The sequence below is a fragment of the Pipistrellus kuhlii genome, unplaced genomic scaffold, assembly GCF_014108245.1.
Source record: "Pipistrellus kuhlii isolate mPipKuh1 unplaced genomic scaffold, mPipKuh1.p scaffold_m20_p_1, whole genome shotgun sequence".
NCBI classification, from domain to species: Eukaryota; Metazoa; Chordata; class Mammalia; order Chiroptera; family Vespertilionidae; genus Pipistrellus; species Pipistrellus kuhlii.
The window spans coordinates 3,695,961-3,840,139 of NW_023425404.1; the positions used below are offsets into that span (position 1 = coordinate 3,695,961).

General features: G+C 40.1%; 1 protein-coding gene across 2 annotated transcripts; it reads right to left on the reverse strand.

Annotated features, from left to right (window-relative positions):
- Positions 1 to 18,980: 18,980 nt before the first annotated feature.
- FLRT2 (fibronectin leucine rich transmembrane protein 2) lies at positions 18,981 to 116,169 on the reverse strand. 2 transcript variants are annotated; one of them, XM_045575218.1, is made up of 2 exons: positions 115,688 to 116,169; positions 18,981 to 26,873 (listed from the first exon to the last, which is right to left on the reverse strand). In XM_045575218.1, exon 2 carries the CDS (start codon positions 26,432 to 26,434, stop codon positions 24,440 to 24,442), a length of 1,995 nt encoding a protein of 664 aa, XP_045431174.1. In that variant the 5' UTR covers positions 26,435 to 26,873; positions 115,688 to 116,169; the 3' UTR covers positions 18,981 to 24,439. The 2 variants fall into 2 exon arrangements, with proteins under 2 accessions (XP_045431174.1, XP_045431150.1); XM_045575194.1 differs by lacking the exon at positions 115,688 to 116,169 and adding an exon at positions 112,216 to 112,942.
- Positions 116,170 to 144,179: the final 28,010 nt, after the last annotated feature.

Below are 144,179 nucleotides of genomic sequence, written 5' to 3' on the forward strand. Positions count from 1 at the left end.
GAGGGGGGTGTCCCTCAACAAGACCTGCACCTTCTCCAATCTGGGACCCCTCTGGGCAATGTCTGACTGCCAGACATCCCTTTCACAATCTAGGACTGCTGACTCCTAACCACCTGCCTGCCTATCTTCCTGATTACCCCCTAAACAATTCCCTGCTGGCCTGATTGACACCTAACTGCCAATTGCCCCAATTGCTCTTCCCTGAAGGCCTGACCTCACCCCCAACTACCCTCCCCTGCCAGCCTAATCAACCACAACTACCCTCTCTTGCTGGTCATCCTGTATTGGCCATCTTGTGGTGACCATCTTATGTAGGATTATTGACTATATTTAATATGGTCTCCTTTACTTTCTTGTGACTATTTTGTTACTATGGAAGTATATGATTATCTAACCATTGTGCTGTATACCTGAAACTAATACAAAATAATATTAAATGTAAACTGTTATTGAAAATAAATTTTAAGTTTGGAAGATTTGGAAAGCAGAAATTGTTCAAAATAATAAGAAACAAAATGCCTTTATAATTTTTGTGGAGTTTATAAATAATTACAATTATTTTTATGATATTAGTTTAGTTATGTATCCATTTTGATAAAATTAATTTGATATAACTTAACACAAACAAAAAAAATCCAATGTTCAACTCCTGAAATTAGATGAAGATAATATTTCAGTTGAAGCCTAATAAAAGACATGATCACTTCTTTAATTTCAGAAAGGTTTTATACTACTTTCTTAGGAGACTAACCATCTAAAAATAAAGACAGCTTTTGTTTGATTAATCAGATGACAAACATTGCAAGAAGATGTTTCTCGGAAAATATTTTCTGCAGCAACAAAGAAAACCTACTTCAAGGTGAAAATGCTCATGGCTTCTAAAATAAAACTTGCTATCTTGGATATTCTTCAATGAAAAGGAAGCATGTCAGGAAATACAAGCCTTCCCCAGACAATTAGAATAAAAGTTACTCATCAGTGTAGAGATTACTTCATATCAGAGCATTTAATAGTGCTATTTAAAGATTCTTCAAATATGTCAGCACAAATCATTAAACATATTCTGAGCTAAGATCATTAAAAACAGAATTCTAATTGACTTTTAAAAATATTTATGAATCTCCAGTAACATTAAACATATTTCAATAATACTTTCTTTTGCCTCATGTCTAAGGAATATTTGATATCCTTTGTTCATTACTTGTCTTATAAACAGTTAATTTAATGAAAATTATCTAATCTGGATAATGTTCTTGTTGTTTAGAATCTCATATTTAAATAAAAGGAGATTTTTTTGTGTGTGTGTTTTTTTTAGCTGTAGTATATGTGAGCTCCTAACTCTACTTGGAAAGTGTATGTAAATAGAAATGCAAAGGAGAACAATGATTTGTTTAAAATTCCTCTTATTATTAAGGAGAAGTGAGAAGTATTGATTAATTTTAGAGTTAAAGTCAAAGATGAATGCTGTGATTTTCAGATAACAACTAAAAGAAGTAAAAACAGAACATGTATCTTCTAAACCAATTGCTGTAGAAACAAACAAACAAAAAACAACAACAACAAAAATTCATAAAAGACAAAATTTAAGCATTAGGAATAGATTAGATAAAAGGAAAAGGAAAAAGGAAAGCAAGAAAATAGACAAAACAAAGCTGGTATAACTATATTAATTATAATCACAATAGAGTTTAACACAATAAAACAAAATATTTCTCTGAGAAAGTGGGCCAAACAGAATTATAAATCATATCTCATCAAAAACCTGTAACTATTCTAAAATATTCCTATTTAATAATAGTCAAAATTTGACACAAGTGACAGAAATTGACACATGCCCAATTATTTAACACATTATCCCTATTATTGATAGAAAAAACAGGCAAGAAAAAGTGGCAAAAAATAAAATGGAGACTTTAGTTCAATCTGATGCACTAATATAGAATTCTGCAGAGAACATTTAGGAAAAACAAAAACAATACTTGTTTAAAATAAGATATGTGAATTAAATTAGAAATGTTTTAGAGTTGAATGTTAATTTAAAATTATATACTAAGATTTAAGGAAGGCAGGTAAACTAGTACATAGAGGAAAATACATCTTATATAAAAATTTTTAAATACAAAATTAAAAATTACTACAGGGACTACAGTAAACTAACATGTACTATTGAGCATATGTAGAGGACAAAATTTGAAACAATTAAAAATATACATGGACAAATAAATAAAAAGAAGCTCAAACATAACAGGAATCAAGGAAATATAAATCAAAGCCAAAATGAGAAACCATTTCCGTTCTTGAGATTGACAAACATTTAAATGTTTTATAGCAGAAAATGCAAGAATGTGGAAATGAGAACTCTCATATATTCCTGGTGGTAATTAAAATTTATATAAACAGTTAGAGACCCAAATTTTGTAATACCTAGTAATGCTAAAATAAAAATTGAATGTTAAATCTAGCAACTGAAATCCTACATATAAATCTAAAGAAATTCTCATTCATGACATGAGATATTAAAATAATGTTCAATAAAAGAAACTTGATGATACTAAAAAATGTAAAACAGCTGAAATGTTCATCAATAGGCTAAAGTAAAATTTAAGTTCTTATATATTTATAAAATACTACATTTATACAATAAAATATTAACTGTGCCTAGTTGGTGTGGCTCAGTGGTTGAGAGTTGATCCATGAACCAGGAAGACACAGTTCAATGTCTAGGTTGCAGGCTCTATTCCCAGAAGGAGATGTGCAGGAGACAGCTGATCAGTGATGTTTCTACCTCTCTCTCCATCTTCCTTCTTCTCTGAAATATTTAAAAAATATTATCTATATTTTAAATGAATTAATTAATATAACCCTTCTCAAATATAATCTTAGGCACACAAAAAAGCAAAATATAGAATGATCCATAGAGTGTGAAAACTTTTAAGTTTAAAATATGTAAGACAACACTATATACTGTTTATTGACACATGTAAATACAACAAATATGTGAGAAAGGAATGAGTTGAGTGTACAGTTGAAGTGCACAAGGACTTAAATTATATATTTTTTTTAATGAGTAAAAGATCTGAAGCCAATTTCGGATAATATTAAATCAGACAAAGCTAATTGATGGGCACACAAGTACATGAGTACTCCTCTTACTACTTTGTACTTGTCTGAGAGGTTAAATGAGTTATAAATTTAAACTATTTCTTAATACATAAAAGAATAAAATAACATGCCAAAACCGGTTTGGCTCAGTGGTAGAGCGTCGGTCTGCAGACTGAAAGGTCCCGGGTTCGATTCAGGTCAAGGGCATGTACATTGGTTGCGGGCACATCCATGGTGGGGAGTGTGCAGGAGGCAGCTGGTCAATGTTTCTCTCTCATCAATGTTTCTAGCTCTCTATCTCTCTCTCCTTCTCTCTGAAAAAAAATCAATAAAATATATATTAAAAAAAATAAACAAAATAAAACATTGTACCATCAACTAGGACAAAAAAACCTTTTCCTCAGAATATAAGAGAATATTTTATATGTGTATGAGGTGTAATTATAAAAAGAAAAGTACTTACTACCTTGGCCCAAATCATGGTGCCTTCTTTATAATTGTTGACACAATTCAAATAAAGATAAATGAGGATCTGAAACTGGACACAACATTATTAATGATATGAGAAGGCTCATTAGATTTTATAATGAGAAAACGTGTGGACAATATTAGCAATTTTATTATGAAAAAATTCATCTTAAAATGATTTGGCTAAAACTAACATAGTGGAAACAAAGTTCTTGCTTTGGCTCTGAACTTCCTATTTGATAGAATCAACCTGACACCGTCCTCACACAATAGTCAAAAACATAATCCAATGTATTTTGTACTACTGAGAACAAATGTGGCTAAAGGAGCTTGTGGGACAAAAACTTTGTACAATTTTGAATCAAATTCTGCCTTGAGGCATGCATATCTACTTCATTTGGTTTCTGATTATTCTCTTGGTTTTCAAATTGCAAACACTTATAAACCCAGAGACCAACGGATGAAAAGAGGAGTGAGAGCATCGGCAAGCAGATTCTGTTATTCATTTCAGGCTAGTTCTTTCAAAGAGCCGTTAAATCATCAAAATGTAGGTCAAGTGATTTCTGCTCAAGTAAATTGTTACCCAAAATAAATACACTGGGGATTTCTGGAGGAAACTGTAGAATAGAAAATTAGTAATTAGTACATTTCCAGATTCTGACATCATGTCTAAAATGTCTACTTTTACACGTAGGATTCTGATGCCAAACTTCAGGGCCGTCGTATGTCACATTGAAGTATTATAATGGTCCTGATGACAGGGACAGCGCCAAAAGTCCCCCAGGGACATGGAATTTTTATTCGCATCCCTCATGGAGCACTGTCTGTGGGCAGAATAGTCATAGTGCCATGAGTTCAAAGGAACTGGCAAGTTATAAAAGAGAAATATAAATTCCGTAACTGTTTGCACCTGGTATAAAATCTATTCACTCAAAAAAAATTTTTTTTAGGTTCTACTATGTGTTACATTCTCTCTGTGATACTGAACGTTAGACTCTCCTCTGAACCTTATGTCCTGTTCACAAACCTACCTGGCCCAGTTAGAGCAAGAATCCTGCTCAGTGAGGTTAGACAAATTCTCCCAGTGTTAATATCTGATCTCCCTGGCCAGGTCTACGGGAAGAAGCCTGTTAAGTTGGTTTAGTAAGAATATCCTTCTACCCTTGACATTTCTTCTTAATACTTTCTATCACTAACCCCTCACCCTGATTCTTGCCTTGCTGTATTCAGAATGAAGCCCAGTTCTATATTATACTCAGGTCTCTTCCTTGATTGTGATAATTTCTGAATAAAATATGTCTTTACCATTTCAATCCCTATCAGGCTCTAGTTCTCATTGGCATGGCGAAGTATTGTGCTAAGTTCTGAACAAAACAACTCTTGTCCGTACTTTCATGGATCATTGAATTTAATAGGAGACCAGCATTAAACACAATCACAGATATAAATGACCACTTAGAGTCAGTGTCCTTGATGTAGTTTTGGAGGCTATTAAGGAGGCAGATGCAAGTTCTTATCTCTATCCAGTCAACAAAGGCTCAGTCTAAGAAAATCAACCAACCTGAAATATTTAGGCAAAAAAGGGAAATGAGGTACTTAGGAAATTGTAGAAAGAATTAAAGGAGCAGAGAAAGGGGTGTGACTATTGAAGTATCAAGATCAAGAGCACATCTGAGTATTGTCTCTGGGAATTATGTACACACTGCTGCACTGCTGCATTGCAGCCTCCATCTCATCACAACTGCTCCAGACATGCATATCTCAATGACCTTGCTGGCTGAAACATCACAATGAAGGCCTCTGCCTCATTTCTGCCTTTCAAAATGTATGAGCATATCTAATGGTGAAACCTAACTCCCATCTAGACCTGAAGAAACATACTAGGAAATGCATGTTTAGACTTAAAATTTCTTTAGTGCAGCGGTGCACCCAGAAAGGTATAGGAATGAATGCTGAGAGCCAATTGACTATTTCCCTTTGGCTGCTTAAGACCTGGGACTTAAAATTTTAAAAAAAGCAATTTTAATTTTAACTTGAGCTTGCCTATCATAGAGCAACTATTCCTTATATAAATAGAAGGACGGTTATCCTCTCCCCATGTTTTATTAGTCACTGTATCCATAGCTGGGTTATCATTATCCTTCAGCTCCAGCCAGAATCCTAACCTGATCATCTGTAACTTAAGAACCAAGTTAGAAACATCACATTTTATATAAAATTGTAGGGGACAATAAAAGAGGTAAAAAGGAAACTCAGTACATATATAACAGAGCAAGGAAGGAGAGAAAATTCCTTATTCTAGCCATAGCTGGTTTGGCTCAATGGATAGAGCCTTGATCTCTAGACTAAACAGTTCCATTCCAGTCAGGGGCACATGATTGGGTTGCAGGCTCCATACTCAATAGGGGACATACAGGAGGCAACTGATCAACGATTCTCTCTCATCATAGATGTTTCTATCTCCTCCTTTCCTCTAAAAATCAATAAAAATAGATTTTTTAACAAATAAAGAAAATTCCTTATTCTGCAACTGAGCACAAAACCACAATTGTTTATGACACCTTTTGTCATCTTCCCATTCATTTAGCTATTGACTATAGCCAGCACCATAAATAGAAAGGGCATCTTTGCCAAAGTGATGTTACAATTGAGTCTTCAATAGTTTTAAAGGCCAGTTGCTTCAGGAACCTCCTGGGCACATGGTAACATAAGTAAATTTTATTGATCTGAGTCAACTTTTCAATATTTTTACTATAAATAAATCCACTGTTCAAACACAATGTTGTATGGGTCACTATGATGCTGCTTCATTAAGTCAGCCATCAGATGCAGAAGCAAATCCATATGCAGAATAATTGTTCCAATATGAAGACATAGTTACCCTCCCCATGTGGAAGGAATCCAGTGCCATTGACTGTCATCATATAGATTACTAACACCATAGTGAGTGGTACAATGTGAAATTATCAGCATTTGTCTCTGACATTGTCAGCTTGGGTTATAAGTATCAGCTGCACCCAATAAGCCATGTTATTGATTCTCAGTTTAATCTACATCTTTGTTGCCATGAACTTTTCATTCATGAATCCATTGAACAGGCTGGTGAAAGAAACTGCTTACCAAACATATAATGGGTCATTGTATTCATGTAATCATTGCGACAGTCCTCAGCTAGGAATGTCTTCATAAGATAAATCACATAAGGAATTAATATCCATATAGAATCTGCCAGTTCTGAAAGGTCCATCCATGTATCTGTTCCCCATACCTCCTATTATCAATCTTTCAAAATTTATCCATCTTTCCAGAAACCTTTGTTTTTAAGCAAGGTAAGATGTACTGCTGAAAGATCTGCTCACTTGAAGATTTCTCTTCTCTAGTTTTACTCGTGAATAGGTATTGATTGAAGAAGAAGTGGCAATGCAACAAGATAGAGCCCATTGCTCAAGCAACAGATTGGAGCATTCAGCTAATCTTATGTATTATGTTTCCAGTTGATATAGGTGTTTTGTCACACAAGCTCAACTTTATGGTAAGGTGATAAAAAACATAACCAAAGTTATTAGCGTGATCATTTTGTAAGTTATATAAATGTATAATTACTCTTTTGTACACCTGACACTAATATAATATTGTACATTAACTGTAATTGAAAAATAAAAAATATGTAAATAATAAATAAACATAATTGTTGCTTGATCACTTGAGCATCCAATGGTCAAGTGTTTGGCTTCTCTCAGTTTCTAGCAAGGCAGGATATTTTTCTCAAAAGGAGATTAATAATTTCAGGAAGAAGACATGATTTGTTTTAATACCCCAAAGGTCTACATTATTAATCTCCTATCAGATTTGCAAGATTTTCCAAACTGCACGGCCATCTGCCTCAAACACTTTGGGCACCATTGAGCTTGCTGAATCGCTATGATTACCAAGTGGCAGAGAGAACAGCTTGCACCACAGCCTGGATAAGCTGGAGAGTCTACTCTTGTTCTGGAACGAACTGAAAACTCACAGCTGTAGTGATTACTTGGGAAAAGTATTGAAGTAACACATCCCAAAATAGTATATGTCGCTTTCAAATATTCAAGAAGCCCACAAAGAACTGGGACTATTTATTTGGAAGGGATAATCGCGCATGCCCCACTGAATGCCCAGAAATTTGAACAAGATACCAGGTCCTGAATTTTCATGCAGGGTTTTCTCCTACCTTCTGGCATGTGAATACTGATGCTGTCTAACATCATTTATTTCCAGCTCTGCCATTTCAGTCACTTGATGTCATTAAATAGTAGAGCTGTGTGACATCCTCTGGTACAGTGAGATAATCAAGGGCCCTGGGCGTAATTCGTGCTATGGGCCATGAAACATGTTAATTAAGATGAAAGCAAACCACTTTGGTGTTCTTTGCTTTTTGTGATAAAAATAACTAAATTTCTAGGTTAATGGCTGAATATGAGATGTCATAGCTCAGCTGATTTGGTTTCAGTAGCAACTGGAGTCATCACTTGATGAAGTGTACATTGCTCTGATATTTTCCAAAACATGTCAACTTTTTCAGAGGTAAAAGAAGCAAGCGAAATGGTGCTGTCACAGAAATCACCACCCCTATTCTTTAAGTCAGGGGATATGGATGTTGCTGTATTTTATTCTTCATTGTGATCATTAAAGTCAGGCTTCTATTGGTATTACCTGTGCTGTTACTTCAGTTGCACAATTTAACACAAGTTAAATTGATTGAACATCTATTTTACTCATAAAGTTATGATGAGTAATTGTCTACTCCTAGAAAATTGGTCAAACCATTTTCCTACTACTTTATTTTTGATGACCATGTCCTCTCTGATGGCCATAGCTGTTGTCCTTTGACCTCTGTCACTCCAAAATTCCATCATTCCCACTGAAACATGAAGTTCATTTCAAGGGTCTACAGCTTCATCTCTGTCCATAAGAGGACAGCCCTCATTAACTTATTGCTAAATGCCTTAGTGAAAGAAATACTCTATGGACTCTCTTTTGAGACATAATTAGAGGTTAAAGGGAGTCACATGATAAATAAATTACTCCAATGTTCCTATTGTCCCAAGCCTCAGATTCTACAATATGCCAAGGAATTTCTTCCCTCCCAATTTACTTTTGTGTGAGTCATGATTGAGTTCAATTTTTCAATCAACCAACCCAAAAAGCAGCTGATATTCGGAACTGCTTGGGCAAAAACATATTAGATGCAAACTCCGGTAGGTGCACCTATATTGGTCAATTTGAACTGATATATTTAAGATTTTTCCTATCAAAATAGGAAAAATGTCCCTTCAAATCCAATGCCACACGTACTCCCCAGGTCAATTTGAACTGATATATTTAAGATTTTTCCTATCAAAATAGGAAAAATTTCCCTTCAAATCCAATGCCACACGTACTCCCCAGGTTTTTGCTGATAAAAACAACAAACTCTTGCCAGTTTTTTCATGTTTTAGCCTTTTCCTCCTGGTGCACACTTTGACCTCCCTGACACACTGGAAACCAATTCTAACTCTAAGTCTGAAGGCAGTGAGTTGATGTGATTAGACCACAATGAGAAATGGAATCCCTTACACATTAGTTACCTCAATGGAATTAGTTCTCCAAGGAAGGAAGAATGAGAAGCTTCTATTAGCAAGGTAAGTTGAATGGATTTTGGATGTTCAGCATAGTCACAATAATCAAAATCCACCTAAAATTCACATTCAAATATTCCTAATTATTTCCAGTCAAGGCCATAACTTTCACCAAGAAAAGATCTGGTGAGGCTTGATTTGGCTCAAATTATAATTCATCAATAAACAGGATCAGACACTGTACATTTTCCCCAATAGCAGCCCTGCAGCTATAAGATCTAAAAAAAAAGGGGGAGAAATAGTTATGGATGCTCCCTAGGCCTCCGAGTGCCTTGAGCAATGTATGTAAAACCCAGAGCTTGTTGTTATCTTTTTCTACACTCTTCAATTCAGTCAGAAAAAAAGCCTACCCCCAATTAATATATTTATATTCCCATCATAAAATTCTATTGAAAAAATCACAATCCACCAAAACCTTGGCTTTACAGGTATTTCATTCCATGTGACTTGAGGCAATAATTTCAGTAGCCGATTTTTTTCCCCTTTTCCCTGCAAGCCAAGAACTACCAATGTTACACTTTGCACTGAATAGGTGTGTCTTCTCTTTCGTACTCATCCAGATTAGGCAGCAAATACCAAAGTTACATCTTTGAGTACATAGACCACATAGACCTGCTATCAGTTTTGGTACGAAATATTTTATCTGACACATAAAATGCAAAAAAGAAAAAGAAAGAAAGAGAGAGAGAGAGAGAGAGAGAGAGAGAGAGAGAGAGAGAGAGAGAGAGAGAGAGAGAGAGAGAGAGAAAGAAAGAAAGAAAGAAAGAAAGAAAGAAAGAAAGAAAGAAAGAGAGAGAGAGAAAGAGAGAGAAAGAAAGTGATTCCAGTTATTTTAAGCAGGAGAAGATTTAATGCAAATATTAGGTTGCACTAAATTAGTGAAATGGCTAAAGGGAGGAGAAATCTGAGGCCACCTCCTACGCTGCTATCCAGAAATCAGGGCTCTCCTGCTACTGTTCTTGAACCCTGTGAAGTTAGTGACTGACACTGCAACACTAATGATGGATGGCCACCTAGCCCGTCTACCTCTTATACTTAAGCCCAAGCATTAAAAGGAAGATAACCCCCACTTCGCTTCTGCAGTGAAAATGTCGCACATGCGCTTATAGTGGGCAGAGCCTAATTCACGTAGGGAACCTTATAGGCCAAGGGGTCTAGCAGATGTGGTTGATTCCTCCTGGAAACAAATGTACCCAGGAAGAATTAGGAATGACGAACACCAGACATATCTAGGGCTTTGTCTCAAATGTTGACTCTTGAAGCTTGTCACGCCAGCATTAAATAGTGGATTCTCTTCTTTTATCCTTGGAGGTTGTCATGGTTGTAAAAGCCCTCTGTATTGTTAGTGTTCACTTTAGTGGGTTTCAGCAGAAATATGACAGACTGAATGCACTGTGGGAAGAATAAGAATATTGCCACCCACGTCATGGAGAACTACACTGGATGCCCCTGCTTCCCAGGCACTTAAACTCATTTAGTACTTACGCTGAGTCTACAGGTGAAGCAACTTGCTCGAGCTCACGTGACTCTCATAAAGCCTGGCACCTCCGCTGGCTGCAGAAAAGCCTCTGGTAGGTTCTGCACTTTAGAAAGCTTGACACTAATTCTCTCAAGCTATTAGCGAGACGGGAGAGGAGGTGGCTTTTAGTGATGTGTTTGCCAGGCTGTCTGAGTAGTTTGCTGTGTTTTCATCAAGCGGCTTACATCCCTTTGCAGAGAAGCTGGGCTCTGAGTGAGAAGGCTGATCCTGGCTAGCGAGAACTCTGCACATGTGTACAGTCAGAGCAATAGTCACAAGGCACATTTATTAAAAAGTGGGAAATTTATGGCAGCAAATGGCTCCTTCATGGCAGAGGTCTTAATGAGAGAGCGTAGTCTTTATTTTTATTAGTATTAATGGATTCTGACTCTTCTAATTTGCTCTTGGAGAGAGAGTTCTCAGTGGCTTTCCCAAGGATTGAAAACCTCTCAAGATATCTAATTCTTGCTATATATACTTCGGTGACTCAATTTTACTTCCTGAGGGAAGATGGGTCATGACCTGTATTAAAAGCTAGTAATTGCATGATTCTAAATGTAATCAGCAGGTTGGCAGGGTCAATAATCCACTGAGTGCCTTGCTACCCTGATAATATATATATATATATATATATATATATATATATATATATATATATATATATATATATTGGGGAATAAAGTACTCAGGTGTGTCAATTCCAGATTTTCTTAGCTTTTTCTGCAGGATGGTCTCCCACAAGCTCATAATAGAATGGGTGCAAGGGAATGGGATAGCTTTTAATAACAGCAGTGCAACTGTCTAGTACTTGGGGAGTTAATGTGTTAAACTACTTTTGGAATGCTTTTGATAACTTTTTGGTGTAGATGTAGATTTTTTCACATTTCATAAACCTGATCATTTAACTTATTCTCATGTCACAACTGATTTTTATGTTTTTTAAAATATATATTTTATTGATTTTTTGCAGAGAAGAAGGGAGAAAGATAAAGAGCTAGAAGCGTCGATGAGAGAGAAACATCGACCAGCTGCCTCCTGCATACCTCCCACCGGGGATGTCTAGCAACCAACGTACATGCCCCTGACAGGTATCGAACCTGGGACCTTTCAGTCCGCAGACCAACGCTCTACCACTGAGCCAAAACGGCTTCGGCCAATTTTTATGTTTAAATGTATTTATCCATATGTCCACAAAACACGTTGCTTTTTTCCTAAAAATGTATGTCACACAGCTATTTAGTTGCCTATACTTTAATAAATTTTCTGTAAAACATGATGGGTTTTGTTTGTTTGTTTTTTAAGTTTTGTTTTTGATGGGTTTGGGGGAGCTGTTAAAATGCTAACTATTTTGCATAAATTTTTATTTATGTATTTCCATCCTCCTTTTGCTAGTTTTTTCAGGTTATCATGTTTTTAAACAGACCCACTTTATAGTAATTCTTTCATTACTAAAAACTTTATTAAAGTAAATGATTTCAAAAGCAAGTCTCTGAAGTTTTGAATTTTTCTCATTATAGAAAAATAGTTAAGATCAATAAGAATGTGTTTTTACCCCAGACTTGACCTTGACTTACTTGTATTTAAACAGTATTAGGGATGTTTCTGAACTGCCAGATAAAATGTTTATGTTTGGGAAAAAAATACTATTAAATAATTTTATAATATATACTTCAATAAATTTCTTTTAAAATGCTATTTGGTCCTTTAGGTAGCATAGCACTAAACTGATTTTTAAAATAATTATATTACCAACTTGGTTACATTTTATTAAATTCTCTTTATAGAATCAACTTTTAAAATTTCATAACAAAGAGCTAATGAATGGCTGCCATAAATAATAGCTTGTAAGAGAGGTGAATAGATAATAATACCTCAATCTAATTCTCAAAGAGCACTTTTCAACTATACAATTAAAAGCCATTCATTTAAAATATCAATCTTTAGACTGTTACAAATTATTGGAAAATCTGCATTATATAAACATCTTTAATAAAACAATATTTCATTATAAAATTCAGGTGTGTCATGTAATCAAATTAGGCTATTGTTTGCTGGGAGGGATTCTTAGGCAACAACTTGAAAGCTAAATATTTGGAAATAACATCCATCCTTATCTGTAAGCAGTTTTATAAATGTTTTTGAAGTTCTGGAAAGAAGTATTTTCTAATTATTCAGAAACTCATCCTTTATTTTTAAGATCATATCGTATACTTTTTTCAAGTTTCACTAATAAGTGGAAGAGTTGAGTGTTGAAATCTGTTCTATTTCATCAAAAAATAAGCCACATTTAGCATTTTCATGGATATTCTTCTCATAATGCCCTTTCTGTTGAATATTTAAAGCTCAATCGCTATTGCATAAAAGCCCTGCAAAGAGAGAAAGTGCATTCAATATTTTAAGAAACAATTCTGCTTTATACTACTTTTATTGCAGAGAAATCTATCCTTGATACATTTTATGGAAATAATAAATTTATAAATATGCCTATTTAGTAATGTGGCTTGACTTTTCATATTTCGAGGGAACCTTAATTGAGTAAAAAAGAATGCATTTTATTTCACTTGCTTTTCTTTCTATTCATTTGTGATTTTTCAGCCATAAGAGATTTAAACCAATTCCAGTCATTGCACTGAACTCTTGATATAAATTACCCCATTGACTCCTTACAAGTATCAATACTCCATTTTACATATGAGCACAGTGAGGCTTAGGGACATCAAAGAATAGCACATGGGTATGCAATCAGAGTTCGGGAGTCCACAAGTTTGACTTTTAATGACTGAGCTTGTTGCTTCCCAAATAAATTGAGTTTACTGTTGTGATAACTAATGGGGCCATTGCCAGTCTTTCCAATACAGTTAACAACACTGAGTGTCTGAATCCTTCCTGTTTTCTATCCCATACACATCTTTCTGAAATGTGTAAAAACATAGAACATAGGTCAGCCCAATTAACTAGTACTAACCGTGGAAAATTAACAAGGATGAAACAGAATTTAAAGAAAGGGGGACTTAAGAAATCAACCTCCCATGCCTTTCACTAGAATAAGGCAGAGCCATGAATCCACGGGAGATCCGAATTAGGAGTTGGGTAGCCTGCTTTTTTGGACACTGCTTTCATATATTTCAGAAAGTAGCTGACATAAACTGAGCACTTGGTGTGTGCAGGCATTGTGCTACATTGTGCTTGCTGAGATGAGTTTTGTAATTACCCCTTGCATAGAAAACCAAACAAAACACAAAGTATAAATGTGCCCATGGCCCAAGGTCACAGGCCTTGGCTGCAGCTGGGATGAATCTAGCCATAGACAGCTTTGAACTCAGAATTAAAAGGTTTCATCATGTTTTAATAATTTAGCTCCCCATCCAATAGGCTGCATAGAAATGGCTGTTCTCTCAGCTGTGATTGACCTCCATTACAAAGCATGAGATTCCCCCTTCAGATACACTAGTGGAGCATGCTCTATTCCAGCCATGAGAGCTGATATGTGAAATATTTAAGAACAGAAAGAGATGGGGGCCAATCTATCAAAACAGACACTGGCCCAAACAGAATAGAAATTGGCTATGGACCACAGGAATGCCAGTATTGATTTATAACTGCCCTGAAACCAATTAAACTCTGCTGTCAAGGACTCAGAGAGAAAATAGTTTTCCCTCTAGCATCCAAACATCCCATCTTCTGCATTTATTGAGCAAGGAAAACCGGATAAAAAAGGAAACTAATGCTAACATAGCCCCCAAGGAGTGTGCTGCTTTGATCCTATTTCAACTACCATCAATAGAAAGTGTGCAGAAGGAAGAAATACCACGATGCAGCCAAAGGGGATGCATTCTTAATTACAGCTAGATATCAAGATTAAGAATGGTATTGATTGCAAAAAGTATCTGTGGGACAGCTGGAATACTATCATATCTGCAGCACAGAGCCATGGACATGTTCCTCCTTTTGGTTGCTTCCATCCCCACTATCTGTCAATCAAATGTGGATGTAGATGCCATGTTTGATCATGTAGTAGAATGAAATAAAACGATGTCATTTTACATTAGAGATGCTTGAAACCAAGTTAGTCCCTTGATTTTTAAAAAAGTTTCAATGTCCCACTGTCTTCTGGACACTCATTTTGGGGACTATTTGACACTCCATTTCCTGAATTAATTTTCAACTATAACCACCCCTGAATGTGCCCTTCAGGTCAAAGAGGAAATATAATACACTGAAGGGAAGACTATTCTTTTTCTCTTCAACATGCTATTCAGTTGTCCCACTCACCATGAGACAGAGGGCCTGGTGCTCTGTGTCACCCTGTGGGACCTCACTTTCCCAGAGAACCTGAGGGAGAGGAGAGAGACTAGGGAACATGGAAAACACTCTGTCAGGCTTGTATTAATAATGCTTGCACAGATTTGTAGGAGATTTGGGATACTAATCACCTTTAAAGGGATGATCCTTACAAATAATTCTGATCTGAATACTCAGGAAGTTCTGTTTCATCGCGTAAAGTTGGCAGTATGTAACTCTGTGCTTGTGAATTGGCTTTGGCTGGAAAATAAATGGTGCTTGATATCATTTATTCAGTCTCAGCGACTGTGTTAACTGCTCTATATGCCTTTAATTCTGACAACCACCATATGTGTTAGCCTTTGCTGTCTCCGTTTACAGCCAAAGAAATCAATGACCATAAAGTGTAATTTATTAACAGGGCCAATTGGCAGGTCAGTGGCAGAGGCAGCCTTCCAAAAGAAGCCAGCCTGATTCAAGTCTGAGTCCTTAATAATCACTACTGCCCCAGCCTCCTTTAAGGGCCATCCTTTCTAGAAGAGAGCTATTTTCATTATAATAGCCCCAAATAGTGCAACGTAAACCTTTACATAATTTATGCCATATTTTAGATATAGGATGCAACATGGTGAATAATGACTGTCTCTTTTGCTATTGCTGATAGAAACAAAAAAAAAAAATCTACCTCTGCTTTTACATGTGAAGAATTCATTGTGACTAGCAAACTGTCAAAATGTTTGACTTTGACTTTGTGTCTGCCATACCTTTCATGATGGTGACATTGTGTTACAACAGTTCTTTAAGATACTTCTTATATGCCTTTCTGCAAGCTGGCTCAGAGCTTTGAGTTTGTCTGTGAAATGTAAAAAGGATGTTCTCCAAGTCATTTTAATCATTCTCACAGCCTTCCCTGTGGGTGTAGACATATCCTGATTCCATCTAAAGCTTTCAAGTCAGATTAATGTGCGGCCGGCCGATAATCCCAAACATAAAATGTCTGTAAAACATGGGTAACCAAGAGCTTTTTAAAGAAAATGTGCATGTTCTGCTGCTTATTGCAAAATGCATATTGTGGCGTTTGAACAAGGCTTACTGGGCATATTTCAGAATGCCACAGCTCTTTCTGAGGCTTATTTTGAAATCATCCTGCCATAAAGATGGACAAAGCAGCTGGCATTTGAGCTGCTGCTGTGGGTGGAGACCTTATCCCACAAGGAGCCTGCAGGGCCCCATTTGCTCCATTCACACTTTGTCCAAAAAGTGTGTGCTGGGCTCTAGCCAGAGGCTAAACACCTTAAGCAGCCCTGAAGGAGATACAATTGACAGAATATGCCCTCTGACTCCATGGGCCCCAGAAAGCAGGCCTGGAACAGACCCATGGAAAGTTATCTTAGAGAGGTGCTACCAACAAAAGTATTTAAAAGCTATACTAATTGTACCAGGGGAATCAGTTACTGACAGGTGTGAGTGAAGAAGTTTTGGGGGTAAGGGAGCATTTGAATTGTATCTTGAAAGAGAACCATGTCACCAGGCAAAGAAGAAAAAAAATCAATGTCATAGTATGAAAAACATTGAGTAAATCTTGGGATTGCTTGAAGATAGCCTGAAACCTTGTTTATTCATTTTAAGTATATATAGAAAATAAAGCACAGCCCAGCTGGTCTGATGTGGCTCAGTGATTGAGCATGGACCTACAAACCAGGAAGTCATGGGTTGATTCCAGTCAAGGGCACATGCCTGGATTGAAGGCTCAATCCCTACTAAGGGGCATTCAGGAGGCAGTTGATCAGAGATTCTCTCTCATTATTGGTGTTTTTATCTCTGTCTCCCTCTCCATTCCTCTATGAATCAATAAAAATATATTTTAAAAAAATAAAGCACACAACAACTGAGGAGGAAATACTTGTAGGAATATCAGAGATAAATGTGTGCTTTGACATATATGTGACACAAATATTTAAAATAAGACAGTGTCACAATCAGGCATTCAGTTCACCTGTTAACAGACTGGAGGAAGGGTATTAGGCATGATCAAGTTAGGAAACAGAGAAACAAACACGTGTGAGAGAGCATGTAAGTACTGGGTTATGACTGTGGGTTCACTAAATGCAGGAGGGTGAGCACTCAAAGACAGCAACATGGCAGCAACAGCCTAGAATATGGATATGAGAGAAACACATTGATTGGTTGCCTCCCAGGGCAAAGTCGAGAAGGAGCCTGCAACCAAGGTACATGCTCTTGACTGGAATCGAACCCCAGAACCTTCAGTCTGCAGGCCAACGCTCTATCTACTAAATCAAAATGGCTAGGACCAGGAGAGATTGATGGTCCAATTAGCTCTCCTGGAAAACAGGCTGTTCAGCAACAAAATGTACCTGGCCTCAGCAAATATTTACTGAATGAAACCAAACTAAACTAACAAAAGGCCATACTACCCAAGCCAAGGAGTTGAGCAGCTCTGAGCTAACACAGTGTCTGATTAGAAAAAGATTGACTCAATAGGGAGTTTTAAGATATCATTGAAATGATAAGAATCCTCCGAAGGGTAGATTGACATTTTTATGTAGTTTAGATTTCATACCAAGGGAATGGACACATGGAATTACCAGCTGGCACATGTGCTAAAATGACATCTGGTTTGGAGTATGACATTAAGAATGCTTTATTAAAAGAAAATGCTTTATCCTTAACTTTTATATGACTAGTGAATATGAAGCTTGTGTAATATCCTCTAAAGCAGTGGTCGGCAAACTCATTAGTCAACAGAGCCAAATATCAACAGCACAACGATTGAAATTTCTTTTGAGAGCCAAATTTTTTAAATTTAAACTTCTTCTAATGCCACTTCTTCCAAATAGACTTGCCTAGGCCATGGAATTTTGTGGAAGAGCCACACTCAAGGGGCCAAAGAGCCACATGTGGCTCAAAAGCCACAGTTTGCTGACCTCTGCTCTAAAGCCTACATTCTCCATTTGTGCTATGAAAACAGTATAAATCTAGAAACTGGTTTGCTAATGCCCTAATAGATTCTGACGTCTGAGCATCTTCTGCAGGATATACAAAATGCTTAGAGCAACCTCTCCAGTATAAAATGAATTTATTACTAAAAATAACCTGCCTTGAGTCCTTTTAATAGTTTGCTCAGCTCTCCCTATGGGTGTAGACATATCTGATTTCATTTAAAGCTTTCAAATCAGATAAATGTGCAGCCATCACATAACCACAAAAACAGAATGTCTATTAAAATATGGGGATGAACTACCAAAGAACTTCAAAGACATAGATATTTTGAGGTTTATAAAATTTTCCCTTGATTTGTCAAAAACACTATTTAATATATGCATCCAGAGTGAAGAGATAATACCTCTCTTATCAAAAGTCTAAAACATCAACTACAAATTTGTACTAAAGGCTAGTCAGTGTTACGGCTAGTCAATTTATTAAGAGGCAAGAAAACAGTTAAAAGTCCATAGAGTCATCGGTGAGGTTAATTCCTGACTCTACCATTTTCAGGAAGCTGAGTTTTAAAATCTGAAAAAAATCATAACAGAATACACCTTACAGATTAAAAGACAAAATGTAATCACCTCTATCAAAGCACTAGGGATGGAATCTTACAAATACAGTGATGCTCAATAATTTGGGGGTGCCATTATTATTTTAGTTTGATTTCCATTCTGGCACTCAGTGGAAGTTTAAGAGGTTGCATCTATATTTATCAAATACAATTCTTACAATTTTAAAGTGCTTGGTATAAATTTGAAAAATTAAAATTGAGTTCTGATTTTATCCATGTAAGATCACTTGGTTTCCTCTATTAAACACCAAGATCATGTAATATATGACAGACATGTCATTAAATTTACCAACATGTACATATGCCTCTTTTGTTACCTTAGATACTTTGTTGAGTTTAATGAGTGTTAAGTCATTACATAGGCTCTCAGACACTAGAATGAGTGAGAACATGAGTTTATTATGTAATCTGTGAGCTCCTTAGCAGTAGGGTCATACTTTTCTCTGATCCCCTCTATAACCTAACATGATCCTCCATATAAAGTGGATGAGGAGTAAATACATTGAACAAGCAAACACATTTCTTTAGAACATTGTGGAGTAGAAGGTATATTTTATATGGCTAAGACTGTATTTTAGTTGCCTATAAGACCTCTAAACACAGCCCAGTGCCTGGAACAGAGCAGAAGTTTAATAAACTTTTTTGAATGAATGGTATTCCTCAAATAAGGATCTGGTCTTCTTAGAATAAGGTCTTTAACCCTTGATAAAAGTAGCCCGAAATACATGAATATTATTTTGAATGAAATATCCCAAACTTAATATGAGTACCACTGCCATTGATAGTTATTTTTCCAACAGAGATTCTACAAATAATTAATACTAGTTAACTGTAGTGTCCTGATTTTATTTCCTGGTTTGATCTCTAACATATTATTAATGAAATGGCACAGAGGGGATTTAGAAAAGAGGGGGGAGGGGCTGGAAGATCATAAGGTTAATCCAGAGTCAAATTTGGGCATATGGATAAGTTTTTCATGAGTGCTAATTAAAGGTATAGGTAGATGAGCGATCGATAAAAAATTTTCAAGTAGAAAACCAAAAGAATTCTTGAGGAAAATTGACATTTAAGGCCAATAATTTATAAGGGAAAAAGACTACTCTGATTAGATAACTACACTGGTGTTTACCTATATGCTAAATAAGATAGGCTTCACAAATACAAAATAATATGCTCAAAGTATGTGTTTACATTTTAAATATATTTTTAGGAATGCATGATTTAATAGAAGAGAACATGAAGATTTCATGTAAAACCTTTACATGACTAGAGTCAAATGATCTTAAAACACCAACACTGTCTTCAAGGTTAGGAGGGAACAAAAATCCTGTTCTCTCCTTCATTCCTGCCCTCTTCCTGTATGATCTAGAACCATTCCTCATTTCTCTACCATTAACAAGCACTGGCTGTAACCCAACAAAATGTACTCAGATAAACACAATGTGGTTTTCTTTTAAAATAAGCCTTTACTGAATATATCAACAAGGTACTGTATAGTGTAGAGTGAATTTGTAGTTAACAAAGTGTGCGACATGGTAGGTCTCAGAGGGTGAGCGATGCAGAATCTTCCAGCCCCTTGCAGTCCCTTGTCAACGGGTACTCACGAGAACAGAAGCAAATCAACATATGATTCAAACAATAACACATCATCAGGGTTAACACTCAGTGAAGACATGCTGGTCCTCTGAGGGACACACAGTGGCAACGCCTTCATCTTGCCTCCGAAATGTTATAAATCTGACATCCCATCTCTCTACAAATGACCCAGCATGTGTGTTTGTGTGCACACACGTATTTTACACTTGTTTAAAAATGCCTGTTGTGATGGCCTTGCTTTGTGCTCTTCTGGTGGGTGTGCTGCTAGGTAAACGAGGCGCTTAGTAAAATGACATGACTTGTGTATTCTAACAACAGTGTCATATGTGTACAAAAACGTTCTCCCCACACTCGGTGACAAGCATCCCCCATCGCCAGTACTGTCTTTCTATCCTGCTGAAGACATCAGAGAAGGATGTACATGACAGCTTTCTATATTAGAGTTTTGTGTGAAACATAAGAGCCTCAGGCAAGGTTTGACAGAATTGAGGACTGGAAGGGGTCTTTTGTTTGTTGTGTGTATATATCTCTTTCCCAGTTGGGCACTCTTTCCTGCTTCGCTTTCTCAAGTAGCTGGAAAGGTAAGTCATTAGCAAAGTTATTCTCACCTTCTAAAGTGAAGCGTAATGTCTCCTTGTGATGGGTTAGAGAAGGGTGTTATGAACAAAGACGTCAATGGAAAGTAACCACTTCACTGTCAAAGTTTGCTATGGCCTGCAGGACCACCTCTGCACCCTGTGTTAGGAATGGATGCTCTGCTCACACGAAGAGCATGTCCTCAGTGGGGAAGTTCTGACTCCTGTGAAATGTCTGAGACCATTATAATCTGCACTGGTAGAAAATGGATCTGTAATATTAACTACTTCATTAATATGTCTTACCAGACTGGTCAAATGACACCCCCCCTTTTTTTTTTAACCTCAGGGCAGGGGAAATTTTAGTGTATTTTCAACCAACATCCAGATAATTAGAAATTGCAATATTTCTCATGGGTAGTACGAGGGGAACACAGTCCAGTCTCTGCCTGTGACTGTCCCATGTGATGGCCCACTAATGCGTCTGGTAGTTTTGAGGAAAGCCCAGGGTCCCTCCATGATCAAACCCATTTCCTTAAACAAGCAGGTATGATGACCCTGGACATGATTGGTGGTCAGTAATATCTCTATGATCATGACTATGCCTCTTTCTTAGGAGTCTCCTCTGCATGCTGGTGGCCTACTCTCTGAAATCATCTCACTTGGTCAGACAGCATCAAGCCAGTGGGTGTGGCTTTGTTCACCATTTTGGCCTGCACCTTCAACTTTGACTGTGGACTGAACACCTCAGAATATATAACGATGCCAGCAAAACAGGCCCAAATACCTTGAAGCATACTCCACCACTGATGGTTGTTGAGCAGTTTTCCTAAGACACATACCATATTACACATCCCATGATGTGTTTCTCACCTTGGTGTAGGTGAGCGCCTCAGGTATGTGATTACAAATGGGGTCTGCTTTCCATTTTAGCCATCTTTGTCATGTTGCACTACAAGATGTAACCAGATTATCTCTCTTCGGGAGCATCTTCTAGCAACGGAGCCTTTTGCAATCATCCTAACCATTTCACAGGACTAGTTCCCAATATACCCCTTAAGCCCCAAATGATCATGTGAATCCCATAAGATGTGAAAGAACCTCTCCAACCTTGGCCCAGAGTAAATCATTTTAGCAGCCAAATATCCCTAGGGGTTAGACACACAATGCAAATAAATAAGAGTGATTATTCTGTGAATAAAAGGAAAAACAACTCAAAAGTCCAAGTACCATCATTTGAACACATAGTTTTATCTACACAGCCAAGGTGAGGGGGGCGGTGGGAGTGAATTATCCAGGTGAATACACAAAACCCCATGTCATTGTCCTGAAGTTGAGGCGGTTCACTGCTTTTACTGACCACCTGCACAGACTGTCTCATCCCTTCACTGTGTGGGCCTCGTTCGAGAAAAGCAATAGCCAAAAACTTACTAGCTAATCAACTAAAATGGAAATCAAAATCATTGTAGAATTAATTCAATTAATTCATTGTTAATTTCAGCTCCACGGACTGCACAGTTTCCATTCTTGTGTCTAGAATATGATATCATCCATTATGTTTTCTGCTTATTCTGAGGGAGAAGGAAGGCTAAAACATATAAGTGGGGGCTATATGATTAAAGAAAATAAAGCTCTTACTAGAAAGAAAAACTTGCATAGCATTGTATACCTAAACGTACAAAGAAGACACATCACAGTTCGATTTTGTTGAAAGTGGGTGACAGAGAGAGAGAGTGTGTGTGTATGAGTGAGCGCAAGCACAAAATGATTGTGACATTAAATTTCTGGGTCCCTAAAATAATGGCCAGTGGTAGAGAAAATATGCAACAGAGTGAAATGCCTAAATTTGCCTTTGCAAAGAATTTTTTCCAGGGTATATTTTTTTCAGAGGATATATGAGATCTATAGCCCTTCTAAATCTAAGGGATTGAAAGGAGGAAATTATATATGCTTTCTGAAGATGGGCATTGCCTCAAAACGGTCCAGATTGAAGCATGGACATCCCTCTCTTCTCTATGCCCTCCGCTCTGTGCCCAGCCCTGCCAAGATTAGGGGAAAAACTTGGCTCTCTGACTTGTTCATTTTTCATCTGTTATCATGTTAATATAAGATTGATTATCCCTCTGCAATTCCCAAAGAAGAGGAACATCCAAGATTGAAAAGGAATAAATAAAATTTCAAAATGGGACAGAATCAAAGTCAGTCCAAGGAGAAAACTCAATATTGTTTGTTTGTTTTAAATGCATTTTTGTTCAGTTTTGATGTGTCCTCATAGAATTATTAGCGGTGAAAATTAGTATACATCTTAAAATATATATGGATATTTTGTGCAACCAAAACTGGCATCCATAATTTTCTTTCAAATTTTGAGCAGAGCAGGGAGAAAAACAAACAGCATAAACAGCTAATTATGAAAATATAGGTGAGGTGACTGGAAGACAAGAATTTGCCAGGGGTTAAAGGTATTAGTTCAAGCTATTTCAACATGATACTAACAAAGGCAGTTGACCATATAGCAGAACCACTGATCTCTTGCTTTTGTTCTGAAGAGTATCAATAATTTTTAACTGCCAAGCTGTTTTAGTCTATTCCAAACATTGATGACCCCTTGTTTGTCTCAATATCATGTTGACATAGCTGCAGTGACTCTACCAAATAATTCTCATTATCAAAAATAATTCCATTCAATATAATCTTCCCATTATTTTTTATTAGCCTCTTCTAAAAAAAGTATTCTAGAATATATCTCTGTTGAATGTGATTCAACCTGACATATACTTTGAATAGTAACACTTCTAAAGGGAAATCTTCTTGCTGGGACATCGTACATGTCCCTGAAGATGAGTCGAATCAGACTCGGGTCTCTAACTCTGTCATCACATAGGACCAGGGAAGGATGAGGAGTGATTTTTTTTTTAAGTTCCTGGTCTGAACACCAACCCCCAGGTTTGAGAGTCCGTTCAAAACTCGCTTCATTTTCTTGATGCCGCCCGTTTGGGTTAAGGCATCTCACAGGAACTGCCTTCCTGGTGATGCTCTCTCCATTTCCTGCTTTGGGTCAACTCAGGGTAACTACCTCCTTTCTTATATTTTGGCATTTTTTTAAAAAAAACTTTTCTTCCAGACCAAGAAGTATAGAGATAGCCTGAACATATCTGGGCCATCCTTTGCTTGACCCCCATTAATGTCTCCTACCCTGATGAGTCCATTTGCAGGGCCCCTTTTGTCTGACCACCAGCTCTAGGAAAAGGCATGTGTCCTGACAGCGTCAACAGCAAAGTGGTGAATGTGCATCAGAAGGAAGAAATCACCGGTTTTCTCTCTCGCCTTGGCGTTGGGTTCTCTTTTGTACCACCCTGTACAGTACTTCAGCGACTATAGATATATTTTTGTAAGATTTTTAAAAAGCAAAAGAGTTACAAAACCGTCTGTAATTAACTTGAAATAGAAAAGATAGCACTTTTTTTTTTAAATCCCATTATATAGTACACCGTATAAATTACAGAGTATTCAAATGCACAAACGCATCTGAGGAACATTTATCAAATGTAATCTGCGTGTCTCTAGGCCGCACACACACACACACGTGTGTGTGTGTGTGTGTGTGTGTGTGTGTGTGTGTGTGTGTGTTTGTATGTTCCCGGGAGGGTCCCCGCGGGCCAGGCCGTCACGTGTGGCAGTGCTCCAGGTCTGGCACGCTGCTGTTGCAGTACCGCATGTTGTTGGGGATGTGGCAGTCCGTGTAACTGATGCCCCCGTTCGGGGTGTAAATGGGCTGCAGTCGGAAATCTCCTTTAAGGAGCTGATCGTTATTTAAGGAGACGATCTGGAAGCTGGTCTCCGTCATCTCCAGGATGGAGTTGTCCTTCTTGGTGCCCGCCTCGCAGTAGTCGTCTTTCCGCCGGCCGCGGTTGTACTTCCACTTCTGGGACGTGTAGCGCCCCTTCTTGTGCATGTGCCAGCAGAAGACGCCCAGCAGGGCCACGAGCACGAAGATCACGGCGCCCCCGATCAGGCCTGCCAGCAGGAACGGGGAGCCCAGGCTGTGGGGCGTCGTCGTCTGCTCGTGGCTGGAGGCCGTGTTGCTGCTGCTGCCGTTGTTCAGATACGAGGCGAGCGTGGTGACCTCGGAGCACACGGTGTCCTCCGCCGCCCGGTGGTTGAACGCGTCCAGGGGCACCAGGCAGATGCGGTAGGTGGACCTGGGCTCCAGGTGGACCAGGCTCAGGTGCTGCTTCTCCCCGCTCACGATGCGCTCCTGCACGATGCCCCCGACCAGGCTGTGGCCCATCTTCACCCACGTGAGCTTGTAGGCCATCACGGCGAAGAGGGACAGCCAGCTGACCTGGATGGACGTGTCGTTCACGAAATGCACCGACAGCTGGAGGCGCTCCGACAGAGGCGGGGTCCCCCTCTCTCTGCCATCCCCGTCGTCCAGCAACGTGGGGACCTTGGAGGCGGTGGGGGTCGGAGGCGGGTAGCTCCTGCCGGGGGTGGGGGCGGAGGGCGTGGGTGGCTCAGTGGTCGGAGCAGCGGTGCTGGGAGCAGGGGTGAAGACGGGCAGGCCCGGGGTCGTGGTGGGACACGACAGGAGATTCAGATTCAGCTCCCTGACAGCCATACCCCGCACCTGCTCGGGCCCCTGGCACATGAAGCCGCGCACGTTGAGGGAGGGAGGGATGTACTTGAGCCACTCGGTGACCCACTTGATGCCGCAGTCGCAGAGCCACGGGTTGTTGCGTGCCGTGAGCTGCTTCAGGTTGGAGAGGCTGTCGAAGACCCCGCGGGTGAGCGCGCGCAGCCGGTTGTTGGAGATGTCCAGGCGCTCCAGCTTGCGGAGGTGGGCGAAGGCCGTCAGGGGGATGTGGGTGATCTGGTTGTCCTGCAGGTACAGCCGGAGCAGGTGCGCGCCCGGGAGGTCGGGCGGCGGGTGGGAGAGCGAGTTCCTCACCATGGAGAACTCCTTGAGCCTGGTGAGGTGGCCGAAGGTGCCGTCGGCGATGCCCTTGTTGGTCAGGAGGTTGCCGTCCACGATGAGCCGCTCCAGGCTCGTGAGGTTCTGGAAGGCCATGTCCGAGATGACGGCGATCCGGTTCTCGTCCACCCGCAGCTCCTGCAGGTCCACGGGCAGCCCCACGGGGACGCTGCTCAGGTGGTTCTTGGAGAGAAACAGCAGCTTGAGGCTGACCGCCTCCCGGAAAGCCCCGTCCTCCACGCCCACCGTGGAGATGGAGTTGTCGTCCAGGTGCAGCTCCTCCAGCTTCAGGAGCTGGGCCAGGGCCACCCGCGAGATGGTCTGGATGTTGTTCTCCTGCAAGTGGAGGACGCGGACGTTCTTAGGGAGGTTCATGGGGAACTCGTCCAGCTGGTTGCCGTACAGGTAGACCGTGTGCACCGACTGGACGTTGTGCAGTTCCGCAGGGAAGCCCGCGTTGTTGATTTGGTTGTTGTGGAGGTAGAGCACGGTTACGCCCTCCGGGATCCCAAGAGGCACTGAGGTCAGGCTGCGCTCGTTGCAGTAGACGAAGTTGCGGTCGCAGCGGCACACGCTGGGGCACGCCGGGACTTTGGACACTTGTGAGCAGAGCCCCAGGGAAATGAGAAGCCAGGATTTCAGGAGAAAGGCCCCATGGCTGGGCCACCGTGTGGTCTGCAGGCCCATTGCTGAAGTACAGAAATCAAATACAATGCGCTGGGCAAAAGAAAAAGATGAAGAAGAAGAAGGGGGGGAAAAAAAAGCAAAACGAAAATGATTGGATGGGGTCTGTTACAGTCTAGAAATCCAACCAGAGAAAAAGTCCCAAAGGCCAACGGTGGAAGGATCTTCCTGTGGCCTCTGGTCTTATCAACCTGTGGTGCCCTCCTTGCTGTTGTCCTCCATGTGCAAAAAATTAAAATTCAAACAAAGGAGCAAAAATTCAATAGAGAAAATTTTCTATATAGACGCTCCACGCAATAATTTTCTGCACAGGCAACTAAGGAAGCCAAGTTATGAGCGCTCAGTAGGGGCCCAGCTGGGCAGGCGGAAGACCCTTCTCCGATAGTAGTTCCGATCAGCGTTAGTCAGCCTATGAACTTCTCGGTTAAACTCAATCTGCAACCTGTTGTAGGGAAGTAGAGAGAAAAAAAGTCAGTTAAGGGAAGTAATGGAAGAAGCATTGACCTGATTGTACACCTTTCAAGAATGATGTAATTGGGACTAAATGACTAGAGGCAGGTGATTGGCATTAAGTGGCACTTTAAGTAACAACGATTTCCTTGCGAAGGTATTCAAGAAATGAAAATGACTCAATTATCTTCCAAACAAAATCATACTGTTATCTCTCGCTACAGATGATCAGATTGTGCATTTTACAATCGCAATCAGCACCTTCTCTTCGGTACCTATTTGCATATCAAAATAGATAGGCACACTGCTGAACCCACTGAACCAAATATGGAGGTCACCTACAAATCCAACTGGTCCAAGTCTTGTTTGCAAGATGAGACAAGTGAACGAGGAACTAATGATATTTTTAAGGGAAAACGATGTGAAACCCTTTTGAGTTATAAATAAACCAATGCGAAATAGGGACTGGCAAAGTCATTTAGAAAGATGCAGCCTATGGGTGTGTGTATGTGTGCGTATGTATTTAATTTTTTTATTGATTTCAGAGAGGGAGAGAAAGCTAGGAACATCAATGATGAGAATCATTGACTGGATGGTTCCTGCTTCCTCAATCCTACTGAGGATTGAGCCCATAATCCAAGCATGTGCCCCAACTGGGAATTGGACCATAACCTCCTGGATCATAGGTCAACATTCAACCACTGAGCCACCATGGCCAGGCTAAAGATGCAGCCTTTGGATCTGGCACTGTGCTGAAGCACTATAAACAAAAGGTGCCAATGGATGAGTGACGGCAGAGAGAAGACATTCCTTCCCCATTTCTTGCTTCTTCTCATCCTTTGTCTTTCTCCAAAACAGTTTACATCCAAGTTACCAGTTAGAATGACCAAACTCCAGTCCATAACATTTTCACTTATCCTTCTTTTGGGACCTCCAAGTGCAGATGAGATACGCCACTGTGATTCCTTTGAGGGTTGCAGAGCTCCTGATTGGGAATACATTATTTTTCAACAGCAGAACCTTCTTCCCAACTATGAGTTTTTCCTACTTTTAAAGAAGGACTTTGACAGGATAGAAGATACTGTTGTGGAAGTGAAGGCAACCCACGGATAGCAACTGTGCCTTCATGCTCCAGGACGTGTCTCATCTGTTTTGAGATCAGAGAGGTAAAGGAGCTAATTGAAAGGTGTCAGATTTGATTTTCTATGCTAACATGACAGGACATGGAAAGCTATGAGTCTCTTAATTCTCACCAATATCCAGAGATTGAAATAACTTATATCAAAATGCATGGAGGGACTATTTGAAATCATTCTCTTAGCTATCTTTAGAAACATAATTAAAAACCAAACAGACTTGTAAGTGCTATTGAAGTGTCAAGGATATTGTAAATGTCTTCTATAATTTAAAAGATGGTGAACCATCTAAAAATGCCTTTCATGACCAAAATGGTCAGATTGATTACTTATTGTTCAGAAACCTGTTCTTTAAAAAAAAGTGGGGTTATCTGAGGGTGGGGGTCTCTTTCTAGGCATAAACAGATGGGTGTGTTACTTTATTTAAAAAAAAATCAGACATCATTTAACTTGTTAAACTTACAGATATATGGTTTGCCACTGAACAGCAGCCATCCCCTCTAGCAAAATCCCTTAATGTTTAAAGAATACAACTAAGGGTAGAAAAGGAAAAATAAGTTTAATGTCATACGCTTGGTGCCTTCCTTAGCTCAGGTTTCAAATGTTCAAACCATCTCAATATTCCCCAATAGCCTGCTACTCAAGTATGACCCTTGGTCCAGGACCATCACCTTGACCTACATGTTAGTGAGAGCCCCTGGTGTACACATTGAAATCAAAGCACTATCCTACACACAGTGCCATCTCACTTACTCATTCAGCTTTAATTTATTACATGCAAAGTGAGTGGATGTAATGATGTCCAATGACTCTTTTGAGAAAAGTACAGGCATAAGGCTTACTACCTACTTCTGTCCCCAAGAGACACTCTCAAATTACATCTGACATGCAAATGACATTTTATAGGTGGGGCAGTGCAGTGACAACATATGTCACCTGGCCTTAGCAGACACCTGAAGAGTGTTTATCTGAATGACAAGCCCTGTCTGGTCTGAGTCATTTGTAATCAGAGGAGTCCACTTGCATGCTTTATTGAAGGACAAAAAAGTGTGCAGTGCTATTAGCACTTATTCTTCAAAGGAGGTAGGAAACGGAGACTAAAAGAATAAAATCTAGTGTTTCTGTGTCCTCCACAGGAAGCTTCAAAGCGTGGAAGTAACCCACAGTGAATAAAACTTTCCTAAAAGGGAAAAACAGCTGCCCCAGGGTCTCTCAGTCAGTTCCTATAACAACAGTAGATGCTTAACTGTGCTGACTAGCCAAGATTTTAGGGCCTGAAAAACAATAAACCAATACTTGAGGGTGACAGAATTTACTTGAGCGTTCCTCAGCTAACAGCCTCTAGGCCATAATCACTGGGAGTGAACAAAGTGTTCAGGACTGGACCTGGACTGTCATTATGTACCCAAATTGGAAACTTTCCACCTGCCTGAGCTGTGTCCTCTGCAGGAAGCAGAGTAAGTCCCTCTGCCCCAGGCCTTTGCCCTTGCAGGTCATGCTACTCAGGAGTGCTTCTTTTCTAATTGCATGAGACAAAGATTCCATCCTGAGAAGGACTCCTCACAGAATTTCAGGGCAAACGTTACTGGGTATCCACCTTTCTCCGAGGAAAGTCCCGTCTAGATCACAATGTGCTGATCAGCTATGACAAGTGCAATTTGAAATGACAAGCTCTCAGGGGTTTTGCTGAGCTTCCTGGGAACCCGGCAAAATAGCAGTGCATGGTAGATTGTTTTTCTCATCCTTGGATCAACAACAGCCTTCATAGTATGTCAGCCAATATACTGTGTCTTTGTGCAAAGCAGTGCAAGTATAAAATCACAAACACGTAGAAAAAGACATTTTTGAATTTCAGTAGGCTATCTATATTTTCAGCTCTAAGTCCTAGTGAATACTGAAGGCAGAAACCTTGTTAGATCTCAAGCTGGAGATAATTACAGAGAAAGTAGTATGGAGCCATAGTCAAAAGACAGGGCCTTGAGTTCCCATCCTATCTCTGACCCTCAGTAGCCATTGGACTCTGGATAACTTAACCTTTTAAGTCTCAGCCTCCCCATAAGAGAAAAGAGTTCCTAACTCACAGCACTCTTGAGAGGATTAAATTTGATAAAATGAAAAGCTTATAGAGTGCCTGACACATTGCAAAAATATAGTAATTATAAACTTCTTCTCTGTGTACTTTTTATTGGTACTATCCAAAGAGGTAAACTCCGGTATATAAAGCAAAATAAAATCACTTTTGACCTGGCACCACCTGTGCCCATTCTCTTACCCCAGGATTTCTCAACCTTAGAACTACTGGCACGTTGAGCCCCATGATTCTTTTGTTATGGAACTGCCATAACCACCCAAACATGTCTCCAGACATTGCCACATAAATGTTCCCTGGGATGCACATCTCCCCAGGTTGGGGAACATTTACCTGCCCCATCATCTGAGCACCTGGAAGGGTTGACATTATTATTCTGATTTTACAAAGAAAATTAAAGGTCACTTTCTAATGAACAAAACCTAAACATGCACCTTGCCGCACACACTGAAAATACAGTATGTTTTGCGTTCATTTCCTCAACCAGTATTGACTGGGCACTAGAATGAGGTGCAGTCTTGTTGCAGAGCTCATGTGGTTTTTGTGAGGCTTAAAGTTTAGTGAGTGGAGAATGCTGGCTAAGCAGGGAATTGAGGTATTGCTTAAAGAGCACCAACTTTGGGGCATCTGAGAATTATGGTACCGTGTAAAGAGCAGTAATTTATCCCATGGGTTATCAGGCAAAACACACTGATGGGGAAGGATCATCTATGTGACAACCTGAAAGATAAGAAGCTGCAAGCAAGGGAAGATTCAAGAAGTTCTGCACATGGATCCAAGTTGGTTTTAATGTTGGTCAAGAGGCAACACTCAGCCCAGCTGAGAAAAAGAACAAAGCTTGGTCTGCACAGCCCTTTGTCCCAACTCTGTCTGCTCCTCAGTAAGGTAGTCCAGTTTCTAGAAGATCATAAACAAGCCCATGTTTCAATCACTGGCCATTTCTTTTCTTGTTTTAATATACTTTATTGATTTTTTTACAGAGACGAAGGGAGAGTGATAGCTAGAAACATTGATAAGAGAGGAACAATGACCAGCTGCCTCCTCCATACTCCCCATTGGGGATGTGCCCGCAACCAAAGTACATGCCCTTGACCAGAATCAAACCTGGGACTCTTCAGTCCGCAGTCCACTGAGCCAAAATGGTTTCAGCATCACTGGCCTTTTCATTGAAAGTCTCTACTGCTGGGAATAAAAAGATGTGGCTTCACAGAATGGATTTCAAATATTGAGAGCAAAAGCTGTGGCTTTTCTTTTTCTCTTTCCCTATTTGTTTAAATGCTGCATTAACTATGTTTCCCCTCCAGGAAACTGGAGATTATGAGGACTGGCTCCATGGAAGGCACTAGGTAAAAACATAAATTTGTATTTAAAAGCAGAAAACTCCATTTCAAAACCCTGGGTGTAAATCAACGTGCAACCACCGCTCTCTGGAGACAGCAAGACCTGGCCCTGCCAATGCGTTGAAGATGACAGTAACAGCAGTTCTTCCAGACACTTCGCTGTAACACTGTTCATGGGAACTTAGACCCCAAGCACACAAATCATGGAAAAGCTTTCCGTAAGGTGTTTCCCTCCCAGTGCTGCCTGAGAAGATTTCTTTTTAATTAATTCCAGGAGCCTCTATTCCAGGAGCGCTTAATAAACTCAGGCTATAAAAATCATAGTTCAGAACATAGGAACTGTCCATAAGCACTGGCCATGGCATGATATAATGATACTCGGACAAACCTAATAAAATCTTAATGGGTTCAGTATTGGCTGGATTGTGAGCAGACAGTACAGGGCGTATGATGCGGTACCGATGCAAAAGCTCACGTGGAGAGGGATTCTCCTGGAGGTTTCCTAGGGTCCGTGGGACTCAGAGCTTCTGGAGTTAGGCAGTTTGTGCTTTAAAATCAGACGCACGCAGGTGCAGGATCCACAGGCCTTCCGACACTACAAATGTCTTTGTCGCAATCTGGAAGCACTAAAGCAATTTTAGATCTTGAGCACATTTCCACATTCCTGAGAAGAGGTTATAAATACTGTGCATACGACAATCAGGAGAGCGCTATAGTTAGCTGGCTAAGATGTGGGGATTAGCAGAGGAATTTGGAGGAAAATATAACAATAGTCACCCCCTCGCTTGAAATCACTTTTCCATCTCATTCACTGAACCTCTACCAAGCCCCTTAACGTTTCTCATTAGGCAAATATTTTTCTTTGCTAAGACAAAGAGAGAGAAAGAAGGGAAGAGAGAAGGAGGGAAGGAAAGAAAGGAAACATTTTTTTAACAGTTGACAATTTCCTGGCTCCAGTCCATCTAGAATTGAAAACATTAAAATTTGACCAAAAAAACCTATTCTCCCGGCAAGCATAAAACTTTCTAACACATTTGAAGAGTTGTTCTCCCAAGATTTCTAATGCAGTTGGTTCAAATAATAGGAATAAGCTTAGAACAAGCAACCAATGTTACAAATTCAAATGCATACACTTTGAAGACACATCCATCACTGCCACAGGCTGGTCTAAATCTCACAATCCACTAGGGAGCTCCTACTGACCATCCCCTAGGTCCATTAAAATCTGCATAATCTAAACTGCAGACTGAACCTTTAGAGTCTTGGATAAACCCAATGGTGAACAAGCTCTAACACAGGAGAACTTTATTGAGACCGTAGCAATTGAATTAAAGGAAATAAAAACATACATGGTCCATAAAGAATGAACTACAGCTAATCTACATACTTTCAAACCATTTCAAAGAGTTCATTAAAGTTTATTTATTCATCCATTCATTTGCTCAAAGAAACAGATACTGAGCAGCTCCTGTTTCAGGCATGAAAAAGAGATCATTTCTTAGACTCTCATCTCTGTATGATATTTTTCCCAGCGTCTGATCCATAGATTTCCCAACCCCAAGAGTTATCCAAAACACCAGGTGAAGGTAATGAAAATTGAAGATTTCTGGGTCGAACCCCTGCAGATTCTGGTTTGATGGGTCTTCAAAGAGGACTGGGCATGTACATTTTATCAACTTTCCCCATTTGGGTCTGATGATTAGCCACTTTAAGGTTCCACTAACCAGACACCCACTATCAGAAATTGCTTTCAGAGCATTGAGACAACTGGTCTTTCTCTCTTCTGGATCAAATCAACATGTGAGCAAAGGGCTGGGAGGCAGAATTCAGCTTTGATCACAGCTCAGCCACTCATTAATAGCATGACAATGGGCCCTTGATTTAACCTCTCTGAATCTCACTTTCTTCATCTCAAGAGAGGATAATAAGCCATGGTTATAAAATTGTTGAGAAGACTAGTTATAATACATATAAAGTAACTAAGAGTGCCAAGCAGGGATTAAGTAAACTCAAAGTGTCATTTAAGAGAGGAACAGATGGTATAATGAATAAGAGCTGGCTCTAAGGACAGTTGACCTGAACAGCTTCCCCACTTATCAGCTGTGCTAACCTGGGCACCTTGCTTTACCTCCCTGTGCCATAATGAATTTGTATGTAAACTGGAGAAAATGGTCATATTAATCTCTCACTGTTTAAGCAATTGTAAGACTATAAATCACTTAGAAAATTACCTAAGATATGGAAAACACTTACTAATTATGTGCTGGTCAGTCCTCCTTAAAAAGCAATTATAACAATGGAATACTACTCCGCCACAAAAAAAAAAAAAAAAAAAAAAAAATGAAATCTTGCCATTGTTAACAAGGATGGACCTTGAGGGTATTATACTGAGTAAATAAATCAGACAAAGATGAATACCAGATGATTTTACTCATATGCAGAATCTAAAACCAAACCATACCAAGCTTATGGGTAAAGAGAACATTGATGATTACTAGATGGGAATAGTGCTGGCTGGGAAAGGGACAAGATGAGTGAACAGAGTCAATTGTATGATGAAAATGGAAAATAGACTTTTGGTGGCGATTACTTTATAGTGCATCTGATGCCAAATTACATGCTGTACCCTTGAATTTATATAATGTTATATACCAATTTTTACCTCAATAAAAAATAAGTAATAAAAGACTCTTGTTCCAGAGCTTTTGTCTCTAATTGGTAGAGAGTTGGTTTGTTTGAATCCATCCAATGTTACACTCCTCTACCTTATAATTGCTGTTTTGATCACAATTCTTTCCTTTGGAGATTCACACATACACCTTTCCATCCATTATCCCTGCAAATATGTGGAGATGCTTATTGGGTCTCTGAGATCTTCTCCTTTCCTATGTAAATGTTTTGTTTCTTCCATGTCTTTTGGACTCTTAGCAATGGTAAACCCTTCCCTGGTAATATTTTTCTTGATATGTGTCACCCAGAATGGGGGGAAAAAACACAATGCGGTCAGACCAGCAACAAGTACAGCCCAGCAAATACTTGGGGGCATTCCCACTCCCTGCCAGGCATAGAAATAGTTGCTAGAAAGAACCATGGCACCACCCCTAGTATTGAAAAGAGGTCCATGCCAGATCACATAACTTTTTGCATAAAGCTCTTTTTTAAAATATATTTATTGATTTTTTATGGAGAGGAAGGGAGAGAGATAGAGAGTTAGAAACATCTATCAGCTGCCTCCTGCACACCCCACACTGCGGATGTGCCGGCAACCAAGGTACATGCCCTTCACTGGAATCAAACCTGGTACCTTTTGGTCCACAGGCTGATGCTCTATCCACTTAGCCAAACCGGTTTCGGCAACATAAAGCTCTTTTTAATTCTCAAATTATTTTAATGTTTTATTTTATTAATTCCACAACAACCCATAAGAAACATGTATATCAACTTTGAATGAAGTACACATACAGAAAATAAATTACTTGAAGCCATATAGGTGGTTTGGGTAGAGAATGGTATTATAAATTTTCTGTAAGAAAATACTAGCTTCAGGTGTGATGTTATGAATGCTGTTAATTATAATGGTATCAAAACCAACACCTACTTCTCTGTAAAAAATGAAGGCCCTTCCCCCTTATTTACATTTATAAAACTAGCAGTTGCCTGACACTTGAAAAAGGTAACATTTCCAAGTTTGACTTGTGTACAGGTGGAGGGTAATGAAGTAGGTACCATGATTCACTCTCCACAGATTACTGCAGGGAGTGGGAAACCAGGGGTCTGGCTACCTAGCCAAAGGGCAGCACCGAGGTGCCAAAGATTAGGAGTGTCTAAAAGACTTGACAGATGCATACAGGATGGCAGCAAGACAGACAACAAGGTGTCCTTGCCTCCCTCATGCCAGAGTCCCAAATTCTATAGCTTGAGAAGGTCTTGATGTGTACCCACTGTGGAAAAAGCTGTTGAAGGTGAACCTATTCACCAAATGCCCAACACATGGCCACCTTATGTAGACCAACCACTAAGGATGAGACATCAGAGGTATCATGAGTTCCTTGAATTTCAAAGGAAAAATATCTGTAGGAAGTAGCATCAGTAATCCATTAAAGAAAAAACTTAAGGGAAATGTTGCTAGATCTGCTTTAACTCCACAAAAGACAGTGTACAGGCAATTCCAGAAAGAGAACTTAACTCCAGAAAGTCTGAAAAGTTTCTTCTTCCATCCTCCATTCTACAGTTCAAACAGGCAGGAGTCATTCTAAACGTTGAGTGTCCCCATCTGACTATGCACCCAAGTGTAATCTCCCAGCAGAGTGCAGAAGGAGAGAATAAGTCATCCTGCCCCCCTCTTCTTCCCTCCCTTTCTATATTAGAAGGAAGTTATGTTAGCATAGAACAGAGATTTGTTGCCAAACATATGAGTCTACCTGACTCTGTACCCACTTTCTTTTCTTTAAATATTGACCACATGTTTATTCCCCTAGAGCCCTCTCTCTCCAGGCCTCTCCAGAACATAATTATCTACCTCCTCCCTCCTTGTGTGCACAACCTCTTGCTCTAAAACTGGATCTACTCTCACACCTCCAGTATTGTAACTTAAAAATAATCCCCAAGTCCCATCCCCCAGCTGTTGTCATATTCCTCTCCTTTCTTTTTGCCAAATTCCTAAAGAGATTAGTCCGTCATTAATATCTGTTTACTCACCTCTCACCCATCTCTCACCATCACAGCCCACACTGGTTCATGCCCTAGTTTCCCACAAGCATCTCTCACTGATGCCTACCTTCAGCCCCAGGTTGCAAAATGTAAAGGGTGTGGCCTGTCTTCCCCCTACTTGAGCCCCCAGCACCATTTAACTTGTTGTGCATGCCCTTCTAGAAACATTGTTATTCCTTTGTTGCTATGACATCTAGTGTGCTGGTTTTCTTCCCACTCTTCCCACTATTTCCTATTCTGCAGGCTCCCCCTCTTCAATTCTAGCCATTCAGTGTGAGTCCAGGAAGCTGGGGTCCAGGAATTGGTCTTACTTTCCCTCTGTAAGAAATGGTCTTCAAGCATTAAGCTTAAATTATTATCTTATGCAAATAAATCACTTATTTAAATCTCCATCCTAGACAGTCCTCTCAACTCCTTACCTATACATTCCAGTACCCCTGGACTTATTCTCTTTGGGGTTTCAAAATCACTTCCAATTTAGCATTTATATTTTCAGATATTTTAAATAACTTTACATGCACTGACTCATAATAAAGTAATGCATTTTATATTGTTATTGCTCCCAAAGAAGGAATGCAGTGGTCATTCTGAAGTTAAATAGCTTCTCCAGAGCCAATCAGCAGGTAAGTGACAGGGATGACACTTGAACTTGGGCATGGGCTGGAGAGCCTTGCTCCTAACCCTCGTCATGCCTCCTTGTAAGCTTCATGCAGCTAGAAGATGGCTCTGTTTTTACTCACTATTGTTTCCCTGGAGCCCAGAGCAGCACATGGCTGGCATTCCAGAAGTGTTTGTAGAACGAATGAAAGAATCAGATGATTACTTTGTTGGAAGAGGCCCTCTGTAAAATCTCTTTGACATTTTCAGTCTGAGGTCCCATAAGGAATCATCAAGATTAATATCTCAGAACAGACTTCAAGGGGTTCAAGCTACACTAAACTGTCCAAAGAGATTGAGGGATAGATGGAGAAATGGGTGAATAGTCCCTGAATGCAAAGAAACTTAATGCCCTTAGAAAAAGGTGCAGAAATGCAACTGGAAAATAATTGCAATTACGACAGTACTATTTTTGTTTTACAAAATCACATCAAATTATGTGCCTTTATTGACCTACAGTACTGCTGACATGGGTCAGTCTGACCCACAGCAAATTTCATTTGCTGAAAGGTATATCTGACCATCATGGACAAAAACACTGTAGTTCAATGATGTTTAAGACCTGAATTTGGGTCTTATAATTTATAACACACATACACAAAAATACATGTTTCTGTTCATATAATACAATATGGCTTACATATTTGCATAGATTCACTGTGACAGTTGAACTGAGCTGTATTGCTCCAGAGTTAGAACCAATACAAAATAGGCCTGTGTCTTTGAGAGCTATAAAAACACTTCTGCATTAATTTTGAAGAATATATGCACCCCTATGTTCATTTTAGCATTATTTGCCATAGCCAATATCTGGAAACAGCCTAAATGTCCATCAATAGATGAGTGGGTAAAAAAGCCGTGGTACATTTACACAATGGAAAATTACAGGGCTATTAAAATATAAGGAAATCTTACTTTTTGCAACAGCACGAATGGACCCGAATAGTATACTATTATACTAAGTAAAATAAGACAGAGAAAGAAAATCACCATACATTTTCACATATATGTGAAATCTAATGAACACAATTAACTAACAAAATAGAAATGGATTCATGGATACAGAGAAGAGACTGACAGCTGTCAGAGGGGAGAGGTTTTGGGGGGCTAGGTGAAAAACGATGAATGGACTAAGAAAAAAAATCAAAAAGAAGAAAAAGAAAACACTCATAGGCACAAACAACAGTATAGTAATTACCAGAGAGAAAGGGAAAAATGGGTAGGTGTAGGTTAAAGAGGGTAAATAAAGGGATAAGTGGTGATAGAAAGAGACTGGACTTGGAATGGTGAACACAACACAATACGGTATACAGATAATGAATTATAGAACTGTATGCCTGAATCCTATATAATTCTATTAACCAATGTTACCACAATAAGTTCAATACAAATAAAATAAAAATAAAGTTTTTATAAGAAAAAAAAAAAAGCTTGTGAAAAATATAAACTGAAGCCCCAAATATAAATGTGACCTTCTTTCCTATAAAAATATTGCTGCGTACAGGATATCTGTATAATGACACAGGTCGTTGGATGTCTTCTTCACAAAAAGAATACAGATTTCAGTCAGTGATATTGATCAGCACATGGAATGCAATTACACAGTGTGCATTTCCAGGTGAGTTATCTGATTTTGAGCCTACAATATGAAAAATTCATTTCTTCATCCTATATCAGTATCATAGGGATGTTCTGAATGTAAATGCTATAAAATTCCCTCGCTGAATAAATAGACTTCATGTGCAGCTTGTCTTCAGAACGCCTTTCATGCTGAGGTGTCAGGCCATGTTCAGGGAACTATTTCTGGATTTAGGGGACAAAAACCAAATTAAAAATATTTATTTCATACCCTTGACCTCTCTTTCTCTCAAGGAGATCTCTCTCCCCTGAGACATGATCATGTGTGAGTTAAAATAAAATCAATTGATTTCCAAGACATAAAATAAAACCCCTGATCAGAAGCATCCGTATGATATCCATTGTAGTTACAGAGAGCACATAAGAAACAATTCAAAGGAAAATAGTAAAAAGAAAAATGAGTGTAAAAGCTACCTATGAAAAACCTATACTGGTGGCCTTTCTCATTGGAAAGAATTCTGAAATATGTTCCCCAAACACAGAGGCATTTAAACATCTGAGCAGATCCTTCTAGACGTTCATACAGTCAGAGCACTGCTTTCACTTAGGGGCACAGCAGGTTTCAAACTTTACCCAAATGCAAGATGCTTGTATTACCTTAAAGATATTCTGGTTCTAAAAAAGAACCCACCACACCCCCACATATACACACAAATCAGAAAAACATAACATTCTTCTTCCTTTTTATTTTAAGAAAAGCAAGTTAAGGTATGGCTCAGTCCATGCCACCCAGGTCTCTGTACACATAGCTGCCAGCAGAGGGAGGCAAAACAGCAGAAAGATGGTCTCTTAACATACATGTGCACACTCACACAATGCACACAGCCACACACTCGTACCGATACTCACACATGAGTCACATGAGAAGATAGTTTTGACTGGTTTCTTATCTTTGTCTCAGCTACATGATAGCTGTCCAGAAAAAAGTTCTAATCAACTGTGAAGAAAACCAAAATCTGAAATTTTATGGAGTAATGTGAAGTTTGGGGTGATAATCAGATTGAAGTTATTGAGATTGAGGTCAGATTGGATTACTTATTCCTTCCTTAGCTAAAATCACAACTGGCCTCTGTTGCCTCTAAAACCTTTTCTCACCAGTTTCCTGCCACTTAAAATTTTATAATTATAAACCAATTTATTTAAATTACAATGCTACCCTCTCAACAGGCAAATATTCTTGGCAGGCCTTCTAATTCAAGTGAAGTGTATCAGACCATTCCCAAAAATCTAGAGCTTTACATTCATTCATTCATCCAACAATTGCTGGATGGCTGCTTTGTGCCTGACACAGTGTAAGGCCCTTGAGCTGCAAGGTGACCAACACAAAGCCTCTACTGTGAGGAAAGTGATGTTTAGAAAGCAAGACTGAAAAAAAAAAAAAAGTTAAAGAAAAACAACAGACCTAAGACTAGACATAATCAATCTGAGAGCCATGTTTTGAAGGACATAATGAATTAGGTCAGCGAATATTGGGAGGCTGGAGGCATGGATTTAGATATGGTGGTCAAGGTTGCCATCAGGTACAATGGGATTCCAAGAGAATGAAGAACTGCTGCTGGGGATCCAAGACAAGGAAGGGCGATGCATGGAAGGAGAGAGCTAAGGCAATAGGCAGGCCTAAGTAAGAGCATGTGCAAAGAGGTAAAGGAAGGAAACCAGGAAGGACCAATACGGCGGGGGATGTCTTGTGAGGAGTAGGGTGAGTGGAGGAGCTCAGGTTCTAATGGGCCTGCTCAAACCAAGCCCCATGACTTTGGAAAACCACCTGGATTTTATTCTAAGGGTAATGGAAAGCTAACACTTAAATGGACTAGAACAGGGGAGTTATGGTTAAAGATAAAGAGCAAAAGCACCCACTTGAATGTATAGCAGAGTTGAAAGATAATGGGCCGGGAAAGTAGCGATGAACTCAAACAACAAATTATATCTAGAAAAAGAGCTTGAGGAGGAAAAGCAAGCTCCAAATTCATCTTCTCAGAATTTTCTCTTCAAATGTCCTGTTTCAGAGAGCCTCCCCATATATGGTATATATATGGTATATATATATATATATATATATACCAACCCCCCCACCCCCCTAACCCCCCTTCCCCCCCCCCACACACACACACATACAGGCACATTTTTGCAGCTGTTCTGAATTCTCTTTGGAAGTAGTTAATGTATGAATAATAAATAAATAAAAGAAATACAGCTTTGACTAAACGAGAACTTTGATGACAAAGTGAGATACCCATGCTGGGTAAAGACAGCCATGTGATTAATTCCAAGGGCCTCTCCCCTTCTGCGGGGAGAGCTAAAGCCTGCCACCCCGCTTAGCATAATGGCCCTTCCACTGGGAAAGGCACAGACCACCCGCTGTTCCCTAGCAAGTAAATTGCTCCCTACCTATAAATTATTCTATGTGGTGAAGAAAAGCATTGACTTCTTGTTCTGAAGCTATAAGCACAGCCTGGCAAACAACCATAGATAATTTGAAAAAGTAGCTTTTAATGAGCCTCATGACAAAACCGTCACTAGTGCTGTGCACTCCAGGGTTTGACACAGCTGTGTCACTAATGAGCATCTGTAGGGGTCAGGTTGTGCCCACCCCCCTCCACCCAGGGGTCAGGAGCCCACCCATTGCCTGCTTTTACTTGAAACCTGTTCACACGTTTATAGACCCAAGTCCCCTAACAAGTGATAAGATGGTCCTTTGGGGTTCTCATGGGTGCAGAAACTATGAATATGTAGGGTCAAAACTTAATGAAATAAATTCTGAGGTGTCCCCTCCCTTAGCTGCCTTTGGATGTGGCCAAGCCCTGAGCCAGGGTTTTCTCAGAATATCTGTCCCTCTGACTCTCTTGCTCAGTCTTCATGGAAATCAGATCATGGGAATAATCTGAAAACCAGTGGGAGATCCTAAAGGATCTGAAACTGACCGCAGTACCACCCCCAGAACTATGACCCACACCCTCCCATTTGTGCAAGGTGTGCACAGGGCCAATGTGGCATGACTGTCCGAAGCCTAGAGAGCCCCTTCTAGGAAAGGTTCTAAGTAGCCAGGCTCCAGAATTTCCTGCCCAATCCTTCTCCCTGGACCAGGTTGAGCTTCTCCCCTGGGTCCTTCCTTCTAAGGTTATGACTTCTGTAGGCCTGTTTTCTGGAGAAAGAAGAATGCAGATCTGGTGGTGGTGGTGGTGGTAGTGGTGTGTGTGTGTGTGTAAGGTTCCTTAAAGCTGAGGATGGAACCTCCTCATGGGGGGAAGAGGCTTGGGACTAGTTCTCTCTGTGCTGCCACTTTCCATGCAGAACTTGGTAGACTTTGAGAATTCTAAAGGCAAACCTGCCTGGCCTTCTAGAACATTCTGAAAGACAGATCAGTCACAGGAGAACTGGGCATACTTTTTAAACAATGTATTGATAAGATTTATAATTTCTGAAAGATGAGAGCTATGGTGGGCCTCTCTCTAAACCTTGCCCAGGGCCCTACCAATGTCTGGGCAGGAGGCTGATGGTGTGGCTCTTCACATGATGAATCACTGAATAAATAGAAATATCACCATGTAATTTTATCTCCTAAGCATATCTTCAGGCTGAAAGAAATATACATTTTAATAAATGTATTAATAACTCACAAGTACTAGTATTGATAGAACTGCTTATTTAACAAATTTAGCAAAAATTAATTAATTCATTCATTCATTGTTGAATGCCCACTATAAGGCAGATAACTATAGACTGAATTGTGTCCCCCTAACTCATTTGTTTAAATCCTAACCCTCAGTATCTGAGAATGTGGCCATATATGGATACAGGGTCTGTAAAGAGGTGATTCAGTTAAAATGAGGTCATTTGGGTGGGACTTAATCCAATCTGAATGGTGTCCATATAAAAATACAGAGATTTGCAAACTTCAGTATTTGATTATTGAGTGTAAAATAAAAATACACCACACCCAATCATAAGACAAGTTGATTAAGAAACATCTCACACTGAACTCTCGCAGCAGAATTTATTCATAAACTGAAGGAAAGTCTTCATTCTGGACATTCACTGTGAATCTAATTTCAGCTTCCAGGCCTCCCCAGAACCACTGCTCATTCTTGGTGCTGAAAACCTTTGCCCATGTGCCAGGGTCATACCCCAAGCAGTTCCAAGAATCCATCTACCCCCTACTTTTCAGGCCAATGAATAATGATTTCCTATCTTCAATGACAATCCATTAACAAAAAATGAAAACTGCTAGGAAATGTAGTAACAACTAACTAATTGCCTTTTCAGAATCTAAAAATCATTGATGTGCCTCCATCCTTTCCTGGGTCCTCTAAGTCAACATCTCAGGTGAGAAACATCATGGAAGAAGAGAACAAACTCCCAAGCCAAAACTTGTTCAACCCTGTATTTTCAATAGTCAACCCCAATCACACATAGTACTAATGCCTTGGGTGGGGGAGACACCATCTAATATCCCATAGATCATACATTCTCAACAAGGGCCATATCATCTCTAAGGGGTAAAAATTGAGACTTAGGGAATAGAGAAGAAAACCTTAGATATAATGAGTGTATGACCCTCCACATGGAACATAAACACATACACATCGACTGTATTAAAATGTCATGAGCGAAAAATAAACAACCTCCTTATAAGAGTCAATAATGAAAAAATGTTCTAGAGACACTGCCATAGTCTACCAATGAAGGAATTCAGAATAATAATAGCTAACATACTGAATACGGTGTGAAACAATGAAATGCACAAGGCCAATGCTTGAGGTTTGCCAACTCATTTAATTCTCATGGCAACCCTATGAGATGGACATTATTATCATATTAAATTTTAGTGATGTAGAAATTGAGGGGTGAAATGTTTAAGTCATTTTCCCAAGATTACACAATTTAGTAGGTGGCCTATATGTAGCAGAAAGTTTCTTACTAACATTCCACTTGATCAATATTTTGATCAATATAGCAGAAATCTCTGTGTTAGTGGCTGCTCGGGTATTCTTCAAGCACTTTAGCACATACTCCTGACTGTTTACCAAGAGATCCAAACCATATTATGCTTTTGTACTATAATTATATAATCATAACAAATATTCTGTAAAGCAATAAAATAAGAGTACCAAAATGGAGTTACTCATGTGGAAACCTTGTTGAATGGTTTAGAAAAATCGGGGTGGAGATGGAGATGGAAAAAACAGAATCTTAAATCTTAAAAATATGTTATGATCCTACACTCAGAATATCTCCAAATGTTACTCAAAAATAACAAAGCAAATGGGAAATTAGAATTGATGCATCTGGTGGAGAAAACAATATTAATTCAATCAGTGGTTCCATATGCAAACAATTACCCAGGCACTACATCAAAAGCTTGGCAAATTCATTTCCATTTAAGTGTGTGTGTGTGTGTGTTTGTGTGTGTGTGTGTGTGACTATTAAATACTTTAATTATTTTTTTAATTTAACTAAAATAACTTTTCAATTATGCTTGATTGATATTAGATGATTTGTACACTGCATATCATGGTTCTACCAGCCTTAAAAACTGAAAAACCCTGTGGCTTATTGAGGTGAAAATTTCAAGAAGAAATGAGCTCCATTCAATGGAAAGAGCTCCAATTACTGAAATAAACAATGCTCCTCACTTTGAACTATGTTTCTGAGTTATTGAAGGCAAAATTAGCAGAGAGAAAACCAAACACTAGACCCCCAAATGGCTTTTCCTGACAAAAGATAAAGAGGCAGACACAGATGGAGATAGAGGTGATAGAAATAAGAAAAGAGAGAGAGAGAGAGAGAGAGAGAGAGAGAGAGAGAGAGAGAGAGAGAGAGAGAGAGATATGCTTACATAGAATAGAAGGAAAGACCTGGGTTGATATTAAAGAGAAAGATGAGCTGAAACCGGTTTGGATCAGTGGATAGAGCATCGGCCTGTGGACTGAAATGTTCCAGGTTCGATTCCGGTCAAGGGCATGTACATTGGTTGTGGGCACATTGATGGGGGGCGATTCAGGAGGCAGCTGGTCGATGTTTCTCTCTCATTGATGTTTCTAGCTCTCTATCCCTCTCCCTTCCTCTCTGTAAAAAATCAATAACATATATATTTTTTTTTAAAAAAAGAGAAACATGAGAAAGCACAGTGGAAGTGTTCTAGACCCAGGCATACATTGGACTACCTAAATTGCTTATCAGGTGCACTGTAGTTAGACCCCAAAGAGCTATCTATGGGTTCTTAACAGGGTCTTTCTAGTGACCTGTGATGATTCTGAAGCCTTCCTGTCAAAGTCCAGCTTTTGGTAACCAGCTCTGACAGCCAGACAAGGCTGGGGAGGCCACTGCCAGGTCTTCCCATTGCCTTTGCTAAGCCCTGCATTCCACCACTCAGTGTGCACGCACAGCAGGAAAGACTAATTTCTTCCCATTTTCTAAACCCTCTTTGAAGACATTTCCCTAGCACTGCTCTGAACTGCAGCTATTTAGAGCAATTTACTTTAGCCGCGTCCTTTATTCCCTCTACCCTCAGTCCAATTTCACAAATGTTAAGAACAAAAGAAATTATTCTCGGTTTTAAAAACAGTCCTTGTCATATTTATCTTGCTTCTAATGTTTTTTTTTCTCCTTTTAAGTGAAGTTTTCCAACTCTCCCTTTCTTCACCCGCAGCAATTTGTGCAAACAAATGCTGCCCACGGCCATCATTAATCTTTAAAGTGTGACCTATTGTGAATAACAATGTTCAAAGAATCGAGCTTATTTGTGAGAGTTCAAAATGAGTTAAAAATATGGAATTCTCGAAAAAAAATTACAATTTAGTTCGATAAATAAAATACTCACATTAGAGAAGATTACCAGGCAACAGAGAAACATGTGAACAAACAATACATGAAATAAAGTAGAACTGAAGGAGGACCTGGGTAAGAGTTTGGAAACATTTTACTCCCAGGCAGTCCACTGAAACAGGCCTGTCACTTCACAGGCACGGGCTTCATGCCACACATCTCTTCGGAAGGAGGTGGATTTGACTATATCTAAGCACCTTTCAATTTTAAAATGTGACAATCTGCAACCAACCCACCACCCACAATCAAAAAACAATCCCTGCCGAAACCGGTTTGGCTCGGTGGATACAGCATCAGCCTGTGGACTGAAAGGTCCCAGGTTCCATTCAGGTCAAGGGCTTATACCTTGGTTGCCCGCACATCCGCAGTAGGGAGTATGCAGGAGGCAGCTGATTGATGTTTCTCTCTCATAGATATTTCTAGCTCTTTATCCCTCTCCCTTCCTCTCTGAAAAAAAAAAATCAATAAAATATATTTTAAAAAATAATAATAATCCCTGGGAAGAGATCAACCAATTAATTTTTATGCATATATGCATGACCCATGGACACAGACAATGAGGTGTTGAGGGCTTGGGGGGATGGTCAAGGAGAGGAGGACAGAAACAGGCTGGAAGAGATTAATGGGAGAAAAAAAGAAAACCAATGTAATTCTTAGAACAATAAAGATTTTTAAATTTTTTTAAATGATAAGTCCCTGCAAAAATGTTTTTAAAAACTGATAGAACAGGCTGCAATTAATTTGGAAAGGATAGCATTTGAAGTTCTTGAGTTCATGCAAATATATTTAAAGAAAAACAACACATGTGGACTTCAGCGAAAGCAGTGCATTTTGACATGTCAAAATTGTCTCATCAAGATGCAATTAAAAGTCACTCTTCTTTGTTACCCAGAAATCTGTACAGTTTTAATCTCTAAACTTTTCTCTGTTCTGAATCCAGGTCTCAATTACCTGCCACGATCTAATAGAAAAAGAAAAGAGAAGAAAAACTAACGAAGGAACCCTTCATCTCCCATCAGAAGTTACTTATCTGTCCTTATCTTGTCCTCAGCAGAAAGCGTCAATCATCAATGAATAATAAAGTCAGGGTCATTCTTTATATACTGCGTTTGAGCTTATCAGTTATTCAGTCAATGCTATTATTTTAAAAAGCATAGGACAGGAGTCTTTCCCCCCTTTGATAATCATTACCCTAGAACTTCAACTTTTCTCTTCCCCATGGACACAAGCAAAGGGGCCCCTACCTATTGTTCTCTGGAGTTTAGGTCATTGAACAGCTCACAGTTATCAAGAGAGCACATACCAAATGGAGGACTCTGTACTAAGTGCCTTCAGAGCACTTACAAATATATATCAGTTCAAGTCCTTGCCTGCACATTTGAAGACAAGAAAGATGAATAGATCCATCATTGAAGACAGAAGGTCATAAATGTCATAAATAGAGGTATCCACAAAATTATATCCAGGCAGAAAAGAGAGGGAATACTTGACTGGAAAGATATGAAAGACTTGAAAGAAAAGCATCATGAGTTGTGAAGAAGAAAATCACCTCAAGACTTTCCCCCAAAACCCAAAATAAACCTGAGAACAGAGATGATCATTAATTTGGGATTATGATAGATTCTCTGCAAGATATCTTCCAAATGGTTATTAGTTTTATTTTAGGAAGGAAGGAAGGAAGGAAGGAAGGAAGGAAGGAAGGAAGGAAGGAAGGAAGGAAGGAAAGAAGGATGGGAGGAAGGAAGAGTCCCCACACAGCATACACATGTATCAAAGGATACATCATCCACTTATGACATTTTAGAAACTTGGTTTCTAATAAAGAAATTGCAGAACCATTCAGCTACCAGGCAAATTGGTTATTGTTGTGAACAAAAGGTTCCAAAAGCAAAATTATGCCTACCCTTTCCATTTCCTTCTTCATAATAACTGGATGGTTTACCTAATCATAGTTGTCTGTACTGAAGATAGAATTCCCGAAGCTACTCTCACTCTGGACAATCTTTGGCCAACTTGGCTTTGACCAAACCTTAATAAAGACAAAGAGAGCACAGAATGTAATCATTCCTGATTTCTCCAATTCATTCCCTGAGCTTCAGGGTGATTTCATAAATTGGAAGTGCCACCTAGCTTTCCAATGAAGAAGCTGGGCAGGGAACTGAGCCAGGAATAATTCCACAATGGGAACTCCAAATCGGATCGGAGATAGGTTGTTTTAACAAGAAACTTACACTGGGAGAAGCTGGAATAAATGTTCCATCACTTGAAAAGACAGTTTTGTTAGGAGTGAGTAAAGAAAATAAGGCAGTAAGAAATGTAAATATTTTCATGTAACATGCATGTACATTATATGTGCACATATTATAAATATATGTACAAATACATTTATAGTCACATGACACATTTAAATACTCCTTACTAAAAATAAGTAAGGACAACTTTTACATATGCTTTAAAAAAGTGTTTATTGTGAAAAGAACATTTCTTCCATATTAACCGAGAAGTGCTGTTTGTCATAGACAACGAACTCTTCTAACTGACCTCCATGAGCAACCATGTATATGGCCTGCCATTCAAAACATTCCATAGTGGACTCAAGGGTAAATCTCCCTTTTATGAGTGCTGTACACCAGGCACAGAACTATCAGAACTGCTTCTTAGCAATCTACATCTATGTAGCTTTACCAATAATAACGATAATTATTAAAGGTTCAATATTCACATACAATTTACAAAGTACTCACCCATACATCTCTATAAGAAAAGTCTTGTCATAGGTCCCATTTTAATGTGACAACCTGAGGCTCAGGCAGTTCCACAGATTTGTTCAACCTTATCTGTGGGTGGGATTTAACTCCAAGGGATTCCAGGGTTGTGTTCTTTCTTTTGGGGTGAAATATTTAGGGCTTTTAGCCCCAGGCCATTAGTTCACTGCAGGTTGCCACTCACCAGCTGCCAGGACAGCCAGCTGCCTTCTATTACCCAGAGGCTGCAGTCTCTGTTGGGAAGTAGTGGTGTTGGGCAGAATTTTAGTCCTGGCAACCTGGCTGTGATCCAAGACCTCTTTATTAGGATCATGGCTGACGTCATTTAAAGTTCAAAGGGACTTGTAAGCAATGCTGATAAAATGGCTCAACAATGGTCTATGAGTCCATGGTGGGCTCAATCCAGTTCTGAAGGGTTGGGACTGCCCATTTACTGCCTGTCTTGGGCCATGATCATCAGTGGTCTCTTCCAAGTTTTGTTTCCCTTCAATATCATCCTACATCCCCATTTAGCACTATAGCCAGTCTCTGCATCTTCGCTGCCTTTCTGAGCCTTAGCCCATCAGCTAAACCTACTTCTTTGTGAAGTTAACATGTGTTCATTCTAATTCCTCCTTACCCTCTTGCCTACTATAGAACATGGCTCCCATTTGTTTGATTCAATTTTTTAACATACATAATGTGGGTAATAACCATCTTTCTGGACTGATAAAAGAATAAATTAGTCATTCAACTAACATCTACTAAGCACCTGGAGTAGATCAGTTGTATAACATGTGCATAAGTCAAAGACTTGACCTCAAATGAAGTCCTCCTTGATGACAGAGAATCAGGTCTTCAGTATTCCAAAATCTCTGGAGTTCACCAAGTTCTCACTCCCTCTTTCTCCTTGCATTCATGTAAATTATTTCTACTTCTTACCCTCTAGCTCTTACACTATCTTGAAATATTTGTGTAATTCATCCCTCAAAAGTCCACAGTATTATTTCAAAATATAAAATTCCATGGTGTCTTTCACTCTTCCTCATGATGACTTTTCTACAAGAATTGATACTCCTGACCACTTTCCCCTTCCATGAATGCTCCCCTCCACCAGTTTCTGTGATAGCATCTCAGTCTTCCTCTTACTTTTCTGATGATATGTTTTCTTCCCATCCCCTACATATGGACAGTCCTCATAGTTCTGGCCTTACATACCCCCTCTTCACTACATGTTGAAATGCTACTGCTTTACAAAGTTGAATTCCCTAATCTCCTACCCAGTTCCAATATCTGATCAGAAATACAGTCTTCTATTTCCATACCATAGACAGTAATAGCCATACATCCATTTGGAACTTTAAACCAAATACCTTAGGCCTTTCTTCTGACTTTTCCATTTTGACCAATGGCATTGACATCCTGTCACACGCGGTAAAAAGATCACCACTCCTCCTATGTGCTCCTACCCTGCCACCCAAATGAGTCACTAGTGACCACAATTATTTCTTGAAAACTTTCTCTTCAAGTATTTATTGCTTTCCCCCATAAATGAGTTAAACTTGCACTGGAGACTCATTGTCTCCAGTCTCTCTTTCGTAGCCATCCTCAACTACTTACAGGTAAACATCCTGACAGTATCATTGTATTGTCTGACTCAAAAAGTCATTTCTACTGCCTGTGCAGATAATCCTATCTTTTTACTGGGGTCTTGGATTTAAATCCCAGATTTACCACTTCCTAGCTATGTGATCTTGAGGAAGTTACTTAATCTTCCTGTGTCCTGGTCTCTTCATTTGTAAAGTACACATGACTTGTTAACTCACTTATGAAAGAAAGGGTGATGAATGATTAAACTAAATTTATAAGGAAAAAATTAAAAGGAGGTAATTTTATTATGCATAGTGTTCTTAAACCTACTTGATAATTTTTCAGCTTTAATTCTTTAACCTTAATGTTGGTACAGAAGGAAATATGCAAGCTTAATAGTTAAGATAAACAAGTGTTTAATTCCTGACTATTCCAGTGAATAGCTGTATGACATTGTTAAGTCACTGAACTTCGCTGAGTCAAGGTTTTCTCCTGGTGAATAGGGATAATGATACCTACCTTATAGATAGCTTTAAAAATTGGGAATAGCAGCCAAACCCGGTTTGGCTCAGTGGATAGAGTGTCAACCTGCAGACTGAAGGGTCCAGGGTTTGATTCCAGTCAAGGGCATGTACCTTGATTGTGGGCACATCCCCAGTGGGGAGTGTGCAAGAGGCAGCTGATCGATGTTTCTTTCTCATTGATGTTTCTAACTTTCTATCCCTCTCCTTTCCTCTCTGTAAAATAATAAAATAAAAATATTTTTAAAAATTGGGAATAGCAGACACTGTATCCATGGTAGCCACGAACGTGGTAGTCATTAAGATGATTCTTGAGAATGGTTTAAGGAAATAGCAGCCATCGCTGACACTAGAAAATATTTTTATCTCATTGGGGAAAGGGTGTTTCATGGAGTCAAAAGCTGTCTGCATTTTTTCATCTGAATTTCAAACAAATAATCCATTTCCCTTATTTCATCTTAATGCATAGCTGTATAAAATATATTGTATATGATTAAATCTATCTCTCAACACTGCTTTTTAAAGAAAGGCTATCTGAATAGTAGAAAGAAATAAACCCCAGATTCCAGAGACCAGGGTCTCTGGCTAAAGTTCTGTCACTAAACAGATGTGTGGCCTTGGGAAAGGTCATTTCATTTTTCTGGCCTTGAGCATTTTTACAATGTTTAAGGATTCTTGCAGTTTGAAAATCCCATGAGTTCCAGAAATGGAGCGCCAGCCACGGTGTCCACATGAGAAGTGTCTTTAAGATTTGAAGAATTCAGTGTCACCATCAGAAGTTAAGTTCTATGATGAATAGAGTGGACATAACATGTTGATGATGATGACAAAAACTTGGCTTTCTGAATCTGCTCCCAGCATCCAGTTTTTCATATGTATCACTTATGAATTGAAATCTAAAATCTCGTGAAAATCTAAGGGAGTTTAGAATTCCTCTATTCAATTAAAAAACAAACAAACAAACAAACAGTTTAGCCCTAGCCAGTTTGGCTGAATGGATAGATTATCAGCCTGCAGCCTGAAGGGTCCTGGGTTAGATTCCAGTCAAGGGCACAAGGGCACATGACCAGGATGCGGCTCCATCCCCAGTAGGGGGCAGGCAGGAGGCAACTGATCAGTGATTTCCCTCATGATTGATGTTTCTATCTCTCCCTCTACCTTCCTCTTTGAAATCAATAAAAATATATTTAAACAACAAAAACAAAAAAACCAAACAACAACAACAACAAAAACACAGTTTAATTCTGGGATGAATAAATGAAGTCATAGACCTATGTGTCCAAACATTGTCTCTGCCATTAATCAACTGAGGGCAAATATTAGGCAAATCACTTAACTTCTTTAATCCAAAAATTCCTTACCACATGGCTAGAAAGATGAAATGAGGGCACTTATGCAAAGCCTTTATTTAGTAAATGGTCTGAATGGAGTAAGTGCTCAATAAATGTGAATCACAATTTTCACCATTAGACTTGGGCTGTGTCTATATCAATTAACTAGATGAAATTTTGAATGAAACGACTGAAATGAAATAGTGATGAGTGTAGACAAGCCATTAGCGAGAATCTCAAACTGAGGGAATCAAGGGCTTATTTCCCAACTGCAGACAGCAATATTTATGACTGCACATAAGTCAATTTTGCTGCTGCACAAAACAAAACTGCCAGCAGAGCATATCGTCACCACAGGCCCACTCAGCTATAACATCCTGTCAGTAAGAAATTTTAAGCCGCATGTCTAACTGTATAATTCACTGACACCTTTAGATTTCCACAGAAGCAGAAATGACTGAAGCGGAGAGAAACATGGTGTCTTTGTAAACGGACCAGACTTCTCACAAGTTCTTTAACCTCTTGAAATGTCTAGCATTTTGTAATTTCTTATATTAAGCTTTTAACTATGACAACAGTCCAGTTTAAGAGAAAAGAAAAAATAACCTCATTGACTCTTGTTATTTATATAGCTGGGAATGGCAGCCAGGAAAATTGAGTAAAGAAAAAAACAGACTCTTCATGTCACAACTAGGATGTCTTTCCTTGTAAAGAAGCCCAGTATCTCCTAATGGCTCAATTCATTTACTCACATGCTGCTCTCAGTTGGTTTATATGTACTGAGTAATATATAGGAACTAGAGGTCTGGTGCACAAAATTTGTCCAAGATGGGGAGGGAGATCCCCTCAGTCCAACCTGCACCCTCTACAATCTGGGACTCCTCAGGGGATGCCCAAATGCTGGTTTAGGCCCCATCCTGCAAGTTTTCGGGCCTAAACTGGCAGTCAGACATCCATCTCTCAATCTGGGACCGCTAGCTCCTAACCACTCATCTGCCTGCCTGCCTGATCGCCCCTAACTGCCTCTGCCTGCCTGCCTGATCGGCCCTAATACTCCCCTGCTGAACTGATCACCCCTAACCACCTCTGCCTTGGCCCCTATCACTAGGTCATCCAGAAGATGTCCCATCTATTGGTCTAATTAGCATATTATGCTTTTATTAGTATAGATATAGTTCATGTCTAAATAGCTCATTTTTTTTTTCATCTTTCTTTCATACCTTGACATAGTTTCACTCATTTTCTAGCTCCTTGAACACCATTTTTCCTTATTATGTTTTAATTGACTTTTCATAGTACATTTTGCTAGAAAGGATGCTTTGAGTTGCAAAGCACCAAAGAAGTCAGACCTTTTCAGCAAAGCTTTATTTCATATTTAATTTGATCCAAATTTCTATTGCAAATGCTGATTTGCCTATTTATTTTTCCTATCAACACAATAAAATATCATAAAGCACAGCTAAAAAATAATAGAGAAGAAGAAAATAGTTTCTGTTACTCAAACACTAATTTCACCTTGACTTTCACTATCATGATAATTCATTTTTCTTCAATGTTTGCTTGCTTTCTTAGAATCTAATTGTTAAGGCCATATGCTATCTCCTAGCTCCGCATTCTCATTATCATATAAAGTATGCTTAAAATCAATTGAAAGTCAATACATCACATAACAAGGTGCAGTTAGCATGTTCTGATTTGGGTAGTAGCATGGTAAATGTTCACCCATAAAACACCCAAATTCTCTCTGGTATCATGGTGATAGGCAATGGAAAAAATGTAAAAGAAGGAGGAGAAGGAGGAGGAGGAGGAGGAGGAGGAGGAGGAGGAGGAGGAGGAGGAGAAGGAAGGAAGGAAGGAAGGAAGGAAGCCCTTCAAATGATGATGGGTTCAGTTATTTTACAATTTCTAAATCTGAAATTCTTTTATCATCTTGCACATTGGACCAATCTAGAAAATAAATTCTCACATTGAAGTCCCTTTTTCACATAAAAGAAGGGAAACAAAAGCGTTGCTTGAAACAAAAGAAAACAAACCAAAAAGTGAAGGGGGGGGGACTTTTTCTTATGTTTGGTGTAATCTGCAGTTTAGTCCATGATTTACAAAGCATACGTGTGACAAGTAGCAAAAGTGCCAGAGCATTTCAAAAAAAGATTTTAACATTTTACATTAGAAAACATGTGTCCAATTGTTTCACTATTTCTAGAAGCATTTGGTTCATTTTAAGTTTCTTGTGAAGATGAGGGCTGATGGCTATTGCATTGACCACACCTAAACCCATGAGGACAGGTTCTGTGTCATTCTCCAGATGTAGAAGAGAAGATAACGTTTGAAAACAAACAACTGTCAGATTCAGAGGAGCCTGTTTCCTGGCCCCTGGGTGAGATGCAGCCTCCTCGTCCTGCGCAGGGAAGGAGACTGTTTGTTTGTTGGACATCACTATTTTAAAAGCTCTTCCTGAACAGTCCAAAAATGACCTGTCATTTCCCCAGAGATGCAGCCACAATCCTGTCTAAAGATAATGAAAAAATGACTGATCCCAACTGCAGAAGTCTCAAAGACCTCCACATATACCCCAGGGGACTTGTGGGGGTTCACTCTGAGTGACAAACCAAGCCAGGAACATGCTCATTTAACTTGCTTTTTAACTGAACAGTTCTAAACCTTCTTCATGGCACCAAGAAAATATACATGTGAAAGAGGAAAATACATTGAACCAAAAATGGCCTCCTTTTCCTACTGGGCCTGTTATTTGATATTGAGACTTATCTCCCTGTAGAAAGAGCGATGGGTTTTATTCCCAGGCTCTTCTATATTAGGACTTCAAAGAAAATTCTGGATATTAATCCTATTGATGCCCCTTGAACTTGGTAGACGCTTATACCTTGGATAAAAGCAGGACATTAATTCCTAAGCTCTTTTCATATATACTTCAAAAGGTTCCTCCCTGTCTTTGAAAGGAATCTTGATTTCTCATGGCTATGTGCATATACGCATCCATAATAAACAAACACAAATGTACATTCAACATATGTGCTCACCAATGCCGTTTGTCTTGTCAGGCATTTGTTTATATTGTATCTTTTCACTAATCTTCACAAAGGCAGGTAGGTCACTATTACTAACCCATTTTCTAGACTTCTTTTAAAAATCTAAAGTTAAAAAAAGTAAAATACTTTGTTCAAATGCACAGAGATTGAATTCAATTGCTCTTGAATTAAGGATCAGGCAATTCCTTTCATGGAGAGCAAACTTGAAGTTCAGAGAGGACTTGAGCAAGAGCATTGCATCCATCCTCAGTCATTCCATCACTGCCTACATTTCCAGCCTCCTACTTCCTTTAATAGACTTGTGACTTGTAACTTTCCTCAGGATCAAGCTCCTGCCTCTTGAGTCTGTGTAATTTCTCATGGCTCCACTCCTTTGCTGTCTCCTCCGTGAGTCAGATGGATTGTTCCATCTGTCCTTTCCCCAGTCACCTTCCCTGGGCTCACTCTTATTCTAAATAAAAAATCAACATTGTCCCATTTTAAGGGCTCATTGATATTAGAAGACCCTCTATTCAAGATAAATGTTTGTAAAACGAATTCTTATCTGCAGGAAAGCTCTGGAGGATGCAAAGAAAGGAGGCCATGATGGTGGGTAATAGACCATGGGGCTGGTATTTGGGCCAAAGCAGGAATTCCATGTGTCCCCTCCCACCAGTCCATGTTTCATGTTCTCAAGCTCGGGAAGATGCTCATCTTGGTCATGTCAAGACAGTGCCTTCTCTGTTTTCACATGACTGCTGAATTACCTGGGTCTACCAAGTGCAATTTGAATTTTTCTAGAGAAACTGGATTTGGGGGGGAGGGAGGGCTGAAAGGGGAGTTTAAATGTAAAGTTGGTCATGAAAATAGGCAGAAGACCATAATTTGAGCAGACTTAAAATCTCATTACTATTAAAAATATAAAATTTAGCTTAAATTCTTTTAGGTTAAAAAAATGCAGTCATTCACTGTCAAAAGTGCTATTACTTATTTATTTAATATTATTTAAATAATAATACTTAATTATAACATATTTAATATAAAACAATGTTATTTTAGATAAAATTTGGAAGCACCTTAATAACAGATAATTGTGACCATAATATTCTACATGTGCAGACAAATGATTGGATACAGAGACTGTAAAGTGAATAGGAATTCTAAAGATTATTTTTAAAAATCAGATGCTGAGTAACTGTAATGCTCAAAGCCAGGTGTAAAATTATTACAGTTTAAGAAAGAAAAAAAAATACAGGAAACTAAGAGCTATGTAAACAATACTATAAAAGCAAAATAAATTGTTAGGGTTGGCAATGATGTAAAGAGTGCAGGATCTATAAAACTTTATTCATTGGTTCCCAGGTAGACTATAAATACTGAACAATAACCCTTGGTTTTAGTCCCCAAAAGTACTTGGTATATTTTAAATCCTACCAGCACTTATTGATTTTAGCTAAACACGTTTTCAATCATATGGAATCAACAGGGTTTCCTTAGTATTTAAAGAGAAATCATACGAAAGGTATGACAAGTCTTAAATTAACCTGCTGGCCATGGAGACAGGAGATGAATTTTGAAGTATAGAAAAAGAATTTGAACATCATAAGGAAGAAATTTTAGGAAAAGTCTAAAAATGTATTAATCATTTGAAAGTCTCGTTCAAAGAAACAATAAGTTAGAGATATCATACAGACATCTAGTAAATAACCCTTTTCTCCTTTCTTTTGAAGTTAACCTATTTTAGATGATCTAAAATAATCAGAGTTTGACTCCTTGGCAATTATTTATCAAAGGAAGAGAAAAAAATATTATCCAGTGTGTTTAGTGATGACCATGTGTTTTGTGTATTTTTCATCTACTGATTTAAAAGTATCATGCAAACTCTTTATGTAGTTTCAAAATATTATGGACTGACTACAAAGAAAGCCCTATGCTCCTGAAACCACTAATGTAGAATCATCTCCATCTCTGTTATGGCATCTGTATGCACAGGTGCAGAACACATTAGGTTTTTGATTGAGCAATTCTCAATCAATGCCATTACTCAAGCAATGCCAATACTTCTTCACACACACCGGACCCTATGTATTCTCAGAGATGATACATGTTTATCCCCCAAGGGAAAAGGATGTACTGATGTACCACTCTTCTACCGGTTAACGTAGAAAGGGAAGGCCCCCACTTCCTGTGTGTCCCAGTTGCTACCAGTGAGGGAGAGAAACCAGGAATGTGGCTTTGGGATATAAAGAGCAGGAAAGAGGAGGAGCTACTCCCTTCCTTTTCTAGTAATTTCCTTCCTTTTCTCTGCCGTCTTTCATCATCACAGAATACCTGGATTAACATGAAGAAGCATGAAAGCCATCTTTATCCTATCACTTGCTTTTTTTTTTTTTTTAAATCTCATAAAAAGATTTTTGTTCTCTTCTTGTCACATTTATTTTAATCACCCATCTGTGGAAGGATGAAAGAAATATTAATTTGACACTTTAGCAATCAATTGGTAATTTACTTTGTTATTTAAATTTAGTGTGGTGAGTCATTCATTTCTGAACTGTCATATGTGTTTAAAACAGTGAGATAAATGCAAATTAAAGTTCTATAGCATTCCGTGTAAGCATAATGCTCCTTTATTCCCTGCACCCATAAGAGTCAGGGCCTAGCTCACAAAATATTTATTACGCAATAAAAATGCTATACATTCAGAAGACAAAATGCCAACTCATTTATAAATTAGGTAGCCATGTGCACCTGTCACTCAATAATGAAAAAGCAATTAAGAAGAACCATTTAGCTGCCTACTCACATAGATATAGAAGGATTTGTTTTATGCTCAGTTAACTATTTTTTTGTACTAACTGACAAAAAAAAGGAGATGGCTGTTTTGCAGGCCCAATGTGATGGGATTTCTGATCACATAATCATCCACCACATTTATGTTTCCAGTGTTTAATCAGAACCTGCACCATAACTTCCCCACCACACAAGGGGAAAGAATGTGGTCTGTCCCCTGGCTGTGCATCTTCAGATCTTCCAAATCCAAGCTCTTTGCCACTGCATACTCCCTCACCTGGAGAATGGATTCCCATAAGACAATGCACTTCAAACACCCAGGATGAGAGAGGGCAAGATGTGCCCTTAGCTTCTGTGAAATGAATGTGTGACACCAACACCAACATCAACACACCACAGGTGTGTGCCTTCATTCTGTTTTTCCAAAATGGTTTTGTGTGTCTCTAAATGCTCAGTGACTAGAAAGGCAGAGAAGGTATATACCACTGAGAAGAACACAACCAGCCTGAGGATGGCTTGAAAAAGACTTGTATGCTCCCTCTGGACTTTCTTATCACAGTATTTATAGAGCAATAGCTGGCCAATGGAATGTTAATCTATTTCATCTCAAAAATTAATTCCCATGGCTAATGCTTGTTTTTTCAAAAAGTATATTTATACTTCAAATGGGATGTCAGAATTCTTTTCAAAGTATTTTGCAGTTAATATCCCACCACTCTCCAAAGTGAAAGGCAAGAAGCCATATGATAGAAAGATGGTTTTCATTTTGTCAAAAATTAAAAAAAAAAAAAAAGTAACACAAATGATTCAGTGACTTGCTCAAGGCCACTCAATTCAGAGGAAACAGTGATGAGACCTCTGTCCCAGTGACCACATGACTGTAACACAAGGACACAGTCAGCAAGGGAAGAGAGAAGAGCACTTAAACATGCTTACTGACTGCTTCCTCACTACTGCAGCTATGCCTACTAGTATGTGTCATCTTCACAAGGCCTAGACCTCTATGCCATTTTTAACTGACTACACCCACAAAGAGAAGAGGAAGTTATTTATCAATGCAATTAGTACATCTTTGTGGTGAATAAGCTGACCTTAGTGATCACTTATGAAGGACTAAAACTCTCTGTTCAGAACAGAAGGAGGGAGAGAGAGAGGGAGTGGAGAGATAAGAAGAGTTGAGAGCTATAGCTACACACTGTGTAAACAGAGAGAGACAATATTGCACAAGGGTTAAGAAGAGAATTCATCTAGCTGTACCCCATACCCATTACTAATGCAATGGTACTCAACAGGGGAGATTTTTGCCTTCCTCCCCTAGGGGACATTTGGCAATGCTGGAAAATTTTTGTCATAACAGGGGTTGCTACTGGCATGTGGTGAGTAGACACCATGAGTGCTGCTCAATCTCCTATTTTGCACAACACAGTTCCCCACAACCAAAAGCTGCTCAGTTCAAACTGCTGACAGTGCTGCAGGGAGGGACCCCAACTAGTGATAGATATAACATTGAACAAGGTATTCAACTTCTGGAAGCCCAAGTCTCCTCCTCTGTGTAATATTAATAATTATATAGCCTGTGCCTATCTTGAAGGCAGATTAGAGGTACCGCAAGAGAGAATTCAAGCAAAGCGTTTGATCCAGTCACTATGCTGATAGAGTTGCATTTTTTTTTTTTTTACAATTTATACTGCCCATGTCTTTGACTGAACAATTATATAAAGAGAGAAGGAAAATATAAAATGCCCCAAGAATAAGCACTCCTTTTACATTGACAATAGTATTAAAATATAAAATTCAGTTCGTGAAGAGTTACATTTCGTTCATTCTAGAATATTTAATCTAATCTCATCACCACCATTAAAAGAGGAGAAAGAGGAGGAGAAGGGGGGCGGGGGGAGAAAAAATAGCTGGGGGGAAAAAATCTTCCAGAACTTCCAAAGTGCCAGAGATCTCAGTAGAGTGACAAAGCTAATACAGCCTTGTGGGTAGTGTTTAATCAGGAGAAATGTATGCTAAAGGGCGCTGTGAAAAATTATTATCATTTTAATATCATCTTTGAAATATGAGCTCGCATTCCAAGGATGATCTTTTATTTCAAGTCTTAAGGGTTTGGATTTCGCTCTTTTGAACTGTCAATTGTGAAGACCACATCTGAAGGGACAGTTTGCATTTGTCCGCTGAACGTGTGGTAGGGTTTGAGTAACAGCAAAGTGTTCACTTAAGAAGAAGAAAAAAAATCCACTCTTAGGTCCTTTGATTTGTTAAAATAGTCAGAACTTGAAGAGCAAGTTCCAGTTCAAACGGCCGAAGAACCCAATGTTTTTCTGCTTTAGGTGGTGCAGAGGGCCAGAAACCACAAGAGCATACATTGAACGAGCAAACAAAACAAGCAGGGGGGGATCTAGGCGGGCAGAAGTGGCTCTTCCACAGGAATTTTTTGGTACTGTTGGCATACGGGTGTCTGCTGTCGGTGCCAATTAGAGTGACCAAGATGAGTTCTGCTTTTTTTTTTTTCTTTCCTCTAGCCAGCTGCAAACTGATGACAAAGCAGTTTCAAGGCTAAAATCTACTCTTGCCCATTTCCTGAAACGCTGGAAGAATGTAAATGTGGTAAGTTCTTTTTTTAAGATATCCTTTTGAAAACAGAGTAAAACTGAGCTTCCTCCTTTGTTGGAAAAACTGGAAATTACGACACGTAAGATACTGGTTAGATGAAAGTGGCATAGATTTCCCTATGGCCAACTCCACATTTTTAAAAAATCTCTAGTATTTTATTTTTTATTTTTCACAGGCTCCCTGGGAATTCCTTTGACTTACCTAAACTCCAGGAGAACCAGTTTACCAGCTGACCTTTCAGAAGTGAATTCCTCTCCCATGACTGAGAATTATCATGGCCCCATGGCACAATCCTGGCCATGAAGATTTGTGAGCTGGTATTCTACCTTCAACGGTTTTCAAATAATATTAAACAAAGACCTCATTTTACATTTTACTTTTACTAACACCATATTTCCCATTCCGAAATTATTAAAAAATGGACACATAAATAGAGGTGAGTTTTATCAGAATTATAAAATACCAATTTAGGCATGGTTTATTTTCATCTTTTTTTTTTTTAATTGTATCTTATAGGGGTAGGAACACTTAAGATAGACTCCCTTAGCAAATTTTAGGGATAAATATTGTTACTATAGGCAGAATCTCGTACAGGGGATGCCAAAGGTGTATTTCTTCTGCACAGCAGAAACGTTTTGCCTGTGGACTGAGTGGTAGTTCATACCCCAGCACTGCCATCGCAGGAGGCAGAGTAGATAAAACACAAGCTCTGTATCCTCCTGCTTAGAGGCTGCGGGACTTGTGGGCGAATTCTTAACCACTCTGAGCTGACTTTTCCTCTCCTGTGAAAAAAATTAAATAACATATATAACATATATGGTGTATGTGTGTACTATAGATGTATGTGTGCATGGCATGTCAGACCAATGTCCCTGTAAAAATAATTGCTATCAATATCACTGATAACCAGCAAATATGAAGCATTGGTTTTGAAGAACATTAAGGAAAAAAAAAGTATTTATGATTACATTTGTCCTTTATTTGTCAATAAAGTTGTAAGGGAGGGAGGGAGGGATTTAATGTAAAAGTAAAATGCACCACTAATGTTTTGTTTCCCAGCTCTGTGCCTTCACCTTCTAGAAGGCTCCAGATGGAATTGTCAAATCTCTTGTGACTTAGATATGTCTAAATATGAAGAAAATAAAATCCATCCTTCGTCAATCTAAAAAGAACTCAATTTTGCAAAATTCAGACCATAAATTACATAAGTTTATATAATCCATGTCATATTAACTCTCATGCATATATCATATATATATAAGATATATGCATGAGAGTTAATATGCAGGGTTATAATATAATACTTCTTTCTGTGTATTGAGATTATAAGTGCTGGTTATTTTACTCTTTAAATTTGGGTTTTCCAAATTACCTATAATTAGCCTGACTTACATTTGTCATCAGAAACAAAATGGCTTGTGTTTTTAAATTTTAGTATTTAGGAGGTAACTTCAGTATCCTCATTGTAATGAACACTATTGACCCTCCTTTGAGTTGGGGGAGGCAGTATGAGCATACTGATAACAAATACTTCCCTGAGAAACCACAGTCTCCTATAAACCAAAAGTGAAAAATATTTGAGCAAATGATCTTGCTCCTTCAACTCAGAGGGCAGACTCAGTACAGTCAAACCAGAGGAGCAGTAGCTTCAAAAGGCTTAGTGACCGGAGACACTATGATCTGCTGATGACAGATGACAAGCATCCTCTCTCTTCATCTCATCTCCACCCCGTTAGAGGTTAGAGAGCTCTTGGGACCCTGGTTTTGCAAATAAGGAACCCAAGGTTCAAGGTCACACAGCCAGTCAGCAGCCAGCAGTAGAATGCCAACTGCATTTCCGGGCTCTAAGTTGAATATCCTTAAACCATGCCTTGCCTGGGCCCTCTCCTATCTTCACTCAGAGCCTCTATCATGCTCCCCATTAAAGCCCACGTCCTTCCATGCTTTCTGGATGCTGCCCCATTTGCAATGAAAAGCGAGCAGGGTTACAAAAGCCTCCTATAGCTCCCACACAGAAGGCCTGACTAAGTATTCTCACAAACGTGCAGCTGCAGACACGCTCACCGACTCTGAGAGGCTCATAAAGCAGCTTTCAGCACCACTTAGCACCCCGTGTGAGCGGGCATCTGCAGGGGCGCCTGCCACCGCACAGTAAGTAATTCTCTGCCGAGCCGGGCAGCTCTGCTGTGTGAGCAGAGAAGCAGGCACAGGAGCCCAGAGAAGAATGTGTGTCCTCTGTGGCTCTGGAGGGCATATTGGCATGCCCTGGAAGGCAGGAAGGGGAGAAAGAGCTGCAGAAATGTCTAAGAACTTCCAAGTCTGGGTGTCATGAGTCACCCCATGTAGGCACTCCATGTCTGCTGCTTTATGCAAGCACAGAATGAAGACATCAGAGGACAGGCCTCTAGCAGCTCTCACTGGCCACAGCACTTTTCTCATTGAGACTTCTCAGCGTGGTTTTCTTGTCTTATTTTTCTTCCCCATGTAATTTCTTCTGCTAATTATTTAAACAAGGAACTAAGTGCAATGTCCTGAGTCAATACTTGATGGCCTGGTGGGTGCACATTTCATTCAGAAAAGGAGCCTCCTGGTTCTGTGCAAATATTAATCAACTCTTACATTTTGTGAGGCAGGTAGCTACGGATGACCCAGTGTTCACCAGTGCTTAAGCAGAGAAGTTAAGACAATAGAACAATTTAACCATGGCTGCAAGCTTTGGGGGAGAAGGGTGAGCCCATATTCCCTGAGGGAGAGATTAATCCTCTTGTAAGGATCAAGACAGTCTGGTGCATTCCAGGAACCCATCAATAACCAGAAACCAGTGCTGTGCTTAAAAACTCCTATAGTCATGGCCAGGTTCTGATTAGATCAAGAGAGACCCATTTTCTCTCCCTTCTCCCTGATTTGCAGGTGGTGGCTATGTTACAGAAGCATCACAATCAACAGGCAGCCCTCATGTCATAGGAAGCACCTTATACTTTCTTCCCTGCACAATGCCATTAAGGATTATTGTAGAGCAGGCCAGGAGTCTGATCTTGACTTATCCTGACAGGGATGTGCTGGGAGCATCTTTCCTTGGCATCTACTGCCTGATTCTGGGTATATCTGGGGCTTCAAGTAACTGTTGCCAAAACAGGAGCATTCTGCTCCTACAATGCACTGCTGTCACCCGCAATTGGAATCTGTGCAGTGGACAGAGCGCCCATACCTTGCTCAATAGATTAACTCCTTGGCTGCCCGCTCTGGCTGACGAGCAGCAGGGATTCCGGATGGGTTAAAAGTGTGTTGTTTGTTTCTGCTTTGACAAAACAAATGAACTTTATATGTTCCTTCTCATTGCCTCTGGTTAAGTAATCTGACACAGCATAAAAATAAAATGAATTAAAATTAATTATCATGATTAAAGGTGCCTCCAGTATTTGCTGTTGGAAGTATTGGGAGAGATGGATGGTCTAACCATCAGGGCTGATCCTACCCACGAATGTTCAGCATCTTATGGAGATGACCTTTCAATCATTTCCTGTTCATGGTTCCTAGAGCTCAAACCCTTCGCAAGGACAATTTCATTCCTTACGTGGGAATGTTCTCTAGGGTCTTCTCTTTCAAGTGGCCTTCTGTATCAGATAAGGGCAGGGAGAGGTGAGTGGGGGAAAAACTTTAGCTTTTATCTCCAAAGTTGTGCAATGAAACAAAGTGAAAATATTTATTCTTAAAAATATCTAAAGAATGTAATAGCAAATGCATAGTAAAAAACTGAAATATATTTCATTTACTCAGAAATAAATATAAAACAATGCCCCTTTTCAGAGTCACTACTTAATATCACTCAAAATCGGGTGATTTCCTCCCAGGTTACTAATAAAAACAGCTAGAGTATCCTGAGCACTTTCTTTGCAAGACAAACCTACGCATGAATGTCTCATGTAATCCTCTGGACTGTGTACCACAGGACTATTAAGGCCATTATACCTATCATAATAAGGATCACAACAACAGCTCTAATTTACTTATTGAGTGCCCAACTGTGTGCCAAACACCTTATTTAAGATGTTTCATTTAATCCAAGCACTAAATAGTTGGTTTTCTAGTTAGTCCCATTATATGATGAAGAAATTGAGCCTACAGAGATTAACTCACCCAAGATTAATACTCATAAATGCCAGGATTTCAACCCAGACTGATCTGATTCTGGACTTCTTAACCATTTTGCTATACTGCTTCAAACAAACACTAACTACAAATTAAAATCAGTAAGGAGGGTTGAAAAATATCTCTAAGAGATATAGGGCAAATATCTTTTAACTTTAGTTTCTCAACTCAAGCTTTGTATCCCTTTCATGGATAGTCTTAAATTGAAAGAAACCATGATTCTCTCTCTCTCTCTCTCTCTCTCTCTCTCTCTCTCACACACACACACACACACACACAAACACACTCATAAGGCCATATTGCGCATGTATCAAAATAATGTTATTGAATAAAATGATATCCAAACTCCATTTATTTCACCTTCCTATCAGCCTTTATATGTAGGAACAGGACCTAAATATACCTTAAACCTGGAATATCCCGCAGAATATGGAACAGTAGTGGTTATTATCTTCCATTGTTAGAAGCAATGTTCCCTATAAACACCCTCTCAGTGAACTTCAAGAAAACATGCAGAAATAATTCTAATGTACAATTTAGAGACACAAAAACCTATATTCAGAAAAATAAGACCAAATAAATATTTAAGATCAGTTCTTCCTCCAAACCTGTGCTTTTTACAGGAACACACTGAATCAATGCTACTTCCCATTTGCTACATCTCCCCTCCCCACCCCCCACAAGAAAAAAGTAGCCAGTGTACATTATGAACTCCATGACAGGTAAGTAATAACCCATAAAAAGAAACACATAAGCCAATGACAAACTGTACCCATCTTCGTGGGTATAGCTTTCAGCCAGAGCCAAGGCTTCATCCATTCAAAGGCTATGACCCATGTTGAAATGAAAGGACAGAATCACATTTATTGCACTTCCTAATTGTACTGCAAAATGACCCCAAATATTAGACCTTTTTCTATTCAAGTAAAATGTATTAAGGATCTTTAGACACCATTTTCACAACCCTCATAAGTAAACACATCTATTTTTTTCCTGAATAAAAATAATGAAATCACTTAAAATCTATAAGTTTTAAAATAATTGCTAGCATAAAACAAACTATAAAATGCATGTAATGTCACCATTGCATAAAGAGAATTTAATATTTTATTCCAGAAGAACGTGGACCACTTCAGCTGGGGATCAGCCTCCAATGCTAATGTTATAGTCCTTCTGACTATGAATGCCCCTGAGGGAACCTGAGGGAAGGGAACCACCACCATTTTGTTGCAAGTGGAGACGTGGTAGAATTTTCTAAACTGTTTGAACGAGGACTCTTTGGTACTGTCAAACTATTGTTTTCCTTTCGTTGACCACTAAACACAGAGGCTGGTCTTTTCTGGGGATAAATGGCATCCTGCTTGAGCCAGATGAAGCCACAGGCTTGTCATTCAGAGCACTGCTTGCTCCGGTCTAGAATCCTGGAATACTGGCTGGCTGCTGCACCCCCAGACAATCTCAAACAAATGGGAGGCTAATTTGCATCGGCCTCATTTTCATCTTATTCATCCTCTGCCCAAATCTAGATCAGGATGGTTAATATCATCCCACGGTGGGAGGTTTCGGGAATCTAAAGGGCATTTGTAGTCAATGATTAGAAGGCATGGGTTCCAGAACCGAGTCTCTTGAAATTAAAAGCTGAAACAAGAGGAAGCCTGTTGCAATATACAAAGGAATAAAAATAAAAGGTCAACTAAAGTATAAACATGGAAGAAATCAAAAGTATCACGAAGGTCTTCTATCTCTACCAATGACTTACAGAGCCACTGTTTAAGGAAAGACTATGATGTACGCCAGAGCCTTTACTTGCATGTCCACATTTAATCTATTTTTACTCTCTGATATCCAAGTAAAGACCCAGAGGAAAAGGAAAGTAAAAAGGCAGGTGGTTTCCTCAATGTCAAACATCCTCTAAGCAACAGAAGCAAGATTCGTGCTGTAGTGTCTGCTCCGGCCCATTCCCCTTACCCACCACTCCAGGTGGCCTCGTCTGCTGACCCGTTGTTTTCTGAAATCAGCCCTTCATGTGTCCTAATGAGTGTCAACAAAAACTTCGGCGATTCACTCAGCAATTGAGTGTCTTCTCCTTGAATATGAAACAGACTGAGACAAACTGTTAACTCCAACCGAACTCTATTTAGGTTTATGAGCCACATGTTTGGGTGTGAGTGTGAATATTATTTTCTAAGAATAAATTGGCTCAGTATCATAATAAATGAATACACACAAGCATATGTGTGCATGCCTACCTAGGAATGCCTATTTCTTGAGCAAACATGATCCCATTAGAAGAAAGCAAATTTACTTCTGAAAATGCTACAAAAACTGAGCAACACAGACAGCACCTTCCACGGCTCATTAATTCTGGCCTAAATTTGCTACTGTCAGGCAAATCAGAAGCACCGGCCAGCAGACACCCACCTGCTATTAGGCTGAATGTGCCTGGCATCTTGACATTCTATTGATTCCAATCCAAAGGTTATGTAAAAAAGGCAGCTCGGAGTCCAAAATGAATTTTAGCCGCAAATACTTTGGGAGGAAGCCAAACAACTAAAAACAGAAAGAAAGACAAGATGCAAACCCGAGTGACACAATTGAAACCACCCCAACCAGGCTGGTGAACGTTCAAGGACAAATCTACACATGATTCAGGCATCCTCTTTGGATTATTCCTAACTTTAGGAAATACCAGTTGCTTATGCATTGAATGACCACCCTTTCTAATCAGGATGTGGCATTTAAGTTCACAAGGACATTCATTATTATTCCTGTGGTGTTGCTTTTAAAGAGGACCCTGTCCACTTCTACTCTTTTTTTTTATATATATAATATATTTTATTGATTTTTCACAGAGAGGAAGAGAGAGGGACAGGGAGTCAGAAACATCGATGAGAAACATTGATCAGCTGCCTCTTGCACACCCCCTGCTGGAGATGTGCCCGCAACCAAGGTACATGCCCTTGACCAGAATCGAACCTGATACCTTCAGTCCGCAGGCCGATGCTCTATCCATTGAGCCAAACCTACTCTTTAGACCCATGTATATATTCATGAAAATTTGCTGTACCCTAAATACAGTCATGATCATGCCCAAGATTCCAATTAAGCAGTCAAGATGAACCGGAAACTATGTGAAATGTTTAAAAAGGCTGCATCTTTTCATCTTCAAAACAACCCACTAGCTGAGAGTTTTATTTCCATTTTGTAAGTAAGAAAGTTGAGATTCTGGGAGGGAAGGTCATTTTCTTCAGGTAGCTGGGGAGGAGATACTAAGAAGGTGGGGGGGGGGGGCAACAAGAGCATTTGTAAATGTTTGGACACCTCCCAGCCCTTCTCCTCTCCTGAATCAGATAAATCTGCACGAAATGGGTATAAGTCTGATTTCTAAATCCTGGCACTTATGGCTTTGGCAGTTGCCTGTCACCATCAACTCTGCACACATACACTGCCTCTGGGGGTGTCCTGTAAAACCAGACCAATCCTCTCTGTCTTATTATAGCCAAGAGACAGCGTACATTGTGAAATAAAAGTGAGCATACCTTCTTTTCAAGGAGGAGAAAGAGAAAGCTGTAATCTCAGGGAGCAGCATGAATTCCAGCTGCCCCTGCTCCTCCCCTCCGTCTCCCCACTCCCACCAGCCAAGCACAGCTCTGCCTGACTTCAAAGACAGCCCAGGAGAGAGGAGCATGAGGTCTGAGGGTACCTGCTGGAAGCAGGACCTTACGCCTGGGGGAAGGTGGAAGAGTACTTGGGATTCACTGCAGACACCAGTCATCCCCAAAAAAGCCTTGCAGTGTGTCCAGGAGCTGATTTCTATCAGGGCTGCTGGGGAGGATCAGAGGCATGAGGTTCCAGCTGGGAGGGTGTTTCTGCTGCCCAGAAGTTTCCCAGGTTTTCAAGATGGTTCCAGGTTTCTGAGTACCAGTCTGGGTTGGAGGAGCAGTGATCTAGAACGCAATCAGTCTCAATTTGCCCCTGTGCCAGGAGAGACAGCAGCTTTTCACTCATCCAGAGAGCCAGCTGGGACTCTGTGCATTTCCATCATTTGAAGCAATCCTCTTTTTATCAAAGAACACTCTTGAAATGAGCCACATGAAGCAAATAAGTCAGATAACCAAAAAGTGCCTTAAAATAGTTTGTTGCATTCCCAACCTCTATTTGTCATACACTGCTGCCCTATTTTATTGATTTCAGAGAGGAAAGGAGAGGGAGAGAAAGAGAAACATCAATGATGAGAGGAAATCATTGATTGGCTGACTCCTGCATCCTCCTCCCTTCCCCAGGGATAGAGCACACAACCTAGGCATGTGCCCTGACCTGAAATGGAACCATGTCCTCCTGGTTCATGGGCTGATGCTCAACTACTGAGCTATACCAGCTGGACTGCCTGTCTATTTTCTTTTAGTGTATCCTGGGCAGGGGGGCGGGGAGGAGAGGGGGGATGAAGACTCTGCATGGAAGGTAGGCATCCTTCCCTCTGCTCTGCCTCTAATTTACAAGGTGACTTTCTTAGAGAGCCACTTAGCCATCTAGTTTTGGTTTATCACCCATTGATGTCACTGTTACTGCTGCGATTATTATTCTACATGATTACAGACTTCCAAAGATGTTCTCATCTGATAATAATGTTTGCCATATGCATTTACCCTGCTGTATTAACACAGTGAGCCTGGGTTGGTTGTGCCAGCACAGTCACAGAAGCTGATCCAGGGGAATGTTAAGCACTTTTCTGAATGGTCGCAGAAAGAACTGGGGCGGGGGGGGTGGGGGTGGGCAGGGGTTGAAAAGAGAGACTAGATAATGACAAAACAGGCCAACAGTGCACGGTGAAAGGAGTGTTAGGGGTAACATAGGCAGGTTTAGGGAGTTTAGGAATTAGGGGGTACATGGGGAGGAAGGCATAGTTGGTCAGGGCTTGGAGCTGCCAAAAGGTGTCCATTCACAGAGAACAAAACCTGCCACAGGATAAGGGGGGAGGAAGACATTCATTCAAAGAAGCCAGGGACAAGCCAGAGCATATGGGGAGAAAGAGGAAACAAACTGTCATAGATAGAGAAATGCTGACAAATGGGAGAAAGAGGAAAACAGATTTTCACAGGAGACAGAGAATTCTACCACTGAAGGGGGGGAAAAAGAGGGGGACACCAAGTAGGGTTCCAGCTTGGAAGCTAATATAGTGACCAATCAGGAGGGAATATCAAGAAACAAAAAGACCTGCAGCCTTTATACACCTTAGAAAGAAGGAGTTTAGTGGGCTATCTCCTTTGGGCACCCCCCCCCCCCATGTGAGAGTCTGTACTTGTTTCCAATAAATTTCCACCCTTTTCATCAACCAAGCTTTATCTGTGGCTTTATTCTTCAAATCCACCTGGATGAGAACCTGGGAAAGAAACCACCCTTGCATCCTGCTCAGGAAAGACCATCCAACTCAATGGGTCATTTAAAGTATCTGGCCCTTTGCTTCCCCACTCACAGTTGGACAAACTCTCTCAGGGAAGTGATTGCAATTTGCTGAATTAAAGCCCAAAGTCTGTCCGTGACCTTCACACTCAAGTCCTATTGACACTAAGGAAAGTAGAACACAAAAAGTGAAGTCAGGGCATGCAAGTCGCAGGCTAATAAACTGACCAAGAGAGGGCAGAAAGCAGAATATTCTATGTGGAGTAAAGCTGCAAGAAATGAATGAAAATCCACATGTCTCCTTTAAAAGACAGCGGCACTATAATTTGAGACTAGAATTCTCCCCTACATGCACGCATTCAACTCTCCCTAATGTCAGCAGGAGAGAGAGAAGGGTGCCTACATCATTTTAAATGAACCATTTCCCCTCCTCTCCTCATCTTGTGTACATATTGACAAAATATAAAAAATACATTTTTAAGAAATCGACTCAGCTTTGTAGTTTTCTCTTCTAACAGCAAAAACACACATCAAAATGATAAGATCCAATGGCCTTTGAATAATTAGTTAAACAGGGTCACCCACAGAGGAATTCCAGGGACCTTGGACTTGTCAACCCAAAAGGAAAAATGCAAATGGCAAAAGCATTACCAATCGCTTGCTCCTTATTTATTCTGAGATTTGAATTTCCATTTTGTTTTGAACAAGAGCTTCACAGTCCACTGACAAATGTCCCCAGCTATATTTAGAGGAGTAACAATATGTCAGATCAGCAGCACACATGGCAAGAGCTGGCTTTTCACTCATTCTTTGAAAAAAAAAAAAAAAATGCAAAGCATGTGCACATTGGGTACATTTCATGTAGAGGATTTGGGTCTGCTCCCCTCTGAGCTCAGGGTGTCTGTCAGTGTTCTTGGGGGCACATCAGGAACGCCTCTTGGGTCTGTTTGTCATGCCCTTTCCCTAATGCAAGAGATATTTCCACCATCAAGCAAGCAGTTAGTTTTAATACAGAGAGTTGCAAGTCTGAAATGAGTTTGAAAACAGAAGGCTTGTTAACCTACCCACAGAAGATCCAGGCGGTTTGTACTGCCATTGCTTTAGGAAGTCAATTTTCAGGAATTGAAAAACACAGTCTCTGGCTTTCCTTGAAGAAATGCCAGAGGCAAGGAATATGCTGATTATTTTTCAAAGGAGAAGAAGGTGTTGAAAGCTCTTTCTAACATATAAAGTTCCGAGTTTGCAAGCACCAAACACAAAACAATATAATGTTTTTGCACTTTATAAAAATAAGTCACTCTATCTATTGTTTGGAGACAGCAAACACTTTTGGACAAACTCTAATATCTCTCTGCCTCTATACCCAAGTACAGGAAAACAGCCAAGTACTTGGAGGCCTCAGAAGATACCCATGGTGAAAACAATATATATATATATAAATATATAGTCCTGAAAGGAAAATAGGAAAATGCATATAATTAAAAAGCAACAAATCTGAAAGAAACCTGAATAACTGAGGATTTAATCAGGAGTTGCGGAGGCTGCCTCTGACAGCCAGAATTTTAAATATAGCATACTACCCAACTTCCAGTTACACAATGAATAAGTCATGGGATATAATGTGCAGCATAAAAAATACAGTCAATAATATTGTAATAACTTCTGTGTGGTGCCAGATGGTCACTAGACTTATTGTGGTGATTGTTTCATAATATATATAAACATCAAATCCTTATGAAATACACCTGAAACTAATAGGATACTGCATACCAATTATATTCCAAGGAATTTTTAAAGAAATGTTTATTACAAAAGAAAAGAAAAGGTTACCCTTTGTCTCTAGTAATAAGAAATAAAGCCTATATAATAAAAGCCTAATATGCATATCAACCAAAAGGCAGAAAGACCAGTGAAATGACTGGTCACTATGATACACAATGACCACCAGGGGCAGATGCTCAATGCAGGAGTTGCCCCCACCCAGCAGGCCCCAGGCCAGGCCATTCAGGTGCCAGCAGGGAGCCCTGATCACCCTGCTGCCAGGTGCCCCATAGATCAGTACTGATGGCTGGTCAGGCCTAGGGACCCTACTCATGCATGAATTTCATGCACCAAGCCTCTAGTATGAAAATAAATATAATTATTGCATAGATTTAGAGTAAAGAGAGATCATTTTATCTCAAGATTGGTCACTGGGGAACTCCACGGTAAATTACCAATCAGAGGAAAAACAGATTACAAATAAGTCCATGAATAATCTCTTAAAGAGTTAGTGCAATAAGCATCCTTTCCAATTCTAGAATATGCCCTAACAAATGGAGTTTTACAGACAGGAGGGAATTAAGGTTTACAGCACTCCATAAAAGTCTACTCCCTCCCAGACATTGTACTAAGCATTTAATATATATATATATATATATTACTTTCTTTAATCTTCTGGAATAGCCTAGCCAAGCAGGCAGTATTATCACTTCCTCACAGATGAACAATTGGACATTCAGAAAGAAAGCACTTGGTAGCAGAAGTATGGCTAAAAGGTGGTTAGGGACAAAGGTGGCCCCATTCTGTTTTCCCTCCTGCACAATCTCACTCTCCACAGCCCTTAAGGAGAGTCTGGGGATGGCTGCCACAGGTGGTTCATTTATTAGCCCATTGGCTCTATGGGAAGAAGTACTCATGGGAAAACCTGGGGCAGGGTTTCCCATTCTTGTCAACATTGTCAGTTTGAGGCCTCAGGGATCCAAACTGTTCATCTCTGACAGTTCTATTTAGCTACCCTTGGTATGAGATTCCTTTGGGGGGCTATTTCACTCCCCCAGTTCCAACTTAGAATGTATTTCCTAAAAAGGTGAGTTGAGCCGGGACCAGTTTAGCTCAATGGATAGAGTGTCGGCTTGGGGACTGAAGGGACCCGGGTTCGATTCTGGTCAAGGGCATGTACCTTGGTTGCAGGCATATCCCCGGTGGGGGGTGTGCAGGAGGCAGCTGATCGATGACTCTCTCTCATCGATGTTTCTAACTCTCTATCTCTCTCCCTTCCTCTCTGTACAAAATCAATAAAATATATTTTTTTTAAAAAATAAGCATTATAATTTACAAAAAAAGGAAAAAACTAGAAAGGATCTAAATGTTAAAAAAAAAAAAAAAGGTGAGTTGATTCAGGGATTCCTCTATATCTTTCTTGAGCTGCAAAGCCCTTTCTAAAACAATGATCTGCGGGAAAAACAGAGGTATTGGTAGGATTTTTTTTTTTTAAGTTTGAAGAGATCCTTTAATAAAAATGAATCAAATTGACATCAGCCCCAGCAAGTGGGAAATGCGGCTCTTAAGTCAGACTCACATATTCCAAGGACACACGCCTCTCCAAGGTGCTGAGACATATCAAACATATTCAGTAGTTACCTGCACTGTGACTTAGGGCCTGTTGGAGACAGAAGGATTGAGTAAGATGATCTGGTTTCAGGTTTTTATATTTCAGTGAGAAGGTAAAAGTTTGGGGGGCAAAGGCTAGGAATAAACAGCCATCAGATAACTCAGTGGTTGGTAAAATGAGGCTTGGGAGCCGCATGCAGCTCTTTGGCCCTTTGAGATTTTAGCAAAGGCCAGCTTAGGAGTACCCTAATTAAATTAATAACAATGTACCTACCTATATAGTTTAAGTTTTAAAATTTGGCTCTCAAAAGAAATTTCAATCGTTGTACTATTTATATTTGGCTCTGTTGACTAATGCGTTTGCTGACCACTCAGATAACTGAACATGGTAATCACTGCCACCTATTACAGGATAGTATCCATCACAGTCACAAGACAAGTGTGCCCAATCAGTGCATCAAAAATTCCTCTTTCACTTATTATTAAAGGCCAATGCAAAAGTAGAGGCTTATCTAATGGCCATAGGCCTTTTCTGCTGAGTCAGTTTATACTAAGCGCAAGAGGTAGGTACCCAGAGATCAAATTCGGTGGAAACTAATGTTGGTGTTGCTAGTGCTGACCTTGTCTGCTCTCAAATAATGGCCCATGCCTCTGTCTTACCTTACCTGGTATGCCCTACATAAATGTTTTCCAAAAGAGACTAACATGATGCAGTTCAGTGCCAGTAGAAAATATTCCATTTGGAAGAAAAACTATTTGGGAAGACAACAAATTGGTCGGTAGGGAGGTCTTAGATTCCACATAAAGTCTCACATCAAAATAGAGCTGTGCAATTTAAGATAAGAAGTTGTACCTACATGAGAAACGCTGAAACAAATTTCCATATGAAGTGATGGCTTAATAGGAGCCATGTGGCTAAATTCCTTAGCACTCTAAAAAAAAAAATACCTTTAATTTATTTAAGAAGTAAAACTGAATGTAGTACTGGCAAAATGCAGCATAGAGGGGGGAAAATGAATGAAAAATGTTTTTCTTTAAATCTTCTCATTTTTTTTTCTAAAATAATGGTCCTCAAAATGATCAAGATAGAGTTCAAAGCCTCCACAAACATTCTTTGACTCAGGATCTCTTTTGACCCTTGGTATCAACAATGTCAAAGACCCAGAGTCTATCCTAGCTTTCTATAACATGAAAGATTGACAGGTGAAGGACAATAAGATACAGTGCATGGGACATAGATGTGCAACAAAATATATGTTGTTTATCAGAAATCCAAACTTAACTATTCATTTTTATTTATTAAATTTGTTATTCCTATAACAGAATAATCAGTCATGAGCAAATTTTGAATGAAATATATTTTTACCTGGTTAATGGTGCAACCAGAGGTCGTTAATCACTAATGTACTTCATGGTTCCTGGGAAGCTCTTTGAAAATGCAGACTCCTAGAAACCCACTTGAGATTAGCTCTTCTCCGGGCCAGAATCACTGTTTACAAACTCCCACATTGGGGAATGACTATTTTAACCCAGAGTCATAAAAAGAAATGAGGAAGACACCAGAAGCCAAATTTCTCTGATGGTTCAAGTTACTCCATTAGGCCTTTAAAAGTGGCTCAGATGTCTTCATTCTTAAGACAGTGTTAACTTGAGAATGTCAGAAGGAGATAATGTAAAACCCAAATACTGGTTAACAAAGTAAATTGTCAGGGACCACTTCCACATTACCCAGATGAGGCCGCTGAGGAAAAATCACTCACTCTAAATTAGCAATCCAGAAGCACAACCCAGAATAGAATTGCTGACACCTGATGCCAGAAGTCACCCCATGTTGTCATTTCTAAACGAGTCCTCCTAACATCCTGTTCCTTGAACAGCTGAAAGAGTTGGCACACCCAACAGGAGGAGCTGAGACATTCTTCTTCCCTTAGCTAATGTGTACACTCCCTCACTACAGGGTAATTGTCCAATCAAAATGCAGCATCAAGAAATCCACATTGAATCAGGAATTACCTCAACAGATGTAAGCTGCCTTTTCATTGTATCAGTAAATGCCAATAATATAGCATTAAAAGTGAGTAAGGAAACAATCTGATTGCACTTCACTGAAAATAAAACTCAATTATTTTTTGCTTCCAAGGATGTGTGTGAAGTGTGTGTGTGTGTGTGTGTGTGTGTGTGTGTGTGTGGTAGGGAATGACAGAGAATAGAGAGTTCTCTTCTCATCAGCAAAATCTCATCTCTGTGATATATCGTAGTAGCCATTTAAAATAACTCCCCAACACCATTCCATTTATAATTGACTAGGCACCTGTTGCAGGAATATTCCTGCAAGACTTCCGGCGGGCTTTCCTTCCGCCACTGCCACCTCTCCTGCCCCACCACACCCTCAGCCACTGTTTCCTCTGAGCACCTCGCCCCATACCCCTGACTCACTGTGCCCACAGCTGCCGCTGCATCCTTGACTAAGCTGCCACCCACTGCTCTCACCACCACTGCGGCATCCACAAGACACGCCGTACCCACTGCCTTGGCAGCGCGTGGTGCCACTGTGCACCTCCCCCTGCCCTGCCCCCCATCCCCCGCACGTGCTGCAAATGCTTTTCCTCCAGCAGCTACAGCAGCCTTGCTTTCCATTTTTCCTCCCTCTTCCTTCTATACTGTCTTTAATCTTCACTCCTTCCTCCATCCTCATATGCAAATTAACTACCACCTTTGGTTATTTTGCATACTTGCTCTGATTGGTTGGTGGTGTAGTTGGTGGGCATGGCTTGTGTAGCAGAGTGATGGTTAACTTGCATATTACTCTATTATTAGGTTAGATAAAAACTTCCCTCCCATGGAGGCTATGTTTAACAATTTTGGGTTGCTATCTCTGAAGGCCACAGGTCCAAAAGGAAGATTCAGCCAAGGATGTTCACTCAGAAGCTGTGGCTAATCAGTGATAAAAATGACCAAGCACTGGAAAACAAAAAAGGAAGCAAGGGCCTGAATGCAATAGGAATCCAGGACAGTGGGGTCTGCTGTCTGAGTGAAATATCTACCCCAGGCCACAGTACATGGCTTACTAAATGGGAAGAATGAGAAGCAAGAGTGTGCATTTCTCTGGGCCTGATGGGTCAGCAACTCACTATATATTTGCTGGTACCTTAAGTACAATCTTACTCTGTGTCTAGCTGAGTCCAGAACAAATGAGCTATAAAAGATATCAAGACCTACTTACTGTCTGCACATAATTGTCTTATAATCAATTATCCATTTAAGCAATTAACCGGTGCATGTTTAATAACAACCCCTGTAGTGAACATGAAATCTGGTTAATTGATGAAGACAATGCGAAAAGTTCTAAGACATGCTGCCCTGCTCCCCAGGTCTTGGATGAGGAGCTAACACATACCCGCCTTCAGAAGCTAGTGAAAATGGCAGTTAAATAACAACAGTAAGAGAACATATAAAAATACAAGTGGCAGTTGATGAATAGCTGATGAGTAAGTCAGAGAAGATAGTGCCTATGAGCTCAGAGGAAAGGGAACCGTCATGTGTTAAAGCAGTCTGAGAATTATTCACAGAAGATAAGTCATTGGAGATTGGCCTTGACAGAGCAGTAGTATTTAGATAAGCAGAGAAGAGGAAATCCTATGTTATATACAAGTAGAGCCACAGACATGAGAAAACAGGGCTAAGTGAAGACTTTGAGATACAGGGCGCATTAGCAATGTCCTTGGTAGCATTGAGAGCCAGGCACAAAAGTTGCACCATTGCAATAGCTCATAATTCTTAACATTTCATTGTATGTCTCATCACTCTAGAACAGTCCGATCATAACAGTGTTCATTATCAAGGGTCCATGTCAAAATGTAGGGAGTTGCATAAGATTGGTTGTAGATTATATAAAATCCTAGTAAACTGGTACTAACATCTTCCTCCCCAAACATGCCATACACACACATTTCCATTTTACTGACTGAAAGACAATGTTGTCTCTTGGACGCCTTGGGGAGCAGGAACCATGAAGAGCTTTGTTAAGCCAAATCAGGAGACATTTGATAAGGAAAGAACTGTGTTCTTCTACATCAATGCAGCCAGAATAGGAGAATGTCTCCTCAAAGGCTCTGCCCCAGGGGACTTAGCTCAGCTCACCTTGTTATGACTCCTCTCACTGTGCCATGGTAAGGGAGTCAAGGAAATAATTCAGTCCTGGGTGAAGAATCATTTCTTTTGAATCTCTTTATTGAAATTGATGTTTCAACTAGACTTTAGACAATTCAATGGAAGGGAAGAGCCCAGATATTAAGACAATCCATTCCTCTTTTTTCATGCCCACAACAACTTCCCAACCCATTGGTTATACTCATTTAAACTTCCAATTTTGAAACATTAAATACAAATGTTATAATATACACAATCAGGCAACCTCATAAATCCATATCCTCCCTACCCCACAATGTTCTTTATGTTATCATCTATTAAAACCAATCTAGGAGTGTGAAAATTTCAATTTTAATAGGAATTCTACAATAAAAAAATTTACAGCAGATCCAATTATAAAAACATTTTAGTTATCAACATAAGAAACATCCAAACTGTAGAGAACTTTTATACGGTTAATTTGAATTAAACTGATAACATATACTGGGGAGCAAGTCCTCAAATTCTCCAAAGACTAACAGCTTCTTTTATGCATTTAAAATTAAGGAGGTAACATAAGATTACATGGAGGTGGGAGAAAGCAAGGTGGGGATTGAGTCACAGGATAGTTAACAAGGTTATGTACTTGAGAGTAGCCATGCTTTTGAAGGCGGGGTCTGATAGGGTGGTCAAGTATTAAGAGCAGGGGTCTGAAAAAAGCATCTCAAAGGTGTGTTAACCTAGAGGCACAGACATAATGGACAGAGCTTGCTAAAAACAAAGATAAACCTTTTACTGAACGTGTATATGCCTAGAGCATGACTACCCACTATGACCTGCCCCGTTAGGCACTTACAATTTATTACAGCACCCTGTTTTCCCCCACACAGCCGACCTAAGCTTACATCATGGTGACACTTAAAATGATGAGACCTTCTGGAGAAACACATTAGCAGACAGCATTCTGTGCTTAAGTTTTAAAAGTATATCCATTATAAAGCACTTCAGCCCTGAGCAAAACAGATGAAGCAAAGCCTTGGGTTTCAAATCCTTAGGAAGTCACTAGGGCTCAAGATACACCATTATCATCACTTTATGGCACTCAAACACAATGCCACTGAGAACTGCGAACAGACACTCTCCTAAGAGGAAGGTCTTACAAACACTTGAAGTGACATGTTGCTTTAAAATCAAACCCTTGTCTCAGTGTAGAGTGCAAGAGAAAGAAAAGCATAATGGAATACATTAAGCTACTGGAAATGTTCTCAAGAAATAATGACAATTTAAGGGAAAACTAACATAAGGATTCCTTAAAACCATATCCTTTACTATTTTCTTGGCCTCTAAATGTGAACCAAACTGATGATAAATTCTCCAAAGAACAACAGTTTTGCAGTTTCTTTTATGTTGCTTCCAATACTGTGGTCAGGTTGAGGTAAGGAGGTAAAACAATGAAAATGAATGCTGAAAAAGAAAAAGGAGTTGAATTATTATGTTTCAGTTTCATATGTATGTACTGAGTTATTTACGATATCCTCACGTAAGTGCTAATCTGGAGTTGGAATTTGAAATCAAGCTTTCAGCTTTAATACTCAATGCAAACCTGACAAGAGAATGAGGGACCCTCTTTGAAGGAGCCAAAGTATAAGTTGTGTATCAAAATAACAACTCTACTCTTTTCAGTGAAGGTTGTCAATGCTAGAATCTGGAGAATGAGGATATTGGAGTTACACAGTCTTACTTGATGTGAAAACTCGTCACTTTCTCTTCTTGGTTGTTTTTTTCCTAAGACTGAAAGATGATAGGTCCATTTGGAGAAAGCTTGTTCAAAGATTACTGTGGCAAATGCACTGGGCATACCAACATTTTATAAATGCCACTGCGACTCACTGTCCAAGTAATGACCATGATCCCCAAACGAAACTGGTCAAATTTATTTTTAAAAAGTATTAGTAATAACAACACTTTTAATCATTTTCATGGCTAATGCAAAACTGCTCCAAAAGCACAGGGGGGAAATGCTTTCATAACATTTCAGGATTGGTATTCTGCCATGGTGTCATTGGTGTTTAGCAAGATAAACATGTTTTTTACTAACTCTGATAAAACCAAAACAAACCATGGTGACTGGGCTTGGGAACAAAATAAGCCCATTTGAAATTCTTAAAACATACCCCTAGTGTGAAGTCTGCAGACTTTTATTAGAACTCTAAAGCGCATTCCCAATGTTCTGTTCTAAGGTTCCTTGTCTAACATTTGTCTTTAAGGGCCAAGATGAAGGCATCAACTGCAGTGTTTGCTGCTGAAAATGAATTCTTGCTTCTGCTGTCTTTGCCCTGCCCTGGTTCCACAGGCCTGGCACAGAGCACTCTGCCCTCCTTGTTGCTTCTGGTGCCATTTCCTGGTCAGCCCAGGGAACTGGTCGACCTTTACTCCAGCCCAAGCAAGAAAAAGGAAGTCCAGGAGAGGGTGGGAATGGGGGTGCCAGGGCAATGGTAGTCTTAACAATAATGGCCAGCTGCCAAGAAAATGGGATGATGGCAAAGCTGCCTTCGGAGACACACTTCCCCTGTTCTTTCTAGGGGCTATCCAAGAACAGAGCTCAAAGGCAGAAGGACAAAAGTAGCAGGGCTAACATGCCCTCCATTTGGCCCACAGAGCCCTCACAAGTTTGCCGCAATGTCCAACAGGTCCATCATTCTTCTACTCCTTCTTTACAGAGGAGGTTGTAGTTTCTAGGAAGTTACTGTTAAATATTACTACCGTGTTTCTCCGAAATTAAGACATCCTCCGAAAATAAGACCTAGCGCATGGAAAGATAATACATCCCCTGAAAATAAGACCTAGCGCAACTTTGGGAGAAAAAATTAATATAAGACAGTTTTATTTTCGGGGAAACAGGGTATTTCTAAGCTAAAATATAGTGACTTGGAAGTTTCTATTATGTGCAGACACCATGCCAGTGATGAGAATATCTTGATGTTCAAAACCCCACCCAGAGGACCACAGGATTCTTGAGGGGACAGGTAAAATGCACCGGCTGAACTGGACTGGTTTAAACCATTTTCGTAAAGCTTAAGTCTACCACACTGCCCCCAACTTGTGGATGTGTTTACCCATGCCTTTTCTGACCTCAGCTCTTTTTGGAAAAACAAACAAAATGACCACTGGGCACAAGCATTGCCACAAGGTCTATTGGCATCTCGTGTTCCTGGGTGCACTCTCATGACAGTATTGGCAAGTGATGGCTTCCCACAAAGCACTATCGTATTTTTCACATAGTTTCCAAAATCTGTGTCCTTTCTCCAACTTTCAATAACACTGTTTGAATCATGAGAAATTTTGTGTGACCAGCAGAGACTATGTTCATTACTGTTTAGTCACAACACAAATATTAATATCATTTGCAAGTTCCACACAGCATTACCCTTCATCTGGCAGAAAAGGACTGTTTTATCATGATGAGTAATTCACAAAGGATCGCACTGGAAAATATTTACTATTGCTTCATTCCTGGGAAGCTGATACATAGAAGGAATATGTTCTCTGTTATTCATGCCTAAGTTTTCATAGTACTCAAAACTGAGACTATTTTTTCAGCCACCAAATGACAGTCTCTTTTCCTGCAACTAGGCCAGAAATATACCAGTAAACCCTGTATGTTCTGCCAGGCGAATTTGAATCAACTACTGAGCAATAAATACAGAATATTTTATTTTCTAAAATGTTTTAATCAAAGTAAAAGCAGAAATGTCCAACTTTCCTTTACACACACACACACACACACACACACACACACACACACAGTGAGCACATTTCCTTTAGGATTAGACATGAGAAGTTAGCAAGTATGATCTTATGGGCTGAAGAATCAAAGCGATCCTCAGGCTGCCTTCAAGGAGCCATTTTCTTCTTGGAGAATAGCTCCTGATTTCAGTCTTGAATGGAGTAATATTCTGTTACATTTCTTTCTCAATGAAATCTTCCTCAGACTCAATAATCACATAGTCATACCATTACCGTGTTCCCTCACCCATGCATGCAATGCTTGTCAGGGTTACTTTCAACCACAACACTGTTGACTCACTCCCACCACATGTACCCAACACAGTCTGAAACTATCGTTTGTTGGCTCATGGCCCTCAACCAGAGAGAATTAGGCCAGTGAATTCTCTGGAAGGCCCTCAATCAGAGAATTAGGCCAGTGAATAATGAGAGTGGGTCTCCCTGGTCTCTCCTACTCTGTCCTCCACTCTCCATTGTAGGAGCCCTTGGGATGACTCATGAGAAAAGGACTGCTGGCACAGTGGCATTTGCAAATTCCCCCACATTTGTCACCTCCCTGTTCTGGTTTATCTGTCAGCATGGCCTAGATCTGGCAGGGGACAAAGACCATCTTTCTTATTCTAATGATTGGGGGTAGGGCAGAATCTTACAAAAACTGGTACATTTAGCTTGTTCATCCTCCACTCAAAGGAGTCCCTGGGCAGTGAAGTTTCTGTCTGGAGGATAAAGAAATGGCTTTTTTTTTTTTTTTTTTTTTTTTTTTTTGTGTGTGTGTGTGTGTGTATGTGTGTGTGTGTGTGTGGTAAGGTATGTCCTGTTGGTAGACATTTTGTAATAAATTATATTATTGGCTCTAAACCTTCCTAAGGGCCCATGGATTCAATAGGTATGAATGCATCAGTCACCGCAATTTCATTTTCCCTCGTGACTAAGAACATCCCTTTCAATCTAGGAGTCTTTTTATGCTATTTCCAAGCATCTTTTCAGCATGACAAGCCCAAAATAGCAACTCTTTTTATAAGCTAACAACCTGTATTTTAATACCAATAACCTGAGCACAAGAATTCTCAAGCACATACATCTTAATGCATCTCCAAGTATTTGGTTCCTGAAATAACTTGAAAAAAAAATGTTTTTTAAAAAAGTAAATTTGGACACTAGCCATGCATATAGGAAATAGGTGGTAATATCTCTATTACCTAGGCTCCAGATGCTACATATTACTCTGAATAGTTCCATGAAGGTCATTAGCTTTATGGCCAGCCATTAAAACAACTGCAGAATCCACTTGTCTCATATCCACATTGTAACTTAAAATAAATATGACAGATTTCTTATGAAAAAAGTAGAGGCACATAAGAAATATTATAACAAAAGCTATTTTTATGACTCCATACACTGAGGATATTAATATCACTCTTTCTATGCAAAAATATATATATTTGGGTCAAGAAGACTTTCATTATACCTATCCTAAAATGAAAAAGAAAACAACACAGAACAAACAAAATAGTTTCTAAAGTAGGATATTTTTTTTTCTTCCTAAGATCTCTGAGAAGAATTGAGATGAGAGAATTGGAAGTCTAGCTTAAAATAGAACTTAGAGTTTCTGTGGCTTTGTACCTTGACTGTTCTATATAATAGCTTATAAATTCTATTCCTGAAACTGACATTGCTCATAACTCCACTACTCTTTTCTTGCTGTCATACAAATGGTAAGACAGAGACAAGATAAAACCAGTGATAATACGATAAATAATTCTTACTATAAAATGACCAGTGCACATTCAGCTGCTTCCCTTTCAATATTATATATAAATTAGGTAGAACCCATCAATTCAGGAGCTTTAATTCTCAATAGTATTAAGGAAAAAAAAGTTTTAAAATCCCCAAAGACTTGATTGAATTATAAAATTGATTATTTTTGTAAGCCCAGAATTGCACTTGAGAACTAATTCATGGCTGTACAATATGAGAAAGTGATTTATTGAAACAAAAGGAAATACATTTAAAATGGGTATTATTATATACACTAAAGATATGACAAGAGAAGCCACATGAACTATGCTATAATGTATGAATTATCTCACGTAATCAGAATAATAATCACCACTAGGACTTACACTTGAATAGTAACCTTCAACTTGCAAATTACTTTTAGATATGGTCTCATATCTGATCATTTCAAAAATCCCTTTAAGATTAGCACTATTATAACCCTCATGGTATAGATAAAGAAGCTGATTTGTAGAAAGAATGTAGAGTGGCATAATTTAAGAACAATTACATTAAATTACATGTCATTTGTTTCAATCATGATAGGCATAGTAGTAGTTTTCTATAATAGTGTTATCCATATCTACAAAAGACAGAGAAGATGGTTTGTATGAGAGAATCTTACTTTCAAATACTTTATGTTATCCATGAATCTGATGGCACACTCAGAAAACCAATCTTTTTTTTTTTTTTTTTTTGTCAAAGTCAAAATGTTTTCACAAAAATCCTTCATAACTACATTTGGAATGCTCTTGTGTGGCCTGATAGAGTTCGGATGATTAGTTACCTAAATATATTCCTAACTTAGGTTGCTAGTACTGGTTTTTATTAATTTAGTTTTATATTATGCTCTCTTTTACTCAATTGTTTTGTAAAATGAGGGAAACCAGCATTTTTTTTTTTTTTTTTTTGTGGGTAAAGATTCCAAATTGCTCCTCATTTTAATGATAAAAAAAAAAAAAATCATAAAGCTTGTGAACTTACCTGCCCAATTCAAACAATATGTAGTCATTGGTGTAATCAGTTCATGAGATATGAAAATAATATCAAATGGCTGTACTATTCCCCATAACCTGGCAGAGAAGAGCAGGTAGCTAAGTGCCATTTTGGTTTGCTGCCATGTAAAGACTGAAAACATAGCCAGTGCAGCCTTCCCTATTTTTTCCCTTGATAAGGTCATCTCCTGGATCAATCAAAGCAAGGGGACCAATGCCTCACTTCCAGTTGGCCATTCAAATGTCAAATGTGGGACTGCCTTTTTAAAGGCCTTTCCATGCTGGGATTTTTACACATGTCAACAGCATATTTCTTTTAACTCTAGTGTCTTCAAGGAGAGTTAGAGCCAACTACCATCTACTAAGCTAGGTATAAACACCAGGCACATCCATGCTCTCTCCTAGGAGAAAATGGATACAACATTTCACTTTCTGTTTTAGAAATCCCTTTATCTGTGTTTGTTTTTCTCCCCCAAGGTGGCACATAATACAGGGATTTGAATATATTAGAAGACCTGAACCCTGTCAGTCATAAAAGGCTGGGTGTGGGGAGGAGCATTCAATACATCTGGCATTTGCATAAACTTGGGACTCAGATACAGCTGAGCCTGTTTCAATTTCATCATCACTTGCTGGTTGTGTGGTCCTGGTGATAAGGATAACTGCTGTAATATCACTGGGGCATAACCATGACAACTTCTGCTTCATAAGGCTTCTATAATGATTAATTTGAGTAAGGGAACAGAGTTCAGAAAACCAAATTCTGAACGAAATAGAACCAGAAACATAGAGTCGTGGAACAGATTGTCAAATCTTAGAGGATGGGTGGGTGGGAGGGAAGAGATTAACCAAAGAACCTATATGCATATATGCATAACCCATGAACACAGACAATAGTGTGGTGAAGGTATGAGAGAAGGGGCCATGTGGGATAGAAGGGGTCAATGGGCCGGGGAGGGACATCTGTAATACTTTCAAGAATGAAGATGTAAAAAATTAAAAACAAATAAATAAACCAACAGAAGACACACTACGTGTTTCTTGTAAGTAGTGGATATACTATTGATGCTTCTGGATGACTAATTTTATATAGGAAATTGGTTTTAAGAATGCATTCCTTTAGTGTTTATCTTTATATTTATCTAAATGCCTGGTGCACGAATTTGTGCATGGGTGGAGTCTAACCGGCCCTCTCAATGGGGGCCCACTGGCCCAGGATGGCAGGGAGGAAAGGCCACAGGCAGTTGGCAGGCCCAATCAGAGCCTGGATCAGATTGGTTGGCTGCTGCACTGCATGTCATAACCAAAGGTTGTTTTGGTTGTTCCACTGTTCCAGTTGCTTGGCTTTTATATATATTGAGACTTTGGAAACAGTCTTGGAAAAGCAGCATAGGAAGCCGAGGCTGTAGGGCACAGGGCTTCTCAATCACCTCTACATATCGGGGACTTAAAAGCCTTGTCCCTTCTTGCAGGATCCTTTTACAATATATTGATTTTTCCTCACAGTATAAAATTTTCTTTATTTAATTTCATTGGGCTATTTCCCCTGCATCATTCTGACCAATTATGTTCCTTATATGTTGTTTATACTGTTCAAGAACATGATACTATCATGTGATGGCATTTTTTCTTATTATGAACTGTTGTTGCCTGAACAATTACCTAAAGAACAAAAATAACCGATGCCCATGAACAGCATAGCTTTTAAGACAATCTATATTATAAAAGGCCTGTGCTGTAACACCGTAATGACCAATGATCAGACAGGGAACCACGGGGGACCAGGTGGGTAGCAGCTGAAGCGAAGCAGCCCAAGTCACCAGGAGGTGCATGGAGCACCTCTCGGTCCCTCTCCCCCAAGCCTGTGAGCTGCTTGCAGTGGTAGGGTGGGGCTCGCGCCTCACAGGGCATGGCTCATAGGCTCTGCTTGCAGCAAGGCTGGCAGGCGAGGTGGTGGGCAGAGGTAAGCGCAGTAAGGCGCAAGGCAAGGTACACCCGGGTGGGTGGGCGGAGCATGGGCAGGTGAGTGGGGCTGGGAGCACAGCAAGGCACACGGGGGCGAGGCCATGTGATTTCATGCCCTGGGTTTCTAGTGCTGAAATAAATTAGAAGAGTTGGGAATTAACTTCAAGTAGCTGATATTACATACCCATCTACTCTCTCCTTCTCTCCAAATACAGATAGCATCTCACTTGCTCCTCAGAATGAGTCCATGAGTTAGTATCATTAACCTCAGTTTACAGAAAAGAAGATTGGGTTTCGGCCTGCAGACTCAAGGGTCCCAGGTTCGATTCTGGTCAAGAGCATTTACCTTGGTTGCAGGCACATCCCCAGTAGGGGGTGTGCAGGAGGCAGCTAATTGATGTTTCTCTTTCATCGATGTTTCTAACTCTCTATCCCTCTCCCTCCCTCTCTGTAAAAAATTAATGAAATATATTTTTTAAAAACTTATAATTTAAGGCTACATCTTTATAAATTTTAAAACAAGGGGAGTTTTCCTGGCTGGCATCACTCAGTAGTTTAGCATTGACCTATGAACAAGGAGGTCATGGTTCTATTCCCAATCAGGGGCATGCAGGAGGCAGCTGATCAATGATTCTCTCTCATCATTGATATTTCTATCTCTCTCTTCCTCTCCCTTCCTCTCTGAAATCAATAAAAATATATATATATTTTAAAAATAAAGGGAATTTACCATTCTATTTGGAAAGTTTTATCTCACTCCTACTTTATCACTGTATACTGCCAGGCAGCCATTCTGCAATGCTGTTAGTTATCAACAATTTCATCTGCTGTAATAACGGAGAGACAACTTCCGTGCAGACAAGGCCATGTGTGTGGATGTTTTGTCGTTTACCTGCCAGGGCTCTGTGAGGGGTCTAGAATATTCCCAGCCCTCATTCTGCACAATCCATAATCTAGCAGATGGCACCATTAAATAAGTGTCCCTTGTAGTCAGTCTCTTTGAAAAGGAGGGCACCAAAATGCAGAATAAAATGGAGTTGACTAGAATAATACACACCCTCATTCCTTACAGTATGTTGACAAGGGCTGACAAATTCCTAGTGGATATAATCTCACAGAACATGCACAGTAACGTTTTACAACAACATAAACTGAGATTGTAAGATACCTTGATAAATAGCCACTTTCTCACCCCGGGCTGTACTCTACTCTCTCCAGATACATGCACAACTCCCATTACCATCAAACAGCCAGGGAAGAATTACATACTGCTCAGGAGATAGCTTCTGAAACAGTGAGATGTTAAGAAGCTGCAATTCAAATCATGGGTGGTGGAATACAAACATATTATATGGAATGTAATATCATTTTCGGAGGTGAAGAAATATACAGGACATGGTGCAACAGAAAGGTAACCAGGAGTGGGGGGAAATTTAATGTTCTCTGCTCTGACAGTGAGCCATTAACAAGGTAAAATTACCCAATATCGGTGCAATCTGGAGTTTGCATTTTGTGTTTGGGTAATTATGATAATGTGACATGGTTATCGTTATAATTAGGAGAGTAATTAAAGAAACAGAGGAATTGCTCTTCTGTATATCTCTTAGTCAAAAAGATCTAATTGTAGACAAAAAGAAGAGAGAAGAATGTTCTTCATTTAGTTTAGTTGTTTTTGGTTTTGTTGTTGTGTTTTAGTCTCTCACAAGCATCACAGAACCCAAAGCAACAAGACTAGTCACATTGGTACATAGCACCTTTCAATTTCCTTCTCATAAACAACTTATTTTTTTAGCTGTTACAAATTTCTTTTTACCCAGCATGTGTTCTATGTGTGAAGACTTCCTATTAGAAGTCTTTTGTAAAATATATTTTTATTGATTTCAGAGAGGAAGGGAGAGGGAGAGATAGATAGAAACATCAAGAATGAGAGAGACTAGTTGACTGGCTGCCTCCTACACACCCCACCCAGGGGATCGAGCCCGCAACCTGGCATGTGCCCTTGACTGGAACCAAACCTGGGACCCTTCAGTCCACAGGCTGACGCTCTATCCACTAAACCACACCAACCAGGACAGAAGTCTTTTTTTTTTTTTTTTTTTTTTTAATATGTTTCTAATTCTGTTAGGTTAAAATGTTTTTCTCTTTCATGCTTCCTAATTCTGGACTTAGTTTCAATTTATCATATGTTTACACTGTCTCATCAGAAAAAAAAAAAAAAAAAAAAAAAAAAAAAACTTAGGACAAGCAAACTTGTTTCACCAGGGCAGATAAAAAGCCACACATAGACAAGTAAATAGACAAGTAAAATTTTAAAAATAAATAAATCAACCTACCCATCCCTAAAGAGTCAAGCTGGGACAGACAAGGTCTGTCTGGCAGAATCACTTTACAGTACGAAAATGAGAATGTAAGTAGTATTGAGAGATTTGTTTAAATTCCTGGATGACACAATGTATAGATGATATATAATTATACACCTGAAACCTAATAGTTTTTTAAATATAATTTTATTGATTTGAGAGAGAGTGAGAGGGAGAGGGAGAGAAACATCAATAGGCTACCTCCTGCTTGCACCCTACTGGGAATGGAGCCACAACCCAGGCATGTGCCCTGACTGAGAATCAAACAGGTGACCTTTTAGTGAATGGCACAATGCTCAACCAACTGAACCACAATGCACTGGGCTGGGTCTGAAACCTATATAATTGTATTAATTAATGTCACCCACAATAAAGTCAATAAAAAATAAATTAAACCTCAGAGGGAAGGTAGGGGAGGGTGGGGTTAAGGGGCAGAGATCAACCAAAGGACCTGTATGCAGGGATATAAGCCTAACCAATGGGCACAGCCACCAGGTAGGGTGGTGGCATGAGTGGAGGGGAGTAGGGGGGGGTCATCTATGGGGGCATAAGGCACATGTGTAATACCTTAATAAAGAAAAATAATAATAATTTAATTAAATAATTAAATAAGCAGATAGATTCCTGGGGGAGAAGGGAGCAGACCTGGAAGAGCTGTAAGAATGTCCACATATTTTTGTTCAAATCCCATGGCCTTCCTGAAACCGATGTAAACTTTGCCCACTCAACTGGAAGTGAGAACGATGGAGACAGACTGACCAAATCCCGACCACTTATGCCCCAGAGGGCCTGCTGTCAGAGATCTTGCCTGTACACTGCCACCTGACCTCAGGTGGCAAGGACAGCACAGACTGGGCCACAGTGGTGAGTGCCAAGAACATTACTGAAGGGGAACTGAGCCACGTGACTACGCAGATGGTACCATTGTTGTGGGCCCCCCTTTCCTTACCTGAAAAATGGTCCCATCCATCTCATTTGCTGAGCTGCCATGAGGTGATAGAAAAAAAGTGTAAGGGGGCTTTATAAACAGCACATGGATTACATGGTTTCATATGCACATATATTGCATATCACATATAACCGTTACTACACACACCTATGGTTTAACTTTCTGGCTCCCTTTCCTCTGGGCAGTAATATCAGCCCAAAGAACACCAAACTATTTGGAAAGAAAATAATTCACATTCATTGTGGTGTAACTTTAGCCCTAAAGTGATTGCTCACTGCACCTGGTAGACTTTTTTTTTTCTTATCTGCTTATCTCTGTTCCTTCATCAGGGGTCATCGCTAAGGTTACCTCCCTAGGGAGCCTTCCAAGGGTCACAGAGGGGGAATGAGCCCCATTCCTACTCTCTCTAGGCAACTACTTACATCCCCCATCACAGCTTATGACATTGCTCTTTTATCTTTCCTTCATTGGACCATGACCAACATGAGCCAGGGACTGAGCCCTCTGCACCTCTGTGCCCTTAGGCTGAGCAGGTGCTCAGAGATGTGTTTACTGGGCTGAATAGCAAAGCCTTCAGCATGAGGAGCTAGGAAAGCTATATATGTGTGTCTATATGTACGCCTATATATGCATATCGACTTTATGCATGTGCTTACTCGTTCCTTTATCTGCCCATCCAAATATATTTTAAATACAACTTCCTTTGATTAGGATACTACACCCTTAGGAAGTCACGAGCCACCCACATTACCTGTTCCGGAGGAGGCGATGTGAAGAACTGTCCCTTCATATCGGAATTCATTAGTTCCCCAAGCTTATGATCTGCTCTGGCAATGGCAGAATCACAGTCACCCTCTAAAGAAACACTGAGCCCAAAGGGCACGCTACAAAAGCACTGGGAGAACAAAATGGAAATCTGGAAAGGAATCATGCGGCAGGGACTCCCCGGTGAGTCAACACCTCGCTGCTGCTTCTGTTCTCTGAGCAACTGCATCTTCCCCTGTCCTTTGTGATGGGATTTTAAACGAAAAGCATTAGGTAGCAAGGAGCACTGTAATTAAAGCTTCAAACAGAGGATGATTGAATGCTGAAAGAGACTTCTCCTTTGAAAGTGCATTTCAATTCTCCCCGTGTCTCCAGAAGAGAAATGCTTCTGACAGTCTGTATTTTACCTGTTTCATTTAATAATGCATATCGACATCTATCCAGGAACATTGGCCGTTGCTTTGCTTCTGGTTTTAAATCAGGGAAGCACCAGCCCAACTTCATGGCTCCAATTCTCCACCCACCCCTCTCAGACCTGCCTGGTTTATGTTCTCTGCTTATTTTTCAAATTAACTGTTGAAGCAAGGAGAACTGGTACAGGGTGAAAACACAAAATTCCTGAACATGCTAACTATAAGTTGGTGGGCACATGAGAGCCCTTTGCCTCTTTCTCTGCTAACAGAAGGATAATGTCATCACCCACCTGAAAACACAGACACACACAGGACATATACCCCAACAGCAAAACATGCTCTGTGCTTTAAACATCATATGAGACACTTTCTACAGGACTCCATGACCTGCTTCTCTGAAGAGAGCTTCCTTTAACTTATATTTCTACAATCCCTATGCCCCTTCTCATCTGAACTCGTGCTGTATGCAAAACGGTTTGCAAACGAGTCTCTTTTGTTTTGCTTTAATTTTTATACTGTCTGGGTCTGTGTGATTTTTATACTGTCTGGATCTGTGTAATTTTTATACTGTCTGGGACACCACTGGGTCTCCTTTTTGAAAATTGGGGTACCCCACTCATAAACCTAACAGTCATCATGTAAACTTAGGGAAGCAGAAATCCAAGCAGATATGTCCGTCCCTTCATTCAATCCTCGGCTAGGAGCTGTGGAGGTTTTGCAAGATGCTGAATATGATAGGAACCCTGCTCTCAAGGTAGCTGCAAACTGGTAACATAACTACCTAATAAAAAAGGGAGGCTCTGTGAATTAGTCATGGCTTTAAGCATCCAATTGAGTGAGAGCGTCTGTGTGTTTTGGGTTTATCGCTCAGAAAACAGGAAGTGTTCACAAAGGCATTTACTAGAATAGTTACAAATGGGACAGAAATTGTGCTGGCAAAGCATTATTTGCAACTAATAGCAGCAGCTACTAATTGTGCACATGCTACATGCCAAGTCCTGTTCTGAGCACATCATATGTATGAAAAAGATTGGTTCAGAGAGACAAGTCACCTGTCTAAGGTAGCCGAGTATGAGGAGAGATGGTGTTTAAGTTCAAGGAGTCTGTTTCCAGGAAGAGCTTAACCATTTTCTACAACTGCCTCTGAGTGCAGGTGCAACCCTGCAGAGGCAACATTCCCGGGTTGAAAATGGGTTATCCTCAAGGAGCAGGTGTGGCCCCAGATCAAGCTCAGGCTCTGATGCAATTTTAAAAGCGAAAACATTTTTATCCATAGAATTTTATCACTAACTTCTTGAAATCACCAAAAATGAATTTTGTCACTTGCCCGTGAAACATGGGAAAAGAAAGCAGGGTATTTGGGAAGCAGAACAGAGCTTGCCAAAAGGGAAGGAAAGGCTGTAACCAGCATGTGAGGCCGTACCACCCTGGTTTTAAAAGGACCAGGAAACATCGGAAATAAAGCTCCTGCCAAAGAAAGTACTGTGCCTTGCACAAATCCCTTGCCAGACCCGCAGGGCGTTGTCTCAGACAGACAGATACTGCCGATGAAAACTATACAATTGCCTCTGAAATATCAAACTTTTTTTTAAATTTAAACATCCAGACAGCACTCCTTATTACTATTGTTTTGATTTAATTTTAAGGGAACCATCTGTATATTCCAGACAGTTTTATGTAAGTACAAAACGTCTATATTCAGACAACTGAATTTAGCAACTTCATGGTAAATTTCTTAATTATATGCCTTCCTTCCATATTTGGTTAATATTTTACTGCTAGAAAATACAAATGTGTACATCCTCCTTTAATCATTAAAAGGGTTTTTTTTCTTCTTTATTGATTACATATGTGTCCTGATCCTCCCATTGCCCCCACAACCCCCATTCATGCCCTCACCCCCTTCTTGTCTGTGTCCACTGGTTAGACTTATATGCATGTATACAAGTCCTTTGGTTGATCTCTCCCCCTTACTCCTGCTTTCTCTCTGAGGTTTGACGGTCTGATCGATGCTTCTCTGTCTCAGAATCTGTTTTTGTTCATCACTTTATGTTGTTCATCATATGCCATAAATGAGTGAGATCATGTGATATTTATCTTTCTCTGGCTGGCTTATTTTGCTTAGCATAATGTTCTTTAGCTCCATCCATGCTGTTGCAAATGGTAAGAATTCCTTCTTTTTTACTGCAGCATAGTATTAACAATTATCTTTTTTTCCAGTTTTTGATAGTTGGGTTTCTTCCCATTTTCTTCTATCCTTACCCGACCCATTTTCAGACTTTAGGTAGGGAAGAAATAGTTACGTTGCTGACCTGTAGCATTTTGTAGGAATCTAGGCATCATCTGACATACAGAAGAGTCATTTTTGAAAGTATTAGCAGGATTATCGAGGCTGCTAATTTCTTTTGGCCCCTTATATCAGGATCTCCATCTACTATGCAATTTGATGTGAAAGCCTGCAATTCTTTGCCACTTGTAGACTTTCCGACTCTCCCTTTCGATGAAAATAGCTTTTACACAAGGAATAAAATCAAATTCCTAACTTGCATGCCAAGTCTCTAAGGGCGCAAATTGCATTAGCAGAATAATGTCTATCTCCATTAAAGAGGCATTATTAGATGATGCTATAGGTCTTTAATCCACATCGGAGCCTTGTGTGGGGTGTGATGTATACCCAAGGGGTGAGGGGTATGAGCTGGCATGGCACAGAGGGCCACCTCTGCTCTGCAGGGCAGTAAACCACCTCAGGGAAAGGGGACCTCAGAATCAGATCTCAAAGGTCATCCTGCAGTGAAACCTAACTGTTCCATGAAGCAGTCCCAATTCACTAAAATCCATATGGCAGTAACTCTCTATTTTTCCATTGAGAAAGAAATGGCTAAAGGGTGACAAGTGTTCACTGAGGTAAACACCATATCCATATACATAATGCTAAATTGGTTAGGTCAAAGACCATAAGTTTAAATTTTACAAAAAATGGTTCAAGTAGAAATAGCACAATTTCAAGAGGGAGGGAATCTCCAGTCTATGAGATGAGTTGACTGTGTTGTCAGCTTCAACTGAATCACCAGGTACCAGTTAAGAAATGAGGTGGAGAATTCAAAATAGGTATTCAAACCATGCACAAGTGGTCAGATAGGACCTCAGAATCATTTGTATGTTACTGGAAAGCTTCAAAATAAAGAATGTTGTACATCCCGGCTGCATTTCTTAGGTGCACTAATATGTCAGGAAATGAAGGAATAATACCTCCCCTCTGTAAGAAGGCCATTGGCAGCCTGTGATCACTCAATGTCAAGTGTTTATCTACTATGATTCCTTTTTGCAAGATGACAGTTTATCAAGCCCCTTGGGAAGGCCGCTAAACTAGAACTTAGAACTTTCTGGCATTTGAGATTTCGATAAATACTTGTGGATTTTTGGCCCAATGATGAAGCGTTTTGACTTAAATATATGTGGTGTCTGACAGAGCATAGTGAAACCCTTTAATCAGTTAAACTCTTTGAAAAGAAGAAAGAAAAACGTTTTCCCCTTTCTTCTATATGAGACTAAAAAGAGAAGGGAGGCTTGGCTTTCTATTCCTAATGAGATTTTCTTTCCAATTTAAACTCTCAAAATCACTTTTGAAAGGTATCCGAACTACCCTATAAGTTAATGAATACAAAATTGAGTCTATTCTGGTTGTATAGTAATCTGGACCACTGTGTCAAGCCCATAGGCAGAGCTGAGTGACTTTTAATGCACTTCAAACCTCATCTGTTAGGCTATTTCTTCAATTAGGACAAAAAGGCTCTGTCCTCTTCCAAAATTACAATGCAGAACCATCACCCCATATATAATTACAATATACACACACACACACTGAGTGCCCAGATTATTATGTGTTCGGAGATCATAATAATCTGGCCACTCAGTGTATGTACAACAAGACTCATTAGTTACAGTAGTTTAGGCCTCTTAGAAAGATTTCTGGAATAGCTCCTTCATATCAAAGGCTTCCCTATCAAAATAGGGAAACCTTTTAAATCCAGCCTTCTAAATCCTGCCAATAAGCCAAAAGATCTCCTTGCCTTACTTGTTTATACCAGGAAACTCCATGCCATCTATAACAGAATCATTACTCAGCATTTGCAGAGCTACTATAGGGACCTAGAGGAACCATATCTCTCTTTGAAGAGGCCTGCAGGACGTTCTTCTGTGATCATCTTCCCTTGGTAGCTTTGAAGGCCATGACTTAGGCTGTTGGGTCAGTATTACAAGAACATATTAATGTCTGTTGCTTTCTGAGAACATCAGTCAGTGACACTTACCTATTTTTGAATAAGCCATGTTGGAAGACTTGTTAATATTCATTGAGCATTTAACTGACCCAGGTACCATGACAAATGCCCCACAAGTATCACTTCACTTAATCCTCATTGCAACTCATTAAGGAGGCTTTGATTTTGCTCTCCCCACTGCACAGATGAGAAAAGTGAGGCTTCTAGAGATTAAGAATTGTGAAGCTGTGAAGGCAGCTTAAGCCCACGCAGACAGAATCCAGAGCCAAGCACCTAAGCACTAATGCTAGTTCCCTTGATCCTAATCATTTGAGAATTATTAGAAATGCTCAGTCTTGACCAGATTAAAAAAAAAAAAGTAAGGCTCAAGAAGGTTGAGTAATTTGATAGAAATCAAACATTTTTAGAGTTAACACAAAAACTAGAACTCAGACCTGTGCAGCAACCTACTGAGCTTTTGAGTATCCCATATTGCTAGTCCAACTCAATTCATGGCACCAACCCTATATAATAAAAGGCTAATATGCAAATTGTCCCCTTGACTGGGAGTTTGACCAGGAGTTCGACCAGGTGGTGTGGTTGGCCAGCCAATGGACCATGACTTCTCCCCACTGCCACCAGCAACAGCCCTATCCCCAGTTAGCCTTGCCCTGATCAGCTTCTTCCACTTTGATCAGGGGTTAGGCCAGCTGGCCAACCACCCATGACCCTTACTCCCCAGCCAGCCCAACCCTATTAGACCCTATCAGGCAGACCAGCCGGACCCCACCCATGCATGAATTCATGCACCAGGCCTCTAGTTATTAATAAGATGACTAGGTAGTGCATAGCTTCACAAAACAGAAAGGAATATGACCTTCAGCATTTTATTACATGTCCTGCCTATTATGCGAAAGTAAAATTATATACCCCAAATAAAAATTAATAGAAACACTAGTTATAGAAATGAAAGAATTATTATGAAAAACAGCTCCCATCTTCAGTTTCTCATTTCATACTATGTTTTCTCTCTGGCAATAATTATAGGAAGTATTTGGTTATTTCATTAGGGTCTACTGAAATCTTAAATAAACTAAATATTTTCTGTATTTTAGGGCAGAATCACTATTTATCCATTCCATGCATTTATCCATGCACACATGCATTCATCCATCCACTGATTAAAGAATTTAAAATTCAGTGGTAATTAACCAAACATGCATAAAACTGATAATAATGAACTAAGATCATGTTATGTATAATATCTTCCACAAATTATTAATATTTTCCTTAATCTTTATAAGAACTCTGTAAGAGTGTAATACCTCATTTTATAGAAGAGTCTGATAAAATGTATAATTTCCCCAAAGTTTCAGAGTCAGATAACAGCAGAGCTGGGATTCAAACTCAGTTCCACCTCATTCCAACACTGAACAACCATGCAGTCCTTGAGATTCCATTTACTTGTAATCATGTGTGGGTGTACCCATGAACCAACCTCTCCATCATTCCCCATTAGACAGAACAAGTGGACTCTATTTCTACCACTTGGGCTTTAGAGTAAAATTATGGAGTGACATGATAAAAGGAAACATTCCCTTTTTTAAAATAAAGCCCCTATAAATGTCATTTGGAGAAGGGTAAGAGATAATATAAGCAGAAAAGGAGATTCTAAAATGTTATTTCTACAAGTGGCATGCCTGTGCACTTCTTAAGCTTCTCCCCAACTGCCACTTCCCAATTTTCCAAACAGCCCCATTGTTTATAGCATTTCGGTTATAACCTAATGTTTCTCTTCTACAAGAGCCAACTATCACTCCTCCACCAAGAACGTGCTCTGAATTTTTGAAGACAGAAGATAAAGGGAATTCAAGTTTAAATCCCTTCATCTTTCTTGTTTTAAGAGGCAGAATCAAACCCAACTACCAGTTAAATTAGGAATGTCTCTCTAGATTTCATTATTTACAAGTCTCTCCATCACTTAAAGACAACGAATTATCTGAATACTCATTTTTTATTTGCTAAATATTTTCATAAAAATTCCATTAATGACTTAGAAATTCAGATTCATGGAGAAGGAGCAATGACAACCCAGCTTGTTTTGCACACCTATCATAAGGACCACATTTAAGCAAAACTATCCAGATAATATTCTTTGTTATTTTAAAAATTGCTAGTGATGGCAATGTTACAATTTCCCCAGGAAAACCATTCTAGCTTTCCAAAGTATTTAATACAAGATCAATATTTCACATATAGAAAAATATAATCAAAGGGGATATCTAATATCTGTCTCTTAAAGGAGGAAAAATGATGTTCTATATATCCTTCTTTTTAGGGGATAATATACTTATTTTTAACATAAATGTGTTAAGGGATTTCTTGTTATTTTATTGTACTTATTTTTATTGGTGATAGTATTACAGACGTCTCCCCTTTTTTCTCCATTTTCCCACTCCTCCAGTCATCCCCTCCCCAGACCTTCACCCCACTATTGCCTGTGTATATATGCATATAAGTTCTTTGGTTGATCTCATCCCTCCTCACCCTCCCTCCTCACTCCCTCATTCCCTTTGAGGATCCTCAGGCTGTTGCATGCTTCCATGTCTCTGAATCTATTTTGTTCATCAGTTTATTTTGTTACTTAAATTCCACACATGAATGCGATCTGACAGACTTATTTACTTCGCATAATACTCTCCAGTCCCTCCATGCTGTCTCAAAGAGTAAGAGATCCTTCTTTCTTACAGCTATATATATTTCATTATCTTACAACACCGTGTTTCCAGACTATGGATAAGCCTTAAACTGAAATCTAGATTAAGGATAAAATAACACTGAATTTTTACCAGAAAAGAAGCCCATAAATATAATTGTACATGACTGGGGGTTTTGATATGCAAAACACCTTCATCACTTTCGATGACACTAATATTATGCAGGAAAAGAAAAAAAAATACTCATTAGCCAATTATAATTACATCCGTCATTCCTGCTAAATGAAATGTGGCTCCTATCACTTCGTTTTTTCCACTGTGTGCTTTGCATTAAAAGGATTTACTGGATTTGCCTTTTTTGCTCCCCTTTGTAATGGCTTTTGCTTATTGTTCACCTGGTTCCTAACAGGAACTCCCTCGGGTTCTCTCAGAGCAAATGCTCATCCTTAGAAGCTCTTACTTGAGAATTTCACCTAGTGGGAACACTCACAGCATCGTCCCCGTAGAATATTATCATGCGTATTGCAATTTTCATGTTTATAAGTGACAAGCTAAAATTTTGTAGAAAAAAAAATTCCCCTGTGCCTGGTGATAAGTGACTCCTCTGCCAGCGGTTGTTTTTAAGAGCACTTTCTTTGGGTAATGCTTTTCTAATGATCCATGATACCCACTGTTGTTTTGAGGGGACTTCTGGAAAGATTGCCTTTTTTTTTTTTTCCTCCAGAAAGAGAAATGATTTTAAGAGTTCTTCAACAGTGAGTGTCCTAATTGAGACAGAGTGTTAACTATTTCTTGGGTAGCCAATCCCTCTTCTGGCCCCCGGAAATAAATGTCATTATAAAGAAATCAGGCAAAAGGCACCATAGCTCTACAGAGAGTTCCTCTGGAGAAATACTGACATAGTATTACAGAACTGCCTTCTACATGCAGAAGAAAAAACTGCCATTTATAAACCACAGCATTCATATTATTTCAATTTGGAAGGGAAAGGGGAAAGGGGAAAGGAGCCAACACGTAGGAGCACTTGATGTGTGGCGGGCATCACCTAATCTATTCGTCACAGCGATGCTATGAGATTCGGATTGCTTTTCCTCTATTTAAAACTTGAGGAAGCAGACAAAAAAGACGAAGAAACATGCTTAAGTTACGCTGGCTGGTGGAGGCAGAACAAATCCGGTCCGTCTGAATCCAAACCCCTTGGACTTTACATCTCCCCCACTCTGAATCTTCCTGCAGATCCCCTTTTAAAGGAAGACCATAACGGACATGATAAAAAGCAAATGATTGTTGTATTTTTGAAAACATCCAGATGTCTTCCAAGATCCCAACAAGCCAGAGTCAAGGGTTTTGCAGTACTGCAAGCATCTCTCTTGGGTCTATCAAACCACTAATTCTTGCTATCAAGCCTCAGTTATAAGAATCCAACTCAACATAATCAAGTTCTAATGCCTGTGATTATTTCTGTTTGCTCTTGCCTCAGGGCCTGGAAAGACTGCAGGTTTTACAAATATAAACAGGGATCATGATGCTGCAGGAATGTTCCACCTTCCTGTTTTCAAAGCCAGGCTCCCTGCTTGCACACAGGATTCCACAGAGGGAACAAAGGGAGCTTCTATCAGGCAGCTCTACAATCCAAAGACACGAGTTGTTTGTGCAAACTTTGTTCGTGTTCATTTGCTCAGTATTTAAAGTCAGGTGGAAAGTAGTACAGAGAGGAGACATAGATTTGGGCTAGTCTGTATGTTTCATAGAGAGAGGTTGGGATCAGATCCAGGAGTTCGGTTTAGCTCCTGGGACATTGATTGGGCATGGCTTTTGCGCTAAATGAGCTCACAGACAGTTGAGTAAAGTATTTGGTACAGTGTTATACCATCTTTGGACCACTATAAAGGTAAAAGTAAGGACACATCCTAAATTTAGTTCCTAAGAGGAGATTAACTTTCAGGTGGGGAGATTAGGAGAAGCCATGGAAGGAAAGGCCTTGAGTGTCCAGCTAAGAAGTTAGGACTTGACCCTGTAAATGATGGAGAATAATCTCATCAGCACAGGACTAGGGAAGAGGAATGGAACTATTGTGTGAAGGTCAGAGGTGGTAAACCACACATGGGCTTAGCTACCATGGATACAGTAGAACCATCTTTAAAGGGCAAGAGCAGATTTTTTTTTTAAAACAGGCATAAATCTAGGAATACAACAGCTGAAAATGAATGAGAAAGAGAGTAATCAAGATGACTCAAAGTGGTAGTTCCAGACAGCATATTTATTGGAGAACTATAAGCAGAATGGGACCTGGTTAGAAATAATGACCTCATTCTAAAACATACCAACACTGGAGCCCAACCGGAAATCCAAGCGAGTTCAGTATTCAGAGTAGAGAGGAAAGGGTAACACTGGGTAACAAGCTGGTCTTTCATAGATGCATGTGGTCCAGGCAAACCAGGCAGCCATTTCCAGGAAGTAACACTGGCATGTGTAGGTTTCTCCCACGTGGCCTGATCACATCTCCCTTGCAAATGGCAGAGAGCAAATGTTTTGGTTCCACCCAATTCAGCTGGATTCCCACCATCAGAGACAGATTCACCTCAGAATTCACCTGAGGGCCAAACAGGACTTGTTTTTTTTCATGTGGTCTTAGAGCTGGCTGGCTACGGAGCCATTCCCCAAACTTTTACCACACCTGGGCAGAGCTTGCTTTCATAAACAACCACATCAGTGAGCCCACCTAGATTGACCTACATCAGCAGTAATCTTATGCCACCCCATCCACAGTTGCCTCATGACAGATCATGGGCAAACAATGACAAAAGGGTGTAGAAATAACAGTAGCCACAGTCTAGCTGCCTCAGGGGAAATGAAGGAACTAAGGAATGAATCACTTAGTTTGGACAGTATGGATAATAGTTACATGGAACTAAAAAAGACCACTAATTGGAGGGCCTCAGTTACAATCTCTGAATTCATAAAATACAACCCTGACACATACAGGGATGAATGCATCAACAGAAAGTGGGAAAAGGGAGTGATGGTCAAAAATCAAATTCAACAAAGGCTCACAGGTACATACTGTGCTTCTTTTTGAATTATCAATGTGGAACAACAGCCTTCTCCAGCCCATCTGTGGGTCATTTTTTCACCCAATAAAGTCTACTGCCTGAGCAACTATACAGATTTAGAAAAGGAGAGAATCTGACCTATTTATAACACAGTCAATTCTCCATTATTTCCAGGCTCTCAGAGGCCATTGGCTTTATGTTATTATCTGACCTCTGGCCATTCCATTGTCCATTATCACCTCCACAGGGAAAAATGGGTGCATCTCAAATCCATCCATTTAACTTTTTATTAGTAATGCTGGTAAAAGGGTAAAAGCAAAAATGCAAGTGTTCTCTACAATAAATGCTTTTCTCAGTCATTAGCCATTTATCCACAGCTTTCGTTAATACTGAAAACATGCTGAAAGTTGTCAGTCACACTTTATTTTGAAAGTTGTAGTTCTTCTCGCCTCTCATTTTACATCACTAAAGTGAGAGACCAAAGAATATCTTTCATTCTAAAATGGCAAAGAGTGAATCATGACTTTTTAGATTATTACCCCTCAAAAAGTCAATATAAAATGCTGGACCACAGCTTACTTACACGTGGACAGTAAGCAATCACCCTAAATTTGATTTTAGGACATGAGAAAATATTACTGGACAGAGCCTACTTTATAAGCTTTTTGTGAATATTTAAATGTGATAATATACATAAACTGCATAAATAGTACTCTACATAAACCTTATCTATGATCAATATCATTAATTTGATGAGTTATTATTATTATTATTATTATTATTATTATTTCTTCTGGGTGTGAATGTGGCCTTGCTAATACTCAGTATGATTCAAGAACTGGGAGACACTGTTTCTAAACATTCCTATAAATTAACATAATAAGACCTTCTGGGGTTGTGTTGTAAGTCTCCAGTACTAAAGCATAGTCACTTATCAAAATCATCTCATACATTACTCCATGTATTTCCTATTGGCATAGAGTTGCCAACATATAGACAGCCCAGAGGGCACAAAGAGTTAAGGTAGGGGCATATCAAATATATTCCACCATAATCTACTCTTATTTACCACTGAAAATTTTGCTGAAAAAAGGGGGGAAGAGAATGGAGTATACTTACAGGTGCATACCCTGCCCCGTCTCTCCACCCTCCGCGGCTCCCACCTCCCCCCACCGCATGAATGTAAATCATCTCTGACAATCATCAATAATCTACCATGAAAGTGGCAAGGTGGTACTAGAATGTTCTTTTGGTGAGCAAGAAGGAATTAAAGTCCAACTCTGTCACCATCAAGTTCACATGAAACCCTATAAGTTTACAATTGACTGTAACTTCGTGTGATCTTTGTTGTAGTCAATGTCAAATCATAAAAACTAAGGAGAATCTTTGTGGGTGTTATCATTTCTAGCTTTTTTTTATCCTCTCCAAGGGACCCTGGCTCCTCAGATATCTCCATCAGGAAATAATATGCCTAGGAGAAAATAACACAGAGTAAAAGAAAGAAAAGAAAAAAAAAAAGAACTGCATCCATTTTTTCACAAGCCCTAGGCTCTCTTTAATCATGCCAAGATACACAAAGTTCACGTGATGAGGTAAATGTCTCATTCAATGTAAATCACATATGCATGAATATCTACTTAACCCGTGGCGTTATTTGGTGCCAAGAAAGATCACCCAGCAAAATGATTCCTTTTCAAACAGACCTTCCGGTGTGGCATCTGAATTGCCCCATGGGCGGTTTGGAGGGCTTGACACTGATCTGGGTTGGGTTAAGAGGCAGGCATTTGCCTGCTTAGAGTAAGGTGAAAAGGCGGAGGGGGTATATTTTTTCCCATATTGGAAGAGAAACGCACTTCTCAGGAAGCACTCCCTATCACTAGATTATGAATCTCCTTATCTTCCAGGATTGGCCAACACAATCATTCACTCAATTACATCTGGGCAGAACCTGCTGCACTGGGCACTATTGTGTGCCCTGGGGAGACAGAATAAATGAGCCACGGTTCTCAGGACCTAATGAGAAAGACGGACATGTGAACAGAAACAGTGCAAGGCAACACAAATAGGGAACTAATAAAGGTACAAACAGAATGCTGTAGAAGCCCAGAGAAGGGAATTATTAATTTTGACCAGGAGGGAAGGTGACATTCATGAGCTCTTAAAGGAAAAGAGTCTGCCAAATGCAGAGTAAGCAGGGAATGTTCTATACAAAGGCTGAGCAACCTGGGGAATTCTACATATGAAGAGGAATATGCTTTGCTGTCCTTGGCACATGGATACACAGGACTGGTGCCTGAGAATGAGGCCTGAGTGAAGGACTGACATCAGAGTGTCACAGATCTCACATGCTACAATAAGTTTGGATGGGCTTTGTAAAGGTGGAAAGAAAAAAAAGGTAATTCCTCAAATGTGTCTTTTTTAGAAATTAACTCTAGGGACACCAAGAACAATGTGTCCAGTACAATGGTTTAGGACAGTGGTTGGCAAACCGCGGCTCGCAAGACACATGCGGTTCTTTGGCCCCTTGAGTGTGGCTCTTCCACAAAATACCACGTATGGGCACACACGTACAGTGCTATTGAAGCTTCGTGGCCCATGTGCAGAAGTCGGTTTTCGACCTGGGTGAGTCTATTTTGAAGAAGTGGCATTAGAACACTCAAGGGGCCACAGAGCTGCATGTGGCTTGTGAGCCGTGGTTTGCTTACCACGGGTTTAGAAGATACTGATGGATGATGAAAAGACCATACAAAAGGCCATGGCTACCAAAGACAAAGTTAGCTCTGATGGGTGGCCCCTCTGAAGGTTCTTTGCTAGGAGAATTGGGTTAAATCTAGAAATATTTCCTATGTGGCAAAATACACAGCAAAAACACTCTCAGAAATTCCCAAGTGACTAGAAACCAGATGATGATAAAAGCATGGAGATTCTGGATCAGAAAAAAAAATTTTTTTTCTAAAAATCATCTACGTCAGTGATCAATCCTGAGCTTTTCAGCATCCACATTCCCATTCATTTATTGAATCGAGGCTTGATCATAGATTTAAAATCAGAATCTTCAGGCCCAGAGCTCAGGAACCTGTATTTTTAACCACTTGCTCCCATCAGTTTGGATGGATGGGTTAAGTTTGGGAAGAACAACTTGGGCCAACCCATCAGATTTCTTGGTGATCAGGAATAAGTTCCCCTTTGAAAAAATATCCCAAATGTCTGACAGGAAGCTTAGCATGGTGCCTGGCATGTGGTGAAGCACCAATCTTGGTCAAATCCCCAGTTACAAGGGCATGACTTGAACGGATGTATGTCTTGCATTCCTTCGGGACTCAGAGATTATTAGAACAGAGTTTTAAATTCCATTGCTGTCAGCACTACTGGACTTGCTCCTTACCTATTTGGGTAAAAACATTTTAAATCATTTTCCAAAGAATTTTAATCTCTCTTACTGTTCCAGAGAAACAAAACAAGGTCTTATTGTTTTATGTTGGGGGAAATGTTGGTTCAGAGGCTACTTACTAATATGTTAACAATTTAGAAAATACACTCTAGCAACTGTTTCTGTTTGCTCCAATTGGATTAATTATATTATGTGATTTTTATCAGAAAAAAAGCTTTTGTGCTTACAGAATTGGTGGTCTGGGACATACCTAAAGTATTATTAAACTTCCTATATTAATAAATTTATAGATTCAACATGTCAATAAAAATTTCAATTAGTGAGTAGAATGAGAAAATTATATTATATACACATGAAATTATAATAATAAAAAATAACCCCAGCATTATGTATCTTTACCTGTGCTGAGTATTGCATTTGTTCAGAAGTATCTGCCATACAAGCAGCAAGAAGCTCCTTTACATAAATCTATTGAAAATTATTTCCTGAAACAAATATTTTCACACTGAACTGATAACCCCAAAGCATCTATCATTAAACAAGCCAGGTATCATCTTGATCTAAGTACAGGACAAGAATTATATAAACATAATAACAATTTGCATGTTAGTCTTCTACAATAAAATATTTTTATGACTCTGCCAAGAGTCATGTATGAGATGAATTGTGTGAAGAAAGTGTTTAGCATCTGTTCTGATAAATCTCAGAACAGTAGCCAAGACATAATAACCACAGCTCACTGTGCCAGTATCACAGTCTAGATCAGAACTTGCAGCAAGCTGCATGCATTGGTCACCTGTGAAAGGGTGCATGGAGGCGAGTGAGGGTGCATGGAGAAGCACCCCTTAAATGCCAAAGGCAATGCTTTAAAAAAAAATCTACTGTTGTCCAGCCAGCATGGTGCAGTAGTTGAGCATCAACCTATGAACTAGGTCACAGTTCCATTCCCAGTCAGGGCACATGCCTGAGTTGCAGGCTGGATCCGCAGTTTGGATGTGCAGAAGGCAGCTGCTCCATGATTATCTCTCATCATTGATGTCTCTCCCTCTCCCTTCCTCTCTGAAATATATATATATATATATATATATATATATATATATATATATATATATATATATATATATAATAATAAAATAAAAATAATAAATAAATTTTCCCAAGTGTACAAAATTAACAACAGCCAGCTATCCCTTTCCAAATGGAATGCTCACGTATTCCTGGCACATGTATTGGGATTGACTGCGCTGTTTTCAATCATGTATAAAACCGCAATGGAATTAGGTTTTCTGTCTCCATCTCTCCTCACCAACCTGGGTAAACTCAAGTGGATGGATCCTACATTACCTGTTTGTTTCTCCAGTCGTACTTTAAGCCTGGACATATTATGTGCTAAAAACCAACTTCTAAATGAATGAAAAAGCTTTCTTCATCATCTATTACATGCCTTCTCCCTCTACAAGAATAATATCTCCTTCATGATTACTGAGACAGCCACACAAAAACACATTCCCTCACTGCATGTTGTGCTTTTCTTTATTTAGAGTTTCCCTAGGACCTACCTGGAAAAGTATATCTCCAATTAAAAATAATTGGGGTTATCTCATTACTCCATTACATTAGGGACATATGGGCAAAATGAGCACCACCTAGCTGAAGGGTATAATAGTCCATCCCCCGCTTAACATCTAAGATATAGATTTGTGTGTGAATTTCAAAGATGCACACATTGCACACACTAACTCCCCAAACACATACCTACAGATTCATCTCGCTTTATTAGCAGAACTCTTCAGAGTAGTAGTAAACATTTTTCTTCTTCAAATAGCATTATTCTACCATTCAGTACTGCCAGAACAAAAGGTATTCAGATTCTGTGAAAGTAATTTGTCATGTTAAAATATAGTGCTGTGGCCAGATAGTTTACAATGCACTACCAAAATACTAATCAACTTAAAAGAAGAAGAAAAAAAAAAAAAAAAAAAAGAAAAAAGAAAGAAACAAGTGTCAGAACTCTGGCAATCACAAATTAGAAACTGAAAAGAAAATTGTCAGATAGAGACTGTCGTACATTCAAATCGCTGATAGAAACATTCCTTCTGACCAAGAATCATGACCCTAATCATATATTTCATAAACACACACTTCACGTGGGTGTTTTCTGAAGGCTTCAATTAAGCAACCTTAAACTATTAAAAAATAGTTTAATTAACCTTGACAAAGGCCTACCTGTGTCCAAATTAGGGAAATAAAACCAACACAGTCAGAAAATTTAAAAGTATCTCAGATTGGACAATTATAAAAATAACAACTGAACATACTATGAAGAAATAAGTTGTAAAGAATGCCCCACAAAGGTTTTGTGACACTAATAAAGTTAAAAGAAGGTCAAGTTTAGAAATTATGTCCATGTCAGAATAAATCAAACCTTTCCATTTATTGGTAATGGGCCCAGGAGGTCTGCCAAACTCCTGAAAAGACAGTCTTGTGCCCTTTCCTGCCTTATATTGGAAAACAAGTCTTAAAAATCATCATATATCCTATTAACGACTGTGTTTTTTGCTAAAGGTAACTTGAATGGCTAAAGCATAAACCCAGCCAGTAGGGGAAATGACTCTATTTCAGGGAATGTTGATTTCTTCCCAAAAGACCTTCAGTGGAACCCATTTGTGATAAATTCAGTGTCCAACGTCAAGCCAAGCTGTCAGGAGAGGAAAGTTTGTCCTTGGCACCCAACTCACCCCATTTACCCTTGATCCTTGAAAAGAAGACCTGCATCAAAGTGGAGCCAACTCTAAAAAGGAGACAATGCACCATTAAAGGAACAGAAGAAGTGATGAAGAGAGCCATCCACACTTTACCAGTTGGGTGATGTCCCATACGACCCAGGGAAAAAGCTCCTGGAGGGCAGGACACTCTGCCTTGGTTACCGTTTTATTCATATAAAACCCGGAATTATCCCTAGCACATGACAGTCATGAAGTGATAAATGGTATCAATTTGAATAATGCCTCTTTATGGGAATATAAAACTGTACTGTTATCAAGGTATTTCCACACACATTAATCTTATCCGAACTGGGAACAACCCTGTTGAACTCTGCAGAGAGGAAATTAAGTCTCCAAGAGATTGAGTGATCCGTCCAAGGTCATAAATGTAAAAAGGAGAGTGCTGACATGAGAATGCAAGTTTTCATTATAGAAATACAACCTTTCTTTCCCCAAAAACAGCCTTCCCTTTGCTCAATCCCATTTCTCAATTAAGGTCCCAAGTCACAATGCCTAAATCATAAAATGATCCCCCTCCAGAATAGGCAAACTTGCATCTTATATCATGTTGGAGAGGGTGAAATCCTACTGTTTAAATAAAAATATTTATAGAATTGTTGTATTTTTTTTTTGACTCTTTTAATTCCAACTCTGATTGTTTGGGTTATAAAAAGGAAACTTCTACGTAATAAAATGAATGTCCATCATTTTGTGTAATGTCAAATGGTTTCAAGAACTCTCCATAGCCTTAGGTAGCCTTCAACCTCTTTCTGGCTCCAATTACCCAATGAGAAGCTACGTGAGTAGGGCTTCCTCATACCAATTCCCAGAGGCAATGATGAGGAATAAATGATATCCTCTATGTGAGAACTGGAAAATGCAAGAGAGGAGGTGCATACATGCTCGGTATGAATGTGTTTTAAAATCAGTTTCATTCCTCAAGACCTACACAGAATTTCCTGGAACCTCTATGCCAAATGCTGAGGCAATTGACTCTCCTATTTTTCACTTCCTCTTTATTTAATACCTATGAGGAATATTACTACTTTCTGCATTAGTTCCCCCTCCAAAATAACCGAGAGTCCTAACTCTTGAGCAAAGTGGGAGAGGAAACTATCCCAGAGGCTATTTTGACACTGGGTTTCATGAAAGTGATGCCCATAGGCAGCTGAGGCTAAGAGTGACACCAACACGTGGACCTATTTCTGGACTGACATGAGTCTAATGTTTTCCATTCAGCCACATGACCTCTGGTGACTTCCATGGGCCGTAAATTTGTGAACCAATTTTAGGAGCCCTGGTGAAACAGGTTTCAGCGTTCTGAGGCCTAATAGCATCTATGAACTTTGGTACCTGATATTTTCCGATGGGTTGAAATCCAAAGCCCTGAGGTTCCTAAATGGTTCCAATAGAAGCCTCTTTTATCTGTGTCTTGAAAGCTCTCATAAAGAGAACTGAAATACATAACGCATGACCTGTGACCTGGAGTGGAAGGGGACCTTTTGCCAAGTTTCTTGCACATTCTCTTAAAAGCAACCAGGGAAGAAAGTGAGAAAAATAGTTCAGTTTTAATGAGCTTAGGCTAATGGTTAGAAACGCCAGATATTTATTAATTTTGTAAATGCTTAAAAAAAAAAAAAAAAGCTCAGGACTTTAACCACTAACCTTCCAGAAAATGTGTGCCTTATTAGGGGCGGAATAACTGACCAGTGTGAGAGCATGAATGTGGCCTTTTGACTTCCCAAATTATGCAAGGATACTCTTTGACCTTCCCCTATTACAGAACTGCAAAAAAAAATGACACTGCTTTGTTCAGGCGACTCGGGACACATAGCGAAGCGTGCTTCTGCAGAAACACATCCCATGTTAACTTAAGTTAGAGGTGGTATTTGAAAAATAAATAAATAACGGAGTTCCAATTCACTGCAAATGGTGCAGGAGGCCAGTGAGTGGGAAGCCTGCAAGAGAAGGACTTCTTTTAAAAAGATGTTTTACAGGACTTTTTCTGCATCATTAACTCTTCTGGAATCCTGAACGTAACATGATGAATTTCCCTAAAGAAGTGGCTACTGTTGAATTTTGAAGCACTTCAAAGACCCACAGCAGAAGAAATCAAAGAAAACCAAAAAAGACCAGTAGATGCGAAAGTCGCCAAAGGGGTTTAAAAAAAAAAAGCTATGAAGGTTCTAACAGATTTTGACCATGTACTGAAAACACCACTGATTATTTTGCTAATACAGTGTTTTACTGTTCCATGCGGCTGAAATAAGTCTCTGTATTCATCGGAACACAGGATATTTTTATTACAATATTTGTGTCATAGTTCTTGAAAAAGGAACATATTTTAAAGCCTTGAAAAGAATCTCTGTCTTAAAATGGTTCTTGATGTGTATGTATGTGAGTGTGTGTGTTTTCCTCTACACAGATACTTCATTAGAGCTCACATTGCTGGAAAAAAAGTAAAGAATGAGAAAAATACTGATAACTTACTCAAATCCCCAACATGTAGGTTTTAGAAAAAAAAAAATTAAATAAGCAAAGCAATTTGGAGGGTGGAGAAAAAAAGAAGTCTGGCTGGGGTAGTATAATGATTGTTTAACTTTAATAATAATAATTGGCCCTTTAAAAATGTCTTTTGCACAAAACCTGCCCAAGGGAAAAGAAAGGAGAAAGGAAAAAAAAATCCTTAAAATCCCATATCCCCAAATACCAGCACATCAAAAACCATCTGGAAAATGTCTGATAATGGTATCCACCCTCCTAAGAAATTCAGCAAACTTTGTCTTCCATTACCATTAGAATAATCAACTCCAACTGAAAATTTCAACTTGAAAACCCCAAGGAGACAAAGCTGGATTCGGGATCCGATTTTGAAGGTCTCCTTAAAATACCATCTGTTTATAGACACCCTTCTCACACCTGACTCACTCTTGATCTTGCCATAAGTTCACAGCTGAATTTAAAGACATATACACACTGCTACTATGAAATCTAGTCACCACATACATGTTCTGGGCTTGAATCAAGTTTCCCTTGTTATGTAAGCACTCGGGGGCAATAAAATTCCACTGACATCTAGCAGCTTTGTGAGTCTCAAAACATTAGTCTACCTGACTGTACAACCCCTTTATTGGCAGCGGGTACCACTGCTGTTTTATTTATGTTGATCATATCGTCAATGCTCCATAGAAGAGCCGTTTAGTAGCCGATTACCCTCTAACATTTTTATTGCTGTTGTTAAATATCATTACTTGCACTGAACTCCGTATTAGAAAAATCCAGTTTGAAAATCGGAATATTTGGAAAGAGCTATAGGGCTGTGCGTTTTCTCCCCAGCACATAATCTGTAGATTCTGATGAGAAGAAAAGAAAAACAATGAGTATTCACATCTCACAGACAGAGGTCACTAATGGACTGAATTTGAATCACTGTGGCAGTAACCACAAAGTCATTAAAGTAATCTAGTGAAAAATGAACGTGCAATGAAATTAAAGTAAAACATACCAAAAGATGATTACCCAGGAAGGTCTGACCTGAATGGAAAATAAAATGACATCACCTTGACCTTTTTTGGAATCTTGGAAACAGAGAGAGAGAGCGCAAAACTAAGACTCCCTGGCACCCTGGCTCGCTTTTTAACTTCAGACAGGGCTGATCTCAGAAGCAGCAATGCTTCCTCGCATAACACAGAGCTGAAGACTCAAACTAGATCAGAGGTTCACAGGGGGTCTCTACCTTCTGAAGGCTTTTGGGCTCGCACATACTTGAGCCTTTCTTGAAACCACAGCTTCAAACTGGGAAGATGTAAGGTTGCTTTAAGAAGCTATGCCTACATCCTAAATCAAACTCTCCAGCAGGCCAGAATATAAATGGAATAGGCATCAGATGAGCTTCCAATTAGATGCAGCCGGGCCAAGTCAAACTCAGATAAGATCACATCATCTGAAACCCAGCATACAGGGGGGGAAAAAAAGGAAAAAAAAAGAAAAGAAAAAAAATACCATGACTGTCCTGAGAACTAACACTAAGGCGGCCAGCGTAGTGTCACTTGGGAATCTACTTTCCTCTGTCTAAAGCAGTCCCTGAAATTTGTAAAACTGCAGTGAAACTAGTGACATGTTAAGAGGGACATTAAAAGAAAGGGGGGGGGGGGGAAAGGCATTCTTCCATGCTAGTTTTGTAACAGGCTCTGCTCCAGTACAGCCAGCCCAATTCTTTTCTACAACGCCTTGTGTCCACTGACTGACACAGACACAGAATCCTGTTTGAAATTTCATCTCCAACCTCTTCCACTCAGATATTTGCAACTCAACGTGACAGTATGATGTTACACTGTCATCTCTGGCTGTTAGAAACCCTTCAATGGCTTAACCCTATCCTGTTTGAGGGTTTTGAGCAGGGGGGAGAAGAAAAGTGTGTTCTGGAGGGCAGTAACATGGTGGGGAAAATTAGCAACTTTCCTGGTGCGTGCATTATCCAAGGATTTATTATCTTCTAATACGGTGGCCCATTATCTTATGGATCTGGTGCATGTTGCTTAGCGATTCTTTTGTAAAGTCCAGTTCTAACACTTCAGATGCCGAACTGAATTTTTACATGCACACTGCAGCCACCAAATACAGCCCTGGACAAGTCCCAGGCTGCATTCTATGCACCTAACATTTGGGGAATCCTTTCCCTGGCGATTTAATAAGGTCACCCGGACAATATCTCCCCGATATGGAAGCTAGCCTTTGCATTAGCTGTGGGCTGGGAGAAGTGAGACATAATAAATCCAGCAATAAGCCTGAGAGCTGGTGGACATGCCCCAGAGCTCCAGGAAACCCTTCGTGATGAAAGAGCCTCCTAGCTGAGCGGGGAGCAATAGATCCCATTTGGAAGAGGCTTTGCATAGCCAATGCAGCATGCGGAGAAATCTCATCAGCACCTTGCACTCCTGGGCGAGCATTTACACGGATTTGTGCCTTGCCCTTGATTAGCTTACTGTAAGCTTTACCAGGGGAGTCCCTTCCGCTAAAATTAATCACAAGCTCTTGGAGACGGATTTCCATTTACAAGAGAAGGTACCGTCAGTTTCCAGGTGAGTTAATAATGATCCTAATACGAGAGAGAGAGAGAGAGAGAGAGAGAGAGAGAGAGAGAGAGAGAGAGAGAGAGAGAGAGCAGGGAAAACCTTGAGCCGCTTGGAAACTCAAAACTCAACTGGGGGTGAGGGAGAGGGAACATTGGGGAAAACAGGGCTGGAATCCTTGCGCTCTCAGAGTGAAAGGCAGAGCTATTTTCTAACCTAAGTGAGGCTGCGGTCTCCCAGCTGCCCTCTCCTCAGTGCACACTCACAACCACTCAGCGCGCCCCCCTCCCATACACACACACACACCCCAGCACATCAGGCCGCCAAAGAAAAATCAAAACCTCTCTGCGACACCCCCCCCCCACACACACACACCCCAGCACACACGCGCATTCCAAATCACATCACCAGTGGCTAGTGTTTCATCTCGCCCTTCAATCCAAACGTGACTTCTAAAGTTCCTGTTTTATGATGCCCTAAGCTGACTGGGTGGAGGAAAGCGCCCCCCCCCACACACACACACACCCTCCCCAGGATGTCAAAAGGGGAGAAGGATAAATGTCCCCCCTTCCTGGAAATTTTCACAGAGCCCCTCACCCCCACCCCCACCCCATTTGCTTTCTGCACCAGCTGAGCGCGGTAGGGGGATGCGAACCGGCTCTCATTTGCAGTATGCCAGAGGAGAGTGAGAGGGTGAGATCCAGCCATCATCTCCCCTGATTGAAAAAGGCTGAAAGCCGCTCTGCCCACCACCTTCTAAATTCCCGGGGAGCCCTGAGATCGGGCACCAGCTGGAGCCGCGGCTCCGGGTCCATTCCCAGGGGGGACTCGCCTGGCTGCACAGCTGCCCCCACCCCCCGACACTGGAGATCTCCCGGCACCAGGTGCCCACGCCCGGGATGGAGGATCTGGAACTTCGCCTCCCACTTACTTTCCGCCAGAGCTGGGAGGGAGCAGGCACACAGCGGAGGGGACCCGGGGAGAGAGGGTTGGGGGTGCCCGTTACCTGCCAAGCGTTCCGTGGTATCCTTCTGGCCTGCCGGTAATCCCGCTCAGCGCCGCGTCCTCCCCCAGATCCAAACTTTTGCCCGCTCCTCCGGCTGGAGGCGGCGACGACCGTGGCGGCTGCGGGAGCCCGGCCGGGTCGCCCGCAGCGTCGGGGCGCGGGGGTGCGGAGGCCTGAGGAGCCTCAGACCGCGGCTCGAGCCTCCCCGCAGCGGGCGGGAGCCCGGGAGCCCCGCTCGCCTCTCTCGCTCTCGCCTGTCTCCCCTACCGAGCCGCGGCATCGTCTCCCCCCGGCCTCCGCCACCTCCGCCCGCAGGGCTGGGGCATGCCCCTCTCTCTGCGCGCCGGCCGCCGGGCCCCCCCGCTGCCTCCCGGCTCCCCCGCCGACCGGTCTCCAAAGAAAGAGAGCGAGCGGAGGGAAAAGGCGGTGATCGGTGATCGGCAGTCCCTAGGGTCGGGGATCCTCCAGAGAAGGAGGATCCCGGGGGAGGGGGGCGTCTGGAGAGCCGGGAGGACTGGCCTCCGACGCCCGGGTGCCCCCTGCGCGGACCCCGGCGGGGCGCTGCGCCGGGCTCTCTCCAGCCGGTCCCGCGTGGGGCTGGAGGCGGCTCCGACCTCACTGCCGCCCGGATCCGACGCGGCCGGGCTTTGTAGGCGCGGCGGCCCCCACCCCCGCCCCTCCTGACACCCCCCGGGAGATGTTTACAGTAATGAATTCACGGCGTCGCCTCCGCCGCTCCCGCGCCCCTCCTCTCCCCCGGCCCCAGCGCTCTGGCGCGCTCCCCTCCCGGAGCCGTCTTTCCTTCCCTCGCTCCCGCCTCCCCCTCCCTCTGCAAGTCCCTCCCACATTTCTGGTTTAAAGAATGCTTGGGAGGCGCGGCCGCAGCCCAAAGCTTTCCAAGAGGCAAAGTGAGATGGAGCTTCTCTTAACCCTGTCCTCCCTGAAGAGAGTGGCAGAACGCCGGGCGGACACTGGGATGCCACGGTGACCGAGCACGCCTCCTCCTCTCTCTCTGCCCTGATCCATCCCACCAGCACCACGACTGTTAGGGATCGCGCCCCCACCACAACGCTGAACGTCTATCCCCCCCCCCCTCCCCCGGCCCGCTCGGGTGGTACTTCCAAGCCAGAGGGTCTATTCCTTAGACGCCTGGAAATGATGGCAAGGACAGATGAGGGGGTGAAAATATTACAAGTGTCTCCACCAAGATGGCGTGAAGTCAAATGCAAGCAATTTTGGTGATTCCCCCCCCCCCCCCCACACACACACCTCATCAAGTCATCAGTCAGTCGTTCCCTGATCCCGGACCTTCTTCAATAACTTTAATTGGTGATATAACCCAAATGAAAGACGGTTATCTTCTAATCTTCCACACCCCGTCTTCTCCCTTCCCTTTGGCCGCTGGAAAAAAGAGCTTTGTTGCTCACTTTGCTAGTAGATTACCAGGGACAAACACATTCGGCCCCAAAGGTTTAGGGAACGGGCTTGACAGCTAAAGAAGAAGCCTGATGTGTAAGCATCAAGCGTTCCCACTCGCAAGCTCCTGGTAAAAGTTAGAGAGATAAGAAAACCAGGAGCACGTCTCGCTCGTGGGGTGGGAAAAGGGGGTTCTGGTTTCCCCCTCTCTCCTTTCATCGCCGCCGCTCCTGCCTCCAGTAAGTTGCTGTCATGTTCGAACAAGTCTGCAGAGAGGCAGGATCTGAACGGAAGAGGGAGAGCGAGCTCGCGCCAGTCGCTGGGCTGCGCTTCCAGGCGCGCTTGGCCTTCTGTGGGGCCGGGCCAGCCGCCCCCATGAGCTTGAACCTGGCTTGGGACCGACTCCCTAGGGAGCCTCTCAGCCGGCAGAGGCGGTGGCCTGGCCAGGATCTGGTCCGGATGACTTCCCGGTCCTCCGTCCACAGCCTGAGTCACTTGGCACCGCTTTCCCAATTGTTTTATTTCCTTCGCATCCCCGTTGGTTGGGTCTACCTCTTGCGGGTCTCTGAGCGCCAGCATGGTGTTGAGAGGATTGGGAAAAATGCCCGCGTCGCCTCCCAAGCACAAGCCACGCACAGATCCACCCAGATGCATGCCCTAGGCGCACGCTGGCACCCAAGCACACACCACCAGGTTCCGGGTTCCTGCCCGCTAACCGCTGCTCTGGTTGCGTTTTGCAAAGGTGGCGAGGAGAGTTTTTAGCCTGACTTACACATAGCCGCTCTTCTCCCCAAACTCAGTGTGTGATCATGTCCGAAGGAGGAGGAGGGGCATGGCTGGGGGTGTTCATTGAACTAGGACAGACACTCAGTGCCATCTTGCCAGGAGGTGCCAGGAGCGACCACACTGGCGGTGGCACCGCCTCCACCAGCAGCTTCCGCTGCGGGCCAGGTCCTGAGGGAGCTCTAAACGCTCCAGGAGTTTCCTGGGATCCAGGGTGGGTCCAGCCCGGCCCCATCACCCGCTTCCCCACACTTCCTTTCCCCAGTGAGTGTCCCCACTGCAACTGGCCACCTTGATCTTGCACTGATTACAAAAGAGAAGTGAGCGAGCTGGTGCTGAGAGCAGAGATCTAGTGTGCACTGCTTGGAGTTCTTTCTAGCCGGGTCCAAGCCTTCTGAGGGGCTGGATGGTAGCTGGTTAGGTTCAGCCCCTGCTCTCCTCCTCACCTTCGCCTCTCCCCTGAACTCAGTGCCTGAGCGGGGAGGTATCCGCCTCCCCTCCCTGCGTCCCACCCACCCGGTCAGAGAACGCAGTGGGTCCAGCCTGGCAAGCTCCCCGCGCCTTCCTGGCCGCCGCTGGCGCGCAGAGGATGCGCTGGTGCCAGCTCAGTGCCAGGCCACTCAACACCAGCAGATCTGGAGAAAGACTCGGTTTTGGTAAAAGTAACCACCTCCTCAACTCAAAGAAAAGGGAGCTAGCAAACTGTTTCCCCCTACACACACACACACACACACACACACACACCATCTTCTTAGCCACTAACAGATACAGAGGTGCGGGCAGGGGGGTGCTGGTGGCTCGGGCGCCAGCTCCGGATAAGAAGGCGGGTGACATTAACCACAGATGGAGTGGGCGCAGAGGTGTGGGTGTCGGGGGATGTGACTGCTGGAAGTTAACAGATTCATTCTGGGTTCAGGCAAGTTTGGTGGCTCTGGAACCCCCATGCAGGAGGATGCTCCGGGCAGGCAGGCAGGCAAGCACATTTACTTTGTGACTCGGAGCTCAGTTAGAAAACTCCTTGGAGGAGGTGGATTCGACCTGAACCCAGATTTCCCCAAAGTCGGGGGCTAATGAAGCAGTGCGTTTTCTCTCTGGATGAAAGATAGCAACCTAAACATCCCTCCCACCCGCTAGCTAACCAGCCCCCCTCCCTTGCTCGTTAAAAAAAGAAGCCCCCCCCCCCGCAAAAAAAGGAGAGAGAGACCGCGTGGCGCCCGCATAGCGGCAGTGCCCAAGGTTCCTGGAAACGCCACCTGGCACCGCAGCCCTTTACCTGGTGTCCGCGTCTCCTGGCCGCGGGCTCATCCGAATCCCACCGGGTCGGGGAGGTGGAAAGGAAAGAAGCTGGCGCGGCGGCAGCAGCGGGGCTCCCGGGGCATGGTATTGTTTTAGGGGTCGCCGCCAAGGTCCCTCCTGCCCATCGTTGAGAAGGGCCAACCGGTCCCGGGCTGGGCGGGCACGGCGGCCGGCGGAGCTGTGGCTTCGCTGCTCCTGGTCACTCAGGACCTGGGAGCAGAGAAGCGCCCGGAGATCTCGGAGCCTCGGCGCGGGGATTCCGGCCACGGATGCGGTCTGGGAGCGCTCTTGGTTCTGCGGCGACAAGGGAAGATGTCAAACTCCAAAGTGAAGGCGACAGGTTTCCAATGTGCAACTAACTACGAGGTACCCAGCCTGAGGAGACACTAGGCTGCTTTCCTCCTCCCTTCCCCTCCCCTCCCTCCTACAGGCGGAGGGAACTGACTTAACCCTGTGTGTGCCCTGCGCTCCGGGGAGGAGCTGGATGCCAGGAGGAAACCGCAGGCTGCGGCTCCCGAGGCCAGAGCTTTGTTCACGTGTGTTTGGGGGAGGGGGGTGCTGCTGTTTCGGGGCACTCGCGTGGCCAGACGCCAAGGGCAGGCTTCCAGGCTTCCAGCTCCAGGCTCGGGCATGGGAGGGAGCCCTAGTGTTTCATCAGGACCAAACACAGCCCTCCGAACCGAACCTAGTTTGTGCCTCCCGTTACCAAATGTATGGAAGTTGCCAGCGAAGTTGAGTCTTTATTTCAAACACCCCACCACGCTGTCCCCGTGTTTTTTCCCTTTGCTAGCGGCACATGGGACATGTGGAACTCTGGGTTCCTCCACACTCTCGTTTTTATTATTATTATTTTTTAATTAACTGTTTGTCGTGTGAGGGAGGAATTCTGTCAGGAGTCCACCCACCCAGGCTACATTTAAAGAAAACAGTCAGGAAATCTGCCTCCTACCCACGCACCCAATGCCCGCCTAATAAGACCACAAATAAGACTAAGACACCGGAAAATGGGGGAGGACTCCAGTTTGAGGGAGTAGGAGATATGTCTAGGGAGATGGGAAGGCGGGGGCTGGGGCGGAGGAGGGACAGAGGCGCAGAGCCTTAGAATGGCATCACCAGGAGAAACAAGCAGAAACGATGATGCAGAAGAATCCCAACATTGATAGGCATTATTGCCCCAGCGCTCTCTTTTGGGAGCGATTTGGAAAAAAATAAATAAATAAATAAATAAGAGAATACAAGAGCCTCCGCCTTGGCCACCCAGGTGCTTTGCATTTCCTAAACAAGATTCAACTAAGTGTTCTGGGCTCAGGGGAGTGAGCCGGCATCGGAGCAGGGTTATCTTGTGGACAGGAGTGGAAGCTTAGACCATAGAAAACGGATGGATGGCCTTGGCCACCGCACCCAAGTGAGCCCGAAAGTCTCCCTGAGTGCACACTCAGTCATCTTCCACCTTTTCCTTCTTTTGGCATTTCCCTTCCGGACTGAAAAAAAAAAAAAAAAAAAAAAAAAAAAGAAAGAAAGAAATCTGAAGCCTTTCAAAATAACTCAGAGGATCACACGTGGATCTTGGCGGAAACGGAGTTATTTTAAAAAGAGGAAAATCTGGTTCTCCACCGGAAAGATGTTCTCATTTCTCTCTGCAACATAGCCAAGCCAATGGGAATCTGTAATAGCCATTTCAAACACCTCCGAGCCAGGCCAGCCCACAAGAGGAGCATGGTTTCCAGCCCTCCCTTTGCAGAATTCCGTTGTAAATCCTCCTAGTTTGCCAAGGGGGCAGCAAAGCACAGGGAGAGCTATTCCTCAGGCTGCAGAATCAACAACCACATTGTATGACAAACACTCCCTATCTATCTGCTTTTAAACATGCACCTTTGCATGTGTTTGTAAGTTACATAAGTATCCACACACACAAGGCTCTTTCTCTGATGATACCTTGATCGGAGATAGCAGTATGCTTCGTTCATCTTTAAGAATTCATTTTTGTTTAAAGACAAAACAGAACCTATACAGGTTTAACTTCCTGATTTATGCTCCTGGAAAATGAATGAGACTGAAAAAGGGAGAGAGGTTGATTGCAGGTGTACAGAATCTACATTTTATTATTGCTGTTCCTAAATTGTAAGAAAACAATGTCATGCGGATATGCTCCCTGTTCAAGATTATCTGGTGCGATTATTGTAATCAGGACAAGGAAAATTGAGTGTGGAAAATATCTCAAATATTACATTGATCTGATTCAATGTAATAAAGGTGTCATCTACAGACACCGTGAGTCAGCTTTAGAAGCGGGTGATGGTGGGGCCAGAGGAAGCGAAGAATAGTAAATGTGATTCAGGGACCCCAGAGTGCAATGAGTTTGCACACTCAGAAAACTGTGATAATTGGGTTACTTCATTTTTATTAAGACACTATCACTCCTATAGAAAGGTAGGGACTTATAGAGATAAAAACCAAATCTTCCAGCCTCCCAAAACAGGAAGTCAGCTCATTAGTTATTCTTAATTAAGCTTTCAGTCATCAGTGGAGTTTTCACTTCAATGGAAATTTGACTGCCATCTCACATCCTTTTCGCCCATGTTTCTTGTACCCTTCTCCCTCTATACGTGCACACATCCATTGTATTCTAATACCTGGTGAAAATAAAAGCAGTGCAGGACTCTGATTCAGAAGATAGTGGAGTAAGCCTAAGGCACTGAAATTTCCATCTTGGATGAGTTTAGTTTTGAGCCACTGTCTGCTCAAAATGGACATAAAAATACCTCTACTACCAGCTTCAGAATATGGTCACATCATGAATCAGTGTATAGGAAAGTGCTTTAGAAATTTGAGTTGTTATTGCTAATGATATTATTGTAGTCCCAGACTTCAAAACAGAGGAAAATTACATCCATTGAAACATACTCTGTTTCCCCTAACATTATTGTGTTACAATATCTTGGAACATTTAAGAAAAAGAAGAAACCAATGCTACCACACTGCTATTAACTAAACTCCATATTTTATGCACTTTTCATCAGTTTTTCCATTAATGTCCTTTTTCTGTTTCATGATCCATTTTAAATCACTGCACCACCTTTAGTCACCATGTGCCCTGTTCTCTGTGACAGCTCCACAGTCTTCCCTTGCTTTTTGTGACCCTCAGAGTTTTGAGGGGGACATGGGCAGGTATTTTGTCTGTCAAATTGGATGTGTCTGATGTAATCTCCTGATTAGACCATAGTCATGGGTTTGGGGAAAGAACACTAAGGAGATGGAATGTTCTCATGACATCATATTAGGTGGTACATGATGGCAGCATGACATCACTGATGATGACATCGGCACTCTCTAAGGAATTGTATGAAAGCTTTCTCCACTGCGAACGTATGTGTCCTTTTCTACACGCTATCATTTGGAGGTGAATCACTAAGTTCTGCAAGAATCTAGAATTTTAAAATGAGCCAAATAAGCATCTAGTTCGACTTGCAAACAGCCCCCACCTTCATCCCACAATCCCTGAGATCCATTCACCCAAAAATAATTTCCCAGGAAATTCCTCCTGTATTTTATATATTTAGGAAAGTGGTCAGCAATTTCCTCTTGGTTATGTACTAGTATTTTGAACCCAAATTTCCCCAACCCAGTCACTCTCCAAATCCTACTAATTCTTTTTGGAAATGCTCCCTTCCTTTGAAATCCTCATTGCCACATGTGGTTGATTCAGAATGCCTACTTCCCTGTAAAAAAATGACATTCATGACCTCCTACCCTTTTTTTTTCTGTTCATGATTTTCTGATGATATGGCATTCATATCATTCTCTCTTAAAGTGAAAATGGCTATCTGTATGTTTGTCTCTGAACTATATCTGTCTCAAAGAATTGGGTTGGCCTTCATTTTTTATTCTCCTGGTAAATGTTCTAAACAAGCTTGTTGACTTCATGAATAAGCTCCTCCTTTCTCCTAAGATGAGGGTCTTTGTAAGGAAATTCATGGTTAACATACTGGGGAGAGGTAGCTTTTCATTTCTCTCATCAGTGTAAAATACTCCTAATATCTTTCAGACACCCTTTTTGTGAGTGTGGTTTGATTCATATGAACCCATAACATTATTTCAATATCCTTCAGATTTTGAAATACCTCACTACAATTTGTAGTTCATCATTAATCTAATAATCATTTGTAGAAAGCACAAAATACAGAGCAGGACTTTGATGAATAGACTCCATCCCTAGTCCTTATTCTGTCAAAACTCTTAGTCTAGTTACACATTGGTCAGCAAACATGTGGCTTGGGAGCCACAATTTGCCACTCTGTTAACTAATGAGTTTGCCAACCACTGGGCTAGGTCTAGTAGAGTCAGATAGACAAATACACACTTGTTAGGTAAATATAACAATTTAGATATATGCAGATTACTTCAATGCCTTTAATGTTTCTCTCTACAGGGAAAAACTCATCAAAGTGATGATGTGGTTCTTTTGGAAATGTCCTGATTTTATAAGGGACTTTGCGACATCATTTTTATATCCAGCCTTCTGCATTCAGCAGTCGCAGGTACCAGTTGGAGCTCCCTGTCTCATTGAAAGCTCCTTGGGCCAAGAATTAGAAAATCAGTGTGGAAATAATTGTTTGAATCTTTATTTCCCCAAGCATTGGACTCTTTGCCTTTTCATGCAGGTTACAAGATGATTATGAGTGAACAAAAACAGAAGGCACATACTGACAGGAAACAAACGCACATTAAACCATGGAGATTTCCTCTTACAGAAACCTGCCATTTGTTAAGCAATTGCTCTGTTCCAAAGGGAAGCTGGCAAAAACTTGAAGCAAACATTCTCCAACAGCACTGGGAAAGAATAAGAGTCGGGAAATGCCTTTTTAAAAGGGGTACAGGGTGATATAAAGATGTAAGCCATTTTAAGGAGAGATGAAAGATCTACCCAAGGACTTGTTCAAACTTGGTCACAACCATTACAGAAAATGTTACTGAGCCTTCTATTTCTGACAGATGAAGAGGAAATGCCATTTTAGTCTGAGAAAACACATTTAGTAGTCTGAGTGTTTTATTATTCTGAATTAGAATACATATACTTATTTATACATGTAAATATATACATATTTATACTATACATATAATTAAAACTTCCCAATACACTATATATATTGAGTGGCCAGATTATTATGATAATAATAATTTAATTTTAGAGGCCCGGTGCATGAATTCCTGCATGGGTGGGGTCTGGCCAGCCTGGCAAGGGGGAGGGGACAGGGGGACAGTTGGCCAGCCTGCCTGCTGGTCAAACTCCTGGTCAAGGGGACAACTTGCATATTAGACTTTTATTATATAGGCTATACACTGAGTGTACAGATTATTATGCGTTCAGAGATAACAATAATCTGGTACTCAGTGTACGTATCTACACACACACACACTTTCCACTGTTTATCAATATATTAGAAAACTACAATTGCATTCTTTAGAAGGTCAAAAAGAATTTTTGAGACTCATTATGAAAAGAAAATATCATATCCATTAAACTTCCTGTAGTTGTAAGGGCCCTGAACTTGTGCTTGGAGGGTGGTCACATCCCCACTCCTTTACCAGGGGAAACACTTGCATGAAGCCTCAGTTTCTCTTCTATCAAATAAGCAAACCAAAAACCATCTTTCAAGGTAGCTATATAAAGAATAAGTGAGGTGAGCTATTTTCCAAGTTCAAAATAAAAATAAACTGTCATAATTTATATAATTGTGTTTTGTATCAATTAATGTGAGAAGTATTTTACTCTGTATAACCTTAGACCGTGGGATTTACTTGTGTTGCTATTTTTATGTATTTCTGGGAACCTTGTTTTACATAACGTCTCAGAGCTTCAAAGATACAGAGCTGCTTAATTCTGTGCAGTCACTTTGAAGGATACTAGTCTTTGCTATCAAGTTTTGAACTACTCCAAAGATAAACTTCCTCAGGGTAAGGAATTCTTAGTTTAACTTCACACTGCATCATTAAAAAAGTTCATACAAATTCCTGTTGGCCGATTTTCTTCCACAGTTCCTCCACTTAGCTAATAGAAGTAACTAAAGGTTTGCAAGTGATTATTTCATTTTTTTTATCTTATTGTTGGGTAATTTTAGTGCTTGACTTTTCTGAGTTTAGTCATCTCATTTGCTTACTCAGTTGGAACAACTTGGATTTCAAGTTTTCATCTTTTTCCACTTGAAATATTTTTGAAAAATACAATGAACCCTAAAACTTGGTAACAAAAAAATTTAAAGGGATAGTTTCTCACAGGTAGCATCTCTTTCTCTGTCTCTCTATCTCATCTCTGAAAGGTTTCATTGGTACAGTATTTATTCAACACCGCCAGAAAGTCACATACTATGAAGTCAGTGAGCTTATCGTCATTTGATTTTTTTCTCTTTATCATAACACAGGCGCAGGAGTTCACTTCTCCTTCCTGAGAACTGAAGGGCCATTGTGGATCTCCAGTCTGTGAGGAAAGTTGACAAAGGCCTTGGGGCTCTTTTCTCTGAAGAAGTCATTAAGAACTTGATTTTGAAAGGCCCCATTTTCCTCTGTGTTTTGAAGAGAAGTCTAGTGAATCCCAAACACAATATCAAACCACAGAAAGATCTGAGCTGTTCTGTTCTTGGGTTGTGTATTTATTTTTCTTTCGAAGGATTCTGCATTTTCATGTTTATATAGTGGGGTTTCCTCTTCCTTTCACTTCAATGCCTTATAAAGGGTACAGTGTTAGATGATTAAGTGGATCGATACAAGAATATGGATTATAAATTAGAGTTATTACAAAGTTAAGTGGTTAACGTTAAGAATACCTCCAGCCCTGATCAGTTAGGTTCAATGGTTAGAGCAGTGGTCAGCAAACTCATTAGTCAACAGAGCCAAATATCAACAGTACAACAATTGAACATTTTTTTGAGAGCCAAATTTTTTAAACTTAAACGTCTTCTAACACCACTTCTTCAAAATAGACTCGCCCAAGCTGTGGTATTTTGTGGAAGAGCCACACTCAAGGGGCCAAAGAGCTGCATGTGGCTCTCGAGTTGCAGTTTGCCAACCATGGTGTTAAAGAGTGGCCCTCAGATCTCAGGCTCATAGGTTTGATTCCAGATCAAGGGTGGAAGTGGGAGGCAACCAATCAATGTGTCTCTCTTATGTCATTGTTTCTCTCTCTCTTCTCACCGCTTCCTTTCCACTCTCTCTAAAAACCAATGGGAAAAAAATATCTTTACTCCTTGGGTGAGGATTAAAAATAAACAACAACAAAAAAAACAATACCTCCATTTCTAAAGCCTTTATTTCTTCCAGCATCCCTAAATGAATGACTTCACATGAGAGCTCCTCACCCCACTCACATGTCCCAAGTCACAGAAACAGTGACACAGCTAATAGTAGATGCCAGCTTTCAGGAAGCCTGTCCAGAGTTTGGCCCACTGCCCTGCTACAAATGTTATTCTCTTATCAGCAGGGATACTTTTACTTGTCACTATGGATAAAGCCAAAGTATACACATTTTCTTCTAAATGTCTATGAATGAAAAGTCAGAACCCTTCAAAGACACTGTGCATTCCTTACATGTGTGTCCTAAACAGATAGCCATAAAAATTATAGAAGTAAGCCCATAAAAGCTAAGGCAGTCTCAGCATCATTAGAAAAATGCAAATCAAATCCCCATGAGATACCACTTTCCTCTCATTTGAATGGCTAGAATAAAAAACAGAGGCAATATCCAGTGTTGTTGAGTAAATAAAGAGACTGGAACCGTCACTCACTGATGGGAATGTAAAATACTGCAGCCAATTTGAAAAGCAGTTTGGTGTAACACTGTCTTAACAAGTTTAACAGAAATTGATCATGTGGTACAGAAATTTCACTCTTAGGTATGTCGACCGAAGAGAAATGGTGACATATGTGTGGACAAACACTTTCAGGAGAATGTTCTTAGCAGCGTTATTCATGATAGCCACAAAGGCTATTGACTGGTAAAGAGAAAGTATGGCATATCTATGTAACAATGCTATTTGACAATGAAAGGAAAAGTATGGATATGTGGTAAAGCATGAATGAACCTCAAACATGTTTTGTTCAGTGAAAGAAGCCATATGGAAGAGATCGTCTATTGAGTTATTTCAGTTATAGAAATGTATTTTAAAAAAGCAAAGTTTATGAGAAAGTAAATTAGTGATTCCAGAGAGAGAAGAAATTAATGGAAGGGAGAACGAACAAGGATCAATAGGGAACATTCATGAAAGATTGTAATGTGATGATGAAAATGGTTTAAAGTTGACTCATGGGGATAGATGCATAATTTGGTAAATTTACTAAAATAATCATTAAATTGTAGACTTGAAATGAGTGAATTATGTAACATGCAAAATATATAGAAATAAAATTATCTTTTTAATACTTAGAAGATTGGTGTTGGTATCCATGAAATTTAATCTGGGTGATGTTCTTATTAGATCCTCCCACAATACCAATAAATAGGACTTGAATTATCTTAAGAGGGATAAAGAATTGGAGAGTACCTGGTATTAGAAATAGTAAACTAATATGCACATCTAAGAATTCCTCCTGTGCCCTACTTCTTCAAAATAGCAGGTCATTTGCAATCTGATTAAATCCACCCACATGATCCATAAAATTCAAAAGTAAAATAAACAAAAGGAAGGGTGACATATTCTTTCTACTCCATTCTCTGGGGCCGGGGGTAGGGGGGGGGGTGGGGGTGGTGAGAAGATTTTTAAAATATCTATGAATCAAAAAGGGAAAACAAATTTTCTTCTTTTGTTTGAAGGTCTCTGTTCACCAGACTCTTCTGCCAAATGATTCTTTTATTTTTACAGTCCATGGTACATTTGTTTAGGATGGCTCAAGGAAAGACAATATTTTATTAATACAAATATCTCTTTGATATTAGTATTATCAATTATTTTAATATACCCCTTGAATAATTTAATTTCTTCAGATATTCATCAAACAGGAATCTTTATTTCTTTCTGTCCACTACTTAGAGCAATGTAAATATCATTTTGCAAGGCTGTCAAATTTCTTTTTTCTGGCAAAACAAGAAAGCACAAGACAGATGGGTTAAGAAGAAAGTCAGACACAGTATCAGTTGCCAAAAGAGAAAAAAGAAAAACAAAGACAACATCTTGTCCATCAAGGAGCTCAGATCAAGTCTTCTTTTCTCAAAAGATGTCTTCTTTTCAATGATGACAGCTCCAGAGCTGTGAAGCAATCAGAAAATAAATAAGCAACCCACCAAAGGTGTTTCTCCTATGTCTGGGATAAACATGCCATTTTACCAGGAGGATCCTCTTTTTAAAAAATTAGCTACAACAAATCAAGCAAAATCTAAGAAAATTGACTAAGAGCATGTCATGTCTATTACTCTGGGATGACCTGTTTCATGCTTTTCTGGGGGCTGCTGATGCAAATGTCTGGGAAGAATAATCTACATCTACCTTCAACAATATAGAAGGATCCAAAATACAGATTTATAATCCTCCCCTGAGGTTCTTCAGGACACCTGTAGCTGTAAGTTGCTGTAAGTTAATGGGCACTGATTGGTGTTCTGCGTTTATTTTTCCTCAAACAGGAGTTTACCCACTGGATGTGGTGAGTTTGTGTGCTCTTTAATGGCCTTTGTACAACCAGGAAGGCCTTGTTTTTCAGGCCTCGGGAAGCTATTGATAGAATGAAAGAGGTTAGGGCTGTATATAGATCTACTGGATCTGTGAGTCATCCATCACCCATTCACAACAATATCCCAGATGGGAGAGAGATAAGGGTAGGCACATTTAATGAGGTGTGAGCTTTGACTAGACAGGGGGGAAATAAACCACAATTCTGAAGGTTTTGAAATCCACTTCTGAAATCGACTCAATGAAAAAATATTTTATCTTGGATATAAATCACACTTTTTCCCCCACCCCCACAATCCTTTCAGGCTATAGGATAAGAGTAGAGACTAGGCTTGAAGAGGTTGAGAAAATTTGCTAATTGGTAACATTCTTTGCCAGTGCCTTGTAGGATATGTTTAAGTGTAAGAACATGTTGCTGTCTATTTGGAATCGAATCAGGCTGAGTTCTGGTATCAAATACGTTCCCAACTAACTGAGTGTTTAGGAAAAGCCCCTCCATTTTCTAAGGTCCCAGATGTCTCATCTCCTATGGTGATAATAATTCCTGGCAAACTTTCCATCGCTTTATGGGCATAGAGTAAAATGATAAATGTAAAAGCAAGAGGAAAGCATTTCTCCAAGCAAAGGTGTCATTCTTATTAAAAAATGAGAATGTCTCCTCTTTAACCCCTTAGTTTGCTTGAGGATGAAAGCCAGGGCAACTCCTCTAGGAAATGCTCAAGTTCTGGTTTACATTTCTCATGTTATGAGGGCGATAAAGGGCGATCTTTAGATGTGACAAGTACAAAGTCTTATGCTGGGGCTAGCGCTTGGAGAGCCTCATTAATCATGCTCCATTGTGTTATAGGTTCTGTAAACATTGCAGAAGCATAAAGTACAGCCCTTCTCTTGGTGACATCTTTCCAACCTAGCTCCAGGAAGCCTTTGAGAGTTCCTTAAATGACTGGATTTCATTTCAGTCATTTGTTAACCCTGCTTAGTGGGTGACTCCGAATCCCACCAGGCAGGAGTAAGGGGATATGGATTCAAACAGAACAAACATGGCTTGTCCCAGCCACATAACCAGTAAGAGCAGTAGGGGGGCTTTCCTCTCTCAGGATAAGTCCATTCACGTACGTGAATCTCATAATATTTTACTTTATTTTTTCTTTGCCTTTGGAAACCAATACTATGAAGTGAGAGTGAGAAAAAGAATGCTGACAGTCCTTCCTATGGATGGTTTGGAGGAGATTAAAAGGCAAGTATTGTTTCTTATAATTTATACATTCTACTGGCAAAGTATTTTTAGCTATAAATGGTCTACTCTGAACAATTAAGAAGCAAGACCACCTTTGGGACTACAAATCAGAGTCCTTTTTACTAGAACTCATCTGCTTAAGATTTCTTCTTGTATTTTAGATACACTTAGTTCCCCAAATCTCTAAAATCCCCTCATTTGTAAATATTTTACTAATTATTAATAAGTTGATGTTCCATTACTGTGGGAGGTTTTTTTCCTAGAAATGTTTTAAAGCATAAGTATCCATTGAAGTCTATCAAGTGAAATCTAGCATTGCTTGAAACTAGAATAACAAAGATCCTAACAGAATAAATGCAAATGAGACCATTTAAATAACTGTGTGGGTGAAATTTTACAGAAACATAGCAGCGTATGTTTTAATACTGTTAATTTTGCAATTTAGTTTATGCAGAGTATGTTGAAGCACAGTTTCCAAGTTGTTTGGGAGGTCCAGATACAGTAAATGGAATAAAATTGGTAATTTCTGGGCTGATTTTCTTGCTTTTGGCCTGTCCTATTTAGTTACACCCTAGTTAAAGCCATAGATATAGGAGTTAAATGTTGGATAGATAAAGCAAATATTGGCATTTAAATAACAATCAAGCTATCTTCCTCCCTGTAGACAACAAGAAAAACTTCATGAGTCTTATAGTTGGATGATTTTTATACACAGGGGAATAACATGTGGCTGGATTAGAGGTAACCCATAATGACCTATGCATAAACAACTCACGATATGAAATATGCTGACAATGAGTCACAATTAATATAATGTTTATGGAAAACAAAGCATGCATTTCCTATCCAGATTTGTTGGTGATCCTAATGTCTTCTCCTAAAAGTTTTCCTCTTTTATACTAACAAATACTTTTCACGTATTTCAGAATAGTGAAATTCAAACTAAGCAATTACTAAGAATAATAATACTTAATCAAATGCATATATGAATAATTGAAGTGGATCAGTTAGAACCATTAATAATAACAAGATATTATGGATGTGATAATGTCAACATGCTTATGATAATGGGCTGAGCATCATGAAATATAGCTATGGAATTGACTCTTGGTTTTTGCAAATCAGAACTCAGTAAATATGTATAGTTATACATGGTTACTACATTATCTTTCTCAAAGCTGTAGTATATTACCTACTCAATTTAAAAAAAATATTTTAAATTTTTTTTTTTTTTAGAGAGAGGAAGAGAGAAGAAGCGAGTTAGAAACATCGATGAGAGAGAAACATCCATCAGCTGCCTCCTGCACACCCCTTATTGGAGTTGTGCCCACAACCAAGGTACATGCCCTTGCCTGGAATTGAACCTGGGACCCTTGAGTCTGCAGCTGACGCTCTGTCCACTGAGCCAAACCTGTTAGGGCTTACCTACTCAATTTTAACTAATTTCCTAACAAAACTCCATATTAATTCTACCACTCTTGAGCCCTGTTTATCTCTCTTTAAATGTGGCTGCTCTCTTTCTACTTTGCAAACTTTACATGATTAAAAAATATATATATTTCAGAGAGGAAGGGGGAGGAAGAGAGTGATAGAAACATCAATGATGAGAGAGAATTATTAATTGGCTGCTTCTTGCATGCCCCATACTGGGTATCAAGCCCACAACCCAGACGTATGCCCTGACTGGGAATAGAATTGTTACCTCCCAATTCATAGATCCATGTTCAACCACTGAGCCCTGCAGACTGAGCTAGATTTTTTTTTTTAGTATGTGCATGGTATCAATGTTTTATTGCTTAGATTACTAAATATTTCTGAAACTGTACTATATGCCAGAAACTGTATTTAATGGTGGTAAAGTGGCAGCAAGAAGTAGATTATTGTAGAGAAATAGACAAGTGAAATTTCATTGTAGCTATAGTAATGCAAGATTAGAGGAAACAAGGTTTTATGGAAAAACATGGAAGAGTCCTTTGGAGTCCCAAGTCCTTTCTTGTAGAGTGTGGAATATTACAGAAACATAAAGTTGTAGAGGAAGAAAAAAAGAAAAGAGAAAGAGGTAGTGATAGGTCTTGCAAGATGTGTTTAAAAAGTTGAACTTTATAGAGAGAAACTGGCAGTCATTGAAAGTTTTTAAATAGAGGAATATTAAGAGTCAGTTCATACTTTATTACTCAATTCTGCTGTAGAAAATATGTAAACATGAGTGTGGATGTATTCCAACGAAACCATTTACAAAACAAGGCAGCTGGCAGGAATTGACCCATATGCCACAGTTTGCAAAACTAGAGTTACTGATGAGCTAAAATGACAAGGTTTTGGTCTCTGGCTAGAAGTAAAGAAGAGAGGAATACCAGGTTTCTGGCTTAGTCAGTGTGTGAGAGATAACAACCAATGAATGACCCTGAGTCAAGGAAGGTATATGTACTTGTATATTATGTAAAATGTTGTAGAAGAAGGCAATGACACAGTAAGAAAGGTATCATAATTGGGAAGATAACTTTAAATGTTCATACAAATGAGTTAGATTAAGCACTGTAGAATCAAAGTATGAGCTAGTCATTTTATCTTTTTTTTAAATTCTGACACAAGTTTATACCTGTAAAATGAATAATCACTTTTAAAAACCACAATAGTTAAGAAGACAGTATTTGAACACTGACTTCTAAGAATAAAATGTGCTAGATAGAGGCAAAGCAACATGTACTATTTTGAAATGCTCAACAAAGAGTCACACATAAGCTGCAGAAAGAGGAGGTAAATATGGAATCAGTTAAAGAGAGGAAGTGACTCACAGGAAGAGAGCCAATCTGAAAATGCAGAGAAAAATAAGGAGGAGACCAAAGAGAAATTCAGAGTGAAATAACTATTTGGAGAGCAGATGGTGCAATATCTTATTCTTAAGAGATAAGAAGAGTGAAGAATCTGCCCTTTCTCCTCAAAAAGTTACATTACTTATATTTTTATTCCATTTCTTTTCTTTGGGGAGCAGTTTAATCAGTAATTCATCTTTATTCAAGTTTGGAATGTTACCAATTTCCTATATAACGTCACTGCTTTTATCTTAAAGATGAGGATGCTCATGCCATTTTTTCTTGCCCACTCCATCTCCATTGTTGCTTCTAAGCTTCCTATTCTGCAGAGGAACATGAAATCAGTGAGGTTGCACCCTAACATGATGTTAAAATATTTTTGCTACTCCTAATTGCTGTTTGCTGCAAGACATTTGGGAGATATTATATATTACGACTAAAGGAAATCCTTCCATCCTCTCTTTTGGCATACTTCTCTTGAGCGATCACAGAGACCATCAATGGGAGAAGATGTAGCTTTTAAATTCTTGGCAAATATAACTTGGAACTTCAACCCTTTATTGGTTTTAGCATCCCCAATCCAGATATCCTGCCTGTTCCCCTCCTCCTTGCCACTTCACCATTCTCTGAACACTTGGTGTCCGTGTCTTTGGTGTCTGGAAACTTTTTGGCATGGAAACCACCAGAAAACAATGAAACATTTCCTTTTCATATACATTGAGTCATGTCAATGTGTGTTAGATCTCGGGAACCCCTCCCAGAACTGTCTAAATGCCCCCGTTTTAAAGGGGAGCATTGACACAAATGTCAAAAACCAATGACAGCAGGGCTGATGCCATCCCAACTGCTTAGTTCCAACATGACAAGCCCTGAGTACATCCAGATGTATGCGGATAAGGTTTCATTTAACTTGCCCAGAAAAAAAAACTTGGAGGAATACAATTGTGAGTTGTTTATTTAGAGCCTATTTATACATATAAGCTATACTAGGCTATAAATACTACTACACACATACATCTATGTATATTAGTTTACATCTCCAGAGGGGGAAAGCCATTGTCCAGAAAAATAAAGTAAAATGCATGGATCCCCAATGGTCCACAAAGGCTTACTTTTTTTTTTTTCATCAACTTCAAAGATCTTCCTTGTTATACAGTCTATCATGTAGAAACAAGTACACATGTCTAACAGCACATCCTGGAGCTTTTTTTCTTTCATGGCATGATTCATTTTAATAAAACAGGACATGGGTTAAAAAATAAAAAAATAAAAAAGAAAGAGTGCTAGCTTTTTTAACCAGTATATTGTTGGAATGTGGCTGAGTTTATCCAGGTTTAATTCCAAGTTCCCCTGGAGGTGGTCCATTGTATTCAGAGTGTAAGGAATATTTCCTTTCTGTCACTCTTAGAAGCTAGCAAGAATATTATATATGTTTACTTGAAAAAGTCTAAAGATTCTTGTTTGACACTGTTTTGTTTGTTTTAAATTACTTTAACATATCCATTACTCTATGTAATGAGGATTAATATGGCTTAGCCCTAATTTAATTTTCTCACAAGTAAGTGTCTGCGGAGAGCAGGCAAATTATCATATCTCTTTATTAGGCTCATTAAAACCACTGAAAGGTGATATTTACAATTAGCTGTAAAAACTTATGTCTTTGGCTGAAACAAATCCAGAATAGGTGACAAAGACTGTTATTCTTCAAAATGTCACAGCCATAGTACACACAATACATTTTAGATAATTCAAAAAGCAAAGTCAATGCTTAAAAGACACTGATTTAAAAAGTCATGTTTCAAGAAGTAACTAGCCAAGCCACCAGAGAATGTCCAGAGATTTTCTGCTTAAAATATGCTTCTTCATCTGTATTACAAGAGGTTGAAATAATATATATATATATATATACATATATATATGTATATATGTATATATACATATATATATATTTCTGTATTTATTATGGTGTTACATATGTGTCCTTATTCCCCCATTACCCCCCTATCCCTCCATAATGTAACAAAAATTACCCCTTTTATGTCAACTTTGGCTAATTATACCAATATGTGAACGGAAATACATTCCCAGCAACCTCTAGCTCCTTCCCCACTCCCCCCCAAAAAAAATCAGAAAGCAAAATCAACTTGTATCTCAGACTTTGCATCTACATGAATATATATTGTATGCCCTCAGAGATAATTTACAAGTCTCCAAAGAGAAGACTGGTGTTCTCCAGTCTTCTTCTTATGTAAGCCTCTCAAAAGTAACATCCTCGTTGCTATCACACATAATCTAGATACCCATGGAAAGACAACTTTACCACAGCAAATAACTTACTACACATATGCCACCCGTCTGTGGTTGGTGTTGGGGTGGAAAGCTGAATAAGAAGCTCTCCTCTTTGTGATCCTTTGGACTTTACTTAGTTGAAACGGGAAGGGAGAATATGAGTTTGCTCTCCTTGTAGTTATCATATAAAGTCCATCAGTTAAAGTCCTCCTCCAAATTATTGGTTTAATTTTATTCTAGACCTAACCTCTGGGTTTATTAAACAGGTATCCTCTCATTTCATTTGCTATCTAGAGCTTCTCAATGTGACAAATTATCCTTAGAGCATTTCTCTGTTAATTTCAAGACAAAACACAATTTTAAAATAGGTTGTTTCTGTGCTTTGCACTTCCCTGTGAGTTAACAGGACAAAGCATGAAGTTAAAAATGGAATCTACAAAGAAACCACCACCTGGTAATTGAATAACTTTCAAAACCTGTAAAGTTCAGCAAGGGTAAATGCCAGATAGAGAGGAGGTGGTCCACTCTGCCTGTCACCGTATGTCTTAGTATATCTTTCTCTTAGGGTTTTCCCACTTTCAACTCTGCTGCCAATTTACTCTCAAAATCCATTAGATCCCTCAGCTGTAATGTCAATATAAGGTAAAAGAACCAAAATCCATCTCTTTGATTGGCTATTGGGCAAACTTACTCTGGGATTTCCACATTTTTACCGAATGTCAATAGAGAACAAATAGAAAGTAAATAGAAAACAAAAAAGTATTTCCCCTGGTAAGGTAGAAGTGTGTGCCTCTATCATATCTAGCTTTCTAGCATCTGCTCAACTTATCTTGTCTAATTAGTTAATTAGCTCTAGAAGCCATCATGGTTACAGTGTCAATGGAGAGGAAGGTCTGGAGGGAAAATAGAGTGAGTGGAGTTTCAAGGCATAACTTAGACACCTTTGTTTTTATCTTTCATTATTTTTAAATTTTCTAGGTGAGGTTTCCTTTGAAGAAAATTTTTGAGGTAAATGGTTATTAAAACCATTACACAAATCATGTTGAGCTAGCTACTTTCTGGCCCACGTGTGACAAATATATGACAAGAATACTGCTTATTATGTTCCTTGCTTCCATGGGAGGTATCACTACACTCATGTAATCCTTGCTGATTTCTGATAGATCTTCAAAATCCTTCTCAACCCAGCAGTACAGACAACTACAATAATTGGTCAGTACTGGCCTCTTATTTTATAATTTTAAAAATATATTTTATTGACTTTTTACAGAGAGGAACAGAGAGTTAGAAACATTGATCAGCTGCTTCCTGCACACCCCCTATTGGGGATATGCCAGCAACCAAGGTACATGTCCTTGACTGGAACCGAACACTGGGACCTTTCAGTCCCCGGGCTGATGCTCTATTCACTGAGCCAAACCAGTTTCAGCAACTGACCTCTTATTTTAAACCACTGCATCACTATCCCTATTTTGCCCTTTCTTAGAGTTCCTTACTTCCTAGCTCCAGGCCTATCTGATAGCAGTCTTGATTCTTACTTTTCCTTGGGGTATCATTCTCTGCTCAGTATCATAAACTGGAAGTTAACATGTTAATTTTGCATCATAATAGCTCTTAGATTAATCCACTCCATCAATGTTTTTATGAATATCACTTTACAATTATTATGAAGCATTCATTGAAACATGGTTTCTGTCCTATATGCCATGAAAAATATTCCTTGGGCAAATATATTTGGAAAAAATAGTACCATATTTTTTGGACCATAAGACGCTCCGGACCATAAGACGCACCAGTTTTTAGAGAAGGGAAATGAAGAAAAAAAGATTCTGAAACAAATAGTGTCCTAAAATATTTTATGTGCATTAAAACCCAACATCACAGTCATAAACACATGTAATCAACCCTGTAAAGTAAACAGCAGCATTTAGAACCATTTTAGAGCTGGGCAAGCACACAGAGACCACACAGAGCCAGGCAAGTAAAAAAACTTATTTTTTAAAGTATACGTGTAGGCTATATTTGGACCATAAGACGCAGGGACTTTTTCCCCCCACTTCTGGTCCGAAAAATACGGACTACATACTATAGTCCCGTATGAAGAATAACAATGTGTAAGGAAAGATTCTGAGAATCTTTATTAGAGAATCCTGTCTGACCTAACTTAGCTAAGCATTTCCCAAACTTATTTGACCACAAAAACTGTTTTGGTTTTTTTCTTAAATCCTCACCTGAGGATATTTTCCCATTGATTTTTAGAGAGTGGAATAGAAAGGGGAAGACAGAGAGAAACATCAATGTGCGAGAAACACATCGATTGGTTGCCTCTTGCAGGAGCCCCAACTAGGCCCTAAGCCAGGAGAACCCTGCAACCAAGGTATGTGCCCTTAACTGGAATCGAACCTGGGACCCTTCAATCTGCAGGTTGACACTCTATCCACTGAGCCAAACCAGCTAGGGCAACCATAAAAAACTTTTAACCAATGGCTATTTTTTGACAACTCTGTGTGGGAACACATTTTGGGAAATGTTCCAATAATGCGTCTAATTTTTTATACTCAAAATTCTTATCCCTTCAAGCCATCTTATTTTCTGACAAAAGCATTATCTTTCTAAAATTACATGGTAAATCATATATTCCCTGAGTTAAAAAAAACAAAAAACAAAAACAAAAAACAAAAAAAAACCTGTGCTCAAAGCTTGAGGTTCCTTCTGCAATTCATTTTTATCAGTTGTACTGCCAATACAGAGTGTTCCCTCCTACATAGTAGGTGCTTTAACAGTGAATCTGCCTCTGCTTAGCTCCAGATCTTCCTGAATGTCATCAACAATGGCATGCTCACTCACTTTCATTTCTCTCTGTTTTGGATCAGTCCATGAATTAGCTTTCTTTTTTAATGTTGTCAACCATTTTTTTTTTTTTTTTAATTTAAAGTACAGCTCAAAGATCACTTCAGGTGTGACGCACTTCTATTGAAATGGAATAGTATTTGGACTGGAACAATGGTGTTCCCCTGGGCAGATTGGTTCCTGGACTCTGTCCGAAGAAGTGGAAGAATGAATCCACGGATGGAAGATGGTATAGCAAAAGAAGAAATTTATTGAAGAACAAGTACAGATTCCCATGTGGGGAAGGGGAAAGAATTTCACAGCACAGACACCCACGGGGGGAGGGGGAAAGAGTCCCAATGAGTTCCTTTTCCCCCATGGCTTATAAAGACATTAGGTCCAGGTGCCTTGATATCCCCTCTGATTGGTCACTATTTTATTGGACTGGTCACTGTAGTAACTTCTGAGCTCAGAGGTTCTATGTGAGGTTTTTCCTCCCCTCCTCCCTTATTGCTTTCCTATTTCCTTTGAGTTTTCTTCTTTATTTTGTAAATATAGATTTTCTGCTTTTTCCAGCTCCTGCATTCTATGGAAATGTACCTGTTTGAGCTTTTCAGCTCCCTTATTCTATGGAAATATACATCCTGCTGCTCTGCAGCCCTATGCTTCTTCCACGGCCCCTTATTTGCTAAATTATTTAAACCTGTATTTTTCACCCCTAAAATTTCCTGTTTCATTATCTTCTCTACATCTCTAAAAATAAAAAAATAAAAAATAAGCACTTCCTCAGACATGTACCCATTATACTTTGAGTATTCTTCTCCACATATTTCATTCGTGTACATAGAGTGAAACACTTTCAAGGTCTAGTCCCTAGTTTCTCAGCCTGGAGCTATTGACATTTTGGGCTGGATAACCCTTTGTTGTGTAGAATTGCTGTGTGCAGGGTAGGATGTTTATCACTGTTCCTTGCCTCTAACCCACAAATGCCATTAGTACCCAATACCTTCCCTAGAGTCAGTTGTGAATCAAAAATTTCTTCATATATTGAAAAATGTCTCCTGGGGACAAAAATGCATAAGGTGGAGAGCTACTCTTCTGGATCAAAATTTCCATCTTCCTGGACTTTATCCCATCCTCATCAAATAGCCTGTGTGTGAAAACCCATTTCTAGCAATCTCATCAATTCACCAAATTCAAGAAATTTAATTCTTATTTGCCCCTTGAAGGTTTGACTGTAGTTGACCAGGAGGAAAAAGAGAAAAAAAAGCAAATAAGATATTTTTTAAAATGTTGTCCTTTGGGAAATCTGAGCATCATTATTGTCCTTTAATTGTTCACACTAAGACAGATATTTCCCATTTTTCTTTCTGATCTTAGGTTCATCAAAGTTAAACCTGAGAGGATGCAGAATGGATCCTCCTCATTTAAAGATTACCCAGGCCAGCCGAAACCGGTTTGGCTCAGTGGTAGAGCTTCGTTCTGAGGACTGAAAGGTCCAGGGTTTGATTCAGATCAAGGGCATGTACGTTAGTTGCGGGCACATTCCCGGTGGGGGGTGTGCAGGAGGCAGCTGGTGGATGTTTCTCTCTCATCGATGTTTCTGGCTCCCTATCTCTCTCCCTTCCTCTCTGTAAAAAAATCAATAAAATATATTAAAAAAAAAAAAAAAAAAAAAAAAGATTACCCAGGGCTTCAAAGTCTCTCTCTCATTTCTAGGATGTTGTTATTCAAAAGTCGTCTTTTGTGTTCTCTCCAGTGTTCAGATTTGGTGAAGGGAAAACACAGTTGCGGCATTAAGACACCTTAACTGCATTGATTTGTTCTTTTCTTTCGTTTCTCTTTCATTAATGATACATAGAGATGTGTCTCCTGAGACTTCTTTTATCCTTTAGGAAAAGAAGTCTTATTTTCTTTCTTACAAAGAGTTGTCTTGTGGCATGAAGACTCATCAAAGTCATAATTACATTTCAATTGTCTGCATGGAGCTGTCTGTCATCTGTAAGCATTTGAGCCTGGCACAAGTCTGTCTGCATTTGGACTACATTTTTCTGAGTTTCTTACGGATCTGAGATGATTCCTCAGTGAGTTTCAGCTGTTTTTGGCTCTCTCTGCCTTTAATTCTCCTGACTACATAACAAGGCTGCTTATAATCTTCTAAGGTGCCTTCAAGCCAAAATAATGATGATGCTATTTATTTTTATTTATAAAAAATGCTCCAAGATATTATTTATCATTAACCTGGATGTTTGTCTGCATCTCTACTGGTAATTTCTATGCTTTATTCACAAACACCCAACCCCCACTTTCCATGAGGAGATGAATTGAAGAGGTTACAAATGAATTACAATGTTAAGATCTTCCTCTAAAGTTTAGAGTCTAAACTTTTTCTGAATGATCTGTGCTTTCTGAATCTCAAGTCTCAGAGACTGAGCTGGAAATTAAGAGAGCAACCTGTCTTACCAGCTTTTCTGCTTTTAAGAAAACTAGCAAATTCTGGGGGGATTGCTGCCTGCAGAGAGGTTACTCTTCAGGAACCTCAGGTACTTAATTAAAATTACAATGGACACCTTGTCACTTGGCTTTGTTTGACAAGATTTATTATGTTGGACTCAGAATAATCTTAATTCAAGATCCATTAGACATTTTCAATCTACAAATGGGAGAACCTTGGTAGAGAGGCATCAAGTAGTTTGCATTTTAAGAGAAAGATCAAAATGAAGTTAAAAAGAAAGAGGTTTAAAAATACATATATTTTTACTCCTCCACCTTGACTCCAAACTCTGACACTTTTCATTTGATTTTGCTCAAGGGGATGTACAAGTGTAATTTAACTGAAACACAAAATAATGGCAAAAGAATTGGCATAGGGGCAGTCTATCCCTTACCTTCTCTTATTTCTGCTTTTCTCTTAATTTTTATATTGACCATTAATTCCATTTATAAAGACAATTAAATATATCTTCACAAGCACCCACCGTCCTTTGGGCTCTTACACTCACTGGAAAAGAACATCATTGTTTGTAGTCATCACCACTTACCTCCATAGTTGCACATGAGAAATATAGATTGCCTACTGCATGTTTTCCCCTATTTTAGGATCAAAATGCCTCAGGATTTTCATTGATTTTTTTCTAGTTTAATTGCATTCCTTCCAAGAATGCTAACTATTTGGAAAATGTCAGCCCTTCTAGATCAGTTTGTCTTGAAGGGTGGTTGTGCCAGAATTATCTAAGAATGCCTGCCAAAAATGCAGATTCCTGAAAGGGGGAGAGAGTTTGCTACCTTCAAAAATGCTTCTGAGATATTGATTATGCTAAGGTCATTATTTTTAACACAGGAAAGACCCAGAAAAAAAATGTTTTTGTTATAGGATAGGGTTGCTGCTAAGGGTTGAATTCTTGTGATATCTAGAGAAAAGAAATTTTCTGGGACTCACAGGGAAGAATGAGTGGTTTTTATTTGTGTGGAATTATACCTTTGGGTTTCCAAAGTCCCATTTCTTTTGTCCAGTCCTGGAAGAAGTGCAGCTGGGGCTTCAGTAGAATTAAAATCAAAACCAATGTCCGTACTTTCCTTACAATATTGAAGTTGGGACCTATCCAGCATCAGGCTAACTTCTCATGTGTTTTCTCTCTGCAGTCCATCCAATGGTCCATTGCATGGGTAAATGCAAGAGAACCAAGAAAGCATGCTGCGAGCAATAAGAGCAAGAAGAGAGTTCCTTTGGTTAGAGGATTATGTGTCCCTCAATTTTCATGGGCTTGCAGTGGCCACGGCCATTCTGGCCAATGATCTCTGTTTCCTGGTGTGATTGACAGGCAAGTATCTTCCCTAGCCGAAATGCCATGCTTATAATGTCTGGCTTCTTTTCTCCTTTACTTCTTTTCTATCCTATATAATAAAGATATAATATGCAAATGGTCGTTACACTTTTGACAGTGTAAGACTGGATCACAGATCAGCAGGAGGATGGGGCAGCAGGCTGCTGGGAGCCAGTTCCAGCATGTCATAGTTACAAGAGTTTCATCAAAAGCTTGATGAAGCTTGGGGGCTGAACAAGAGCTGAGCCACATCCTATCTAATAAAAGAGTAATATGCAAATTAACCAATACTCCACCATACCCGCAAGCCATGCCCAACAACTAATGAGAGTGAGTATGCAAATTAGCCCCAACCAAGATGGCTGCGGCCACTGAGAGCAGGAGGGAAGCTTAGGTTTCCCTGGCAATGGAGGAAGCCAAGCTTTCCACATGCCCTGCTGGGCCCAGGCCTCCACTCAAACATACAAAGTTTCAATTAAAACAGGTAAATAGATTCCAACAGAAATGCAGCAGCCATGGAGCTGGAAGAGCAGGAGGCTAGGGTTGTCCCAGGTGATAGAGAAAGCCAAGCTTCTGCAGCCCTGGCCTGCCTGCTCCACCACTCCAGACTACAAAATTTCAATTATAGGAGACACATAAATTCCAATAGAAATGGATGCCTCCACAGAGTGAGCAGGAGGCTTGGCTCTGCTCCAGGTTACAAAGTTTCAATTGTGGAAGATAAATAAATTCCAGATACCAGGGCCTCTGCTTGGGTCACCAGGGGGCATGGCCAGCTTGCAAACCACCACAGGCTACTCCATGCCCCAAGGGAACACCCACTTTGATCCAGGGCACCCTTCAGGGCAAACCAGTTGGTCCCTATCTGTGTACCAGGCCTCTATCCTATCTAATAAAAGAGTAATATGCAGATTGACCACCACTCCAATACACAAGATGGCTGCTCCAGTGTGGTCAAAGATTCTGCCCCTATGTGGACACAAGATGGCCACCACAAGACGGCCAGCAGGGGAGGGCAGTTGGAAGGCACCAGGCCTACAAGGGAGAGCAGTTGGGGGTGATCAATCCTGCAGAGGAGGGCAGTTAGGGGTGACCAGGTTGGCAGAGTAGGGAAGCTGGAGGCAAACAGGCTGGCAGGGGAGCAGTTAGACACCAATCAGGTTGGCATGGGAGTGGTTAGGGGGTGATTAGGCTGGCAGGCAGAAGTGGTCAGGGGCAATCAGAAAGGCAGGTAGGCAAGCAGTTGGGAATCAGCAGTCTTGGATTGGAAAGGGTGCAGGCTGGACTGAGGGACATCCTCCTCCCCCACCCCCCATTCCTTGCAAGACTTTCATGCACCAGGCCTCTATTATGTAATAATTGGTTGGAATGGCTAAAAAGCATCTCCCCCAAATCTGAATAGGATAATGGTTTGCTGCCAGACAGCCCAAGGCATCTTACTCTACAAGTTATTGCCTCCTGTTGGCCAAACACCTGTATAGCTGTAGGCTATTCCCAATCTGACAATGCTTCTATAAACCCTACTCTTTGAAGCCTTACCCTTTGAAGTGTATTATCTCCACCTTGCCTTAGGCCAATTTGTTAATAAAAAAGCAAGGGGTCCTGAGAAAAGAGAATCTTTAGCTCCTTTAGCTGAAGCTCCTCTGATCTCGCCCCTGCCCCCCATGCCCTTCAAAACTATCTTTCATCTTTAGACTGGTTATTGCAGTGGTGGGCAAACTCATTAGTCAACAGAGCCAAATAACAATAGTACAACGATTGAAATTTCTTTTGAGAGCCAAATTTTTTAAACTTAAACTTTTTCTGATACCACTTCTTCAAAATAGACTCACCCAGGCCATGGTATTTTATGGAAGAGCCACACTCAAGGGTCCAAAGAGCTACATATGGCTCAGGAGCTGCAGTTTACTAACCACGGCCTTGTTGAATCTACTCACAGCCTTTCTCCAGATTGCTGAGCCCCTTCTTAATACTGGAACAAGAAACCTGGCAGCAAACTATTGGGGGGGTGGGGGGGGGAGTAAGAGGGAGTGAGGGGGAGCAGAGAGAGCTACAGGTACCTGGGTGGGGTCCAGCCACTCTGGCCAGTGGGAGGGGACATAGGCGGTTGGCCAGCCTGCCTGCCTGCTGGTCGAACTCCTGGTTGAGGGGACAATTTGCATATTATTCTTTTATTATATAGGATATACACTGAGTGGCCAGATTATTATGCGTTCAGAAATCAGTGTGTTTTAAAGGACCCACTAGTATCAAAAGTACAAATGCTATAATGCTCTTAATGAGTGAACTGGCATGACAAGCCAGATGCTGTCTTCATATGACTTAAAACACAAATGATGGCTGTGTATCCAAGCACTGAGTTTACTTAAAACACCAGAAAATAATTTAGTACTTTCTTATTCTGACAAGTAAAGATGATTCAAGTATAATTTAAAATATATATATTCAAATATGCTATCATGTATTACATTATGAATAAAAATTTAATCAAGCATTATCTTTAAATCATAGAAAAGATTTCAGTTGTCATCTTTAGCAGTTGACAGCCTCTTGTAAATGGAAAAGGAAACAATAAAGAACAATTTAAAGTTGTATTCACCCTTAACATACCCTTATCATTAAAATTAAATTAACATTGGAGGCCTTTACAAAGATGGCACCTCAAGAAAAGTTGGCTAACAATGACCAGCTATGAACCAGGTTTTTGTTTCTCTTCCAAATTTAAAAAATATAAATCATTTTAGTTTTTCTTTCTTTTTAAAAAATATATATATTATTAATTTTTTTACAGAGAGGAAGGGAGAGGGATAGAGAGCTAGAAACATCAAACAGCTGCCTCCTGCACACCCCCTACTGGGGATGTGCCTACAACCAAGGTACATGCCCTTGACCTGAATTGAACCTGGGACCCTTCAGTCTGCAAGCTGAGGCTCTATCCACTGAGCCAGACCAGTTCCGGCTAAAACCTACCTTTTAAAAGATTTGAAATCTGAAGACCAAGGAAAACTTTCTTATTGCATTCTTTTTCATATTCTCCTTCCTTTGTTACTCTCAACAGGAAAGGTAAACCAGGTGTATACAAAAATATTTGTTAATCTGGCCTTTAAAAAAAAACTTGTTTTCTTGCTCTAATATGAATTTAAACTTTAACTCAAGGTAACAGCATATATGTTTAGAATTTTCCAAGCAACACACCATTCTGTTTCAAAGATGTACAGAATAAATACTACTGATCTCATTTTCAAAATTTTCAACTAGTAAATTTATACCCCAAACTTTAAAAGTTTTAATTATCAGAGTTTTGAAAGTGACTCATCTCAAAAGTCAACCTGATAAATAAATAAATAAATAAATAAATAAATAAATAAATAAATAAATTGAAGTTCTTTGATAATGTCTTTGTGGAAAATGGAGAAAATACATGCTTAGTCTGGGTTGGCTCTGGTATTTAGCAGTTGGTATCTAATTCATTAGTTATGAGGGGTATAATAACAGTGAAGCAAGTCCATTTCTCCTGATTATGGATTGCATTTTGATGGTAAAATTGTTGGTTGTGTCCTTCTTTAGGGACAGATTTTTTTATGATTAATGACTCTAGAACTATTTTTCTTTGTTCCTTTCATACAAAAGACAACTCAAACTCACCATCACCAATCAAAATACAGTTCTATCCCCTTAAAAAAAATCACCTTCCATTTTCTCTTATCATGGTTCATCTTTAGCCTGGTGTATGTATTCGACAGTTAAGAACAAAATGAAAGACCACAAAGTTGCTATACCCATAACTGCCAGGTTAATTTAAATTATGGCTGCAGAAATCTGAGCTCCGCTAGGTTTCTCTGCAGACACAATCATTTGCAAGGAGTATAGTTAGTTAAATGTACTTGTTTTAACAAAAATGCCACTCAACAAAACACTGTTTTTGCAATTGACCTAACCGTTTAATCATTTAACTGTGGTTCTGTACATTGTTGTTTGTTGACACCCTCGGGCAAATATACCCGGTTTAACAAACATTTGTTCAAATGCATGTGTAAGATACATTTTTATATATGCAATATAAATATAACCTCGTGGTGCTCTTAGCTGATGATCTGACAGACTCGCTTGTTTGAAGGAAAAGAGATATATTGGAACCACTTTAAAAAACAGTGACCTAGAGAGTTGTTGGTGTGTTTAGGAAGGTGTGTTATTACAGCGCCTGTGCTTCTCTCTCTGCCAGTTAAATTTCCCTGTAAAACAACTTTCTCTCATTTGCACGTTGTTCTACGTTCCTTCCTACCTTTGCTGCCTGCATGGACCTTCCTTGTCATCTCTGGGCCATTATCTGCCTGAACTGAGTCAGCTCAATCTTTCAAGTATCCAAAACCAAATGCTGGCTCAACTCACTTTCTTAAATGAGGCTGCAGTGATGAAAGATTCATTAACAGAGCTGTGGATTTCACTGCCCGGAGTTGTGGCTCATGCTGGTCTGATCAGTCCTATCCAGAAGAAGATTATCACGTGGAATAAAATATGGCTTTCTTAGCCAACTCTTTAAATTTACATGGATAAGAGATGTCCCCTTAGAAGAAGGGTCTTATATGGATAAGGTTAAATCTTAAATGTCTGTGTTACCTCTGAAGATTCATATGTTGAAGCCAAATTCCCAATGTCATGTTACTTGGATGTGGGGTTTTTGGAAGTAATTAGGTCATAAGAGTGGAGGTCTCATGAATGGGATTAGTGCCCTTATGAGAAGAGACACAAGAGAACTTCCTCTCCCTCTCTCTCTCCCTCTCCCTCTCCCTCTCCCTGTCCCTCTCCCTCTCCCTCTCCCTCTCCTTTATACCATGTGACAATACAATAAGATGTCCATCTGCAAACCAGGAAGTAGGCCCTCACCAGACACTAAGAAATGAAAGAAAGTGTCTACTAACTGTTCTCAATGAGGGTTTCTCTAGAGATAAAGTGATTTTACAATATGGTATATTAAGAAGGCCATTAAATTCAAAGTTAGCAAACCCAGATCTACATTTTATTAGCCTTATAACCCAGTCTATCTTACTTTATCTCATCTTCAGGTTGCACATGTGTACAGTGGAGAAATCACACTTGTCTGGCCTACACTTAGGTCAACTTTTCCCTGAAATGGAACCAACCTTTACATACATGGGCCATAGTATTCTAGATCCATTTGTAAATAACATGGTCTGTGACGTCCTGTGGATTACTGTTCATCTCAGAGATATAAACCAGAGTCCTCGAGGCAAATGTTGCCATTGAAAAGAAAAAGAGAAAGAAAAAAGCTTAGTGCTTACTTCAGGAGCAAGAATTTCATAGGGATCAGAGATGTTACCTGTGGAGTGCCAATAAGAAAATATAGATATAGAAAGGCCAGGCCTGAAATTTATGGCAGACCTATAAAGTCAAGTAAACCAGAGACCTCGGCTCACTCTTCCACTGTCAGGCAGCAAGCTTGATAGTTTTTTGCCCTTGGTTTTTGCCATCTTATAAAACTACCTAGCAGGTTTAGAAAAAATTGAGTGAAATAAATTTTAGTCTTTGCTTTTATAGAGAAAGAAATACTTGACATGGGACAAAAACCCTGGGAGAATGCTCTGCTAGCAATAAGAACCCCTGTATTGTGATTTATTTCTTTTTAAAGTTTTTGGGTATAGATAAATGGAACAGTAGAGAAAAAAAGCAAGCATAAATAAAAGTTCTCTTATAGGTAGAAATTCTTCAAGTTTTTTTTTTTTATTCCATTGTGTTTTTATCTAATTGCAATGTATCACATTTCTTAGTTTGGTAGCTCAAAAATACATGCTTTATGCTCATGTTC

Bases quoted from the DNA above. Each gene is read 5' to 3' on its own strand.
- FLRT2 (XM_045575218.1), bottom strand. From the start codon at position 26,434: ATGGGCCTGCAGACCACACGGTGGCCCAGCCATGGGGCCTTTCTCCTG.